Source organism: Osmerus mordax, chromosome 20 (genome assembly GCF_038355195.1).
Source record: "Osmerus mordax isolate fOsmMor3 chromosome 20, fOsmMor3.pri, whole genome shotgun sequence".
Classification (NCBI taxonomy): Eukaryota; Metazoa; Chordata; class Actinopteri; order Osmeriformes; family Osmeridae; genus Osmerus; species Osmerus mordax.
This window is the reverse complement of record NC_090069.1, coordinates 9746879-9880458: the sequence shown is the minus strand read 5'-3', so window position 1 is coordinate 9880458 and position 133580 is coordinate 9746879. Positions and strand designations below refer to the sequence as shown.

The following is a 133580-nucleotide window of genomic DNA, read 5'->3' as shown; positions in this document are numbered from 1 at the left end:
TGTCAACAGTTAAATGGTTTTAGAGACTCTGAGCTTTGGAGGTGACTGTTCTACTGCAATCCTTAAACTAGGAAGAGGAAGGAGTTTCCCAAAGCTCTATGCCTTCATGTTATTTTATTAAGGCACTGGCTACCTCTTTTTATACAGCACCTTTCATCTAATTTCTGTCACAATTATTTTGTGGAGGTTGCTCATGTCAACAGGGGCTTTAGCAAAAAACAAAAACAAAGTCTGGTCTTGGGTTGCCACTAAGAAACAGGCCTTGTCTTGCCGCACTAACAGTTGCCAGTAAAACTGAGGAAAGATTAGGACTCAACAAATTGCACAATACAGAATGTTTTTAGCAGTATTTGATATGCTCTGCTTTAAACCAAATTAAATATTTTTATGGCATTCATATTGTATGTATTAAGAATAATAATAATTATGTAATTGAGGACTACTGTTATCTAGTTTTAGTACAGTATAAAAAATATATTGTACATAGGTGTGTTGCTTCTCTCATTGTATAGACTTCTAATGCTATGTATGTGCTACCTATCTCTAAACTTGGTGAACCATAACCTTTCTGTCACACAATCAGATGCCTGTATAACAGTAGACCTACAGTAGTTTACATTTTCACATAAGGAAATGTCATCAACCGGGATGTTTATCTATCTAAAATTCCAAGCAGGGCCGGCCCAAGGCATAAGCGAACTAATCGGCTGCTTAGGGCCCCCGTGGCCACCAGAGGGCCCCCAAGAGCACATGAAATTACAGTTTAATGTACCGTGTTTCTTCAATCAAACGCTGCTCTTGTTTAAACGCCGCACCAAAAATGAACATTGTGTAATAAACGCTGCCCCAGAAATACGGTAGGAGTAGCATGTCCTGAAATACCTAGTAGCAGCATGTCATTTTAATGAACATTCTCTTGTGTTGCACTAGGGGTCCACTGTTAGCTAAATACGTTTCAAATATCACATCAACATACCTTACTTAGCAAATTACTCTAGCTAGCTAGAGACTAGCTGTTAGTTGGCATTAGAAGGGAAGATTACGAAAAAATAGCCAGAAAACGAATAGCAGTCTAGCTTATTGCTAACACCTGTCTAGATTATCTATTGAAAGAACTGGAGAAGCAGGTGCTCTTGCGTTAGCAAGCTAAACTAGTTTACAGGCTACAGTAGGTAGTCTAGGGGCCTCATGTATAAACGTTGCGTACACACAAAAAGCTTGCGTACGCTGGTTTTCACGCACACCTTGTGATGTATAAAGATTTACTTGACGTGAGAATGTGCGGGCCGTCACGGAAAGTTTAAGGCAGACTTGAGAATGTGCGGGCCGTCACGGAAAGTTTAAGGCAGACGTGAGAATGTGCGGGCCGTCACGGAAAGTTTAAGGCAGACGTGAGAATGTGCGGACCGTCCGCAAAGTCTTGTCTGGCTCTGTAACATGGCAAATTCTAACTGAAAAGTGCCGAAACTCACCAAACATTACAAAATAAAGTTTCCACTACTACGTTTATGACGTTGACTATTCAAAAAACATAAAAATAAAAGTTTGATCATTAATGTGGATGATCACATCAAAATGCCAAAACCCAAAACGGGAAATGCTATATAGCCTTCTGTTTAATCCGCCACCACTTAATAACTTCTGTTAAACTTGAGGGTGTCAAACGAACGACAAAATCACTCAGGAAATGCATGTCACTAACCTTATAGCTGCCATGCTTTTACGATGTGCCACTACTCGTTTCTTCATTTAAAGTTTTACATCGGACCATTTCTTCTTAATTTTTGCCATGGTCCGGTTCTCTGAACCCACATCATTTATGGCCCTATAATAATAATAATGATTTTATTTGTAATGCACTTTACATTTAGCTAAATCTCAAAGTGCTACAGGTTAAAAACAAGAAAGGGCGCAAATAGTTACAGTTTTCCACTCCGCCGACTTTCTTTTGGTCGCTAATAACCTACCTGATGACAGGCCGACAAACAGGATAAATGTTCTCGCCTCCACCTCTGTTGTCAGAAACTCGATCTCACAGTCACCGTATTTCTTCGAATAAATGCTGCAGTGTTTATTAAATAACGTTCATTTTTGGTGCAGCGTTTATTCGAGGGCGGCGTTTATTCGAAGAAATACGGTCATTCAGACAAAGAAATGACCTCAGGAGCGCATTTATAGGCCATCTGCATATTTATTTATTGGAAGAGGCAAGGCGGGGTCAGTGGCTCGTTCACGTGCGTTCAATCTCACGTTGATTGTGATTTATAAAGGAAAGGTGCGCAGGACCTGGCGTACGACCGGTTTTATACATGTGAATATTTTTGTGCATAGGTACTTTTCGAGTTTTGGCCGTACACCATCTTCTGGTATGAAAGCTGCGCAATCCTTTATACATGAGACCCTAGGTGTTTTCGCTATCTAGCTGTTCTTGCATTCCTTGCAAATCAGCCTTAATAACAAGCAGATGAGATAGAGCTAGCTAGCAACTAACATTGACATTTGCTCGTTGCTTAATCGGTGATTTAGAAGACGGTACTGTTCAAACTGTCTAAGAACATTTAATGTAGCGAACTAACATGTTAGCATGTTCACGCAGCTATCCTAGAATACCGTATTTCTTCGATTAAACGTCACCCTCAAATGAACGCCGCCCTCGAATAAACGGCGCACCAAAAATGAATAATGTGTGATAAATTTAAGTTTAATCGAAAAAATACAGTAATTAAGAAAAAATTCTAACAATTGGCGACGCAAAAGGGCCCCCAAATAAATTCTGCTTAAGGCCCCATAAAGGCTTGGGCCGGCCCTGATTCCAGGGATCTATGTGTGTCAGTCTGTGTGTGTGTCTGTGGCTCGATTATCTGGTGATCCGGGCATTGTATGAAGTTGAAATTTGACATGTGTCTTTCCCAGGTCTGAAGGACATGCAATATTGCGTGTGCTATTTTAGGCTGTGCGTTTCAAGAAAAATAAATAGGCCTTTAAACATGTAAACACGTTGGTTGTCAGGTTGAACTGCAGGAAGCAATGGAGCCATGGATCTAAACCGCCAACAGCATGTACCTTTTTTGTGAACGCCCACCAACTCCAAAAACATTAACTTGGAATCAACTCTCCAACATCTTAATCGCTATCTGCATCACAGGCACACGTACTGCAAGCTTGTACAAGATTGGTGGTAAAGCCAATGTCCCTCACCTTCTCATCCAATGCTCTCATTCTAACTTGCAATGTGTCATGTTTATTTTATTTTCAATCTAATTCCACTTCGTATTGCTAGTTTATGTACCCTTAGTATAGTTAGACCACATATTTAAATTTAAGATTCCTATATGTTTATTGTATGCACCTTCCTGCCAAAGCAAATTCCTTGTCTGTGCAAACTTTCATGGCGAATAAATCCCTTTCTGATTCTGATTCATGAAGACGCACATGGATTACAGAATGTGTATTGACAAGTCAGCACAACTAGCCTACAGGGGGGTATTCCAGATAGCGGATTTAGTGGAAACTCTGAGTTGGTTAACCCTGAAAAAAGTGTCATACTTTGGGTTTCCCATTCCAGAAAGAGAGGTAACGAAACCTTTTGGTAAGTTTCCATGGTAACTTACTCCGTGAAACTAACCTGCTCCCTGGCAGGTTTTCCATGTCAAACTCTGCGTTTCTACCTATCCCATCCCACTTTCTGAGTGTAGCACCCCTTGTGCCTCGTTTTCAGGAATAACTTAAGTTAACGAAATACTAGGGCGCTCTGAGTTCTTTGAAACTAATATTTGCAAAAGGAATGAATTTATAAGCCGTTATTTTATGAGGTCCCAATCTATTATTTCAAATACAAATAATGCATCCGCATCCAACTTAACAACACACAGTCTTTACATTTAATATATATAAGAGATTGCAATTGAAAGGACAATATCACTGGCCGTAATTATCCTATTAGGTACTAATAGAAAATAAAAACCAAGTCCGTCAAATACCAACTGGAGTTCGGCTCCGGTATGTTGGCCCACAGCACAAGATGGCGGCTGCCGTCTGTGGGCAACACAAGGCACAACCAGCTACCTCGTGGCGTGACGATGGTCGGAAAGTTGAGCAGGTCGACGGTGTCCAGGAGAATTTTACCAGAGTTTGTTGAGGTCTTTGAATGTCCGTAAGAATGGAAAGTTCCTTGAATTCTGTCCTTCTCCAGTCCGACGCTGTCCCTTCATGAATTGTAAGCACGGCTGGAGATGCCTATCTGACAACACACCAGTTACAATTCAGGATAGTGTTATCGAGTTGGCAACACATTCAAATCACTTAACTTCGCTATGCTACAGCTTCAGTTTTATAAGGACTGCAACCCTCGAATCAAACTCAACGCACAGAAACTCTGATATTTACATTACATTTATGCATTTGGCAGACGCTTTTATCCAAAGCGACTTCCAAGAGAGAGCTTTACAAAAGAGCATAGGTCACAGATCCTAACAACGAGATAGCCCCAAACATTGCGAGCAGCCAAAACATGAAGCATACATTGTGGAAAACCAAATAAGTGCCAAAGGGAAGAACCATAAGAGCATGCAGTTAGACAAGTTACAATTGAACATGAAACTCCCCACAAGAGTGCAAGAGTGTACCTGTAGAAAAAACAATCAACAGTAAAAATATTTCACAGCGAGTACAAGAATTTTAAACCGTTATAATAAGACCTCCACCATTTCTCCCCCTCTTCTGTTTCCTTCCTCCCTATATATATCCCGACATCAGGTCAAGGTTCAAACTAATCAACCAATAAGCTGAACTGAAATTAAATCCAAATATTAACAGCGGAAATATTAAACAAAAAAAATACAATAAAAATATTAAACTTAACAGCATTAGTTTATCTGAACAGAAAAAAAATAGCCAAATGCAATATGAAATAAAATACTAGCAAGGGGCTACATGAGCCTGATAGCGTTGGCAGACATGGGATACCCTTTCCTGGTTCAGCCGACCGATCTCGAACAAACTTTAATTTGCTTAGTTATACGCCGGGAGAGGATTTTAAGACTGCGTTTCGATGTGCTTTAATTCCCCGATGAATACCTAGGTTAACGTTACCGTTTCCCGTCACAAATTGTAATTTATTTTAGCAACATTCTCAGCCTACATCGCTAGTGTTACTCGCCGTGGACGTGCACTCAGAACTGACCAAATGCTTTTTGGCACTGAAATAAAGACAACTAATTGAAATTGTATTTGGTCATACATTTACATTTAGTCATTTTAGCAGACGCTCTTATCCAGAGCGACTTACAGTAAGTACAGGGACATTCCCCCGAGGCAAGTAGGGTGAAGTGCCTTGCCCAAGGACACAACGTCAGTTTGCATGACCTGGCAACCTTCGGATTACTAGCCCGATTCCCTCACCGCTCAGCCACCTGACTCCCTCTTCTTCATTGCCTACAAATAGAAATCTAATAATGTGTATGTATATCGGCTATTGTTCCTACAATTTATATGATTCACCTGTGACCATGTACTGTCCTGTAACTGGTGTTTCAGCAAATCTATTTCAAGATTGTAGGGGCATATTGACAACCGATATTGACTGGTGACATGACCTGGGGGGTATTCCAGGAAGCGGCCACAAAAAACGTTGTCCTACTTCACCACACAGTTTTATTTCGTGTTTATGGTCAATCTGAACACATATTCCGGGAAAAAAGCAACACGACTATAGCAGCGTATACAATTGGCGTGGGAGACAAACTGCCAAGTCAATGCATACATTTGAATGTAATAGCCAGTCCATACATTGAACAATTAACCCCACTGTCCGTTAATATTACAGGAGAGAAAGTGGTGGACTTAATAAAATATCATGTTCAATATTATATTAAATATAAAAACATACTACGAACAGGTAAGACATATTTTGCTTAGGCTATACGCTTGTGATTGTAGCCTCGACGTCACCTTGGTTTTAATCATATTTGACATGATACGAAGTCTAAATATCAATTGGTGGCTATTTCAACTTGTAGTAGCAGTTTCCCCCAACAGAATGCTTTTCATCAAAGGATGATGATGATTAAGATGACGGAGAGATGACTGCTGCCGCAGAAATGGATGCAGAGAATGATTTATGGTAGCTACTGGTAGTTCCCTCCCCATGTACTTTTATTGACAGGCTTGTGTGGAATTGTCAGTTACACTGACATTATGAGAATAATGAATATAAAAAACGATTATCACATTCTGATCCTGTTGAACAGAGCATGGATGCAGTTTAAAGTGAGATGTTCATTTAATGGCAGGTGAAATGTAATGCAATCTCATGTATTCCCAGTTACAAGTAAATGAGTTGTACAAACTGCATCTCATGAAGAAAGTGTCAAAACTGACCAAGAGATGGTGTAGGCCTACTTAGGGTAGAAGAATAAAGGCTAATCTTGAAAAAGATTTACTGGAACACCTTACAGGAGGATGCATGGTCACAGGTGATGTTAGTTGTAGGAACAATAACCTATATGAATATTAATTGTTGAATTTTCTGAATTTCTATTTTGACCAAGAGATGGTGTACTTAGGGCAGAATAATAAAGGCTGATCTTGTAAGGCTATCAACCTGCCCCTACCGCTCATATGGTAAAATATGGAGTTACTGGATGGAGTCTCAACTTGATGGCTCTCACACATCATTGTGTAATTTACTGTAGCATTGCTAGTCATGTTGATAAGTAAGGGTCAAGATTGTGGTGTGATTGTAGTTGTTCTTTGGTATAAAAGGAATTGTGAAGCATTGTTCTGTGGATTCTTGACCTCCTGAGACCTTTTCCTCAGCTCTGGCTTGTCCTACTCCTTCTTCCTCACCTCTTGCTCTCTATCTCTGGTTTACAATAATCATGATAGAGTAGGAAGAGTTAACCTTCATTGATTTCATTCATTTGCAATATGATAAAATGATTATATTATTTAACCTTAATTTGACCACTCTTGCTCTGATTGAACCCATAGAGTCAAATAACTGTAATACCATTGGTATAGGCATTATTTGGTTAATGTTAATACACTGTTCAGTTTCCCATCTTCCTTCAAACCATAGGGGAATTAGTTTAGGTTGTTTGTCCAATATTGACCCCTACAATGTTGAAATAGATTTGCTGAAACACTAGTTACAGGACGGTACATGGTGAATCATGTAAATTGTAGGAACAATAGCTGATAAAAATACTAATTTGATTTCTATTTGTAGGCAATGAAGAAGACCAAATACAATTTCAATTATTTGTCTGTATATCAGTGCGAAAAAGCATTGGGTCAGTTTTGAGTCGCGACCTTCATCCGAGCCTCTGTAGACCCAGTATCTTAATTTTATTTTCTCTGGAAATGCGCCTACACAACTTCTGTTGTAGGCGCATTTGTTTTGTATGTCTGCGCCAAACACTTCAGCCACGACTGTTTCCTCAACTTGAGCTAATACAAAACTGGCCTTGCTGAAATTAAATTCTGGATCAGTATAGTTAGTACAGAATGCTTTTTCGTTCATTTTGCATTTCTGCAAATGCATTTGAATTTGAATTGTGGTCACGATTTTGCAGCCACATTCTTAAAATGAAAATGCATTTCTGGATATGCATTTGAATTTGAATTGTGGTCACGATTTTGCAGCCACGTTCTTAAAATGAAAATGCATTTCTGGAAATGCATTTTAATTTTCAAATTTTACATTTCAAATAGAATTTTGGTATCTATTTGCTGGGGCATGTTTTGAAAATTAAATCTCAAATGTCTATTTATTTTTCATTTTAATTAAGTTAAAGATTGAGCACTCTTGAAGAAGAAAATTAAAATGCAAATAGGATGATTGATTACTAATTTCATTTATGAGTCAAATAATGCAGCCACATTCTTAAAATGCAAATGCATTTCTGGAAATGCATTTGCATTTGAATTTTGGTAACGATTTGCTTCCATATCGGAGAGCCCCGGAGAGCTCGACGTGCACCTCCTGAATTTTCTAAAGGCCGATTTAAGGCCGAATTATACTTCTCCGACTCCGTTACGGACAGACGGACGGACGGAGTCGGACAGATTGGTTGAATTTATAGTACTTCGAAGGCTGTGGGTGCTGAAAACAATTCACCGCCAGAAGAGTAGGTAGCGCAACGGTTTTTTGTAAGTCGTCGTCGAGTGTTTATTTACCTAGGTTATCGAGAAGTCGGAGCAAATTTACAAATTATCCGTTTCATCAATAAAATACGCACATTTTCATAAACTACACTGCCCATTTCTCATCACATTTTAATTCAGATGCTGATTTACATGTACTGTTTAGCTGAAATAGGAATTGTAAACTTACAGCAATGGCGGTCAAAGGATTCTGTTCGTCCTGTTTATAACGGCAACCCCGCGTAAGAAAGTACTTCTCACGGAGACGGACACAGGGAACGCCCTCTCCGACGAGGAATTCCCTCTCCGTGCCCTCTCCGAGCCCTTCGGAGAGCTCTACGTGCACCTCCTGATTTTCCTGACTATCCGTCTGTCCGTCCGTCCGTCATTTTACGGATACCCCTTGGCTGTGATTAGTCCGTATTAAGAACCGCTTGCGTCAGGGGCGGGGTTGCCGTGATAAACAGGACGAACAGAATCCTTTGACCGCCATTGCTGTAAGTTTTTACAATTAATATTTCAGCTAAACAGTACATGTAAATCAGCATCTGACTTAAAATGTGACGAGAAATGGGCAGTGTAGTTGCTGAAAATGTGCGTATTTTATTGATGAAACGGCTAATTTGTACATTTTCTCCGACTTCTCGATAACCTAGGTAAATAAACACTCGACAACGACTTACAAAAAACCGTTGCGTCACCTACTCTTCTGGCGGTGAATTGTTTTCAGCACCCACAGCCTTCGGAGTACTATAAATTCAACCAATCCGTCCGTCTGTCCGTAACGGAGTCGGAGAAGTATAATTCGGCCTTAACTATCCGTCGTAGCGACGGAGAACTACGGAGACCCCCTTGGCTGTGATTGGTCAGTATTAAGAACCGCTTGCGTCAGGGGCGGGGTTGCCGTGATAAACAGGACGAACAGAATCCTTTGACCGCCATTGCTGTAAGTTTTTACAATTAATATTTCAGCTAAACAGTACATGTAAATCAGCATCTGACTTAAAATGTGACGAGAAATGGGCAGTGTAGTTGCTGAAAATGTGCGTATTTTATTGATGAAACGGATAATTTGTACATTTTCTCAGACTTCTCGATAACCTAGGTAAATAAACACTCGACAACGACTTACAAAAAACCGTTGCGTCACCTACTCTTCTGGCGGTGAATTGTTTTCAGCACCCACAGCCTTCGGAGTACTATAAATTCAACCAATCCGTCCGTCTGTCCGTAACGGAGTCGGAGAAGTATAATTCGGCCTTAACTATCCGTCGTAGCGACAGAGAACTACGGAGACCCCCTTGGCTGTGATTGGTCAGTATTAAGAACCGCTTGCGTCAGGGGCGGGGTTGCCGTGATAAACAGGACGAACAGAATCCTTTGACCGCCATTGTTGTAAGTTTTTACAATTCATATTTCAGCTAAACAGTACATGTAAATCAGCATCTGAATTAAAATGTGACGAGAAATGGGCAGTGTAGTTGCGGAAAATGTGTGTATTTTATTGATGAAACGGCTCATTTGTAAATTTGCTCAGACTTCTCGATAACCTAGGTAAATAAACACTCGACGACGACTTACAAAAAAAAGTTGCGCCACCTACTCTTCTGGCGGTGAATTGTTTTCAGCACCCACAGCCTACGGAGAACCATAAACGCAGTCTATCCGTCCGTATGCGTGCGTATCCATGCGCCCGCCCATCCGTAAACGGAGACGCAGAAGCATATTGCGGCCTTTACTCCGTGAAACTGCTCCCTGGCAGGTTTTCCATGCCAAACTCTGCGTTTCTACCTATCCCCTGTGTATTTACTGTTCGAACTCAGTTACTATGGTAACTTATGCTTCGAAACTAGCCTGGTCCGGGTCAGGCTAATTTTCAGGCTTGGACCGTGTTCTTGCTTAACCAGACGTTCCTGTAACACTGACCCAACGGGAAAACGATGATTTACCACGGACATTCTCATTTTCTTATTCTCATCAGTGTGTGTCATCAATATGTAGGCTACATTTATAGAAAATCAACTTAAATAGCGTACATAGGCTACAACATTTTGCCTAATGCATTAAACAATGATGAACAATGATTTGATACACACCATAGCTGTTAAATGGCTATGGTAGTTTGTGATTTCAAATGTTTAAGCATCAGGCATAGGCCTATATCTCAATCTAAATTAGTATAATTATCATAGCTATATAATTGTTAACAGTAGCCTATTGCAAAACGAACCTAAATCCATAGGACATCTATCCTCCATTTTCCCGACACAAAAACCATGTTAAAAAGTTAGGCTACTGGATAATGTATCGATTAATAGTAGGCTATTTATATTAAACAATGTAAAAACAATGTGTCTGTTTTTAATCAACGAAGTAAAGGTCTAAAAAAAGGACCTCGACCTACGTAGCCTATCATTCACGTCAATCATGGCGTGTCATTTTATTTTGATGAAGCGGTGGATAAGAGCTGTCATAGTACACGGCTTAAAGGGAACGTTCTTTCTGGAAGAAGTCACGTGGCCGTGTGCATTGCTTTTGCCGTGGTGGATTGTATGATGCATGTTTTACCTCTCGGGCTGTTTAAGAATAGGGTGCACGCGCAATTAGCTTGACTACTTAAATCTGGCTTGAATTAGTAGCAGTGCGTGAGCTGAAATTGGCCTTTATGGAACCGCTTTAGCCCCGCTTGACTAATTAAACTAATTCAAGTCAGGTTTGGGACTTTCAGTCCGACTTTTTCGAGCGGCCTTTATGGAACAGGCCTATGGAATACCCCCCTGTTTGCAATTGGTTTTTACAATTGTTGAACAATATGGAGAACTTTCTTATTACAGTTGTTGGTGGTGCATTTACTTTAAATTTGAAGCCGTCATTGTTAATACTTTTTACACATTCATTGACAATGTTGAAAGATGACGCTTGACAGGTTAAATTATATCAGTGTTAGTTGATGCTTTGTATGCCTGCATTCAGCTTGTTTAGATTTGTTTTCTTTGTCCAAGTTGTTGTGGAATCAAACTTTTCAGTAGAGGTAAATTTGTTTTATTCAGAATCAGAATTCGTGTTTGTGTATGTTACACAAACACCGAATTTACTGTGGCAGGAAGGTGCAAACAATAAACATATACGGGTCATAAATTAAGTAAAAAAGTACAATAGTTAAACTAATTCTAAGAACTAATCAATTTAAAAATAAAATATATCTAAGAATAAGAATTTTAATTGGCAGCATGAGTGGGCAACTTCGAAATTCCAAGCAAAAACTGACTTAAAATTGTTTTATCAAGTAATAACAATTCGTTTTTCCAATACAACCGCAAAAAGTTGTCAGTGCGTCAATATTATTGTTCCCAGACCCCTACCGATTGAGTAGCATAAACGACCGCTGGCTCTTGTCGTGCACGTGACAGGCGCACTGAGAAATGTTTGAAGGAGAATTTAAGTCGTGTTCACACTTGGCAGGTTTGGTTTTAAAACGAACACTGGTGCAATTAGTTAGTGCTGTCATCTGAACCCTGGAGCGCGGACCAAGACCGCTTGAAAAGTAGGTCTCGGTCCGCTTCCAAACGAACTCGAGTGCTGTCGATTGATGTGAACGCAACACGGACCAAAGATGTCTAAACGGACCAATAATAAGATTTGACGTCACAAGATACAACCCATTAGAGCGGTAACAAAATGAGCAGAGAAACGTGGACCAACTAGGAGTTAAAACTCCTTGTTAAAGTTTGGTTCGAGTCGTACGACAAAGAAATGCTGAAGTGTTCAAAATGTTCAGTGATAGGTTTAAAAACTGTCCAATCAGGTTGCGACCTTATCCATATGCCTTTTGTTTAGGTTCGGTGGTAAAAATGCCAGTGTGAACGCTAAACGAACCAGGACTAATGTTTATTTTTTGTCCGGACCAGGAGAACCAAGAGAACACGACGTCATCACACGCTCCTCCCATAATAATTTTTTCTATAAAGATAGGCTATAAGACATATCTGGAACTCGGTATTGGATAGTTGAGTTGACTGACGTTACACACGTCCACAAGTTCTTAGAAGACTTTGATTCCATTATCCCTTTCGAGTGGCTGCTAGTCGAGGAGAATCAGTTTTTAAAGCACTTGATTAGCCTTCACGTAATTAAGAAATGTCTGACAAAACGCCTACGGACAGACAGAAAGGTGGGAATAAAAACGTTGATAATAAGAAAAACACAGAGAAATCAACGGTTGCTGTACCAGGTAGGACGAATTATTACCTGAATTATTATATTTTGACTAAACATGTGACCTGTTGCTCATTACTTTTAACTGTTAATTTAAAATAGGCTACTATGACCCCCCAAAACAGACGTCACCTGTCCCTTTATTGATATGCTACAGGTGTACTTAGCAGGTTTAGGTTGAAAACGTTGTTGCATGGCTATGACTCTGAACTTCCCGAGTCAATGTTTGATGAACAAAAGATTGCTTCAGTCACATACTGAACAGGTTTATATCCGATTACTTTTGAGTCGCTCAGTTTTATATGGTTATTTGCGTGGGGAATGTAGCTCATCACAGCATGGCGTATCGCAGCGTTGCTGAAGAAAGCTAGCTAAGCCATAGGCCTACCAGTCAAACACGTGAGTAAACTCTGAACTCCATTTATTTACCATTATTTTCAGTTTTTTTGTTTCCTTACATAACCAAAACAGTTTTGTGGATGGCATTAAACAGCTATACAAATGAAATTCTTAATATTTCCGATTAGCTGTAGTTCAACAAAATTTCTGACAGTAGGCTAAATAGTATCACTTAAAATATCAATTTGGTGGTGGATTTCCAAGTGAGAAAATCTATCAAATGATTGTTAATGGGGCTATACTTCTACCAACATAGGGGGTAAAATCTCAGGGGGTTGAAGGTTGATCTCACTTTGCTTTGATTCATTTTTGTTGAATTACGTTCTTGTGCCAGCTGCATTTGTGGCATTATCCATTTGGTGACCGATGTGGAAAGATTAGGGAGTTTAGGTTAACTTCCTATTTGATAGGTGTTAGTTCAGTTTAAGCATTGCAGGACAACATTTGGTTATCAAGGGGTTCCTAAACAAAATGTACTTTTTGCTTATGTTACATTTAACATGTATTTCACTTCAATCTACAACAATTTAATTGGATTTAATTGTCCCTCCTGTCTTAATTGTTGTCTTTACTGTGTATTTTATTAGGAGGATTATAATGTTCCATACATGCATGTAAAGTGAGAGGTGAGGTCAATATAGTTTTAAATGTTTGTCTTTATTAAAAATCATAGACAGTTTGGCTGTGCTTAATATACTGTATGTGCTGCTAGTGCTACAACTTAATAGGCCTATATTAAGTTGCCGTCTAAGATACACAAATGAAAAATATTGTATTGTCATACTCCTTTATCCTCATGCCAAAGCTCATGTCTTAATGCGCATGATGAACAAGACTAGGCAAGACTAGGTTACGGGTGTACATCACAGAAAAAAAGCATACTGTATTGTAGGTGCATGCTCTAAAAAAATCTTCAAATGATGGACAAAAGCCCAAATCCATGTCCTATCTTACTGTGTGGTCACTCTTGGCTCGACCCAAATGCCTTTTTAAGTCCACAACATCTGCCATGTCTTTTAAGGAGGATATGGGAATTATAATTATAGAGAGGGGGGGAAAGAGAACTGGAAAAATATGATTTTCCAAAACTAATCAGTGGATAATTTGTCATTTTGTATGTAATTCTTCATATTCTTCAACCTTAAGCGTTAAATAATGCAGTTAATTTAGCATGGTTTGGAATGTGGACTCTAAGCCGTTTACATTTGTGGGTTTAAACAAGCAGAGTTCCCTAAATGGTGCTCCTCAATTACATAGAGAAACAGCTGGAATGGGAGCCCAAGCCTCAGCTATGTACATGTTCAATGAGTTGTCTTTACATTAATACATGTTCCAGGAATTGGGGTATTAAGATATTTAATTTTCATGTGACTTACATTTACATTTAGTCATTTAGCAGACGCTCTTATCCAGAGCGACTTACAGTAAGTACAGGGACATTCCCCCCGAGGCAAGTAGGGTGAAGTGTCCCTGCCTTGCCCAGGGACACAACGTAATTTGACACGGCCGGGAATCGAACTAGCAACCTTCTGATTACGAGCCCGCTTCCCTCACCGCTCAGCCACCTGACTCATCTTCAGACATGGATTACTTTTCAACCACTGTGACTAGAGAAAACTGGACATAATAGTAGGACAGATGCAGGCTTGCAGTTTGTTTTCAGTTATGGATTCATTTCTATGTAGAAACATGGTCGCCCGACCATGTAGAGACAGAAATTACATGCCGTCGTGATAAGATAAATAACATAAGGCCATTTAGTTTGTTTAATAAAGAGCAAGCTACATATCTGTTTTATAGGAAAGGTAACCTTAAATGACTTATTTTGTGATCTGGCGTAATATAAAAAAATAAAACTTGACCTTCCTAATATAATGGTAGGGGAAACACTGCAGTTATGTAAATTCTGTGATCATATTTTCTTTAGAAATGTATGGAGACACCAATCTGTTCTCTCAGGCGTAAAGTATTGTACAGACAGAGTGAAGTTGAAAAGTGTTGCCATTGTTACTTGTGAGGACAGAGCTTTGTCTCGAGATCTTCAGTGGTCAATAAATGGAAAAAAATAAGTGCTTAAAACTAAAGTAACACCCTCACGCTGCCAGGGATTCACTATTTTTGTACAGCTGGATTATTTTTCCTCCATTACTAAACAAATTCAGTCTTCATCGTTAATAGATTAAATATTTTCTTTAAGAGGAAATGTTCCGGTTTGGGTTGGGTTACTTTTCCCCAGTGATGAATGAGAGTGAAAGTAACTGCTTAGGCGAAAGCGGTTAAAAAAATTTTTTTGCCAGTTAACAAATGAAAGAAAACACACACAGTCCCTGATTCACTTATGGGAAACCCTTCCCTGGAGCTTTACCCAATTCAGGTATGGTGAGCTCTTGTATTGAGCAACAGTTGGTTAATGACAGTCCCACCCAGAAATGAGAGAATCTGATCCGACCTGAGAAGACCACAGCGCTGGGACAGTAGAGCTCCAGGGAGAGTGGTTCAAAGTAGTACATTTGTCAGTTTCATAAATGATCATCATAACATTACAGGGCATTTTTGAAAACCATTAGTGCCCTTCCTCTCATCTTGACTTGTTAAAATTGGTTTAAAGTGATTTGGTGAAGAAGAAAAAAAGTGATTAAAGATATGTTGTAGTCAATGTTGTTGAGAAGCACATTTAGTCATATTTGCAGAAATAAACTTCACATCTTGATAGCAACCAATACACCTAAAGGTTCGACGGTAATATGTAATCAATCCGACATCTGTGGACGTCGCAGGACTGTAATAAACACGACGAATCATTAAGACCATTCCAAGATTATTGGACGGGCTACCTTTCTGTCTACATACCTACCTGCAAACACTCTGCCCCTGCCCCTCAATGCGCGTTACTGTAGTTTTCAAGCAGGCTAGGCAGAGGTATTCTAAACAATCGAGCTTGAGGCACAAGAATGGCGGAGAAAGAGCAGGCAATAAATCAAGTTCCAGGTTTCACAGTTAAAACTATTATAACATTTCCCAAAACTAACATGCTAGCTTGAAAGAAGTGAGTACTAACGTTAGCCAAATGCCCAAATTGTCCATTATGATATTGTTGTGTGTGTGTGTTCTTGCATGTGAATGCGACATTGGGTAATTTGTGAAAAGAACGATGCTCCTCTGTCAAAAGCTCTCTCTCTTGGACTAACTACACTTGTCTCCCGGAAGTTCTGTAGTCAGGAAGCACGTTCATGTGTTTTGTGGGAGTGTCTTTGAAGGGAGGGAGTGGGATATTATGGTTTGAATCGTTTGGAATAGAAGCTAAAATAACTAGCTTCGCAAAACTTGCCTACACCAGCTTTCAGTACTGCAGATTAGGATCATTGTGGTGGCCAGCTGGATCGAGTGGCTTGTTGTTGCTCAGTGGTTCCTTTACACCACATTACAATGAAATCATCTTAGAGAGTAGTCATCTTAGAGAGTAGTCTGGGGATATTGGGCGCAGTGGTTAACTCCATGGTAGTGGTGTTTAAGTCTGAATTTCATTTTGCTGTGGAATGCTATTATGTCATGACTGAATTGCATGGCTAACAATGTTGAATACCTTACACCTGCTCAAATATTGACACAGCTCCCTTGCAAATGAAGGGATGTAGTATGGTGCTCTAATGCCTCTTCATTCATGATAGTCAGGAGTATGCACACAGTTAAGGTTGTGGGTTATCTGACAGTCTTGTACCTTGATATGTGGCAAAAGTAATTGTACTGTATGATAGTAGTAGTACAATGTTAATAACAAATCATTATTAATGGCAAATTAGATATGACTTGATAGGTGTTTTGGAAATGTATCATCATACTTTATTAAGATTTTCTATAGTATTACGATTCTCATACATACCACACACACAGCTAGTTTGTTGCCAATGGATTATCTGGGAGAAAGGTCAAGAGGATGCATTTCCAAACCATGACTCAAACCCAGATACTGGCATTTAGTTTCATGATATTTTCTTAATTTTTCCAGAGCTTGTTCATTAATAGTTGGACTGCAGTCTGATGTATGATTGGCAGGGTTAGAAGTACAGTTTATTCTGGTCATAGGGAGTATGACTCTTTCTTTCATGCTTCTCATGGAATTAATATTTCTTACCAAACAGGCAAACCAAAGCTTTGTGTTGACAAAATGGCACAAATAACAATATCAGTTGTTTCTGGGGCTTAATTGTGATAATCAGTCTTGGTTGCAGTGTTGTGTGGAACAGGCCTTTTGAAGTCTCTGGCCCACACTCGAAAGCACCAACATCAGTGTTTCCCATACATTGACTTATTTGTGGCGGCCTGCTGCAAAAAAAAATATGACTGCCAAAAATGTATTATTATAATTATTACATATTTTTTACTGTTTAACATGGCAAAAAAACACGCTCTGAATCAATGCGCGGGACGAACTGCTTTTTCAGAAAATTGGCAGGAGAATCAATCTGGAGTTTACGAACGGTTAGTATCATAATTCTCTGCACAAATGTGTCCAAAACTGATACATTACGTTAAATATCATAATATTCATAGTTAAATACATTCGGCAAATATAACAATATGAGTCCAACGTAACGTTTATATTGCATAAAGCTCCCTAAACGATTTAGCACGCAAATCAATGCAAATACATTTTTCGCGTGCTCGCATTACTTGAAGTCCGTATCTACACTGACATATAACCGATACTAGAACATAGGTTTGGGCTGAGCCCAACATTTTTACAACAAATTTTTACTACCTACCGCCACAAATGGAATCACATTCTGTGGAAACACTGAACATGCTCACCAATGAGCACATCATAATTTCAGATTGTATGTCATTTCACAACTAACAATGGAGCTGCTTGTTTTATAGCGGAGCCCAAGCTTAAGGAGATGAAGAATATTAAGGTGGAGGAGGGAAGGAAGACTTTCCTGAAGTGTGAGCTTACAGCAGGGAACCCCACGCCCAAAGTCAGGTGGTTCAAAGATGGAAAGGAGTTAACCAACGGTGACAACAAGCAAGACATTAAAGTTCGAAAAAAGAAAAGGTAAGTCCTCCCAATCCTCCGCACTTAAACGTGACACAATAGATATACTTCTACTTTGGAAATAGCATTTTTTTTTATGGAAATAGGTTTCTTGCACACACACAGCATGAGTTATTTGCATTGTTTTGTGTCATGCAAAGGTCACATGAATGTTATTTACATCTACATCCACTCTTTTTTTTTTTTCAAAATAGCTCTGGTAGCATCAGATAGACTGGGCTACAGTACACATTAGGGGTGGGCAGATCGATCTAAAGTATCGATAGTATCGATACCAACATTGGTATCAGTATTGATCGATACTTAAGTTTAAATTTCTCTTCTCTACATTCAGTACACAACTCCCTTTACATCATAGTGATTGTTCAAACACCACTCCTCTTACTTCGTTCATTTCACTTTGCCCCTCTCCCACCTCCCCTGCTATGCTGTGAATTGTTGCCAGCGTGCACGTGCAGTACATGACTCAGTCAGCAGCACACTGATGGCTGCATAATGGCAGAGAGAAAGAGAAGCTCAGCTTCTCAACTAATTAAAGGAAAAAATAATTAAAGCATTCAATGATCATGAAAATGCAAATCAGAAATTTGTTTAATCGCCAAGTAAGTGTACACAAACAAGGAATTCTCTTTGGTGGGCAGGTGCATACAATAAACATAAAACATAATAAGTGTTATAATAATTACATAATAATTTTCTATTTTCATTCAGATTTGCATATTGATGATGCATTGACTTATTATATTAAATTATGAGGCATTGCTTTCCCCTACACAAAAGTAGATCAGCTGCTTTTCAAAGTAAAAGGTATCGGTATCGGCAATACTGGCCCTGTATTTACTTAGTATCGGATCGAGACCAAATTTTGCAGTATCGCCCACCCCTAGTACACATTCCCCAACTCTACCATATGCTTGTTTATGTAAGTAGATTGGCAAGCTCATACCGTGAAGCCAAAAACTAAACAAGGTTAATCAACTGTAAATGGGTCTGTAGGATATTTATTAATTAGGGACATTGTTTGTTTATTGAGTAAACTTATGATTATTTAGTCATTTAGCAGACGCTCTTATCCAGAGCGATTTAGAACATAGTTTTGTTCATAGTGGATTGTGATCCTATGAACTCAGTGCATTTGTAAAATCATTTTATACATTAAAGTGCCTATAGGAAATCATCATACCCCTTTGAAATAGTTTTACAACCTGAAATCAAAACCCTCTAAAAAGATTTCTTTCGTTCCAGCTTTTACACATTCTGCCTTAAAACATTCAAGTAACATAAAAAGGCAACACTCCAGAAACGTAAAAATTAAACTTGAATTAGAGTTGGAAAAGTGATCCATCCCATGATTTAATACTTCATAGACCCAGATTTTGCTTTAATTACAGCCATTAGTCTGTTTGGATGTCTCTATTAGCTGTGCGCACCTAGATTGGGAAATATTTGCCAATTTTTCCTTGCAGAAGTGTTCCAGTTCAGTCAGATTTTGTGGTGAGTGGTGATTGAAATGTATTATTATTGACTGCTGTCTTCAAGTTCATCCACAGATTTTCAATTGGATTTAGGTCACCTTCCTATCCATAAGCCACAGCACAGTTTTTTTTTGCGGTGTGTTTAGGGTCATTGTCATACTGGAAGGTGAACCACCTGCCCATCTTCAACTGTCTTTCAGTGTGCTGCAGGTTGTCCTCAAGAATTTGACTGTACTTGGCAGTTTACATTTTCCCTTCAATCCTGACCAATTGCCCTGTCCCTGCTGAGCAGAAACACCCCCACGACATAATGCTGCTACCACCATGCTTCACAGTTGGTATGGTGTATTTTGGGTGTTCTGCTTTCGCCAAACATAACGCTTGCAGTTCAGTCCAAAAAGTTAAATCTTGGTCTCATTTGACCATAAAACCTTTTGCCACATGGCATTAGAATCTTTGATGAGGTATTTTGCAAAGCGCCAACTAGACTCTGTGGCCCTTTTTCAGAAGAGGCTTCTTTCTTGCCACCCTGCCATGCAGGCCAGCTTTGTGAGATTGGTCGGTCTGTGCATGTGACAAGTGTCAGCCATAAGGACTTGCAAGTACTTCAAAGTTGCCATTGTCCTCTTTGTAGCTTTTCTGATCAATATCCTCCTGGCTCGGTCATCCAGTTTGGAGGGATGGCCGATCTTGGCAGAGCATTATTAAGAAGTGGAAAGCGTATGGCACCAACACCGGTGCCATACGCTTTCCACTTCTTAATAATGCTCTGAATGGTACTCAGAGGGATCGTTAAGGCCTTTTGAAATTTACATTTACATTTAGTCATTTAGCAGACGCTCTTATCCAGAGCGACTTACAGTAAGTACAGGGACATTCCCCCGAGGCAAGTAGGGTGAAGTGCCTTGCCCAAGGACACAACGTCAGTTGCATGACCGGGAATCAAACTGGCAACCTTCGGATTACTAGCCCGATTCCCTCACCGCTCAGCCAACTGACTGAAATCTTTTTGTATCCTTCTCCCAACTTGTGCCTTTCCACAACTTCCGGAGCCCTTTTGAAGGCACCTTTCCAACCATGGTGTGTTAATTCCGTTGCCATGCACTACTAGTAAAATAATCATCATGGAACGGTGGCTGGTTTCCTAATAAAGCAGTCAAAACCACTGCAATTGATGTCATGTGGGGGGAAATTAGCATGGTGTGTGATCTGACAAGTGACTGGTTGTACCTAAGCAAGTTTGATTAGGTAATGGTTACGCTAAGGCAGTGGTTCTCAACCCTGGTCCTCAGGAACCCCCTGTCCTGCATGTTTCAGTTGTTTTCCTGCTCCAACACACCTGATTCAAATGAATGGGTCATTATCAGGCTTCTGTTCAGCTTCATAACAACCATTCATTTGAATTAGAAACCTGTTCCATAAAGCTAGTTTACTGAATAAGCCAGGCTTAGGTCAGTTAGTTAGACTCATTTCTAGTTCTTTCGGTTCCATAAAGCCAGCTCAATGTAGTTTGAACTCAGTTACTATGGCAAGTTATGCTGCGAAACTAGCCTGGTCCGGGGCAGGATAACTGTCAGGCTTAGCCCGTGTTGTTGCTTAACCAGACGTTCCTGTAGACCCAACGGGAAAACGATGATTTACCATGTACATTCTTGTTTTTCTTTTTTTTTCCTTTACTATCAGTTCAATATGTAGGCTACATTTATAGAAAATCTACTTCAATACATATGCTACAACATTTAGCCTAATACATTAAACAATGATTTCAGAATGATACAAACCTACATAAAATATGGCTGTATGGTAGTTTGTGATTTCAAATGTTTAGGCCTATATCTCAATCTAAATTATCCTATCCTCCATTTTCCTGACACAAAAACCAAAATGTTAGGCGACTGGATAATGTATTTATTAATAGTAGGCTATTTATTTAAAACTGTCAAAGTCAATTTAGATGTGTTTAGAGGGTGTCAGTTGTTTTAGTCAATGAAGTAAAGGTCTGTAAAAAGGACCTCGACCTACGTAGCCCATCATTCACGTCAATCATGGGGTGTTATTTTATTTTGATGAAGTGTTGGATGAGGGAGCTGTCGTAGTACACGGCTTAAGGGGAACATTCTTTCTGGAAGGAGTCACGTGGCCGTGAACATTGCGTTTTGCCGTGGTGGATCGATATGATCCATGTTCTACCTCTCGGGCTGCTTAAGAATAAGGTGCATGTGCAATTATCTTGACTTCTTGAATCTGACTTGAATTAGTCGGATTGCGTGAACTAGAATTGGCCTTTATGGAACCGCTTTTAGCCCTGGTTAATTCAAGTCAGGTTTGTGATTTTAAGTCCAGCTTTTTTGAGCAGCCTTTATGGAACAGGCGTTGGAGCAGGAAAACATCTAAGGCTACATTTGAAAACAGCGTTTTCGTTTCAAAATGCTCTCTGTCCACACTAGCGTTTTCCAAAAGTTGCTCATCCACACTGAAACGTAAAGTAAAACTTAAGATGCTTCAACGTGTCATTTTCAATTGTATGCGTTTTCCAAAAAAGTGCTGTTTTCGCATGCAAAAATGGTGACTACGTGTGGACAGAAAGCCAAAAAGGAGAGAAAAAGCAAAAAACATGCAGAACAGGGGGTGCCTGAGGACCAGGATTGAGAAGCACTGCTCTTAGGGGCTGATCACTTATCCAAACTAGGAATTTAACAAATAAAATTGTCATAATTGTTCAGACTATTATTTTCACTTAGGTGTTGGGTTATAATGTGTAAATACAGCTGGCAAAAGTTTGATTTTAATACATTATAATTTCCACGGTGTAATGTGACAAAAGGTAAGGAATTTGACAGGGTTTAATGATTTTCTAAAGGCACTGTATGTATATTTCACTAGTGTTTTCACTGCAGAGAAATCCAGTTCCAGTTGGGTTCTCCAGTGTCTCTCGTGTTTTAATTAAGTGCAAATGTGTTAAATGTTGAAAGTGGTACACTGCCAGTGGTTTGCATGTTCAACGTTTTATTTGTGTTAACCTACAGAGGTAAAGTGTCTGAGCTCCACATCAAGAAGGCCACAGAAGTGCATGCAGGCCCATACATTTGTGAAGCCAGCAACAACTTGGGAAAAGCAAGCATCGTTGGCAACTTGACAGTGATCCACGGTAAGACAGAGAGATGTAGTTTCATATGACCTTTATAGGTTATGATGTTGCTTAACTGACAGCTGACTTCTGGTCTTATGTAATCATGGCTTTTTTTGGTGTCAAGGCTTTGTAAGTGAATTGGTGGTGAGGTTTCCCACCTAAGAGCCACACAGTGTGAACTGTGCGAAAGGGAAGAATAACTTTAGTATGCAACCAAATGTGACACGCTCTGGTGATAAAGGGCCATTGTCGGCATTCCGAACTTTCCGTTAGGAGCCAAAAAAGGTTTTGTTTCTTGTTTTTACAGATTTTATTTTCTTGCATAGTACAAAAGTTAAAGTGTTTGAAGAAGTCACTCAATATAAGAAACAGCATGTTTAAGATCACTAAATACGGTAAATTGTTCTTGTTTACTTCCAGTGTAGTTGTGGGAGTCAGGTGGCTGAGCAGTTAGGGAATCGGTCTAGTAATCAGAAGGTTGCCGGTTCGATTCCCTGCCAGGCCTATGACGTTGTGTCCTTGGGCAAGGCACTTCACCCTACTTGCCTCGGGGGAATGTCCCTGTACTTACTGTAAATCGCTCTGGATAAGAGCGTCTGCTAAATGACTCAATTTAAATGTGGGCGCGTCATGCGTGATTTGATTTGCATCACGGTGCATCCGGTTTTCCCTAGGCTACTTTTAGCGTGGATAAGTGGTCAATGGTGCCCTAATGATCGCTAGATGGCGCTTCTTGCCAAGGCAAGGTCGGAAACTGAAGTGGCCTTCGTCAATCATTTATTCATTCCTCCTAATCACCAAGTGAATCGGCAGATTTGGCCTTGAGTCAAATACCCTTAAATATAGTGTTTAACAAGTTGTTTTGTCAACTTTTAAGCATGCCTTCTGCATGTTCAGCTTACATTTTTTTTATGTGTTTGTTTTATCCTACATCCACGGACTTAATAGAATGAATAGGCTAGTCTCGGGCATTGCATTGTGCACAGGATTAATTTTATTTGTTTGACTTGGTAAACCGTGAATACATCTTTCAGGCTGTTCCCTTCAACGTATGTCTAAAGTCAAGTTACCGTCAACATTCCAAAGCTTTTCACCACCTCAAGAATAGGCCTACATGTCTTTTAGCTTTTCTAAGATGTTGTAGAATACTTATTTACTCATTTATACCTCTTGATCTTTCAGAAATGCATTTATGTATGTGTATCCGCATGACAAAACGGCTACTTAATTTTATTATATATATGATTGCTGCTAATGTCATAACATAAGAATTAGACTTACCTGTCTACATACAAATGGCTATGTAGTGAAGCAAATGCACTTAATAGAATTCAGGTAAATAGTTTTCATAATTTTGCATAGGCTATACATATTTTGTGATACATATAAAATCTGATTTAGGTCAAAACCGTCTGAATTACATACATTGTGCAAGGGAGCCCTTGCAACACCTGCTGATAGAAAAGTGAATCACAGCCTTGAAAGAAAGGGAAAAAATGGCCAAATGCAAGGCCAGCAGCAATTGAACAGAAACAGTAAGAAAATGGCTATAAACTAGCTTTTACCCGTTGGATTTTGAAAAATATATATACTGGGTGATATAACACAAATATTTAGGATAAGTCAAGAAAGCAGGATCCTGAAATTTGATTGAGTGCGAAGATATTTTTTTTCTCTCTTCCTCTATGAAAAATTACTGGCGCTCTGCGCTTCAAATGATTGACACAAAACAATCAAACCCTGTCTGAAGGTGTGAAAAGGTCTAGAATCTTTGCTAGGATTTCTTTGCTAGAGCATTCCAGGTTAACCAACATTCGGATACGCATATTTTCAACTATTTTCAGATTTCAATGTATCACGCATCCTTTGAAAGCGTACAATCTGCACTTTCACAATCTGTGAAACTGAGAAATTACCTTGGCCAACAACGGCCCCTTTTCACCAGAGCGTGTCACAAATGTCTTTTCTGCTATTAGCCATAAAGTGATTTATCACTGTGCCTGCTTATGGATTTTTCACTACAGGTAAGTTTGAACCTGCAGAAGTTTGAACTTGCAACACTGTGCCATACCTAAATCCTTGCAACATACAGGTAGTCTTAAGTCATAACAACTAGAATACAGAGATATAGAACTATGCAGCATATGGCTTAACTTTCCAAAAGTATATATCGCAAAATTATATGTTTTGCCCATGAGAACCTAATTGTGCTTTGTTTGCTCTCACTGTGATGCTATTGTCATGTGCCTTTAGCCAAAAAATACAGATTGTGATCAATTTATAAGCAAATAAAAAACTAAGCTTATTAATATCCCATACAGGTAAATGCTCCTTCCCTGGCTGTTCAGTCTCCAGTTGTAGCAGTGATCAGTATGCCAGTTAAAACCTAAGGCAATTTAATCACCTTTTTCAATTCGTGAGTAGCATTTATTTGAATGGCTGCCAAGATGGCGAAAGAGATATTTTGTCCACCTCTTTTCCCTGGCATTTCTGTTGCAAGGACAGACAAATCCTGAAGCTCTTGCTGATTACAGATAGCGCACCACAATATTGACAGCTGGGAGACCAGTTCGAGCATCAGTGTGTCAAGTTGTCTTTTTGATTCAATTTCTGTACCCATACCATCTTGTCACATAAAGATATTAACACGTTGAGTCAGTTAGTTGTTTAGGTAAAGAGAATAAAATATCTAATAAAATGTGTTCATTGTTTATACATGTCATTGTGTGAACTTAATAGGCTGCATAGGTTTAAATAATACCTACAGGCACAGAGTTGGCAGCCTATGAGTGTATCAAATTGTGCAAAGAACACTCTGTATTAAGAATGATTACATTACATTTAGTCATTTAACAGACGCTCTTATGGTTCCACCCTTCCTTTTGGCAAATTTTCCTTCCCAGCAGTTTTAGACATGGCTGTGCCTGCTGAAAGGAACTCTTACTTGAATCTAAAGTTATTGCAGCAGCTTTTCTGCTACGCTTCAAATCCTGTGATTCATAGTACAGATCCTTTCTTATGGTTCTGTGGTGCATTGGTACATTTATTCATATACATATATAGTTGTCTCTATTTGAAGTTCTCAACCATCAGAACAATTGTTAAATAATGTGACTTTTTTATAGGGTTGGAGATTAACAGGCATCTTTACTTTGTTACAGCCCCTAGGGACCTAACTAACTATAACCCATTTCCAGTGCTTAATTTATAAAGTGGGAGGTCCCGGAGCGCAGAGGGGGGGGTAGATCCGGCGACTCAAAACGGGGGTTGGAGGTAATGGAACCCCCCAAAAATTACACTGCCTTCGTAGCTTCTCTGACAAAAAAAACTAAACGCTGTGTGTACATCAGGGCAATGTTTATTGCATGGTTTCAGATCAAGCATGATGATTTTTTTTTTTTTAAACACTGCAGCAATAATTTTTACAAGCAGCAATTATCCATCGGATTATTAACTGCTGTGTCCACCGTGGTCTCCACATACTTGATTGACGGAAATTATTTTTGCTTGTTTGGGATCCGTCTGGCCAGCGTATTTGAAAAAGTTAAGCAAACATTTGTCTTTTTGCCATTTTTCCACTGAGGGAACGAAGCTAACAGCTAGCCTACTCAACCAGCACAAGCGCAAGTGTCACTTGAAGTGCCTCCCCTCTGTCTTACCCTGTAAATTCACCTCAAAACTAGTGCTGTCAGTTGAACGCGTGATTAACGGCGTTAACACAAACCCATTTTAAGAGCGTCAATTTTTTTATCACAAGATTACCGTTATTTTTGGCCTAGCAAACTTTGTAAAAATATATCAAGGGACATTTAGAATAGATAAAAATGTGCGATTAATCGCGAGTTAACTGACATTAATGTGATTAATTGCGATTAAATATTTTAATCGTTTGACAGCACTACTCAAAACGCATAGAAAATGCAAACACAAGAATTTTGTGGACCTTCAATGGAGAATAAAGATTAACAAGACAGATAAAAACATTGAACACTACACAAACAGTAATTTATTTTTTTCATTTAGGCGAATATTTCATAGTGACACAGGAGGTGCCGGATCCAATAAAAAAGGTTCCGGATCCAACGTCAAACACGTTGGGGGGTTCCGGCTCAAATTAAGCCCTGCCCATCTCTGTTTTGTTCAGTTTCCCATTCACCAGAACTCTAGTAGGAAGAGAGGTATCTTGCCTTAAGTGCATACTCCCCTACAAATAAGACTCCAATGACATATGAATGGGATGTATGTGCCCCCCCCCCCCCCCCCCCCCAAAAGGCATTTCAATGGGCAGCTGTTCCTAAAATGCATGAAACCAGTAAGCATATCTAAGATTGTTGTTTTTCCAGTTCAGAGGGACGTTAGTAGTTGGCATTTAGAAGTATTTACGCAACTCTGTTTTATTTCAGTAGCCATTTACTGTATAAGTATAGAAAATAAAGATCCAAAGGTCAAATAAATAGATTGTAGTGGACTGGGAAGTAAAGTGATCCGAAGTGTTGCATTAGAAAAAGCAACGTGACGGATATATGTACAACAGTTATTTGTGCACTATCCACTTTGATTGTCTTGGTACCCAAGGACCTCCAATGTGGTGCCATATTTCATTAGAATGAAAAAGGCTTCTTCTGTTTGGCACCTTGATGCTTTCCATACTACTGCTACTACTGCAGTGTAGTAATGGAGTTGCATTCTGAAAGGTGGTCAGTGGCAAGGCAACAATGGTGACTGTGGATAACCTTGACATGCACTGCAAAATTGTGTGTTAATCTTAGAGAACCACTATATACAGGGAGGCCTAGAGGAAAAAGCAAAATGCAGTCAACCCAATACCCTGTATCGTATCTCGGCATGGCCATTTTGTTCTTTTAGTGTCATTTCCGTTCACTGAATAAACATGGCCATACATCCTCCTCTATTAGGTCATAATGAATATGCAGACCTTGATTCGACACTCCATTGATTTGTGGTACTTATGTCTGAGTGGTTTCCCCCTAGGTTCACCATTAAAGTGGCCTTTTTTTGCTACTTGAAACCTTAGGGTATCATTATCCCATCCCAGCATTATGCCTCAGATTGAGCTATTCATTTGTTTACCCTTAAAGGAAGTCATCTGTTAGTTCTTCCCTGGATCCAATGACCCGTATTAGCAAATTCTAGTCAAGAATTGATTAGGTTTGATTAGAATGGCACCCTGACCCTCATTTTATGACTCATTAAAGACATTTCCAAAATACACATTTTATGAATATAACTACTTATCTTATTTTGTTGACCAATTATTGACACTTGCATACATTGGATTACTGATTTATGGCGCAATACAGTATGTCATCCAAGTCATAATAGATACAGAAGTGGAAGTGCATCCCCAAAAATATTGCCCTTGTTAAAAAAAAAGTTTTGAACACTGATCAAATGGATGGCTATTGATTTAGAAATGTAAAAAGTATTTTTCTGGCCAGAGGCTTGGGTGATGGAGAGTGAGGAAATGGATTCACTGTTGTCCTAGCAATCTGACATTGAAATACAATGGATGACTCAAATTTGGCCAGCAAAACTAAGTCTGAGACAGAATTTGCCTGGCCATATTTATTGTATGCATATTTTGGATCCTGATATGGTTTATGTCACAGGGTTCAACCCAGATGATTTTGTACTGTATATTCATTCTTGTGGACTGGAAAGGCTACTTTTATTCACCTAAGAAGTCTAAACATGCCAGGGCAGGAGCAATGACAGGAGCCAGGGTTTCCCGCAGCACTTTTCAGTTAAAGCGGCCGCCTAAGCAACACACGCCTGCCGCCTAACTACGTCGTTTTTATTTTGTTTATTTATTCGTTTGATTTATTTATAGTGATATCCGCCGTTGTCCTGTTTTCTCCCATTCCAAATCGTGACCAATGCCAGTCTCCCTTCTCTGCAGAATGCATTAGTCTATCGCACAAACTACACCGAAAATGACATGGGCCGGAGTGACTACCAGTTTTATTGTGGAGATTTTCTAATGATTTTAAATGTATTATGCAAGATTAGTTTATTATTTTGTTATGCACCGTATATCCGTAAATATCAAGGGATATATAGCCATACATAAAGGCCTATTTAAAATTACATTTTCAAAATATGTCTGGCATTGTTCAGAGGGCCGGTCCAAATGTGTGGGCGGGCCATATTCGGCCCGCGGACCGTAGTTTGGGGACCCCTGGTCTAGACTGTTGGATGACGGGATGAAATTCATCCATCTACAACTCTCGCTAGCTGTGGTCTCACTAGAAAATGTAATTTAATCATGTAAATGATCAATAACCTGAGTCCAGGAGATTGCTCCACATATCTAGTAGACCAACTTAATAAGCAGAAGGCAAGTTAATCAGGGTAGTACAGCTCCTACATTTGCTACCAATGCTCTCTTAAGGTTGTTCTTTTTGGAGTTACAGTATTCGCTATGTGTTCTTGTTGAGTTTCGTCAAAGGACTTTGTGCACATCCCAAAAAAGCTTCCAATTGTTCTAGTGAATGTTTTCTGTCACTGCTAATATTGCAGTTAATGAGTGGTTAAGAAATAGACTGTTCCAGTCATCTGTGTTGGCTATTAAAAAGAACAAAGTTTATTGTAAGAATGTGTTTGGCATTCTTGTTTTGATCTTTTTTCTAAATGTGCCTATATCCACCATGGGAGGAAAGCTTTGAAGATTTGAATCCCACTAGCATCCATTGAATCCATTGTTGTTCTGATGAGTTGTGTCCAGAAGCATTCTGTTTTCATCTGGCTATCTACATTTTCACTAAATTAGTTCACGTTATGCAGATCTACAGTGTATACTTTAAATATGCAGATACCAATTGATATGTGAAACTCGGATGATAGGATTTTTCTGTTAATAAAAACTTCACAGTACCTCACAAAGCTGTATAAGAAATGAAAGCACAGAAAATACCATCAAAGGAATTTTCACAATGTCCCCTGCCAGCACATTTCGTAGCTGTCCCAAGAACAGAAATGGGATGTGTAAAGGTCAGGAAATAGTTTGAAAGGAATTGTGTAAAGCAGAGAAGCTTGTTTAGTGTGGAAGAGGGCCATTGGCCCTACTCCTTTAATAATGCCAAATAGTCTGTAGACAATTAGCCTTCCATTTTCATAATACTCTTCTCATCAGCCTTTGATCAGACTCTGAGAATATAATAAAAAATTGTACCTTAGACTTTGATTGTGAAGGAGATGCATGACTCGACAGTTGAACCGATGAAAAACGTTATCAAGTTTAGATTTACATTTAGTCATTTAGCAGACGCTCTTATCCAGAGTGACTTACAGTAAGTACAGGGACACCCCCCCCTCCCCGAGGCAAGTAGGGTGAAGTGCCTTGCCCAAGGACACAACGTCATTTGCACGGCCAGCTATCAAACCGGCAACCTGCTTATTACTAGCCCAATTCCCTAACCGCTCAGCCACCTGACTCCCTGATTTCAACGATAAAGGTAGAATTCTGGTGTTTTAATATCACAGAGGCAGGTGTTTTTCTCAGTTTGCAACCAAGGTATAAAATCTCAATGACTTTGAAATGCTTTTGCTTTTTTTGCTTGGCTGTTGTTCAATAGGCATGAGTAAGGTTTAAACCATCCCTCAGTGTGCTTGTCTTGGGAGTTGCATCATCTAATTGCCTCGCATCTCCAGTTTGACCATTTACATTTTACATTTAGTCATTTAGCAGACGCTCTTATCCAGAGCGACTTACAGTAAGTACAGGGACATTCCCCCGAGGCAAGTAGGGTGAAGTGCCTTGCCCAAGGACACAAGGCATGGCCGGGAATCGAACTGGCGACCTTCGGATTACTAGCCCGACTCCCTCACCGCTCAGCCACCTGACTCCCATAAAAAATCTGCTCCACTCTAGAAAGACAGATGCACCCAAATACATACACGCATAGACTTACTTACAGTAAACACATTTCTTAAGATAAATTTAGGACAATAAAATTTTTCCCACCAAATTATTTGCATTCACTGCAACCCTAACATCTGAGAGGTGACCAGACATCACAGATTATACTGTGTGTACTCACTTCCTATTCAATATTAAACAAACATTGTATTGCATTAAGTTTCTCATTTCAGTCTGCAAGCATAATAACAGCTATTAGCTCCCCCACTCCTCCTTCAGGCATACATTCAGGCGCATTAGCATGATGCATAGAGACACTGCATTGTACTGGAGCTGTCCCATAGAGCAGTGCTGAATAACTGCTTGCCCCTCCTTTCCTCTCTCTCTCTCTTCTTTTACAGTCCTTCAGGATCTCCTCGAAAAATGATATGGTGGGCTCGTGGCACTAATTATATTGGGAGTTCTCTCACTCTCACAGAGATAGAGTGGGCGAAAACACCTTAATACTATTGCTTGTAAATAACACAACTCTTTATGCCACGTCAAAGTGATCAGATGGTGCTACCCACAGACAGTTCTATCCCCTCGTGATACATTCCAGCCTCTATCTGGATAACTCAACAGACTCTGGGTACAAAGGTTCCCCTCTAACCTAACACCAACTGTCCCTGGCAATGATGCTATTTAATTTTGGTGGGGGGAGGGGGGGGGGTTAAAATGGCTAGTATATATTACTCTAAATCCCCCTGTGGCAGTGTCAGCAGAGATGTCCACATTATTTAATTTAAGCGCTCGCTTTCCCACATCTAAGTGCTGTACTGTAAATAAACGTTTTGCTTGGCTGTTTTTGGCATGAAAATCACCTCATCTTCTAATGCACTAGTAACCTTCCTACTGCCAATAGGCAGCTACCAAGGCTGCCTTTAAAGTCAACGCTGGAATTTTTCTAGGTCAGACCCGTCTCTTGCTCCCTTCCAACCATAAATAATGAATTGAACTTCCTGTAAACTGCTGCATGTGGAAGGAAATTAATTTATTCACATTCAGCTTGCAGAATAATAACCATGTCATCTTTCATCTTGGATTGAAACAACTTTGCTACTTCCAAATTCTACATTTGATTGGGAAAGGAGAGATTATTGATAGTGTAGCCGTGAATGTTTTGTCTGGAGAGAATTTTGGATTGTTAGTGTTCTTAGAATATTGAAAAAGGATTCACAGGATGTTGGCTCAACTTATCCTTCTTCGTATGTGAGACAATTTATGTAAAAGTATTTTTTATTCAAGAACCTTTGCTGTCTTAAATTGTATGTACCATATATGTATTTTAACTACATTGGCCATGTACAAAGGCTATTGACCCAAATGCTAGCAGATGGCCGTATCACTAGGCCAAGCAATATCTCTGACCTTAAATAGGCTGTATATCATAAATCAATTAATCTTGACTACCATTCTGTCAAGGTAATTTCCACAAAGGAGTTCCTAAACCTGTTTACCTCATAGCTAAACCTGTATTGCTGTAAAACAGGTTTTGTTCTGAAAATGTGATTACTGTTCATTTCCTCCCCTTCAAATTAGACTTGTTTTATGTCACAGTTAACTTTCCTAATCCTTTTTTAAACGTACATTTGGGGTTGCAAGAAAAAATCACAAGAACCGCCAAGACATTACATCCATAACCTGTCAAATGCTTTGTAGCAGTTACTCTCACTCTAAACTTAAAAGTTCTTGAACTTATTTTATATTACTTGCATGTAGGGCTGTCCCTGACTAAGATTTTCTTTGGTCCACCAAGACTCGACTAAACACTTCTGAAAATCGACTAATCAAAATTTGAAATACTTTTTTTCCCTCTATAAATGTCACAATGTTTTTCATCAAACCATTTTGTGTGACGTTTTATCTCACTGTTTTAAAAGATAATCTGAAAGAAATACATACATAAGAAGGGAGATTGACAACTAGACAAACATAAATGTAGAAACATTTTCCCGATCTGACTCAATGTAGCTGTTGGACATTCCAGATTCAGCCGCAATCAAATTTGCTATTAGGCTACTAATAGTAAAGCCACAAAGCCTCGTGTCACCAGTCCTGTTACTGAATGCCGATATTAATAAAAAATGCCTGAAGCATTTATTATATCTTACAATGTAAAATATTGTTTGTTTAACATACAAATCAACGAGAGTGGGGAACGGTGCAACAGAGAAAGATTTTGTTGTTGGAGAAGATAATGTCATTTGATTTGCATGTGATATCTTTAACCTACATTATTCAAATTATAAACTTCAATTTAGGGAATAAACCTGCAAACTTGCTTCATGTCTTTGATTGTAGACATGTGTATACAGAACTAGCTATTTGACTAGTAAAATCTAACAACTTAGCACATCCAAAAAACATCTAAAATCTAAAACTAGGCTGTTGTTCAAAATAAAATGCAGATGGTTAGACCTACAGTAGCACAGCATAAGCAGACATAGCCTAAAACTTTCATTCCTGAAACATAAAAATCCTAGGCCTAGCCTATATGCTATACACACTGTAAAATAATGATCCAATGGCCAACTTGCGGTTTTCAAGTGGTATGCTACATCGTATTTGACGTCGAACTATGGAATATAAACCGTTGGGTTTCAGAGAGTGCATTCAACATGTTTTGAGTCACCCAGTACTTTGATAAAATGCCATACCACAGATTTCTTTGCCATTTTGCCTAAAGGATTAATAACACCAATTGTAGACAAAATATGGTAGAGTTTAGGCTAACAGCTACAATTGTTCTCATGTGCTGTGTGCAAAAAACAAAACAAAACGGATTAACGAAAGGGAGAAAACGGTAACACCGGCAGCTCGACTAAAATCTTCTAATCTAATCTTAGTCGACCAAGAGCATATCAACCAAACAATCGACTAGTCGACTGGGTGGGGACAGCCCTACTTTTTTATTGTTATTGATCTATTTTCTTGATTGTTTAAAATAAACTGGAGCTTCCTGAGATTGCCCCGACAATGAAGGGTGCACTATAAAAAAAATGCATTAAGACTTTACTGTCTATTATTGGGTCTTTTAACATTCAATATAAATAAGATTCTGGATCAAAATTTGCTTTAAATGAATTCAATATGCCATGTTGTTCATCCATTGGCATATAGACCAGACCAAGAGGATAAGTAAAACCACAAGACAAGAAGGCCTTGCCAATAGATGCCATTATCGATATTAATTCCTTCTGAAGATTGAAAAGGGTCATCTATGTGTCAATGGGAAGTGTGACATTGACCTGACCTTTCTGACCACTGTTTAAGCCCCTCCCCCACCTCTGGCCTCTCCTTTTCAGATGGCAGTCTTTGGATTGTCTCCCCAGCCTATTAGCCATGGGGGTGGGGGCTTAACAGCTCACAGGAGGGATTTCTTCCTGTGTATCTGTCTCACTCAGGACCTGTTAGGAGATTGTGTTTTAAAGCCAGCCATGTGGATTTTGTGGCAAATAAACCCATCTTCTCTTGCATTGTGGAAGACACCACATTTCCATCCAAGGAGAAATACACTAGTGATATGTGACAAACAAATGAAGATTTTCAATTAAGGTATTCAGTAAATTGAATCTTCATTGTGTGTTTGGTAAATGTCTTTCCATTATAAAATAAAAAATTGTTTTTGTGTGTCCCAAGACTAGTGAGAAATTGTGGATGCGATCAATTCTCAAACTTGAAATACAGTCGAATTGAGTCCTCCTGACGTTATTTCCCATGAAACGTTTGAATTGTAACTTATCAATCAATAACAATGTCTGATCTCCTCTAGCACCAACCTAATGGATCTTGCTGATTTCAAAGCGGCGTTTGGATTCTCTTTGGAAAGAGACTTTAAATGCTAAATCATTTTTGATAAAAGACTCATCCAAGCACAATCCCTGTTTAGACTGGATTAAGGGCTGTTACCTTTTCAATCAGCAAGGCATAAACGTGGTCAATTCATTCAGTGACAAAGGAAAATCATCGCAGCATTTGTGAATTTGCCTCTACTGAATTGTCAATTAACTATGATTAAACCGTATCTCAGGGTGATAATTAGTGTAACTAGATAATGATGACACTACAACGTCCTACTTCCTTTGATAAAAAGTGCCTCTTCAGCCAACATTGTCACTTAACTCTGCATAATTAAATTTTATGTGTATAAAGCATGGATCATTATATCATATATATTTTTTAAGGACATTCATTTTTCACTCATTTGTAACATGAAGGCTGGGATTGGATATAATATTGTTTGCTTTTCAATAGGATGTTGAGACTTCTTCTCATTCTTCATACACCTTAAGGAGTCCGTTACTCATCCAATATTTATGTTTAGTCGATGGTGCTTCTCGACAGCCTTAACGGTTTCTCTATTTCTTGAGTCAGCGCCACATAACACAACAGTACGTGTGATTTTAAAAGCAATTTAAAGAGACAGACTTAGAAGCCTAACTGTTGGATGTGAATGTCTACACACAACCAAGTTAAAAACAAGCTTTTTTAATGGGAATATTGGTTATGCAGTAGTTGTACAAAAATGTTAACAATTGTTTTTCATACATCCTTGCATCTTCAGTCTCTTTCAATGAATGGAGATGTATAAGTGGAACCGTAAAACAATAGCTCAATCCTCTTTAGACGGATCATATGTCTGTTTCACTGGCTCCCACCCCTTGACAAAAACACACCCTTTTTGTATTTGCATAATCAATGGTCCAGTGAGTGAGCAAGAGAGTGGGAGAAGAAAGAGAGAGGCTGTGCCGTCTGCTCGCCTGTGATTCGTTGCCAGTCCACCTAATTGGATCAAGAACGAACTTGCTTAGCTGTGTGCTTTGTGTTCAGACTGGGAGCAGCCGGGGAAGAGAGCATGGACATGACAAATGGTGCGTAAAGTGTCATTGAGAAAGACCTAGAGAGAAGCAGATAAAGACAGTGGAGTAAAGACGCTAAAGGGAAGAGGAGGGGCGTGTGAGAGAAGGGGGGGAAAAAGGGGGAGTATCCTGACTTTGTTCTTCCGTGTTGTTGCGAGCGTCTCGTCTCTTTCTTTCTGCGCTAATGATCCGACTGTTGAGAGGAAGGGCACCTGCAGCTCCCAGATGATTCAGCCTCTCTTGGCTACCTCTTACGTGACACATACAGACAGCATGTCGCTCCTGCCACTGCAGTGCATGCCTGCTCTGTCCCCACCTCTGCCTCTAATGCAGCTGCAACTTGCCCATCGCCTTCTCACGACAATCCACTCAGCTCTCCAAGTCCTCAGGTGAGTGAGCACACTATTGCCAATTCCACCCTGGGACCACAACTAAACTGGACCATGAAAGATAATTAAAAGGAGAAGGAACACTTTATATTACTGGTTACGTTTTTGCTTTCTTCCCTGCGCTCAGAATTATATGTTTGCTTTCCCGGACTTGGTTTGTGCTTGTGTTTCACATGTGAATTCTGAGGGGGAACGTCTCCGACACGGAAGTCTTGTATGTTGGCTTTCCACGCATCCATTAACAAGGTTATCGCACACCGCCCTGGAGAGCATCCTCCTTCCAGTTTCCCTCCCCCGACCAACAACCACACTGCGATCTGATAATGGAGAACATGCTTTACAAAACCTGCAGCAGTGTAATGCTTTGAGTTACGAGTCCAGGAGTCTAGAAAGCCTGCATCCGAGAGCAAGAGGGTGAAGGATGACTGAAGGAGTGGAGGATTCCTCCTCCGGGCTGGTCATTCCACCAGGAGCAGCGTCTCCAAGTGGCTCCACTGCCATGGATCCTGGACGAGTTCCCCAGGAAACGCCAGAGGAGGCGGTGGCAGGTGGCGAGGCTGTTGATGAGGGCGGAGAGAGAAACATAGATGGTGTAGATGGTGGCAACACAGAAAGAAGGGGGCCCCTGGGATTGCTTGGCTTGACGGGGTCCTGCTGTGTGTGTGTAGAGATGGAACAGTTGCGCAGTTGCCTGCATTCTGAGAAGATCTGCATCCTTCCCATCCTGGCCTGCCTCCTGAGCCTGGCTCTCTGCACCGCTGGCCTAAAGTGGGTATTTGTGGACAAGATTTTTGAATACGAGCCACCCACACACCTGGATCCCAAACGTATGGGACAGGACCCCATCATTTTTGCTGACCCAACGCAAGGATTCCCTGTGTCCTTGCCCCACCCATCCTCTACCCCAGGTCCAACCACAACCTTTACGACCACAGGACAACCTGGGGTATTGGTAGAGGGGAAACCTACAGGAGTACCCTTTCTACACAAGTTTTTCCAGGTGACCCCTACCTCTGCATTGATGTATCGCACTAACCTGCCCATACAGACTGAGACCCTTACCACCCCAAAACCAGTGAAAAAGGGATCACCAACCTCTAACCTTCAACCCACTCTGGAATCTAATGACATTGTCCCTAAGCTTTGTAAGTATGACCCACTTAGTATTTCTTGACAAATTTATTGGATTCTTATTTGGATGTGGTTATACTTTATTTTCCCAACTTGGGTAAATTGGTTTTCTGTAATGGGATTAAGGCCTTTTTAAACACTTTTATTCAGAAATATTATTAAATAGAATAAATTGAATGCTTTTTTTTTTTACATTTGGAAATTTGTTGTAGGAGACTGACTATTTAGAAAAACTATTTACAAAATAAATGGCAGACACGTGTCTTTTGAAAAATATATAACTTTCAGATATGTACATTATTTGAAATACAATAATCAGCATTAACAATAATATAGAAAACAGATGAGCAAAAAGCAGATGCCTGTGATTGTATTTTGTGAAATAATAGAATAGTTCTCTGAAGCTTTTAAGAATGTTTTATCCTCCTTATACTTCGTTCAACAACTTGCTGGGAAATAGTTCTGGTGCCGAGGTCTCTTGTTTGAAAGCAGACATGCTGTGACTTGCAAAGTGTAGCACAAGTGGCCGTGACTAATCCTCTCAAGAATTACTATCCTCTCTCCAAGAGCAGGAAATGGCAACTCCCTTTCAAAACCACCACAGGCTATAGCTACCCCGCAAAATGTACCAACATCACTAATGAATAAACACATCCCTACAATCAGTCACCAACATTTTACATCCACGGCAAGTAACATATTTTCCCTTGCCACTTTTAAACATTTTTTTACTGTAGTTGTAGCATGCATACGTTTGTCAGTAAGTTGGAGATGGCCTGCCGATTATTGCATCCCAAGGGTCATTGCCAACCAGGCATTTCCTGTCAGATGAAAATATGAAAATCGATGGCTGATGATAGACTTCCTAAAGCTAAATGCTGTGGTGCTGGAAGACTTCCTCCTTGGATTGAGCTCCATTTCAAGGTCAGAGACTGCTGTACGCTAATTGATTTCCCCCATCCCTGAGCTATGGAGAAAGACAATCCCAGCAATGATATCTGCTTTCTAACTGCTTTCCACCATGACTTTCAGAGCTTCCACAGTCATATCGGCTGCCAGTGTCTATACTAAATTAGTTGTTTCCAAGAACTGGATGCTTATACTTTTGCAGGTTTTACCATTTCATGTGCATTGCCATCAACTGTCTACCACAGCAGTTGTCTTCAGCAGAGAACTTACATTTCAAGTTGTGGCATAGGCCAACTATGTTTGAATAAGATCATAAATCATTACTCACATTTTCATCATTAGCTACTTGGTCAGTTGTTTATTCCTAAATTGGGAAATGGGATTAGTTGGTCATTTCAGATCAAATCAATACCCAGAGAGCAGGTCAGCTGTCTAACCAGGAAGCAAAATGAAAATGATAGTAGTATATTGATATTAACTGTCAATACTTTTTTATGTATAAAGGTGCATGAGAACAGGTTATTTCATTTGAAATGCCTATTAATTGCCCAATATTGTGTAGGTCCCCCTTTTGCCACTAAACGTCTGAAGGTATGCTCTGGTATCTGGCAGCAAGACATTAGCAGCAGATCCTCCAAGTCCTGTAAGTTGTGAGGTGGGGCCTCCATGGATCTGACTTATTTGTCCAGCACATCCCACAGATGCTCGATTGGATTGAGATCTGTGGATTGAGATCTGTGGAATTTGGAGGCAAAGTCAACACCTTGGACTCGTTGTTGTGTTCCTCAACCATTCCTGAACAATTTTTGCTTTGTGGCAGGATGCATTATTCTGCTGAAAGATGCCACTGCCATCAGGGAATATTGTTTCCATGAACATTTGCCCCTAAATGAGCCCCGAATGTTTCTCAAAAGCCCAGAATCTGTTAGGTTAAAATAACTTTGGGTTGTCATTTTCGTGGCGCGTAGTCTACTCACCCTCGCAGTCACGGAAATTTTTGTATTTTTTAATTCACAACGTCGCAATTTCTTACTTTTTAAAATGTTATTCACAACTTATGTAACTATGGGCTATCTGTTGATATGATAATAGACAACGTTAAATGTCAAACTGTAGGTAAGTGTAAACTGTTCTGGTGCTTTAGTCAGACCTAGCTTGCTAGCTAACCGTTACAAAGTTGGCTAGGTTTGAGCCATGATGAGGCTCACTCCCCCACAGAATAACAATATGAATCCATTAAATGTTTGTTACATAAAGCTATATTTTATATTTTGCGCTCAAATTCATGCCCCCAAAAAGTAGGCATGGGTCAATGTGTGATTTTGGTGGTATGGGCTGTTCCACTATGGAAAGCCATATGTGCTAAAACCTGTAATTTAGCGTTCGCATTAAAAAGATCCATTTGGCCGTCTTGAGATGACAGAAATTGCCGTCTAAACACGTCTGTTTCGAAACTTTTAAGACGTTTAACATTGGGTGCTGCCACTTCATTTGTTTCTGAGGGTAAACCAGAATCTCTCATTGCAAGAGAGAAAACAATTTCCCAATCAACCTATCTTGTTTTAAGAAATAATATTTATTGGCAGTGACGTTATTAAAAACTGTATTTTGTAAGCTACTGGTTACATATTGAGAATTTTTTTGCTTGTATACAATATCATATTTACATTGAAATAACTATTTAAATGTAAGATTGTTATGGATTAACTTGCACAAATTGATGATTTTAACGTAGGCCTACGTACATTTAGTCATTTAGCAGACGCTCTTATCCAGAGCGACTTACGTACAGCCCAACACAGACACTACGCTAAAAAGGGGGTGGGTATGTTGGTCCCAATGTCAAAAAGGGGTGGATATGTTGACGCCAACCAACTTAACACAAAGATGACCGGTTTTGGCACAAATTACTTTCCAAAATCCACAGACTTGTCCCTTAGGACATGCACACACTGACACACACATTATAAATATGTATGTAATAAATATTTTGTACTACTCTTCTCAGGCCTAAATTTCTTTGTGTGCTCCTAAATCTTATCATTTAGGAGCACATGTACTCCTTGGGAAAAAAGTTAGCGTAGAGCCCTGACCACTGCAGACTGGTAACACCCCACAAGAGCTGCAGTTTTGGAGATGTCTAGCCATGACAATTTGGCCCTTGTCAAAGTCGCTCAAATCCTTACGCTTGCCCATTTCTCCTGCTTCTAAAATCAACTTTGAGGACAAAATGTTCTCTTTCTTGCCTGATGTATCCCACCCACTGAAAGGTGCCATTACAATGAGGTAATCAGTATTATTTACTTCACCTGTCAGTGGTCACAATGTTATGGCTGATCGGTGTATACTACAGTAGGACATAGCCTCCTGGCAGAGGTAGAAAGGGGCCTAAAATCTTTAAGTACTTGAAGGAGTTTACGTTGCAATGTATTCTAACAAGCTTCCAAGGGCCTTTAGAAGTAATACAGACCCACAATTTCTCAAATCCCAAACCATGCTTTTTGTTGCCAAAAAGCTTTATTTCAGTCTTATCAGACAGTTAAAACTAAACTTATTCACTCAAGTAATCTAATCAAGGCAAGCCGAAGGCAAGCACACCCAAAAAGTCAATTTAGGTGTGTTTAGAGGGTGTCTGTTTTTTTATCAATGAAGTAAAGGGCTATAAAAAAGTACCTCAACCTACGTAGCCTGTCGTTCATGTCAATCATGGCGTGTCATTTTATTTTGATGAAGTGGGGGATGAGGGAGCTGTCATAGTACGCGGCTTAAAGGGAATGTTCTTTCTGGAAGAAGTCACTTGGCCGTGAACATTGCGTTTTTCCGTGGTGGATCGATATGATCCACGTTCTACCTCTCGGGCTGCTTAAGAATAGGGTGCACGCGCAATTATCTTGACTTCTTGAATTAGTTGGATTGCGTGAACTAGAATTGGCCTTTATGGAACCGGTTTAGCCCAGACTGACTTGTTAGGTTAATTCAAGTCAGGTTTGGGATTTTAAATCTAGCTTTTTTGAGCGGCCTTTATGGAATAGGCCTTGGGTACGCTGTTGAGTTTTAATGCTAAACAGGCAGTAGTTACACTCATGTTGCATAATACCATCAATATGAGGCACTTGAATGAACAAAACATTTACTCAGAATCAGAATGGGATTTATTCGCCATGAAAGTTTGCACAGACAAGGAATTTGCTTTGGCAGGAAGGTGCATACAATAAACATATACCTAAAATTTAAATATGTGGACTAACTATACTAAGGGTACATAAACTAGCAGTACTAAGTGGGATTAGAATATAATTAAATATACAATAAAATAAAATATAAGTTGCCAATTACAATATAAAAATACAAATATTACAAAAAATACAAATGTACAAGATACCATGTTGTAATGCAGTGCAAAAAGCAGTGTGTTTTAAGCAAGAAGTCATTAGAGTCAGTGTGGTCCCTTGGCCTTGTTGAAGAGGCCAACAGCGGAAGGGAAGAAACTGTTTTTGTGGCGTGAGGTATTGGTCCTGATGGACCGCAGCCTTCTACTGGAGGGGGTGGAGGTGTAGTGTTTCTCAAAAAAGCAGTTTATTCCAAAGTACCACAGTGAGATGGGATATTTGTCAGGACTTTGCTAGTCAATCAATGTAAAAGTTATTTAAAAGAAGAATTTGGGGCACTGCTGCCAAATCCTATTTGTAGGACAAGTACATGTTATGTTACATGTTTCATTAATCTTTCACCAAATAACTTGCTTTCTAAGTTCTGCTTTGAACTTTGATTAGGTTCACATGTCAATTTTAGTAAATGACCATCCCCTCTTTTATTGTACCTTGCACACACCATAATTTTTGTGTCTACAGTTGGAACTACAGTTTACGTATTACAATAGTATTCATTTTTTTTATTACTAAATTACAGTTAGGTCCATAAGTATTTGGACATTGACACAATTTTCATCATTTTGGCTCTGTATACCACCACAATGGATTTCAAATGAAACAATCAAGATGTGCTTTAAGTGCAGACTTTCAGCTTTAATTTCAGGGTATTTACATCCAAATCAGGTAAACGGTGTAGGAATTACAACACGTTTTACATGTGCCCCCCCCCTTTTTAAGGGACCAAAAATAATTGGACAAACTAACATAATCATAAATCTAATTGTCACTTTTAATACTTGGTTGCAAATCCTTTGCAGTCAATGACAGCCTGAAGTCTGGAACCCATAGACATCACCAGACGCTGGGTTTCGTCCCTGGTGATGCTCTGCCAGGCCTCTACTGCAACTGTCTTCAGTTCCTGCTTGATCTTGGGGCATTTTCCCTTCAGTTTTGTCTTTAGCAAGTGAAATGCATGCTCAATTGGATTTAGGTCAGGTGATTGACTTGGCCATTGCAGAACATTCCACTTCTTTGCCTTAAAAAACTCTTTGGTTGCATTCGCAGTATGCTTCGGGTCATTGTCCATCTGCACTGTGAAGTGCCGTTCTATGAGTTCTGAAGCATTTGGCTGAATCTGAGCAGATAATATTGCCCGAAACACTTCAGAATTCATCCTACTGCTTTTGTCAGCAGTCACATCATCGATAAATACAAAGGAAACAGTTCCATTGGCAGCCATACATGCCCACGCCATAACACTACCTCCACCATGCTTCACTGATGAGGTGGTATGCTTTGGATCATGAGCAGTTCTTTCCCTTCTCCATACTCTTCTCTTCCCATCATTCTGGTACAAGTTGATCTTGGTCTCATCTATCCATAGGATGTTGTTCCAGAACTGTACAGGCTCTTTTAGATGTTTTTTGGCAAACTCTAATCTGGTCTTCCTGTTTTTGAGACTCACCAATGGTTTACATCTTGTGGTGAACCCTCTGTATTTACTCTGGTGAAGTATTCTCTTAATTGTTGACTTTGACACAGATACGCCTACCTCCTGGAGAGTGTTCTTGATATGGCCAACTGTTGTGAAGGGGTTTTTCTTCACCAGGGAAAGAATTCTTCTGTCATCCACCAGTTGTTTTCCGTGGTCTTCCGGGTCTTTTGGTGTTGCTGAGCTCACCAGTGCGTTCTTTCTTTTTAAGAATGTACCAAACAGTTGATTTGGCCACACCTAATGTTTTTGCTATCTCTCTGATAGGTTTGTTTTGATTTTTCAGCCTAACGAAGGCTTGCTTCACTGATGGTGACAGCTCTTTGGACTTCATATTGAGAGTTGACAGCAACAGATTCCAAACACAAATACCATACTTGAAATGAACTCTAGACCTTTTATCTGCTCCTTGTCAATGAAATAACGAATTCCCTTTATGAGGGAATAACATACACCTGGCCATGGAACAGCTGAGCAGCCAATGTCCAATTAATTTTGGTCCCTTAAAAAGGGGGGGGGCCACATATAAAATGTATTGTAATTCCTACACCGTTCACCTGATTTGGATGTAAATACCCTGAAATTAAAGCTGAAAGTCTGCACTTAAAGCACATCTTGATTGTTTCATTTCAAATCCATTGTGGTGGTATACAGAGCCAAAATGATGAACATTGTGTCAATGTCCAAATACTTATGGACCTAACTGTATGTTGGATTTGAATGAAATCACTTATGATACTGGACAGAGGTTAACATTTGCCAGGTGTAGTTATCTTTATATAGTTTGTCTCAGTTATCAAATATGCTTGAACAAAAATGCTTTCCACTTTAATATCACAGTAAAGCATGTCAAATATTCCCAAATCTGCTATCTATAGCTGTATAGATATCCAAGGGAGCCTTTTCATTTATTCTGCATTACAGGAGCCTGAGACGTTTATTTACATGCTAATCAGTGCATTGTTTTGATGTCTGATTAAATGACATGCAAAAAGGAGCTGACATTTACCAGAGGAAGACTATGAACTTTTTAGGTATGCACTGACAAGGTCTGAGTGTAGATCATCTTTTACAACCCCTTCCAGAGGCCTGACTATAGCTCATCCCCCTCAGGGGCCAACATCAAAGCTCTGGTTACTTTAATGGCCTATAAAGGCCTCCATTCTGTATGTGTGATCCTGCAGCAGCCATTCTCATCTGTATTTTAGGTGATATTCTCCATTGACAATGTCAGCAAGCCTCCATCTGCAGACCTAATTGGATGTCACGGTCAGAATGTATATTGTGTACTTGGATGTCAAGGGGAATGGCTTACTCTGTGTATTCAGTAACTTCATTTTACAACCTAGGGACTTCTACTACATTTTGCTTCAGTTCCCTATCAAGTGACTGAGCAAATACAACACAGTTTCCAAAAAGGCTTTACTCCCTTTGCGTCAAAGAAAGTTGGAGATATGATGGCAGGTCACAGTGGTGTGGATTACAGATGTTTTGGGTCATATTATGACATTTCTTATGAAACAGTCATTCAGAACCATAAAGTACCTGGACATTTATTTTGGATATAATTACATGAATTCACTTTATTCCTGTTGAAAGTACATCCACTTTGCTATTTATTAAAGAAAGTCCATTACCTAATTATGTGCCATCTGATGGCTTCCTCAGCTGAACCAGAGGTAACCCCATAAATCCCCAAACAGAGGCTTGATTGCCCATGTAACTCACAGACAGAAAAGCCTCTTCTTTCTATTTTGCTTTAGGAAGTGTTGTCAGAATCAGTTTGAAAGATATGCAGTGTCTGCTGCAAATAAAACACATCTTAAAATATCTGACTGCATAAACCATGTGGTCAACACTTAATATACAACACTGAAATATCCTTGTTTGTTTTATAAGATATAGCTTTCAGTTTTTATATACTGTGACCAAGACAACTTTAGGAATATGAAACCTTTATCATCACAATATTGCCAGATAGAGACAAATGGCTCAGGTGTGAAATGCCACAGTAAGCAATCTGCTTCAGAAGCTCACTCTGCCTGACCCTCCTCAGGGACTTGGCTATCGTGGCTCTTGAAGGTGTGGTCCTGTCACAAAGAGAGATGGCTGCATGGTATTTTTGCACCGTTTCATTCAGCAGCCATTTGTTATATTGGACTTAAGCCAACAGCACAGTGTACGATGTCAGTTTCATTATGCTTCAAAATGTCTGCACCCGAGTCCCATCTCACCCAATGTACCACACTTAACTTGTGTTAGTCCACGAGATATTGTTGGCAATTATCAAACTCCATGCATGAAATAGACACATCTACTACACTGTACTGTAGCCTAGCCTCAACTGATGCCCACAGAAAATGTAATCTGGCAAATCCAAAATATTAATACATTTGCCTTTGCTGTATCAAAAACATTCAGATACATAAACATGGCAATCTGTGTAAAAAAGATTGTTGCAAGTCTCAAGGAATTTAGGAAAATATCTTTCTTTACTTCAGTCTTTAGCCAAGTCTCCACTTCCTTTTGACAATAGCTTTCTGTTCACTGTGGGTTTGTTTTCACGATTAGTTGATTTAGGATTTGTAGGGACTGCCTTGCATATTATGCTAACTACAAAAACAGTTACAAGTAACCCAACCATTTAAACAATGTAATGGTATTCAAAGAAAAGCCTATCCCAGTACTATCTTCAATGGTTCTCAAGTCTCTCATCTAGAGGCCAAGTCAAGTCAGAAGTAAATGAATAAGAATCACAGACTCGTGTCCATCTCTGGTATGCAGTGCCATTGGGAGTAACAGTATGAGTGAAAATAGGTAGACATTAAAACCACCAGAGGAATCAATTGGTTTAGCATCACTAGGTTTGGTACACTTGGTTTAGTATACTTGGTGGAACCTGTCTAGATGTTTCAGTGATGCGACACATTTTGACATACCATTTTACTGGTCTCTTTCTATGTAATGGCCTATAAACGGTCAGTGTTTCCCCTTGTTTGTCACTGTAGAGTTGCTGCAAAGAGCAGATGAGTGAGGACAAACCGTCAAGGTTAATTCTGTGTGGATGTGTGACATCCAGAGGTTTCCGCTCAGTTGGGAATTTTCCCACTGTGGTTGATAATATTTCTCATTATTCATAGTACAGGTTGCTTCAATGCCCACTGCACCTGTGGAGAAACCTGATTTATAAAGAAATTATAATCTGGAATGTTACCGGTGATGATCTAAGTAAGCACAAGTCCACTCTTTTAGGGTATAGGTTTGATTTTGCCTTTGTTTACTATTGTAATTTGTCATACTTGTTCAGAGCATCTTTTCTGAAAATAACATTCTGAAAAAATGTTAGTTTAAGCTTCAAGTATCACTTAATATAATGGAATATGAAAGGCCAGACTAGTCTACTTAGTTACTTAATTATTTATTGGGAAATCTGATTTGCCTTAATCAATTTCTGTCATTTAGTTAATATGCAAGATCAGCTCCAATTATATGGTTAGACTGATGAGAGAATTTCACTGCATGATTAGGATTCATTACAATGCTGTACATACACAAATTAAAGGTGCTCTTCCTTTCTTTTCAGAATCAGAAAGGGTTTTAATCGCCATGAAAGGAATTTGCTTTGGCAGGAAGGTGCATACATTAAACATATAGGAATCTTAAAAATTTAAATATGAGATCTAACTATACTAAAGGTACATAGACTAGCAATACTTAGAATTAAAATAAAATATATAGTTGCCATAATTTACAATATAAAAATACAAGTGGTACAAAAGATACAAATGGTGTATTGTAGTGCAAATTGCAATGTGGTTAAAGACATTAAAGTCGGTGTGAACCCTTGGCCTTGTTGAAGAAATCAACAGCGGATGGGAAGAAACTGTTTTTGTGGTGTGTTGTATTGGTCCTGATGGACCGTAGCCTTCTGCCGGAGGGGAGTGACTGAAACGGAGTGTGTCCAGAGTGGGAGGAGTCGGCCACAGTCTTCCTTGCTCGCCTCAGGGTCCTCAAGGTGTGCAGATCCTCGAGGGTAGGCAGATTGCAGCCGATCACCTTCTCAGCAGCGCGGATGATATGCTGCAATCTGCTCTTGTCCTTGGCAGTGGCAGCAGCATACCAGATGGTGATGGAGGAGGTGAGGATGGACTCAATGATGGCTGTGTAGAAGTGCACCATCATTGTCTTTGGCAGGTTGAATTTCTTCAGCTGCCGTAGGAAGTACATCCTCTGTTGTGCTTTCTTGGTGAGGGAGCTGATGTTTAGTTCCCACTTGAGGTCCTCGGAGAGGATAGTGCCCAGGAAGCGGAAGGACTCCACAGTGTTGACTGGGAAGTCACACAGGGTGATGGGGGTGAGTGGTGCTGTAGTCTTCCTGAAGTCCACAACCATCTCTACTGTCTTGAGAGCATTGAGCTCCAAGTTGTTCTGGCTGCACCAGGTTGTCAGCTTCCCACCTATAATCAGACTCGTCTCCAGAGATGAGCCCAATGAGGGTGGGGTTGTCCACAAACTTCAGGAGTTTGACGGATGGATGACTGGAGGTGAAGTTGTTGGTGAACAGGGAAAAGAGCAGAGGAGAACGTTCAGGCACGTTCAGCTGGGAGAGCTTGTCCTGAAGCAGGGTGGGGATGATGGTATTGAAGGCAGAGCTGAAGTCCACAAACAGGATCCTGGCATAGGATGCTGGGGAGTCCAGGTGCTGTAGGGTGAAGTGGAGAGCCATGTTAAATGCGTCGTCCACAGATCTGTTGGCTCTGTAGGCAAACTGCAGAGGGTCTGTGATGGATTTAAGGTGTGCCAGCACCAAGCGCTCGAAAGACTTCATTACTACAGAGGTCAGGGCGACGGGTCTGTAGACATTATGTCCTGTTGGCCTTGGATTTTTGGCACAGGATGATGGTGAAGGGCTTGAGACAGGTTGGCACATGGCATGTCTCCAGGGAGGTGTTAAAGATGTAGGTGAACACTGGAGACAGCTGGTCTGCACAGTGCTTGAGGGTGGCAGGGGAGACGGCGTCCGGCCCAGCTGCTTTGTGTGGGTTCTGCTTCTTGAAAAGTCTGTTAACTTCACTCTCCTGAATGGACAGAGTCGTCACTGTGTTGATAGGGGGAGGGGAGGGGGGAGGGATAGTTCAGGACAGTCAATTGTCTTTCAAATCAACAGTAAAACTCATTCAGGTCGTTGGCCAGGCAAGAGTCGTTAGTGGAGTGGGGGGCTCTGGGCTTGAATTTGGTAATCTGCCTTAGCCCTCTCCAGACAGAAGCAGTCGTTTGCAGAAAATTGGTGTTTTAGTCTCTGAGTACAGTCGTTTAGCCTCCCTCACCACCTTGCTAAACCTGTTCTTTGACTCTTTGAATCTGTCCTTGTCCCCACTCCTAAACGCGGCCTCTTTGTCCAGCCTCAGCCTTCTGAGTTTAGCTGTAAACCAGGGTTTGTCGTTGTTGTAGTTCACCCTGGTGCGAATTGGTATACAGCAGTCCTCACAGAAGCTGATGTATGATGTCACAGCCTCTGTGTAAGTTCATCCAGACTATTGGTAGCAGTCATGAACATATCCCAGTCAGTGCAGTCCAAGCGTGCCTGCAGATCCTCCATAGCCTCACTGGTACACTGTTCCGATGTCCTCACAGCAGGCTTACAGCGCTTTAGCTTCTGCCTGTATGCAGGAATCAGGTGGACCATGGCGTGGTCTGAGTGACCCAGCTGCTCGGGGGACCGCATGGTATGCTTTACTGATTGTAGAGTAGCAGTGATCCAAAGTATTCCCGTCTCTGGTTTGGCATTTGATGAATTTGTCTGTATTTGGGGGAGTTCTTGGGTGAGATTGCCTTTGTTAAAGTCGCCTAGCAAAATAACCAAGGAATCCATATTTGCATGCTCCACACTCAATATCTGGCTGGCGAGCACACGTTGAGCCTCGTTGACGCTAGCCTGCGAAGGCATGTACACGCTGACCAGAATGAATGACGCAAACTCGCATGGTGAGTAGAAAGGTTTACAGTTAATAAAAAATGATTCCAGATCAGGAGAACATTGCTGCAGAATCACTGTCACATCTTCACCCCCAGTCACTGTTGGTGTAAAAACAAATACCACCGCCTTTCGTTTTGCCAGAAAGCAGAGTCACAATCCGCTCTCAGCAGTTGAAAACCTGCTAGCTGTAGCACAGAGTCAGGGATCAGTTCACTCAACCATGTCTCCGTAAAGCACAAAACAGAAGATGAATGAAAGTCTCTGTTTTTCCACACCAGTAGCTGAAGTTCGTCCAGTTTGTTGCTCAGCGAATGCACGTTGGAGAGAAATAAATATCCCCGGTAACGCTGTACGTGCCACACTTCGCTGCTAGGACAAAGCCGAGGGTGACTTTGACTATAATGCCCACTAATTCTGCCGTTGGAAGCAGAAAAGTGGGAAATAAATCCACAGGAGTTGTAGTCCTGATGATTAAAAGTACTTCTTAGAGAACCCCGGAAATCTTGGCATAACACTGAATTAACAGAAAAAACGAGACAAAACCGAGCACGCCTATCGACCGAGGCTGCCATCATCGACACCATCTTAGTTCTTGGATTCATCTTTTGGGAAATTAATTCAAGAGGCCCCATCGTAAAAATATACTGAGTGAATAAGGTTGCTTATGGGAAGTATATTATTGATTTACACAGTGCTTAATTTGAGCCGGAACACGCCGGAACATGTTCCGGCACCGCCGACGTTGGATCCGGAATATTTTTTATTGGATCCGGCACCTCCTGTGTCACTAAGAAAATGTTTTCGCCTAAATGAAAAAAATAAATTACTGTGTAGTGTTCAATGTTGTTATCTGTCTTGTTAGTCTTTATTCCCCATTGAAGTTCCACAAAAATCTTGTGTTTGCATTTTCGATGCAAGCTATTAGCCTCGTTTCATTTGGATAATTGCAGGGGCAGAGTGGGGAGAAGTTTTATACATTGATCTAGCCTCTTAAAATTTGAGAAATGTTCCTGCGGGGGAGCATGCCCCCGGACCCCCCTAGAGCAGTGGTTCCCAAAGTGGGGGTTGTGAAATGATTTCCAGAAATCAAGGAACATTTTAAAACAATTAGAAATAGCATATTTTAGCTTAAGTTAAAAATTGTAGTTCAATTAATGCATGCAAATAAAAAAACCATCAGCCTTTTTGATTTTCCATTCACTGTAAGTACGGCAAACCATCTGACATCCGACAAGGAGGACGTATTAGTTGAACTGTCAAGCGACCGAACGTTAAAGGCAGCGTTCTCAGCCAAGACACTGGCTGAGTTTTGGATTTCAGTGGAGAGGGAATACCTTAGCCGCGGGAACTAGGGGGTCTGAGAGTGCTACAGCACCCCGACAGCACGAGAATTTAAAATAATATCACTTGAAAATCCACCAACGCGGGACAGCCCGCAGTAGCGGACTGGCCATCGGGAGCACCAGGAGAAGAATAACGATGGAAAACCAGGCTAAGAAACGTAAGGGTGGGGCTTGGAGACAAAAATAAATCACCTTCAGTAGACAACGTTTTACCAATTAAAAAAGGCTATGTTTATTTTACACAAAGCTCAAAAACGATTTTGCGTTCAAATAAAGGCCCAAACATTTGTCTCGCTCGCATTGACTATCGAACTCCCGAACTAGCATCACATCAGACACAAAATGTGCATGTATTTTAGCATGCGGCGGTCGCGAGTCACTGGCACCATTATTTTAGCGGTCGTGGGTTGAAATGTTTGGGAACCCCTGCCCTAGAGGGTTGCGGATTCGCCGCATCTTTCTCACCTTACCCCTGACCTGTTTGCATGCCTGCGCAGTGCAATTTTGGGGGAGTTCCGTTACCTCCAACCCCATTTTGAGTCGCCGGATCCACCCCCCTTTACAAAGTTTCTTTAGCTTCTAGATACATTTTTCTATTCCCAACCAGGATATGTGGCTCAGCTTTATATCTCATTCGACAGAGAAGTTTGTTCATGAATGAATGAATACACCGGTATTACATTTGAAAAGTATATGCTGTACAGTCTACCATCTATTATTATTCTAAGGAGTATTGACTCCATATGCAAATTATGTATGGCAAAACAAGTGTGTACATCTTGTGTAGTAGTCATACTGTATAGTAAGTTGTCATGTATCCATTACTACATCCCCAGTCATCATTTTTAGTACCCCACTCATAGGGTTTATATATCCTGTATTTGTGCATCAAAAAGACAATTGTCTGATTGTTTCAATAACAATGTATATTTAGTTGTTGTTAGTGAAGTCAAGGTCCTCTTTGCATGCATCATAAGTCAAGCATCATACCCTATGTCTATGGAAAGGCCAAATAGTTTTTTGGCCATATTTGCAAGGAAAACCTATCCCAGTATATATAGTGTCACTGCAGCTTTTCCATTGGGGTAACAATTCCCATAGGACATATGTGTACATTTTATTTGACTTGTTGAGGCAGGAAGGGCAAACAATGGGCCTTATCACCAAATATTCTGAAGAACAAATTTGTTCTTTAACCCCACTTACGCAGTTTTCACGATTCTGGCATTCACCGCAAGATAAGTAGCTATACCGTTTTTGTCCGTTCTAATTAAAAATTTCTCTCCTTTTATAATTTTGTAACTAATCATTTTCATTTTTTTACACGTTTGTTTGTTTTAATATATACACACTACACTTATACTTCTGCTCATTTGAAAGCACTTGTGTATGAATTGTGCTGGGCCTTAAATAAACTTGCCTTGCTTTGCCTTCAATTCACATCAATTATGTTGACGAGAAACCTTGCCATCCAATAATAAGTGACTTATCACAGTATTCATAGGCCCAAAGTAGGCCTATTTCGCACACTAGGACTACACCACACAAGGGCGTATTTATTTGCTTCTGCAAAACTTTGCAGATCGTGCCCTGAGGAGGGAACACATCTTCCGTGACCATACCGATTTATTTACAGAGTGACGAGTAGGCTACCTGTTGGGACGCTTCAGCTACCAAGAGCAGTCCTCATGGACATTTGTAACAGTCATATGTCTTCTATGTTTTGAAATGTGTTTTTTTTTTTTGCCTCAGATTTCAGATCAAACCATTTCTTTTTCAGTTCATCAGTTTTGCGCCCTTATCCAGATACAGCGTTCACTGCATGCGTAATTGCATTCGATGCATCGGTTTTATTTACTGCTTTGTATCCACCGCTGACGCTACTAAATATGATGTGTCGTTTGTCGCTAACTTCTTGCAGCAGTACCTCCACTTCAGAATTAAAGTTTTTCATTTTTTTGAGTCGAGACCTCCACCGTCTTTACCACGTCTTTTCGACATTTCTGAGTGTGCACACGGCCCTGCCATCTCATGTCCTTTTATGGGAATTAACAGGGCGTTTACCTATGCCAAATAGGAGCAGCGGGGTACGAGCTTTCAATTTACGACATATTCGGATTCATCATTCTAAGATCAAACCTGCGAACAAGTCTGCTGGAACACATCATGAATCACAGACTTTTCTTAGGAACTTTCTTAAGAACAAATTTAAGAAATAACAGTAAGATATTGGTGAATGAGGCCCATTGCCCTTAAGAGGTTCTCCTTAACTTGCTCATGACATTGTTCTCTTGTGAGAAAAGTGGAAGCACAGCTGTATGTACAAATCAAATCAAATTTATTTGTATAGCCCTTTTTACACGCAAGCATGTCACAGAGGGCTTCACATACGCCCATAGAACTGCCCCTCAACCAACCTAAACCCTCAAGGAAGACAAGGAAAAACTACCAGAAAAACTCTCAACAGGAGAAAAAATTGAAGAAACCTTGGGAGGAGCAATTCAGAGAGGGATCCCCTCCTCCAGAGACGGTTGGTGAGAGAGAGGAGCAGAACACAGGCTAAACATAGTCATACAGTGTCGATGGGTTTTGAAACACCAAAATCCATTGTTCAACTTTATAGATGTAGGACAGGACCGCAAGACTCGCGACCAGGTCCAGCGTTGGCTGACCAACGACCAGGCAGGTGCTGACAACTCAAACCCCCCACACCACAAGGGATGTGTGTGTGTGGGGGGGGGGGACAGAGAGGAGAGCAGGGATTAGAGAATGCCAGGAGCAGCTAACAGTTACAGTCATAATAGAATGAGATCCCCACCGGTCAAGTGTGGACTGGTGCAGCAATTTAACAGAGCAAAAGAGGGGTATTTGATGCAGCCCCACACACCAAGACAGCGACAGCCCCCCTCGGTTGGAACATGAAATCTGTTCCAGGGGAAGAGAACTCTAAAATAAGTTATACTTATAGAATAAGGATGGAAACAACCCGTCCCCCGTTGCCTCCAACTAGTAACATGCTTACCTTTAACAGTTGTAGAATTGACTAAACTATAACGTTTTTAACCTAATTTTAAATGTCGAAACAGTATCAGACTCCTTAATTGAGACAGGTAATTTGTTCCAGAGAAGAGGTGCTCTATATGAGAACGCCCTACCTCCAGCTGTTTTTTTTCTTAATTTTGGGAACCACCAGATAGCCGGCATCTTCAGATCTAAGTGTCCTTGCGGGTCAATAGGGTGCAAGGAGACCGGAGAGGTACAGTGGTGCCAATCCATGCAGAGATTTGTAGGTTAGTAGTAGAACTTTGAAGTCAGCTCTGGCTTGGATAGGGAGCCAGTGTAGGGAGACAAGAGTAGATGTTATGTGATCAAACTTTCTTGTTCTGGTCAATAGTCTAGCAGCAGCATTTTGCACCCGCTGTAAATTTTTTAGGTGGGTAATTGGGAGGCCAGAAACAACACATTGCAATAGTCCAATCGGGACGTAACAAATGCATGTATTAGTTTTTAAGCATCATCCTTTGAGAGAAACTTTTCGTATTTTGGCAATATTACGTAGATCGAAAAATGCAGGTCTGGTAATTTGCTTAATATGGTACTCAAACGAAAGGTCTGGGTCCATTTATTTATTTATTTTTACCAGCTGGCTTTGAGAGACTTTGACGCCGTCTAGGTCTAAGGTAAGATTGGAAAAATTATTTCTATATTTTTTAGGACCGAAAATTTGAACCTCGGTTTTATCCGAATTTAGAAGAAGGAAATGTGCAGTCATCCAAGATCTCAACCTAGAAACACATTTTTCCATAGCATGTGGAAATTCTCCAGACTTTATAGACATATATATATAGCTGAGTATCATCTGCATAACAGTGAAAATGTACCCCAGAGATGTACAGTATGTGAGGTTCTTCATGGAGTTTGTTTACGATAGCTGTGGTAACAGTAACTGTGTCACTCAAATTTATTGTCAGACATTAAGCATAGCAACATGTCTGATGTTCATCCTTGATTGGTGTTGTTGCATTAGCATTTGTTCATGGTTCACTTATTCAATCTTTTTGGCTGCCCAGAGTAGGCCAGTAAAATAATTACATTACACTCGAGGACTGCTTTAAAAAGCTATAATTTGGCTTCCTTGTGGGGTTGACACCAATGGGCAGAATTCTTCTTACATTACATAAATGTTACTTCTTGTTGGGGGTGTTTTGTGCATATGTGCTGCAATTACCTGTCCTTTAAATTATAATCAGTGTTTGACTTTGGTACACAACCTGAAGTGAAATATTGTATTTTGCAGAAAGGCAACCTTAAATATCTTGAGTGGTATTAGACACAGTATGAAAAAGTTTGACCAGCACCACTTCTTTCTGCATCCTCTTAGTAAAACTATGAGTAATCAATGCTTGTTTGTTACTCTGACCAAATTTGATTTGTACAGTAGTACAGTATGATTAAAATAGGCATTACATTGCTAACTTGAAATGAAAGAATCTTTGTATAGAACTATGCAGACAATAGGATTTTATTTTTTATACACTTTCTCGTCACGTCCGGACGTGAAAAGTTTCTCATCTGGACGCGTTACAGTTTCCAGTGTGTGGATAGTATTACCTATAGCTTCATTGCCTTCATTCAAGACACTTAATTTACATGTCTGCTGCTGTTTTATTATTGACTTGTAGCCTATTTATATAAATGTGTGGCAGCCTGCGGAAACCCGTCGGATGTCGCGGCCGCTCATTGTTGGCTATAAGCCATGAAAGATCGAAAATCGTTTTCTGTCCAAATTTAGATTTTTGATGATTTGTATAGTTAACATCCTAAACTTCATTCTAATGTACAAAAAGTATATGATTACTTATGAAAAACAGTTAATTTCAACGGTTTTTTGACATGTTAGCTAGCAAGATTTTCAAGCCATGTAAAATCGAATTATGAAACGGAGTGCAATCTTTGAATGCAGTTTTCCCCCTTATCACTTTTTGACACAGGTCAACTTTATCACAACTGTGTTACATCATTTTAAAGATATCTGAGTGATTTAAACAGATTTGTATTCAGGAGAGCTTGTAGTTTCCAAATATGTATAATACATATTTGCATAATACATACATTGTTCACCATGTGATGGGTTACCGCAGGCCACCACACAAATGTTATAGGCCTAACACTAGGCGATAATATAGGCCCTGGTAAAGAATAGCAAAGACTATCGTTTCACTTAAATGTACGGTACATTTAGGCCTAACTGTTTTGGTAAACAGGACTTGTTAAACATGCTGGCATTTATTTTAGTTGTAGGCTATAGTCTATCACCCAACTTCACTACACTGGTAACGTAACGACCAACCCCGGTTTACCCCGATACAAACTATATCCGATCAATTCTCAAAATGTTAACATTTTTAAATAATAAATCCTGATTGATGATTGTGTTGACTGTCAAGCCAACATATTTATCAGTTGTTTCTAAACGGTGTGTTTAAGAGCGAGATTGACGAGCTAGCATAGCCTACACTCAAGCAGAAGAGACACTGAAACCCATAGGCTACATCACAAACCAACTGAGAAATTTGCGAAGATTGACGACACAGTTAATCATCAAAATTGAGAAGTAGCCTTGGCCTACATGAAGTTGTATAACCCACATCACTTAAAGACTACAGCAAATGTTGCCACGCTTCGCAGCCGGTGTGTCCCAGGCGTAAGAGGACTCAATATCATCCGGCTAGCTCTCGACGTTAGGCAGGAATTTTACAAAACTGTTTGGTTTTATAGCGTGTTAAGCCTAGATATTTAAATATAAAAGTCTGTAATATGTAGGGATGCTTATTGATAAGATTTTAACGATTCCGACTCCTTATCGATTTGAATCCTTATCGATTCTCTTATCGATGTTCCCCTCTACAGCCATAGGTCTGTGCGTCCTGCATCCCAACACACACACACACTCGTTCTAAATGAATTTCTCAAACTGGCTTTGACTGGCTCTGAAATGAGATAATACCTACCACCTCTAGGCCTCTTCAGGCCTCTGTTTTCAAAACAAAATCTAGTCGGAGATAGAAACTTTCAGTTTCCTTGTGTTCAAGCTTCTATTACTCAACACCAGTAGGACTTACAGGGGTCCTAACAACAGGGGAAATAACTTGTGTCACTTTTCAAAAGAGACCATTTACATGCATGTACTACAAATGGTTCAACAACAGCTTTCAATGTACTTTGGGTATGTTGTTTAGGCGTTTTCAGGCACATTTAACAGGACTATTAAAAGGTTAAACAATTAAAATGCTAAGTTTAATAATGGATTAAAAATCGATATGCTCAGTTTAATAATGCGACACGCGAACGTTTGCTGATAACACACGCCGCCCCGATAACGTGAAATGATTATAAGATCAATACTAATGGGAGACGAATGCCGGAGCTAAAATGTATGCTTCAAACGACGGGACAGAAGATAACTAGATCGACCACACAATAAAGGCAAATTGCTTCACACAGTAACAAGTGGTTGTGATCACTTTTGAGCAGTTTAGCTCTACCTTAGATAGTTAGAGATGAAGCGCGAACGTTAGCTGCGCTGCTGCATGCATCGAGCACATGACGTTCCAGTAACTTAATTCCATGCTGTGTGTTCAAATGCTTCTTCATATTTGTAGTATTTCCTCCCTTCTACGAAATAGACTTTTTACACGTGTTACAAGTGGCGTTGTTGTCATTTTGTTGTGTGAAATACAACCAAACTTTAGAACGCTTCTTCCTAGTTGACATGTTTGCTGCAGTCTATGCGCGAACCTTTATAGTTTATTCAGACAGACGTGTCCCATTATTAAACTGAGCATATCGATATCGATTTTTAATCCATTATTAAACTTAGCATTTTAATTGTTTAACGGCACAGAGAATCGTTAACAGAATCGTTAAGGAATTTTGCTAACGATTCCAAGGAATCGATTCACTGGGAACCTGTTCTAAACAAGAACCGGTTCTCGATACCCATCCCTAGTAATATGGTATATATACAATTAAAGGTGCAGTCATATAGTTTCTTTTTTTCCATTGCTGCCGGTGGGCCGTGCAGACCACTAAATTCCCCCTCCCTCAAAAATGTTTTTTAGACTGCTACACATGCCATATACCATTGGAAAGCTACAAGTCTTGTGATTCTATTGACGTAAGCCATTTCAAGATCGAGTCTCAACAGCAGGTACGCTCAACGTCTTTGACCGACCACAAACGTGTCAACAACGTGAAAGTAAACGCAGACTACTCAACTAACAAGGCTCAGAGTTGTCCAGTTATGCAAAACATTCCAACACAAATTGTATGGTTACATTAGTGATGTTGCGCTCAAAGCCGTGCTCACAAAGCGGTATCAACCTTTTGAAGCATTGGGTACCGATACAAATGTGTCGAGCGTAGCTTCAAATGGGCAAAAAACGTGTGATCTCCTGTCGAAGCTTCGGACATCACACGAGCAGCTGACAGTGTTGTGCCAGTCACATTTTTTCAGACTTTTAAAATGCTTCAGAAATCACAAATACACAAGCACATACATCTCTCTCTAGTTTAAAACATTTAGCCAGCCTTCATATGTGGCCATTCCTTTCCCCGTTGCACAAGCATGTCCCAAAACTTCAGCCCCTAGTCTACAATATCAATAATTTATTCAATTAGCATATAGTAAGTAAGTAAGTAAGTCTTTATTTATATAGCACATTTCATACAAGAATTGTAGCTCAAGGTGCTTTACATAAAAGGTGCTTCCTCTAAAGTGAGGTAAGAGGGAGGATTGAGCATACTAATTCTTTAATCGTAGGACTGTGCTCTTACCACTAAGCCATAGTCAACCTCGTTGAAATCGGAATAATGCTATCAGAACATAAAAAAAATCGTAATGACTGTAAAATAGTAGACTAGTTTGTAATACAACAAGAATTATAATAAAATGTTTGACATGTAAACAATTGACACACAACCTTTATTTATCAAATTGACAATGATGATTGTAATTGTGAGACTAACGTCTCAAGGACTTCAATGACTTCAATCTCTCGATACAGTCGCCATACCACTGACAACTGACCAGCCGTTATCCCTATGGGGAGAATGTATCAAACGCTTCGAAAATGCTACTTTTTTAACACAATTGTTTCAAATAGCTTGTTGCTTTGGAGAGCTTTGTTTCCCCCATCACTAGGTTACATTCCCAGAGGTCCAAACTATCTATACAATTATTATTACAAATATTTTGTCAAACCATGTATTACATCCATAAATAGTCATGAACTCTTGTTGCATCATTCTGACTTTGCTGACTGAAGAGACCAGTCACTGGCGTACAATTGGTCATAACTTTGGTATGCTTTTGAATATTTACGATATCCTGCCCTCTGACCTTTCGATAGACACCTCATTTGACACAATAGGAGCTTCCATGCCCTGTCCATCGCCTTCTAAGGCCAACCAGGTGGCTCCCAAAATCTGTGCGTCCTGCCCCCCCCCCCCCCCCCCCCCCCGCCCTTCACCTGCTTTTTCTGCGTTAATACCATGCATCAGATACAGCACTCTAATGTGTTTATGCTTCAGTTGCTGTGTTTCAGCAATACTAATGGGGGACTTAGCTATGAGATATGATAGTTCTAAGTACCACCTTTCATTTGAGACAACAATTATGAAAAGTAATACCTTTTTATCCTAAGTATTTGACCTTGGTTACCAAGGGTCCTTTTGGTGTCTGCACGGGGCCCTTTTAGAGAACTCCTGGATGTAAAACGTGTATATTAACATAATGTGCTATTATATTAGACTTTTGACTTGGATTAGGTAAGGCTTCATGCTATGGTCCCATCTCGTCTTCCAGCTAATACCTCCCACCTATAGGCCTCTTCAGGCATCTGTTTGCAAAACAAAATCTAGGCGGAAATAAAAACTGTCTATCTAAAGTCGCTAGATGAAGTGATGACAGTTTTTCAATAACGTACGACTCGCATTGACAGGGGAATATCTGATCTGTTTCCACATATGAATGAGGCCTGAAACCGATCAGAGAATATCGGAATCCATGTTATTTTTTCCTGCTTACACTTGCATGGATAATTTCCAATCTATGCTACATGGGAGGAAATCATTTGACTTGTGCTTGCTCTAATAGCGACTGCAGCATGCATACATACAAGCCCAGGTGTCTGCATGCAAGTTCAAATTGAGGTAGGCTAAGAAAACATTACGAAACGAAAATAAGTTTCTAAATAGTGGGCACACTGATCATCTTATTTAGACTCAAACCAGTGGCGGCTGGTCAATAGAGGGCACCGCCCTCCCTGGTGACGTGTTTTAGATTTTAGTTTTTCATGTAATATATTTTCTAAACAATAACTACTCATTTTAAGCATGACTGTGTTAAAAATACACAATAACGTGTTGTGTATATACATACTAAAATTCTGTTTTGGGATAAATTTACTTCATGCTCGACATCTGGGGTGCTAGAAAAATCGGCCATCGAAACGCCTACCAACCTGCTGGCGATAGGTGAATTGCTGACCGTTGCAAGAAACACATATTTTGCCAATCAGCGTCCTAAAAAATGATGCCTAAAGGGAGCTGAAATAATCGCCCCAAGCAAAGAGTTAGAGTATAGAAGTGATTTTGCAACTGTAGGGCCTACTTTACATTATTGAAAATGAATGACTCCGGACCGGACTCCAGCCGTTTTCAATTTCTGTTAGATATTGAAGGACTGAAATTCTTTGTGTCTATTACAATATGTAATGATGGTATTCAATGACACAGAAAGAGTGGTCTGGAGTCGCAGAGGTCCGATAATATAAGCTTTAATGCAGCAGTTGGAAATCAACAAGTACAGACCTCTGGGGTTGTCTACGTTTCCCTACCCACAACAGAGTTTGGGTTGGTTCACGAAGTCCAACTGGCTATCTGTCCCTGCCCCAGCATATATTATACAGTGCAGTAAAACAAAAAGATGAAAAGAGGGTTGAGCTTTCTTGTGCATCAGGGAGTTGTTCTTGCTGGCGCGTCCCACCTGTTTGTGTGCTGTCTCCACCCGGTTCCAAGGTTGTTTCTGAAAATGAAGAGATAATAATTAATAAGCACAATACATTCTTTAATATCCTCTCCAAAGTCCTTTTGAGAGGAGAACTTTAGTGGATAAAATAAAAATTACAGATTTTGGCCCAGATCAACCTGACATCAAAATTACACAACAGGCGAGCGAAAAGGGAAGAGCTAAATCATACACGAGAGGTTTCTCCCACGGTTGGTAAGCTACAACAGAAAGGCCTGGCGAGCGGGATGCAGTCATGTCAATGCCTTATTTAGCTTCCCGTGCTTGCTTTTTATAACATTCGGAACAGATACAGCATTGACTGTTACAGGAGTTAAGGACATTAAACATTTATCTGAGAAAAACAAAACAAGTGCACAAAGGCACACATGGAGAATACAATCAAGCTAGCCATGCTAGGCAGAGACAATATCGCTATGCAACTGGACGAAGGTCACCGGATTGGGGTGAAGAAACACAACGAAGAAGTGGATAAGAACAGGCACGTTCTATCAAAGATAAATGGTTGTGTTAAGTTAATCTATAAATCCTTAATATTTAGTTTTACAGTAATAGTTGTGTTGTGTTTCCTAATAATACCAGGGAGAGTGGCTCAAGTTCCCAGATGTCTGTGGTTTTCAATATTTCTGATCTGAGTGTAATGATATTTATAGTACACAAATGTGGACATTTGCCTATAGCTGTGTGCATTAATTAAATAATTACTATTTCACAGAGAACTTGTATCATGCAGTTTGTGTTCAATTGTATTAGGATGGTTACTGAATTGACTGAATATTTCACAGCCCCACCTAGAATAATTTCACCCACCGCCTCTGACTCAAACATAATACCAACATGAGTCCAATGTATTACATGACATGAAGCTCAAACTAATGCAAAGAAAATTTCCTCGCGCACTGCCGCGTGCTTGCATAAACTATTAATGTCCCTGCCAAAGCTGACATCAAATTTATGTCCCTGAACAGTATTATAGTTGGTTAAGCAAGGGAAGTTTGTATAGTGCATTGTGTTGCACACACAGAAAACTTGGAAGAAAATAAAAGGGATATGAGTAGGGGCCTGTGCCCCAGTACAGCTTTGTCTAACAATGCCCTGCATGCAACAATACAGTTAGACCACGATTCAAGATATACCTCGTTTTTTTTAACCACAATTTTAGGTTTGGTTCTGATGGTTTGTCACATCAGTGTTGATGCGAGCGAAGCCATTCGGTACGTTGTGGCAACGCTGCCGAATATCCAAAAGTTAAAGCTGGAGGAAGAACAATCTTTGCTGAGTTTTGTTGGTGGCCATGATGTTGTGACTCTCCCCATGGGGTTCGGGAAAAGTTTGATTTTCCAGCTAGCTCGGTTAGTGGTGAAAGAGTTGGCTAAGGCGAACGCTAGCGATTGGTTATGGCAGATCCAGAGTGGCTCTGGGCAGATCCAATAGTTTTAAACTTCAACAGAGTACCCGCCTTCAATCAGAATCAGAATCAGAAAGGGATTTATTCGCCATGAAAGTTTGCACAGACAAGGAATTTGCTTTGGCAGGAAGGTGCATACAATAAACATATACCTAAAATTTAAATATGTGGACTAACTATACTAAGGGTACATAAACTAGCAGTACTAAGTGGGATAAATATAAGTTGCCGTAAATTACAATATAAAAACGCTTGTCAATGGAGCGATCCCAGACTCTCTGTACAAATGAAATGTATGAGAGTCTGGTTAGGACCAGGGTAATTTCAAATATACTACTGCTAAAATACATTGTGCATGTTGATTTTAATATTTACTCGCAGGGAGGCGTTTCCTCATCTCAACGCATAGACTAGTGTTGCCAATTCAGCAACTTTGTTGCTAGATTTTGTGACTTTTCACCTTTCCTTGCAACAAAAAATCGAATCTAGTGACTAGCGACAAATATGGCGACTTTCTGTGAACCGTAATTCACAAGCACGTATTGAACCATGGATGTTGTACCGAACAGGTCAATATTAGATTGAGAATTGTGGCATCCTTGTAGGAACGCAAGCATATATTTATATATATATATATATATATATATATATATATTAGTGCTGTCAATCGATTACAATATTTAATCTCATTAATGTCATAGTTAACTCGCGATTAATCGCACATTTTTATCTATTCTAAATGTCCCTTGAATTATTTTTGTCCCATAATTTTTTATGTTATGCTTTTTATTTTTATGTTATTTTTATGTTTTAATTTTTTTTGTAATGCTCATCATTATCATATCAACATGGAAAAGGGGATCGGATTGCTTAGTGTAAATGTTTTTTTTTATTGAAAACATTGCAATCGCCTGGCTTTTTATGAGGGGGCGGAGAATTCGCATCAGCTGTGTGCTTGGCCATCAAGTGGTATTTCAGACTGTACGTGCTGCAAAGATAGCTCAGTTCACAACGACAAAACACAGATCACTTCGGTCTTGTCAAGGGAACCATTTGGCAACTTTTTAAAAGTAAACTTTCCATTCAGAATCTTATTGGCATACATTTCGGCGTCTCATTTACATTTAGCAGACGCTCTTATCCAGAGCGACTTACAGTAAGTACAGGGGCATTCTCCCCGAGGCAAGTAGGGTGAAGTGCCTTGACCAAGGACACAACATCATTTGGCCAGGCCCGAATCGAACCAACAACCTTCTGATTAATAGCCCGACTCCCTAACCGCTCAGCCATCTGACCCCCTCGTGCTCGCCATCCGCTCAAAACGTAATGGTAGCCTACTACTCTTTAGCTGGCTCGCAAGCCCAAACAAGTGTGTGCTGCGTGCCTGTTGTTTTGTTTCTGGTCTAGCTAGATCCGGTGTGGTATTGTAGTTTTTCTAACGTCAGTAGTTGTTGCAACAGCATGTGGAAAAAAACTACAAAGTTTGCTAGGACAAAAAGAATAAAAAATCGTGATAAAAAATTGACTGTTAAAATGGGTTTGCGTTTACGCCGTTAATAACACGTTTAACTGACAGCACTAATTAATAAGACAGAATATGTTGAACAGATGATAATGTACTAGCTGATTAACATAAGCACATAGAAAATAACATTTCTTCCACAGTAACCAGTAAAGCTATTCTTTCTCCTGACGCTGCTTTTCTCTGGGCTTTCAGCATTCAAATTTCCATTGCTCTTATTTTCCTGAATCCTATACAAATCTGTGATGTTGGGGAGGCCTCTTTATGTTGAAGGAGCAACCAGGAGTCTCCAGGGCTAGTTTAGTATAAAGACAACAATGAGGTTGGCTGGTCTTGTTAATGACTCGACAGCTTGCTGGGAGAGAGCACACACCCAGAGGCGTCCACACACTGGCTGCTAAGTCGATTTGGTTGACTGCTGCAGTGTTGCCACAGCAGTAGTCTCCGCCTCAACCAGAGCCTTTAAAAACCCAGGGTTGATGGCACTTCAGAACGTTTTTTGAATGTACTATTGCCAAGAATATGGTCAAATGTATACTATGCAAGTAGTATTGTATAACCATTTCTTAATTTAATCAGGGGCATAAATAATAAAAAAATATCTCAGGTGTGGGGGGAAAAGGTCACCAGATGTGTTTTTATGAGGCTGCTCATCTCTGTTCACATACCATGACCGGACATGAACAAAAGACAGAATGAGAGTAATTAGCCAATTGCATGACAGTGCTGATTAAAACAGATGCTCCCCATGGCTAGCACCCTGTTAGTTTGAGTAAGCCTGGAGTAGCCCACACAGGAAGTGGGCTGAAACAATGGACATCCTCTCTACTTTCCAGCAGAGCTGATAAGCATGTAATCTGGTGCTCAGGGAATGATATCTGCTATTATTTAAGGGCCTTCTGTGTACACGTTCTACCAATGTACAGTAGTGTTGACTTTTTTTAGTTGAGTTTTGGACCCTAGGCATATTGTAGTCATTCTTCTAGCAATAAAACAGACGACCATCTCTGAATAGGATTGATGGTGAAAATGAAAGAAAAAGGCAACAGGATGATGGAAAAAGGATGATGTAGACAACTCACAAACAAGCAACCTCATATGAACTCCAAATATTGGGACTAGGTCTGTAATTACTTACATAATTAACGTACTTACTTAATTAACATTCACTGATAGACTAATCCCTCCTGATTTAGATTGAGTCTACGTCCTCTTATAAAAACATTTTCCAGACCCAAATAAACATCTCAACTGGACGTCTAATAGATGTCCATCATTTCAACTCTTGGAAAAAAAATCGGGCTTTAAAGCTAACACAAGGGGGATGATGGGGTGTGTTGTATCTGAAAAATCAAGTTGTTGATTCGATGATGCAGGATTTTGTTGACAGCTATTAAAACAGTAAGTACTAAGGGTATTCGTTTTGTCAAATTTATTTCCCTTGTTTCTGTGCTGTTGTGAAATTTGCCAGTACATTGACCATTAAAACAGTGAGTAGGATCGTGACTGCACAGCTCAGGGCTGCCTTAACATTGCAACATCATCTGCTGTATTTTATCTCCTCCTCTGCCAATAACTGCCATGGTACACTCCTTGCTCTACCCAAGAGAGTTGCAAGGATTATGTAGATCTCTTGACTTGTCACTAACTACACATTACCGCCAAACATTACACCCCCCCCCCGACAGATTGGGCTCCTTGGCCTCTGTGTGGGGACTAGAGCAGACAGAGAAACACCTGGCCTGACCACTCCCTCATCAGGAGGCACACACACCATGCTACATAAACACACACAATTAAGCTGGTAGCAGGGGGGCAGGTCACCAGGGTGGGGTGTGGCCTTGCTTTAAAAACACATACAGGGAATTTTACTTGACACAGATGTGACGTGTGATATGAGCGTTATAAACTTAGGCTTCCGTATTAAGGAAAGTTACAATTAATCAATTGAACAGAACCCTTAACAGGATAATAAATAGAATATTGATTTGACTGATTTAGTATTGTTGTGAATCGAGAAACAGAATGGTGTTGATTGAACAATGGGGCAATATGAAAATAAATTCCCATGTAAAGATGCATATATTTCCTTTAAATGTATTCCCTAACAACCCTAATGGCCCATCCTTGTTTAAAGTCATTTTATCACTGTAGTAACCTGCTCTTTGGGAAGTTAAAGGAACACAGTGTGCCAATTATTTATCCATGGTGCATAGCCTGTTTTTTATATTTATTATGCTGTGTCTAAGGGTTTTAGATATCCATTTCCCAGAGATGAAATTGTAAATAGCATTACGGAGAGAATTACCACCAGATGTGTTAAAGATGCTGTAAAGCAAATTCCATGATATGCTTCTCAGTAAATTATATACGTGTGAAATGATTTGCTGAAAGCATGTGCAAAACGCACATTCTACTCTACGATTTGAAGTTTTCACTCGTTCAATAGCTAGTGCTAGCTAACTAGATTTTTTTCGTTGAAAAAATTACTTATTTGGCATCAATTTTAACAGACCGGGAAGGCAACACTAGTTAGTATAGTATTCTACCTGCGCGTGTTTCTGTCTCAGGAATGTCGAACGAGTGAAAACTTCAAATCGTAGAGTAGAATGAATTGATTTAAATAGGCCTAAATATAAAACTTCCTACGTAGTAACCAGTATAGCAACCAGGTCAGTTTCCTGCTGGCACGCGTAGCTATCTCAGGAATTTAAGGTTGGCATAGCGACGGACACGTCCTTACATCGGAACGGCATTGTGACGTCAGAACAGTTTTTGGCCTGACAGCTCCTCCTCTCACTTGCCGTAGTGTCCATTATCCGGGTCCTTGAGAGAGGCAGCGCCTTCCACGCAGGGGGTTGAGCTTCAGCTCCTTCAGGCGACACGCCCCCCCAGTATCAAGCAGAGAAGACTGATGATTTTCTCACGATTTCAAAGCCTCATTCAACATACTAGTCGGTGTTATTTTTCAATTGAATTTGAAATTTGAATTAGTTAACAACACATTCTTCTGTGGTGTGATCATTCTCATCCAATTTATTTTCAGCATCTTTAAATTGTATCACAATCTCTGAACCTACCTCCATACATGTTTATGGTAGCCACCCTCTAACTTATCGTGTCCTGTCCACATGCTGATGAGTTATTATAAGACCAACCCCCTACAATGCGAGTAAATCACTCGCATATGCGGCCAAATTTCACGCTAGGCGACTAAAAAGTATCTTTAATTAACTGATGGATAGTAAATTGTTCGATTTCACTTGCCTGTGACTGAGGTTAGAGGCAAATAATAAGTTTAGCGCAGATTTCAATGACGCACCGTCGCTTGACTGCGAGTTAACATGATTGGCTGCTATGACAACAGACGTACAATTAGTTATTTTTCTGCGGCTCAACAACGAAAACGGAGATTGCCAAAGTAACGAAAAAGTTGCTAGATTTGTCGCTCGTCGCTAGTTAAGATTTTTTGTCGCTAGGGAAGGTAAAACGCTACACTGCCTCTGTCACTTTCTATCACAAAAAGATCGACTTGCTTTTTACGGCACTCATCACGCACAAAGAGATGGATGCAAAAAAGCTACAATTCCAGTCTGAGCAGAAGACGCTTAATAATAATTTTGTTATCAAGACAATTTAAGATTACTGTTCCTTGTTCAGATTATTCTTGCTCTGCTAATCAGCTCTGCCAACTGCGAAAGAGCCTTCAGTGCCCAAAAGAGAATAAAATCAGATGTCCGCAGCAGTCTCACATCCTCACGCCTTCCAGACCTTTCAAAAGAAGGCCCAGAGCTTCAGCAGTATGATCCATCATCAGCTGTGGAGAGATGGCTGAAGTCAAGTGGCAAGAGAAAGCCATTTGTTAAAAATGGTAGATTTAAATCCATATGCAACATAGACTAATTCAGACAGATAATGTACTTTTTTTTCAATTGCATTGTTCATGCATTTCATGTAAAGAGTCTGGCGAGTAAAATTACAACGTTACTAGCCAATGGTGACTCAAGCTTCACTGTGTCCGTAGAGGGTTGTAAGACCGAAAAGTCGGTTGGTGCAGTGCATTATAGTCTGCCCTTGACCACTCTCAGGGAAAACTGCCTTCACAGACAGTTGACAGTGGTACTGCTGGGGTTTGCTAAAATCTGTTGGCCGGAGTAGAAACGGGATGAGACCACTGGTTGGCTCGGCACCATCATGCAGTGTCTCCGACTTCCGGGGTTTTGGGTTTCTTATTCACAAGCAAAAAAAAGAGAAAGAAATGGAACTGAATCGATCTTCTGCTGTCTGCTTACTTCCATCAAGCACAATAAAAAATGCAGCTCAGCTTTGCAGCATTGTAATAGAAAACCTCTTTGCATCTTTAAATATAGCACCCCCTCCCTTTCATATCTCATTAAGCCACCACTGTAATGTCCATAGTATTGAAACATATTCATAACACCAATATTGGAACAAAGTCCAAATCATGTATCACAAACCAAGCCACGATGAGACATTATACTGTAAGTAGGTAGGTAGACTTGTGCACTGCTTGTCACACTTGAATGCATTCAGTCTTTAAATGCATTTAAGATACCAAAGCTGACGTGATTGAATCAATCACAGTAAATGTGCCTTGTATTGATAGCTTGGGGACATTTGAAAGGTTCCAAATAAAATAATAATATTATACTTATCATATTATACTGAATATAGTATTCTCGTATCTGTATGTATGGTAATGCTTTCCTTTGTACTTGTATAATAAGGAGTTTGAGTTTTGATTGATTGATCTAGCTCCTATCCCAACTTGCTATAGATGTAATGGTGCCACAACAAATGTTTATATTTTGGAAACAGAAGCAATCTGTTGCATTGTCAATTATTCAATCTTTGTCAGTTATTTACTAAGGAATGGCGGTATGACCCAGACATTAATATGCATTTAGTTGAAAGTAAATGTATTGTGGTACATGGGATTACCTGAGTCTGACCTTGTCAGACTCAGGTCATTGCTTTAGTTCAACAATAATCTATGAGCAAACTTAATTGTCTGTCAGGAAGGTGACAGACACGGCACTATACTGGAATTTTGCAAAATTACCGATGGCCTTAAAAAGTAACATTTGTATCCGGGTCACGTTCCTAATAATATTCCATATGGTGATAAAGAGAAGAAAAGACGTCAGCAAGGAAAGTGTTTTTAACAAGGGGGAAAGATGTGTGGCTATGTTCACAAAAATACATTTAAGACGACAATTAGTATGTAAAGGAACATTCCCCCAGCCCTTGTAGTACTGAAGAGAGGTTATGGGGAAGAAATGAGCAGACATTTGATTCACAGACTAGATGTAGGCATTTCTTAAGCAGCTAATCACAGTCAAGCCATTGAGTGCATGTCCATGCCAGGAAGAGCGCTTGTTTGTCACAGACACAATTCCAAGCTGGCATGGGTCTTGATTGCTCTTTGTATATTTGTTTTAGTGCAAGCATAAACTAAATCTGAGAGTCTCAGGCTCTGACGTCTTTTCACGTAATATGCCATGCTGCATTTCCGATGCGCAAGACTGGATGCCAGAAGTGACTTTCGGATGAGGGATAGGGTAAAAGTGCTTATTTAGAAATGTTTATGAGCTTCCCTCAGACTGCAGACTGAGGAGTATAGGTCCTGGTGGAAGGCAATAGATACAGCACTCCAAAGAACTTAGAGACAGAGCTATTGATACCCTTGGTCAGAGTCAGGCTGAGCTCCTGGGATGGACAGGAAAAGGGAAATGCATCTCAACGTATCCAGACTTTTTAGAAACCTCACAGGTGAGCTATCATGCTCTTAAGGGTTGCACATTATGAATTTACTTTGTAAACCATTTAAGATTTGACTTGGATTAGAAATTAGTTTCTCTTGACATTAAGCTGTGGTTTCATTATTAGCTACTAGCTACTATCTGATAGCTACTCTTGCAGAGTAATGTCTCTGTGTTGTTGATTTTTAGCATTTCTCAACCATATTGCATGTTTATGCTTGTTAAAAATAATTATTTGCATACATTACTGAATGTTTATGCTTTTTGTTTTCTGATCAACTTTGTGACATGCAGGGTAGTTAAATAGAGGTACACCGTCAGTGATTGTAGTTTAATCATTCCATTGTTTCTTTATTGCCTTTTTAGCTCTGTGCCCATCCTTTATAGTATCACTGTTGTTACCATTAAGAATTCAGCTCAGCAGCCCTCAGGGGTATACTGCATTCCATTTCCTCAAAGCTAATCACTTCTCCCGGTGTCTTCCTGCAGCTGCCACCAGCACCACCCCTGCAGCAAAGACCTCCAGTCATGTGACTCGTTGCAGCGACAGCCATCAGAACTACTGCGTGAATGGAGGCGAGTGCTTCACCCTGGAGGTCATCCCTGGAAGCACAAAGTTCCTCTGCAGGTAGGGCATGGATATCAGTCCTTTCACCCCGCATTACTCAGTGTGATTGGATACTATGGTGAATAACTATTTAACTGACATGGCAATATAGTAATAATCAAACTTATTAATCCGGTTTTGATTTGGACAGCAGCCTTGTCTGTGTCCTCTCCTTATGTGTTATCATAAATGTTTTATGGTGCCAACTGCAGAGCACGACAACTGTATTTTTCTGTTACAACGGGGGCTTCAAAGTTATCATAAAGTGGTATCTGTCTGTTTTGAAGTGAAGCTTTTGGATGTTGTTTTGCCTCCTTGAAATCAAAACCTTAGAGCTTTGATTCCATTAGGCCTATAGTAGCTAATTTTAGAACTAAAAGTTAAGTTTTGTGGGGACAATTGAACCTGGCAACATCAAACAACTTCTCCATCAGGATATCAGAGGGAAGTTGGAGATGCTTTAAAGCTGAGGTGTCCACGGAAAGGTTTGGATAAATCATTAAACAATCAAAATGACCTGGGCCTGGATTGAAGGATTGATTACACTAGCCATCTGAGCAATACAAATGTACTAAGGGTGCCTAATGTGCTAGATTTCCATATTTTTGACCAACCCAGAGGGGAGTTGACAAATGTTGTGTGATGCTAGCTCAGCTAAGCAGGTGAAGAGATGGAAAACGGAAGGTTTTCCATCTCTGGAACAGGTGGAGATCCCTCACTGCATGGACCTCAGCCTGCTGCATTATTAAAGCCTCCTCCTCACCACCACAACTCACCCACTGTGTTTAGTAACTTGGGGGGTCAGATGGCTGAGCGGTTAGGGAGTACGGCTATTAATCAGAAAGTTGTTGGTTCGATTCCCGTGCAAAATGACATTGTGTCATTGGGCAAGGCACTTCGCCCTACTTGCCTCGGGGAGAATGTCCCTGTACTTACTGTAAGTCGCTCTGGAAAAGAGTGTCTGCTAAATGAGTAAATGAATGAATGAGTAACTAACCCCAGCAATCTGGCCAATGTTGTATTTATGAGATTTCCTTCCATTTTGCTGTTGACGGTGCAGTTCAACTTTGATAGGAACAAGGAGGACAATGATGTGAAGGTAGAATGAGGTGGATATGCGTTTCCTGGTGCTGACAGCCCTCTGTGGCTTTAGTCCTTGTGACAGTGCCAGTCTCTGAAGAGCTTGAGTGCCTCTGCAGAGCTCACACGAGTGGGAAAATAGGCTGCACCACCAAATGAAAGATTGGAGGCGTATGTTTCCATCGATATTGTTGTCTGTATTCCCCATCATTCATCAAATACATTATTTATGAAGAATTCACATTTGAAACAGAATCGTGAACGAAGAGGATTCCAATGATGCTGCATAGTGATGCTGCATTGTCTCATGACAGAGGGATGTTCATCAAGCCTTGCTTTTTCATAGCATCTTTTGCAGCAAATGCATGACTAAATAACTCCGTAACTCCTCCCTCTGAGTGGCTGCCGCAAGCTTTGACATTGCCAAGGATACACTTTGGCCGGGAGCCATCCAATACATAGACTCTTACCGTCCACTGGGAGATTTAATTTAGTCTAAAATACTTCAGTGACTAAGCACAAAAAAGCTGCTGTCCCTATGAGGTTTTGTTCCCTTTCAGTGAGTGCAATGCAGCACGCAGTCATGTTAAGGGAGGACAAGAAAGACAAAAAAACATGTCCATTAAAAATTCAGTTCAGTGGCAGCCAGACTCACTCAAGTCCCCATAGCCAGAACAGGAGTTTCTCCTACAATGATAGATGATGCTTCTGCCTCGTAAATGTATTATAAATGTTTTGCAATGTTGATTGCAAAAATATTCCCTTACTCATTGATTTCCATCTGATTTTTGGAAATAAAGCCACGGTTTATAACCCGCTTTTACATTTTTCTGGTGGTGGTGAGGCTTATATTTCGAAGCGGCTTATAGAACGTTTTTATAACAAAACAGGCTTCAAAATGTACTAATGAGAAGGCTAACAAGCAGGGGCGTGGTTAGACCCTTTTTACTGGGGCTCGTGCCCCAGAATAAATCTGCTGTGCCCCCGTAAAATCTAAAGTTTGAGTTTTAACAATTTACTTTATTAGTCAGTGCATTAATTTAGATTGATAATCCCGGAAAAAATAAACGCAGTATCCCAATCAACGCTTGTAAAAGTGTTTATACAAAAACACAAACCGATGCACGCAGATTTCCATGTCAGCGCGCTCTTCTGAGCTTGCCAAATAGCCACTGCAGCACGCACATGGACTTGGCACACAACTCAGAATTAGGCTAAGAAAACATTACAAAACTAGAGAGGGTACAATTGCTGTGGAAATTGTAGGGTGTGCTTGCTTGCGTCGGTTGCAGGTGGGTCCGTCCCCTTAAGTTTTTCCCTTCTAGTGATATTTTCATGCTTTTAGCCTACTCATATTGCATAATTCATTAAGAACCCCCCAAGCTACTGTAACAACGTTGTCACCGGCAGTATTTCAGATGGAATCGCGATTCAAACGGTACCATCTGCTAACTGAAAATATGCCCCCAAAAACGTAAATAAGCTTGACATCTATTTAGGGGGAAATGGCCCCAGCAAGCTAGTTGCTGTGGCTAGCCAAACTTCACTGAGTGAAGGGATTGTTTGAAAGCGCCGGTTTCTTTTGACATGAAGTTTAGGCTGTGGCATTGAAGCCAGCGACGCACCACACAAGCTTGAGTTTAAATACATTATTTAATGTGACATCACTTACTGTACATGCAAGTTTTGATTTGCTGAAATGTACATGTATGATGCTGCTAGTACACCACGGCATGATACTCGCTGAGCAACAGCACATCTATGCGCGTTGTATCCATGCGTCATTGCTGACGTTGTGACGTAGGGTAGCACTGAGTACCCTTTGTTGACACAAGGCACTTTTTACCACAAAAACTTAATTTCAGTCTAAACCGTGCAACGTAACGTAAATAAAAATACAAGCAACTCAATCGCTAACAAGACAAAACTTTTGACACCAACGTTGTCTGTGTAGTCCAAATATTGACGGATCCTTAGGGGGGCAAAAATAATAATAACTAGAGAGGATACAATTTCTGGGGAAATTGTAGGGTGTGCTTGCTTGCGTCGGTTGCACAGGGGTCTGTATATTTTATATAAAAATGCATCGGGCCTACTTATTATTTATAAAGATTACATAGATTTAAAAGCATCTTTTTTTTGCTGCTCATTTACAACTCAAAATACGAGTGAAGTGTAGAATGAAATATGATGTCTTCTCATTTCCCCTGCAAGAGGCAGCTGACAGGCTGAATCAAAACGAATACATTTGGCAGACCGGTGTAAAAATGGACCTAATCTCTATGACTTAAACGTCCTTTTAAGTTGTTCCTTCTCGTGATATTTTCAGGCATTTAGCCTACTCATATTGCATTCATTCATTAATAAAGAACCCCCTTTGAAGATTATTCTACGACTTTACCGGCAGAAGATAGAATCGCGATTCAAACAGTACCATCTGCTAACTGAAAATATGCCCCCAAAAACGTAAATAAGCTTGACATTTATTTAGTGGAAAATCGCTCATTCATAAAAAGCTCACAGGTAGCTATCATTGTCAGTAACAACGCAAAATGCGATATAGCCCTGTGTGGAGAAGCTGCCCCGGTAAATTGTACTACTACGGTAGAGTACTAGACTACTGCTGTGTTCGTCTTGGTAGCGATTGCGTTGGTTGAATTGGATTTAACGTTCCGTTGTACGGTTTAAGCTGAAATTAATTATTTTCATGAACAGATTGACAACGTTTAGGCTGTGGCAATGAAGTTCAGGTTAGTAGTCAGATAGTTTCACCTATTGAAAGACTTTTGATTTAAGTAAGGGGAGTGCCGAACATGTTCTGTCGCCGTTTGACTTCCTAAACAACTGTCTCGCGTAGGCTACAGCGTTGCAGTGAGCAACGCTGGTTTGAAACCACAGGTAATGATAATTTCACCAACAAATCGTTTACTTGTAATGTAATGTCATAATAAATCCTACAACGAAAATGTATTTGTGAGGAATGTTTATTTTAACGATTGAAAACCGATGCATCATAGACCACTGTAGTATGTGTTGCCCGGGCAACAGAGGCTAATGTCATGCTAATGCTTCAGTGAAATAGTAGACTACCGTTTCCGAAAGTAGATGTGGGCCTACTTCCTTAATAATATCAGCTAATATTGTGCATTACATTTCACAATTGTGTTTCACTTCACAAAGTAAAATGAGTAAATAGTTATCACCCTGGCCTATTTGCTTGTGGCGTTTCTGCAGCTGCCTTGCAGTAAAGCTATAGTTAGCCAAGCTATCCCCCAAGTTAACAGATGCGAAACGAATGTTCTGCTACAGGTAGTCACGCGTGTTTTAGTGACGTAGTGGTGTTAGTAACGTCAGTGACTGTGGCTAGCAAATTAGCCACCGTTAGCTTCACTTTTCGCCACAAAAACATAACTTGAGCCTAAACCATGCAACAGAACGTAAATCCCAATAGAAGCAACTCAATCGCTACCAAGACGAAACTTTTGACACCTAGGTTGTCTATGTAGGCCAAATATTGACTGAGTTTAAGGGGGGCAAAAAGAATAATAATAATAATATATATGTGCGAGGAAAAAAGTTTGTGCCCTTGCCGAAGGCAAAGCACACCCAATGATCTAATTCTTGACCCGGTTTCTCTGTTTGTGACAGGCAGCTATGACAGTAGCAGCACTGTTTAGCCTAGATTTTTGCAGATTTCTATGAAACTTGCAATAAAACATAAATTAGCTAGATTGTGTACACTAGATAAATGTATATACCTTGTTTGGTCAATTTGGTAGATAGTGGAAGAAAGTCAAAACCTTTTTTAGTTATGGAGAGGTGTATCCAGCCAAAGCGCTTGCTACTGTTTGGGGGAGGGGAATTCAGTTTTTTCAAAATGTTCCACTAATCACTAGAATCATCATAACTTTTAATTAAAATATTTTTCTAATCTGTCTTCTGTTCTACATTGCCCATAGATGGAATGTTCAGAATTTTGGCTTAGGCTGGAAAGGGTTAACTATTGATGTCCCTGCCAAAGCTGATATCAAACTTGCGTCCCTGAACTGTTGTATCGTGGGTTAAGCAAGGGGAGTTTCTAAACCCTTTGGTGCGCTAGCCTGGCTCTGCCCTCCTACGTACTTCCGCTCAATTTTGATTTTGCTTCTGTACTGTGTCTGGGCATGAGGTACGTAAGTCAGATGTCTCTGTTAAATATTCTACATGTCCAATCAGCGAACAGAGGGAGTGGCTGAAAACAATGACGTTGATGTTGTGCGCTAGTTTGTGTTGTAGTTCCGTAATGGCGACGGAGAAAGATGCGAGCGAAGCCATTCGGTCCGTTGTCGCAACGCTGCCGAATATCCAGAAGTTAAAGCCGGAGCAAGAACGATCTTTGATCCCCAAGGGGTTTGTTTGATTTTCCAGCTAGCTCCGTTAGTCGTAAAGGAATTGCTTATCCAGAGTGGCTCTGGGCAAATCCAATAGTTTTAAACTTCAACAGAGTACCCGCCTTCAAGGAAGTAAACGCTTGTCAATGGAGCGAGCCCAGTCTCTCTGTACAAATGAAATGTATGAGAGTCTGGTTAGGACCAGGCTAATAGTGTGCAGCAAGCTTGGAAGAAAAAAAAAGGGATATGAACAGTTGAGTTTTATGTCTAACAACGCCTCTGCTAACAAGTGACACTAGCATGGTACTAGCATTGCTACGATTATTATGCTAGCTAATTTAGCCCGGAAGCTAACTAAAGCTAGCTAGCTACCGTGTCGGCTTGCTTGGTATCATTGTTCCCGTATCAAGTGCGGTATATATTACAGTGCGGTTTATACTCAGATTTTGAAACACAAAGCTCCCATTCAGGTGGGGTGCGGTTTATAGAAAATGCGTCTTATTCTCCGAAAAATACGGTATTGAGTAACATTTAAGAGCATTGGAACAATAATATTCTTGCTACATTCTTCCATTATAGATCAGAGCAATAACTATGTTTATAACAGAGATTGGCTTCCTGATGTGTAAGTCAACTTACACCCAGCAGAACAGCTATCTATGAAAAAAAATAAAAATAAGCCTTTTTAAATGTTTTATTGATCTCTTCTGAGATCAATGGGCCAGCCAACTGCTGAGACCCTGTAAGAGGCACATCTGGGCTGGGCAGTGAAGCCCCTGCTTCTCAACTCAGTCTCTAACTTCGGCAGGGCTTAACTCCTCCTCCTGCTCTGTCATCAGTCACCAGATGCTCTGCTGAAAACGCATGTCTTGGCCTCCTAGGCCCCTCATCCTAGGACTTGCTAAAACAAAGGCACATTTCCTTCCTAAAAAACAAGCAGTGGCACCATGTTTATCCTTTTTTTAATTACCCAGAGTTTTCTATTGTAATGAAAGACCAACAGTAAATAATTGGATGTGTGAAGTGCCTCTCACTTCATAGACATTGCATCATGTACAATCTGGTACCATCCATGTCTTACTGATACCTAAATTCCACAACAGATTACTCTTCAGTAATCGGGAGATCTCTTAAGGTTAGTCAGAAACATTGGCAGTATTAAATATCCTGTAAAGTCAATTCCATGATTTGCTTCTCAGTACATTATATACGTTTGAAATTAGTTCCTGAAAGCATGTGCAAGGCGCTAAAACTTTGTCGCACCGAAATGTGTAGTTAGACCGTAGAACAGTTTCTCTTCCGTTTTCAGATCAGGTTTTAATGGGCAGGGCCAAAAAGTTACCCATCTACGTCATTTCGACCCATCTACGTCAGATCACTGACTGCTGTACTGTTATTGTAGTCTACATCAGCTAGCTAGCTAGCTAGCTAGCTTCAAGATGTCTCCCTCCACCCGCAACTGCATCTTCCCTGGATGCAAAAACTTTAATTTCCCTATTGGTGAGGAAAGGAAAAATAGGTGGATTTTGTGAAGAGCCACGCTGAAAATGGCTGCCTAGGTAGGCTCTCCTGCCAAAGTAAATTCCTTGTCTGTGCAAACTTTCATGGCGAATAAAAACCAATTCTGATTCTGATGGAAAGCTTCAGATAAACTCCAACAGCCGCCTCCGCAGTGGATAAGAGAGTAATTGACTAAATGCAGTGACCATTTCACGGCGGATAGTTTTAACATGGACCAGAGACAGACAGGGTTTGCGGACACACGGCTTCTCTTGCAGCGCGGAGCCGTACCGAGCATCGCCCTCCCGGCCGTTCCTCCTCCGGTCGCACCTGGACCATACACCGCTGCCAGCAGTTCATCACTCTGTTCTGTGTGCTTGTTATAATTATACTAGATATCTTTTCCAGAGGTATCTCTGCTATGAGTTAGTGTAAACCGCTAAATTGATATTAGGCTACTCGGTGTAGAATGATGGTATTTTGGTGAATGGTATCTAATGTTTTAGAAGTAGCATAGTTGGAGAGCTCACTGTCTGCTGTCTCTGGTGTCCATTTGTACTGTTACAGCTCATGGGAACATTTCATTTATATACATCTGTATGTTTCACTCATTGAACAAATAAATTCAAATTCTTTACGGTTTTGTTCGGCTTGACGTAGCATCCATTATCTGGGTCGTAGGTAGGCAGCGAGAGGCGGAGCTTCAGTTCCTTCAGGCGACACGCCCCCCCAGTTTCAAGCAGAGGAGACTGCAGATTTTTTCATGATTTCAAAGCCTAATTTTAACATACTTGTTAGTGTTATTTTTTCATTCGAATTTGGATGGGTAGTTAATAACACATTATTCTGTGGTGTGGCGAACTTGAAACTAGTTTTCAGGTCCACTTTACAGGATCTTTAAGTATTTTGTACAAATTTAGTAGACGACTTAAAGGTAAGTGGAAAAATATGCTAGATCCGTGTAGTCATCATCACTTCACATACATTTGTGAATTTGTGTGTGTCCTGTGTTTCTGTCTGTGTTGTGCATCTCACTCCTTCTCTGCCCCCACCCCTCTCAGGTGCAAGACTGGCTACACTGGGAAACGATGTGAAGAAAATGTCCCTGTGAGAGTCATAAACCCAAAACGTATGTGCAAAAAACTGAACCCAACCCCACGTGTTATCGCTGGTGTTTCATCCCCGTTCCAAAGTTCCAATCGCTGTCTCTACCAGAGCCAATTCATCTGTCCCAACAATTTGTTGTGGACAGGTGTGGGAGTGTGTGGTATAAAGACCTCCTTTGTCCTAATCGGTACACATACACGTACCAGGATCTCTCATCTGCTTGTGAATGATGCCTTTTCAAAATTTATCAAAAGCCGTTGATAATTGGGCAATTGTTGCTGCATGCTGTTCACAGCAACTCTAATCTCCCTTCCTGGAATCAGAACACAAGAGCAAAGCATTGGTTGAAAAACAAAGGCCTGTGTGGGCATTGATTGGGACTTCTTTCTTAGATGGTACCTTTATGTGCTCACAAACATGCTGTGAGTAATGTTTATGGGACATACTGGTTTCTGGGTGGGCCTCCCTGATAACACCAGTGATGGGCGTCGTGGGTCTATGAGAACTGTGGTGTAAACTCACTTTTCTTCTCTTCTCTCTGTGACTTTCTTGTTTCCTTCTTAGGTGCCCAAATGAATTTACTGGTGATCGCTGCCAAAACTACGTAATGGCCAGCTTTTACAGTACGTCTATTTCCTCTTCCTGTCTGTGCTTGGATTGGAGCATGCTCAATCAGCGCTACTTCCTGTTGCTTTGATCTCCTGTCAGATTTGAGACAGAATAGGTTTTTTGCGTTTTCTTAATTGTGATGTATCCCATACCTATTTCTCGCATGTTCAAAATGTTGCCTTGTTTCTATTAGTTGTATGTCAAAGCAGTACAGTTTGTCAAATATGATTATTACATAGCATTCTGTGCAATGTTGGATTAGTTGCTGATAGATTTATGGAGCAGTAATTGGGTAAATTGCCCTGAAAGTCAAAAACACTCCTGTGAGGTCAGGTCATAGTGGATTTTAGAGGTGCTGTAAAACCAGAACAGACCCTGTTAAAATGACCTCTTTGATGTGAGGGAAAACACAAGGAGAGGTGAATCGCAGCCGCTCAGGCACTTTATCACCATGACATGCACTAACCTTCCAGTTCAGTTACCTCAATTACCATAGGTTACTTGTCACAACAGAGGCAAACAACTACACTCATCTCTGAAACAAAACCGGGCAGAGAAAATACTCATACACTTACAACAGACTAACTCAGAGTTGTATTTTTTGTTCTCTCCACATTGGCAGCATTTGAGAAACTAATCAAAAGAGTGCAGTCACTATCTGCTCCTCATCGTTCCTGGCTAGTACTCCCCCCTAAGTCTCTTTTATCTCCTTGGGAACAATCACCCTGTCCATGAACCACTAGAATTGCAGGAATGGCATAGTGCCAGAAACGCATCAGAAGGCTGTTCAGCAGCAAGGTAGCAAAGGTTGTTGGGATATAGACGGAAAGGACAGCCGCAGTACTGTCGTTGATACTTTATAAATACACTCCGTAACACAAGGTGGGAGGGGTGATAATAATACTGGAATGTCCTGCTCGATGGTTGCCAAAACTGGGGGATTTTTTTCGACGTTTGGGCTGGGGACGCAACTGAGAGTCATAGAGGACAGATGTGAAGACCACTGTATCAGCAGTTCAGAGGAGCTCAGTGGACCATTATTTACATCTCACTGACATAAGAAGCCTCTAGCAATGAGTATTGTTGGTTAAGGCCACAAGGCTTTTTGTTGGTTAAAGCCACTGGCTTTTTTCAGAATTTGATTTGTCCATAATATTTGTCTGCAAGAGAAGAGTCATTTGACTATCCTTTGATTGACTTTCAAGTTGAACCTTGATCCTCACTAAGCTCACAAAAATTGTGGTCATATGACAGAAACTTCCAACAGGGCTTAGTTTTATACTTTATCAGATCAGGCAGAGTTTGACCTAGAGCCAGAGTTATGAAGTTAATCGTGAGCATGTAGCCTATGCTCTGGCCCCTGAGATGAGTCTGCAAAAGCAAACTGCACAGCAAAATCTCACAAAGAAAATGAGGTTTACATGGTGTTAAGCGTAATAGTAACAAATGTATGATTACAACCTCACAGACATATTCATGGCCTAATTCATTCCTCTTTTTTTCTCAGTTTGAAAATTAGATCAATGGGACACAAGAGTTGTTTATGTTAGCTAATACAATTCGTGTTATCTATTTAAAAGTATGTTTTCCTTTTTTTGTTTATTCCTCTAAACATATTTAACAGGCATGGCCGAGTAATGACATATGAGAATTTGGTATGACAGAAATATTGACTTTGATCTTAGATTGGCATTAGTGAATGTTGAAAATGGAAAATGCATGACACCTCACAGCATGCTTATATAGGAGGTGTAGATGTCCTGTAGTGTTTACTTTAAAGTAACTAGTGCCCTAATCCTGCCTGACCGACCATGTAGTAGCCTAGGAATGGCCTGACTTGATAATGCAAGGACAGTGGTGTTAGCATGCGCATGCCACTGCAGCGAGCAATCTCCTTGCAGTAGTGCTTTGGGGGTGGATACATTGTAATGCATTGTAATAGATGTATGTATTTGATAACTTTTATAATTGTGGTTTAAATCACACAGAAGTTATATGACCGTAGACCTTTTTGGAAAAATTATAGTTTTACAAAATACAGTTTGACCATAACTACCTTGTTTCATCTAGGGACATTCTTGTTCAGAAAGTAGTTGATATTGCATAGGCACCATTCAATTGTTTCTCATTCCATTCTCTTCCTTAGACACTGAGTAGCTATTCTGGTGAGAAATACTGTAGTTCTGAATAACACATCATCTGAAAATACTCTTTCTTTCTTTTTATCACCTTTCTGCACTGGCAGAACATCTTGGGATTGAATTTATGGGTATGAATTGCTCCTTCCTCCTTCCTATTTTGAAGATGTAGGATTAGAAGCTTAAGCCTCCCCATCTACTCTGGCCAATTTCCTAATGCAAATGAAGGGATCATACAGCCATAGCATAACACATTTATTACACATTTATCATTTATACTTTATTTGAATGTCATTCCCGATTATGTAATTGCTGCCCTATGTACAAAGTATTGGTCCTCACCTGACATATATTTTAAATGTTTTGAGTAAGATTTGTGTAAGCGTATTGGCACATTGACCTTTACACACAAGCTACAGGCGCTGGTCGAAGACTAGGTCCTGAAATAAACACTTGCACCACTTAAGACCCAATATTCCCATCAGAGAACAGTATTCTGTATCTCACATGATGCAAAGATGGTGATAGTGTGGTTATGCTGTATGTTCAGATCCCTTCAGTTCTTGCTTTGCCTTTTACCTTTGCATCTCCCTGCGTTTCGCATGTTATGTCGGACACTGTCAACCTCTCCACTCCTCTGATTTCATCATGATTTTGTTTGTGTTTCAACGTGGCTCTTTGGTTCTTGCATCATCTCATGGTTTGCCCCTTGTCTGGTCAGTGATGGCAGTGTTTTTGTTGTGTATCTTTTAAAAGATGATGATTAACCATGAACAATTAACATGTTTTAATTTAGAAGAATTACTGTTGGTACCATTGTTTGTTCACAGGATACGTGACACATAACTAGTAAACGGCAATCATTTCCTATTCATAACTAAAGAAATGTATGAAGGATTCTTTCCAACTTACACCATTATCATTTTTACAATAGGATTAATAAGCAGCACCACCTAATATGTCCCTCTCACAATTGTGACTCAGGTGTTGGGGCCCAGTTAACAAACAATATACCAATATAAGACTATTAACCTTACGTAGTAGTTATTTTAACTGTCTAATAACTGCCAGTTTTATAGAACAACACCTGTTTTATGGGTGATATGGTCTGGTTAAAATGCATTGCAAGAGGATGCATTTTCTGTAATTTGCCTCATCATGATTACTGATCCTGACCTTGAACTAACGCTTCCTCCCAGTCAACCTGGACTCAGCAGAACTGTCTCCTCCGATCAATGTATTCGATTTCCTATGTCTGTGTAACAACCAATCCCTGACTAAAATGATGTTACATCCGGTGTTGTTTGTAACTGTAAATGTTTAACCTGTGTCTAAACCCTTGTTTGGCTCTGTTGGATTTTTGGAATTAGTGGTCCATGTGGGTACATCTGCATGTTGTGGAATTTAAAGAATGCATTGTCCTCTTTTCCAGAAGCTGAGGAGCTGTATCAGAAACGTGTATTAACAATAACAGGAATCTGCATTGCACTCCTAGTGGTTGGAATCATGTGTGTGGTTGCCTACTGCAAAACAAAGTAATTTATGTTTTATGCTAATACATACAAAAAAAAAAAATTACATTAAAAACAAGAAAGAAACATTTCTCAGATGATTACAAAAAAAAAATTTTGTCAGCACATGCTAACATTTTCTTACGGAACATGGTGTTCCAGTAGATTGTGGGCTGGTTGAATGCAGTCTGTCTCACCATGCAGTGTTCTTTTCATGCACAGAAAGCAGAGGAAAAAGCTCCATGATCGTTTGAGGCAAAGCTTACGAAATGATAGAAACAGCATGGCCAATGGACATCAAATTCCTAACACTCCTCTTGAAAATGTTCAGCTTGTAAATGTAAGTCTAATTTTAGTTGGTTAGGTCATACCCTACCATTTCCGCTGTGATGCTAACCTTATTTGTATTGCAAAAAACAGAAGTATTCCCTGGAACATCCCTGGTGTCTCTCCTTCTCTTTAGCAGTACACGTCAAAAAAAGCAATGCCTGCGCATAAAGTAATCGAAAAGGAAACCGAAACATCCTTCTCCACAAGCCAATATACGTCATCAGCTCATCAATCAACAATGGTCACTCACACCACCAGTCAAAGGTAAACAAATACTTAACATAAGGTTTTATATTTTTATTATTTTGTCCTTTTTGATAGTCAACTACTTTAAGAAAAGGATGAGCCTTGGCTCAGAAGTGGTTCTGTTCATGTCCCTAAGATAAAGGACCATTTACAGGATAGGATGATCTTTTATTTCCTTTTGTGTCAGATCTGTCAGAACACATGATTGCATTTTTACCTCCATTTATAATCAAATGAATCAATGCTGGGATCTACATGGACAATGCATCAACTTTTTCCTCATTTTGTTATGTTACAGCCTTATTCCAAAATGTATTAAATTCTACACACAATACCCCATAATGACAAAGTTTGATTCATATTAATTATAGATTTACAAAAATTAAGAATGGAAAAAATAACATATACATAATAGGGGTGGAACGGTACATGTATTCGTATTGAACCAAAACAGTACGGGCGTCACAGTTCGGTGCAGGAAATTACTAGGAGAGTACATGGTATAAAAATAAATAAAAGATGCGTGCAAATTAATTAATTAATAATAATTAATTAATGCAGAACTACTGAACTACTCGTGTTCTTTAGGGACACCTAATCTGTAGCCCCGCCTTAGCTCTGAAGCTCTGATTGGCGCCGCCGTGAGTCAGAGATAGCTAGCAGCACTAAGGACGAGTATGGTGGCAACCCATAAGAGAGAGAGGACCCGCCGGCCTCTTTAAGATCTCAGGTTTGGGAAAACTTTGGTTACCCAGTCAGTTACAGTAGTACAGGCGAGAGAGTGGTGGATAAGACGAGCACTGTGTGTCGGCGTTGTTCAGCAGTTGTGGGGTATGTGAGTGGAAATACATCGAACATGCTAACGCATCTGGATAAGAGTGTGTGCTAAATGACAAAAATATCCGACGCCATCACCCAGGTGTGCCAATCACTGGAACGAGACCAAAAAAAAACTGTCCAACTTCTCCTCCCTACAGTGCTTAACCAGCCTTTAGATACACATACAAATAGGGCCAAAAAAATCACTGAAGCAAATGGAATTTACATGTCATCTTCAATGCGCCGTATTGACTCGTAGAGGTTGTTTTGCTTTTCCCTCCATTGTACCGAACCGTGATGTCTGAACCGCGGTATGAACCGAACCGTGACTTAAGTGTACCGTTCCACTCCTAGTACTTAAGTATTCACAGCATTAGCTCAATACTTTGTTACAGCACCTTTGGCAGCAATTACAGCCTCAAGTCATTTTGAGTATAATGCTACAAGCTTGGCACACCTATTTTTGGGCAGTGTCACCCATTCTTCTTTGCAGGACCTCTCAAGCTCCATCAGGTTGGATGGGGAGAGTCGGCGCACGGCCATTTTCAGATCTCCATAGATGTTCAATCGGGTTCAAGTCAGGGCTCTGGCTAGGCCACTCAAAGGACTTTCACAGAGTTGTGACTCCTTTGTTATCTTGGCTGTGTGCTTAGGGTCGTTGTCCTGTTGGAAGATGAAGGAGTAGGTTTTCATAAAGGATGTATCCATTTTGGAAGTCTGTAACGTAACAAAATGTGAAAAAAGTGATGCGCTACATGTTTACCAAGAGAGAGCACACATTTTCTTTGTGCACAACTTTTATCACTGTCTGGGCCCAGTAACCATTTAAGAGAACCCATTCCCCTTTGGACTGTGTCTGCAGCTGGAGTAATGGCCGAAGCGGGAGTGTTCTCTCCGACAGTCGCTCCATCTTAGTGATGTCATCGGTCGAGAGCAGTCTGCACGCTACACCCAGCCGCCGGGGTCGTCTGAATGCCACGGGCGGCGCCAGAGACCTGAGTGCCTACCTAAAGAACTTGAGACACTCTCCGGGCTCCTGCAGAGACTCACCATGCAGCGAGAGGTAGTAGAACATTAATGGTGTCATGCCCTTATTTACAACAGCTTTTTCCTCAAGCAAGTACAGTACAAGGTGTGTTAAGATGATTAATTAGCTGTCAGACACGTAGATTAGTTTCAAAACGCATCAAAGCCTTTGCCTCTCTTGGTGTCCATTTAAAAATAAAGTTTACTCAATAATTTTTACTATACCTATAAAAACAACATGAACAGTCAAACGTTTAACAGTCAAACTGAGGTTGACACTGCGGATGCTTTGAAAGTCAAAACTAGAGATATCAGAAGAACATGTCCACAGGACTAGGTGGCGCGTGAACATGGCTGTTGCAGCAGCAGGGGCTAACTAGCTAGCACACTGGTGGTACCTCTTTCGCCCGAGCACCCACCACTTGTTCCTCGGCTTTTCCGATTTAGTACCCGGCTCGTTCTGGCGATTTTATTCTACTAACTCAAGTCAACATATCCAAAACTATCGACTCCCCCCAAAAAACTAATCTGTTCCCGAACCTGGTTCGAACTACAAGCTTTGTCATAGAATAATTTTTGCAAATTAATGCTGAGTTTGAAACCAATCCGAAATAGTAAACTAGCACCCCGTTTATTTGCTTACGTCAAGAAGAGTTGCCTGGAACTTCACTTGCGGGTACAAACGGCACAAGCACAAAAGGGAACATTAGCCGATCACTGATTTACCTGGCACAGACAGAGCACAGAGAGAAAGGTCTTGATAATCTACAGTTGTCTGGCCTGCAGTAGCCAGTTTTGCACACATATGAAAGTTGTTTATATAGTTTATTCCCGTTATTTTAAAGCAGATTTAAACATTTCGTAATGAACGTTATTACGTAAAAAACGAATGAGCCGGAAGTTCAAAGATGGCCAGGTCTGTTTATCGCTCTTGCTTGCCTCACTGTGCCACTGAGAACTTCCCATAGAAATTAAGAAGGCACCATCTTGAAAGAGCTAATTTGCTTGGCCTACCTTATATAGGTCTATGATTGTGCCACATAAACCTGAATGCAATCGGGAACGAGACACATTTTGACGCACATTATTAGTATACGTGCACACATGCTGATAATGTCAGATAACAGTAGTGCTGTAAGTAAGCTGTACAGCTGGTAGTAAGCATGCTAATTCAACTCTAAAACCGGATTTAGAGTTTTGGAAAATACTTCTAAAACTGTAAATGGAGCACTTATTAAATATATATTGTGATGATTATGAACATCAATCAATAGTAAACAACAAAGGGATTAAATGTTTTGCCATATCGCCCAGACCAAGCACATTGTTCAAATGACATGTCTGGCCTAAATTTAGAAAATGCCCAACTCCACTTTCACTGTTTCAGTTTTAGCTGGTCCAAAAGCACTGAACAAATACAAAATACCGTAATGGCAATGAATGGTGGAAAACGTCAGTAAAAATGATTAAATTGGAAAATCATGAATACACTAGTGCTTTCATACATAGCATCTAGACTAACATTTGACATAAAAATTGTTACTAACATTAGACAGAACAAATGTTTTCATTAATTACTTGAAACCTTAAAAGAAAAAAATTATATATATACAAACCAGTGTTTCACGGGTCCGTTGTAGTGAGAGAGAGAACGCAAGCGGGGCAAGAAGGGGCGAATAATCAATGAGCTGCGCACACCTCTACAATGAAATATTTTGTTGCCATGTTAAACAGTAAAAAAAAAAAATCTAATATTTTTTTTTAATCTGTGGTGGCCAATTTTTTATTGTGGCGGACCGCCACAAATAAATCAATGTATATCAATCCAGAGTTTACGAACGGTTAGGCCCAATCCCAATGTCCACCCTCACAGACTTTGAGGCGCGTTCTCGCTAACTCTGTGAGGGCTTAGGGCTGTCCCACAGTCAGATCGTCAAGTGTGCAAGGGCTCTTTCGCAGACGTTTTGAGACCTTTATGCACCCTTTTCGTGAGTCTGCATTTTTGCAGACTTTAGAGAATTGCCCACAATTCACAGCGTTGTGACATGAAACACAAGGATTACCAGGAGAATCCCAGAAGCGAGAAAGAAATCCCGGCAAACCCGCCTCATAAGACAAGAAAGAAGAAGAACGGTAAACAAACCACCATGCATGGAAGGAGCAATCAACCCTGCCGTAAAAATTGTTAGAAATAAAAGTTAACATGTAAGCTTAAACACAAAGCTCACTGATGGTTAATATAGCCAGAACTGTGTGTAGGTTTTCCTTTGATAAATTAACATTTACATTACATTTAGTCATTGAGCAGACACTCTTATCCAGAGCGACTTACAGTAAGTACAGGGACATACCCCCGAGGCAAGTAGGGTGAAGTGCCTTGCCCAAGGACACAACGTCATCGGCACGGCCGGGAATCTAACTGGTAACCTTCAGATTACTAACCCGATTCCCTAACCGCTTAGCCACCTGACTCCCCACAAAAAATTCCAATATAATATTTCATCAGATTTGACAACATGACTATTTTCCGATAATGAAGGAAAGTGCTTCTAGGATGAATCTCTTGTTGTCGATAATGTAAAATCTTTCAACTTCTGGCCTCCTTTCACTGATGTAGTGAAATGAATTATGATCGGGAGTCTGCACAGTGTTTTAATGCACACTTTATTTTGACTTTGAAGTGACCGGGGGCATGTTCCATAAAGCGAATTTAAGGCATGTCGGTTACTTTCCCGTTAAGAACAGGCCCCCGATTTTTCCCTTCTTACATTTTGTATTTTACCTTACGGCTTGGACGCGACTTCCGTCAAAAATATAAAAAGCTACCTATCTCTCGTGAAGCTGCGTGGAGGTTCGCGTCTAGGATGCTTCTGAAACCTGGCGTGTCTGGTGTGAACTGCACCATTGACTAGAGTAGCCGCAAACAGCTCAGGCATGTAACCGAAATGCAGACGCGTCTGGTGTGAATAGGGGGTTAGGGTTTAGGGGGGACATTGGGATTGGGCCTTAGTATCATAATTCTCTTCACAAATGTGTCCAAAACTGATACATTGAAGTTAAATATTATAATATTCATGGTTAAAAACATTTGGCAACTCACAATATGAGTCCAATGTAATGTTTAGATTACATAAAGCTTAAAAAAAAAGTGCCGCTCAAATTAATGCTAAATAAATTGTGCTGCGCGCAAGCATTACTTGTTGAAGACCATATCTACACTCACATCAAAACGATACTAGGGCCCATGTTTGAGATAAACCCCTTATGTTGTAACGTCTGGCTCAGCCCCTGCCTACCACTACAAATATAATCTAGTTCTGTGGGAAACACTGTAAACCTTTCTGGTTTCATATTTTGCAGATACATCTCAGCCATGACGAGCCCAAACTGTTCTCCTCCGGTGGATATTGCATCCCCTGTTACCCCAGGGTCTCCTCCCTCCGAGGTGTCAGCACCCTTGTCCAGCCTGGCTACCTCTGTTCCCTCTGTGGCAGTCAGCCCCTCAGGCGAGGAAGAACGCCCCCTGCTTTTTGCCACCCCTCCACGACCTAAAGAAAATTTGACACACGAAGACCACAATCAATACAAGAGGATCTCTGCTCACTATAACCACGGCCATGAGACCCACAGCCCCCCACCCAGGATTGTTGAGCATGATAAATACGAGTCCACACAGTATGAGACCGCCACCATTAACGTGGCCTCTTTTCCTGCGCAGAGTATTTCCAAGAAACTGGAAAAAACCAACAACAACAACGGCCAGAGAGCAAAAAGAACAATGGCAAATGGCCACGTGGACCACAAAATGGAGTCCAACAGCAGCAGTTGTGGTAGTTCAGAAAGCGAGACAGAGGATGAGCGTGTGGGAGAAGACACACCCTTCCTGAGCATACAGATCCCTGTGGCTGTGACTCTGGATACTGCCCTCAGGCCCACAGACAGCAGCAGGACTAACCCAGCCCTACAACTTTCCCCGCAGGATGACCTGCAAGCCAGATTGTCCTGTGTCATCGTAAACCAAGATCCAATTGCTGTGTGAAGTGAAAATTAAATATGGCTTAGAAATACTTAAATAGATCAAAATGAATACAGAGTCACTACTATACCTTTATTTTCTATCAATTAAGTAGGGGGAAATCATAAAAAAAAAAAAAAGAATAAAAACGTATTTTAGCGATGTAGTGAATAAGGTTTTATAAAAAATAAATTAAAAAATTAAAATTACAAATTTGTTCACATCATGGAAGAGTGCCATACACATAGTATGTAGAAATGGGTCACAGTATTTCATTGGATAAAATTATCAACGGTGCCTTTAATTTCTGTATGGTGTGCTTAAGGGAACTGCATCACTGGGCCATATATTCATGACTTTCATCTTCCACTTGACATTTCTACTAGACTCCACCAGCACTATGCATTTATTGAAATGACACACAGTAGAAAAGACAGTACTCAAGGTAAGATCCTGTCAGAAATATTAATCTTTATCAAGTATTGCAGTCGGTGAAGAAGTCAAGAAAGTTTATTGCTTGCAAGGAGACAAAATCATGGTGATACAAAGTTGTCTGTTAGCTTGTGTGCTAGCTAACCATTTAAACGAAACCACTCTCCACAGTCATTGGTTCATACACAGGCATGCAACTGACATGGCTCTCCTTTCATTGTCTCCCTTGCATAGATCTTGCGCGCATGTATGCGTTCGTGTTTGCGTCATCAACCCTGGTTGAAACACAATAGCAGCTGAATCTCTGGGTCTGGTGTCGTAAAAGCTCCTATCTCCTTTAAACACACAAACCCCCAAACATCCTACAGTCTTAGTCTGTAACAAATGCTCACCCTCCCCCAGGTCAACTAAGATAAGGGTCCAGTGTGTTTATGTAAGCCTAAAGTTAACTTAGGGGTAGCTTCTCTCTACACATGGAATGTTGAACACAGTATCATTCTTATACAGGATAAAGGGTTACATCTTCAACTTTTCTGACAGATCCATACAACGATATATTCTGGAATCTATGTCAATGCGTAATTTTTTTCTCATTTTCAGTTATGTGGAATTCATCAGAGTATAACTTAGTGTTTACCTCTCAAAGTAAAAAGAAATGCTGATGTTGCTACACATTTTAATTTGCTACACATTGTTTGCTACAGTTCTTGAATAGGATAATAAAGAGGTAAAGTACAGACTTTTCTGATGGATTTGGATCATACTATTGTTTCAAGTCCGTCTTTGTGTAAAATATCATCAATTGGTGTTTGATCCTTTTTTCACACTAGAAGCACCGTATTAAATGCCATTAGTTGCCACTAGATAACCTATATTTAAGTCTAATTAGAAGGGTAACGATGAATGAACAATATGAATATATGGCTCACTTTGTCAATTTGTCAACTTTGTCAACACATTTATGGGTTCCTAAGTAATGCATTGTGGGGATTGAAGATACAGTATAGAACCATTTTAGGATACAATACAGATAGTAAAAGTCATTTTGTTGTGTTTATAGTAGTCTGTTAAGTTAAGCATATTTGTCTTTCCAGATTTCACGTTACAATATCCAAAGTGTTCTTTTTGTGTTTGTACGCATTTTGTTTAGTCACGTTTGTGTAAAAGTTATATATGTGTAATATCCTAAACATTTACCTGTTTTGTTTTCATACATTATATCCCAAGGATACATCAAGTCATAGAATACATGAAGAACTCAGACTGTCACTGTTGATTGATAATCACAATAAATATGGACAAAACATGTTTTCTTTCCAAACATATAACTTTTTGTGGCATTACCACCAATATATTACAACGGTATTATTATTTTTTTTAAGTACTTATTTGAATCAGACTCTGTCACAGTCTTCTCATCGCCAGGGTTATACGATTAAGGCATTTTTTGCCCCTTAAGTTTTACAATGGCCCAAAGGAAATTAAGAAGAATTTTGTATTTATATTATTTATGTATTTATTTATTTATTTTGTGGGCCTTATGTTGTCATTTAATTATATATTTGAATCAGTGTTGGAAACATTTGGTTAGTTTATTTAGAATTTATAACTTTTGTATGTGCTTTTCTGTCCCAATTTGCCTTTATATGCTCTTGTCTTCAGTGTGGGGTCAACTACGCTACCTTTGATAACCAAATCTGTTATTCAACACTAAATAATGAAACATTATAACATGCATACATATAAATTAAAAACTAGTGTAATTATAGAGTAATTATAACTAGGGATTATTTAGTAGACTAGTAACTAGAATATCTTGTGTCAAGCTTTAGCCTGGCATACCCCATGATGCATTGCTTTAAAACCAAGGTGTGTCTTCAATTTCTGTAAATACTTCATGAAAACCTTGAGTGCTTTTGGTTTTTATTTGAAATATTAAATCAATGTTTTGTGCTTGAGCTTCACCTCAGCCTTTGCAAAAACCTACACCATACAGTTTCCTTTTCAGCACGCGTAGGTCTCAAAAACATTGTGACTTCAAGATGACTAAAGATGTGCTGATATTGTACAGTACCCAGATATGAAAAGTTTTTTTTTTTTTTTTTTTTTATCAAATAAAGGTGATTACAAAATTTTTGTTGAATCAATTTGTTAGCCATTGTCAGAACAGCTGGGTGAGCACAGATGGGTGTAATTGTAAAGTTACTAATATGGAATGTGCATGACATCACAAAGCAAAATGCAGAAATACTGTATGTGCATGACCAGAGATGTTGAATTACCATATTTCTTTGATTTAAACGACGCCCTCAAATAAACGCTGCCCTCGAATAAACGCTGCACCTAAAATTAACATTATGTAATACACGCGGAAGACATACGGTATGGTAGTAGCAGTATGTCATTTTAATGAACATTCTCTTGTGTCGCACTAGGGGCCCACTGCTAGCTAAATACGTTTCAAATATCACATCAACATTGCCTTACTTGGCAAATGACACTAGCTAGCTAGAGACTAGCTGTTAGTCGGCATTAGAAGGGAAGCTTACGAAAAAATTACTAGAAAATGAAAAGTAGTCTAGCCCAGTTTTCCCAACCTTTTTTCAGTCATGGCACCCTTACAAAAGTAAAAAAATGAAAAGGACTTCACTCTATATATCCAAAATTCTCCTGATTGAGGAAAGTTTTTCTATCAAGCAGCAAAAACCTTGCTGCTTGAGTTGAGATTCTCAACTTTATGCAAATGAGGAGCGATTTTCGCTAGCGATGGCCAATCGGAGTGTTCTTGTTTCTCGTAACTTAGCAACCAGGGTAAACATTTCTAGCTTTCAGTTTTTAAGATGGAGGAGAAACTAATCGCCTGTGTGGCTCCAGTCCTGTATTTGTACAAAGACATTAATAAAAAGAATGAGGCCTGGTGCAGGGTTGCTGACGTTGTCGGTGCTCCTGGTGGGTTTTTTGAACTTTCAAATTCAGTCTCTCGTCACATTACGTACCTTTGTTCTGTGGTAACTAGCTAGCTAGCCTGGCTGGGACTCCCTACAGTAGTCGTATCGACAGATTAGCAGAGACTTTGAGTAATATAATAAAACGTTTTTGTCAACGTGTATCTGCACACTTGGCCATGACAACTACAACAGAATAGAACTACAATTCTACATTAATCTGTCTGATACGCCCCTGAGCATGGTGAACTGTGGGAAGGCGAGCGATGGCAAGCGATTCGAGTCGCTTTCGAGTGTAATCGAAACAAAGGGGGCGGGGTAATGGCTTCTCAGACGTTCATTTGGAATAGACCAAGCGGCCTTGGGGAAATGGGGGACGGCCAACAGTGTCGCTCAATCTTATGCCGACATTTTATTAGTAGTTAAAAAAATGATGGCAAGCGGCCCTCTGGCCCAGACGTGTCTCGGCCCACCGCAAATTCTCCCGGTGCTCCTGATGGCCAGTCCGCTACTGGTTGAAGGACTTTTTACATAGCACCCCTGCACTCATGAGACGGCACCCCAGGTTGGGAAACACTGGTCTAGCCTATTGCTTACGCCTGTCTAGATCAGTGGTTCCCAAACCTTTTGCTGCACGCACCCCTTTCTAGTGTTTGACACCTGTCAAGCACCCCCAACACCTTGGCCTTTGCACACTGAGTCCGAAATCCGTGTCCGAAATGTTCGCACTTTAAAAAATAAATACGACCTCACATTGTCAATCGCGCTTACACACTGCCTCCGAAACTTTCGTCCGTCATAAAGTTCAGATCAGGTTCGATTTTCTGCGTATTTCGCATCCATAGCCAGCATTTTGAGAGGTTTTTTGACAATTCAGAGCCACCGAATTTTGAAGCTGACGAATACGAAAAAACGCATTCAAAAGGACCGGTTAAAGTTAAAAAAATTTATTGCTAAAGATGCCCATGGCTCACTCCTACTGTCCCTTGATTTCTTTAAAGTGACGTTTTTAAACCAGATGTCCATTTTGATGAAAGTAGTAAGCGAAAAAAAATTAGGAATGAATGATCACTTAGCGCCTAATATGGGCGGGGCTATTGTGACACAGACGTGCTTGTAAAATGAAATTAGATCATGAGTAATTTGCAACTTGTAACATGAAATTGTATTTCTCAATAAAACTTTGGCATGTGAAGTTTTACGACGGCGTATTAGGGCTAGTGTAGGTTAAAAAAAATCGGAGCCGGAGGAGAGGGGGTTCGGTAAGTCACAAATTTGCAAGAAAAACCCCCGGATATTCTCTGATATTATAAAGTCGAAAATATGGAGACAATTCTTTCTTCAAGGAACCTCATCGCTTCACTTTGCATGGTCAACCTCATCACATCACAGATGCCACCGCTTGCCATGTATAAAGCCTGCAATAGTGGTTCGTGGTTCAACAGGACACAGCCAAGACGCTGCGCTATTGCCCTTAGATGTAACCAGTGATATCCTTGCATCTGTCCATTGCATTGTAGTTCCTGATGTACAAAAGCTATCACCTCATACAAATAGGTATGATGTTTCCTTCTGAATAGGCCCAAATCACGGCAATGTATTTTCAAAGTCTGAATGCTTATTACGATCTGGTGATTCTGGGCTAAAATTAGGAGTAGGCCTAGGCAGCCTATTTCCTTATTGCTGAATCCTATTGAAAAGTATAATTCTGATATTCTTCTTGCAAATTTGTGACTTTATAAATTCGGAGAATCTCAGACTTGTAAATTTACTACTTTAATCTCAGAATATTAGATTCTCAGATAAAAAATTTTACCTACCTGGCCCTAATACGCCGTCGTAGAAGTTTACCTCAGTTAAATACGTAAAAAAAAATAATTCCGCCATTACAAGCATTCTCTCGCCCACCCCTGGTGGTCAGTCTGCGCACCTGTAGCGCGCACCCCAGTTTGGGAACCACTGGTCTAGATGATCTATTGAAGAGATCGAGGCAGGTGCTCTAGCGTTTGCAAGCTTAACTAGTTTACATGGCTACAGTAGGTAGCTCTAGGTGTTTTCGCTATCTAGCTCACTGTTCTTGGATTCCTTGCAAATCAGCGTTAATAAAAAGCAGATGAGATAGAGCTAGCTAGTCTAGCTAACATTGACATATGCTCGTTGCTTCGGTCCACAGCCATATAAAAAATTTTTTATATGTCTATGGAGCTAAACGGCTAAATAAAAATAACAATATTTTTATATGGGTCTGCTTCGGTCTTTGTCAGGTGACGTCACAGTTGCGAAACCGAAGGGCATTATGGGAGTAGCCACCGTTTGAGGTATGAATGCAGTCACAGCCTGTCGAAAGGAGAGCCTGTTCACTCCCTATTAAGCCCCATTTTACAGAATGTTGTTGCAGTTACGCCAGAGTTCCACTGGGAGTGATCGCGGTCCAGTGCAAATGAATGAATTGGAGTCTATGGAGCTAAACGGCTAAATTTGGCTCTTTCGCCTGCTTGTTGTTGAGAAATCTCAGATTTGATTGTAGTTTTTGCATGTTCAACATGGATTATTGGTCAAAAGTTGAATGAACCAGTACTTATGTCCTTTCGATTTCTTAGAGTCTTAGAGTCGTTGTTGCCCATAACACGCTAGCATTCTGCTATTCAATGCTGATTTGTTAGTGAAGGACTGACTACGACCAGAATACTACTAATACTAAGAGACTATCTGAAGCGGAACCAGAATGTCAGAGCATTAGCAACAACATTAGCAAGCCAAAACTCTTTCTAGCATGTGTATTGAGTTTCCCGAGAGTGGCAATTGTCCCCATATTAGACATTCTCTGATGCAGTGGTGTTCTGTTGTTGGCAGACCCCTCGCCCCTTGGCTTGACGCAACGGCCCCGGTGGATGAAGGTGGTATTGCATTTCCGGTTAGGCACCCTGCTCGTACGGTCGTTTTTATTCTATTAACTCATGTCAACCAGGGGCGTAGCAAGCTTTTCAAAAGTGAGGGGGATGGATGTGATTTGTTTATTAACAATAAAAACGATGGATACAATGACAGAGGTGTACAACATGTATAACATACAAGATATAAAAAGCATCCCATTTAAATGAGTGATACTAGAAAAGTATAAAAACACTCGGAACACACGAAAAATAAGTCAAAACTCTGGTGAAAATACACAACAGTAGACTTACTAAAGAATCAGAAATACTTTAATAATCCCAGGGGGAAATTATTTTTGTTCCAAGATACAAATATACAAACAAAATATATTAAGAACAAAAGAATACAAATTTAATATATACATATATATTATATATATATATACCAACCAACTGACCAATTGAACATATGACCAACTACCTCTACCTTATATAAAAGAACCAAAAGTGCTCTTTCTGCCCTCCTTACAGGAGACAAACTGTTCAGCAATCTTTTTTCAGTTTACCCTGTCCAGCTTGTCTTTATGTACATTGCACACAGCAACACTGTTGAGGCGGGTTTGGGTCATGGTGCTGCGAAGCTATGTTTTCAGCCTCCGGAGGCTGCTGAAACTCCTTTCTGACTTGCTGATGACAAAGGCACAACTAGGAGGAGTCGGGTCACTGTTTCGACTGGAAGCTGTACTTCATTCTGAACAATGCAAGCTGAACTTTGAGGATGTCTGGGTTGATTTCTGGGTACTGTTGGACAACACCATGTATCTTTCCAGTTAAAGATCCTGTAAAGTAAATTCCATGTTTTGCTTCTAAGTACATTATATACGTGTGAAATGAGTTCCTGAAAGCATGTGCAAAGCGCTAAAACTTTGTCACACTGAAATGTGGAGTTAAACCGAAGAACAGTTTCTCTTCCGTTTTCAGATCAGGTTTTAATGGGCGGAGCCAAAAAAATGCCCTATCTACATCATTTCGCCCTATCTACGTCAGATCACTCAATGGCTCCTCCTGCTGTACTGTTATTGTAGTCTACATCAGCTAGCTAGCTTCAGGATGTCTCCCACCACCCACAACTGCATCTTCCCTGGATGCAAGAACTCCAGCTGCGCTGCAACGCCAATTAAGATAATGAAAGGAAACATAGGTGGATAGATTTTGTGAAGAGCCACGCTCATGGAAAGCTTCGGATAAACTCCAACAGCCGCCTCTGCACTGACCATTTCACGGCGGACAGTTTTAACATGGACCAGAGACAGACGGGGTTCACCAACACACGGCTTCTCTTGCAGCGCGGAGCCGTACAGAGCATCGCCCCTCCGGCCGTTCATCCTCCGGTCGCACCTGGACCATCCACCGCCACCAGCAGTTCATCACTCAGTTCTGTGTGCTTGTTATAATTATACTAGCTAACTTTTCCAGAGGTATCTCTGCTATGAGTTAGTGCAAACCGCTAAATTGATATTAGGCTACTCGTTGTAGAATGATGGTATTTTGGTGAAATGGTAAGTAATGTGTTAGAAGTAGCCTAGTTAGAGAGCTCACTGTCTGCTGTCTCTGGTGTCCATTTTTACTGTTACAGCTCAGGGGAACATGTCATTTATATGCATCTGTATGTTTCACTCATTGAACAAATAAATTCTAATTCTATACGGTTTTGTTCGGCTTGACATAGCGTCCATTATCTGGGTCGGAGGCACTAGGCAGCGAGGGGCGGAGCTTCAGCTCCTTCAGGCGACACGCCCCCCAGTCTCAAGCAGAGAAGACTGCTGATTTTTTCACGATTTCAAAGCCTAATTTAACATACTTGTCGGTGTTATTTTTTCATTCGAATTTGGATGGGTAGCTAATAACATTATTTTGTGGTGTGGCAAACTAAAAACTCGTTTCCAGGTCCACTTTACAGGATCTTTTAGAGAACTTGTTCCAGGTGCCTTAACATTTGCATTCCCTCCTGCTCAAATCTTTCTCTAAACTGCATGTCAGCAACATCCAGAACTTTGTAGAATTCAGTCCTGTAGTAGTCAGAAGTGGACACATGTACATGTGCAGGAGCATTACCTGTGAAGCGCTGAGGCGGGATACGGACACGAGGATAGGCAATAGGAGTGAGATGGAGTGTCTCACACATCCTTGTTGCTTTTGTGTAAAGAGCCTGAAAACTCTGTTTCTCTTTTTTCTGAAACTTTCTTTAACACAGGCAACAGCTGAAAGCATACCATCTAGGGTCTTTGTTCTACTCTGGAGGGACATATTCAAAACCTCCAACTCCCCTGTGATCTCCAAAGCACATACAAGACCAAGGACAACCTTTCCCTGCTGAAATGTATCATACAGCCCCTGTGCCTTACTAGCCGCATCAGACTCACTCACTGCCATCTCAGCTAAAGCCTTCATTATGCAATCGTACTGGTTTAGCACAGTGCGGATGGCACTAGTGCGGACTGTCCACCTTGTTGGACACAGAGGTCTTAGTGTGACATGGACCCTCACCCTCCTCAGACCTTGAAATTCCCTTAAATATGTCCTTCAGTTTCCCTGACTGCCCAAACAACACTCCCAACTCATTGACCCAATCCAGAGAATTCCGGATAAATATTGAGGCAGTACAGGACCTCTGTGTAATTAGGTTAACACAGTGGGCAGCACAATGAACATAGGGAGCCAGAGTTTGTATTTTTCTTACAATGGTCTGTGCTCCATTGTATTTGCCAGCCATATTTGCGGCCCCGTCGTATGCTTGGCCACGCAACCCAGTGATAGGCAAGTTTAGGCGCTGCAAAACATCCATGACGACTTTTGCTAGATTTTCTCCTGTTGTCAAAGAGACCTCATAAAGACCAATAAATTCTTCACGAGGGACTAAATCCTTGTCAACATATCTCAAACACACTGCCTCTTGCTCTTTTCCAGACACGTCTCGTGTCCCATCCATCATCACAGTGTACTGCAGGTGTGGAAGTGCTCTGATGTTTTCAACTATTTCGCGTATGATCACGCTGCTGAATAAAGTCAGGATTTCATTTTGAACCATAGCTGAAGTGTATACATCCTTTCTACCACCTGTCAACCACTTGGTTAGAGAGGGGGCATCCTCTGACTTGTACTTCAGAACCTGTTCAAAATAAAGATAGAAATACTTAATTTATCATCAAGTCTCGGGGCACCACTCTAATATTGGTTTAGGACATTAGGGAATCCTATGTTTAATATGTAATAATCAGTCTCATCTTTAGGAATGAATTCGTTCTAAGTGTAGAGCCAATCGTAACATCAGTGAACACGCGCGTCAAAATATCTTTACAATGAATTTATTCAAGTAAGGTAAACAGATCTTATGAACAAGTTGGATTATGGGTTTGATATGAGAGATTGGTTTCAATGAACAGAATGAAATAGTCTAACTTAAAGAAAGACAGAAATTGTACAGTCAATGATTACATCCTTACAAATCATAAACAGAGCTCACGCCAATGCCATGTCGAGGAGGAAAGAGCGTTAGCCATAGTTACGTTTGATCAGGGGTTGATCAATGATGTTGAGGGCGGTTTGCGCCAAAGGTCCATTTGAAGAATCTGAAGTCACAGCGCGGCTGCGCTGGGTCATGTGACTGAGTCTGCGGGATCTCAGTGAAGTCGCATTTGGAATTGCGTTTTTGGTTCTTCTGTTGAAACGTCCAGATAGTGACGCGTTCACTATGAAGTTGAATCTCAGGAGAAGCTTGGCGACGTCCTTTGGAACGTCAATCCTGATGGCGTTCATGCCATGGTCGGTTTCGCTGGAGTCAGAGATTGATGGTCATCTTAGGGCTTTATACAGTTCGAGAGAGGACCCGTCTGGGGTCAGATGTGGATTGGGGGAAGCTGGGTTCTCAACTCCCCCCTCCTTCCTTCACACCTACCAAAGGTGTGATCTGATCTCTGGCTGGTTCATTCGATGGTTCAAATATTGTTCTGGACATCTTGGTACAGTTACAAAATATAGTTGAATGATTGTTTTATTATGATAGCTTCGTGTAGATACCAAGAATGACGTGGTTATCTTTCAGGAAGAAGGAGTTGTTACTAGAATCAAGATTTCAGTGAACACAACATTAAAACAAAGTAACAAACATAACACAAATATCCCTCTCATAATTCTCCACCTTGTACTCTTGTGGTAAAGGTGAAGTCTCAAGAACTTTCCTCAAAAGTTCTGATCAAGGTATGTTCTTTGTTCAAATCGCCGCCGAAACGGATAGCAAATGGTCGCTGGAGACGTGTTGTCTAAATCAGGCCCTTTGAAGCTTGCAAGCTAGCAGGAGGGCTGATTAGGTAGATTGGGGAGGTCCCCCCCCCAATTCTATGGTTCTTTTGCATCGGTGTTTGGTGGGTAATCATCATACTGAGGGTGTCACAAGGGCTGATTAGGTTTGTCTGATGTGATTGAATCACTCTTCAGGTGTGGCAAGATGTTGGCTCCGTGTGGTCTTGCGGACCTCACTACATCCCCCCGGATGTCAACTTTCATAGACCGTCGTCGATGAAACTGTTGACATGAAGACAAGAGAAGAAAGACCACAGCAGCGTAACAGCATGTCACCCCCCCTCCCCAGACATTGGCATGGCTATGAGTGATTAAGCTATGACATGACATAGGAAAAAGGTTGAGAGGAAATTATTGAAACAAAAAGAGGCACTTGAAGTGGCTTACAATGGCCGTAGCAATTGAAGCTTTGTGACTAGGGGTCTAGATGAGGGAAAAGTTGTCGGCTTTTCAATCTTTTTAAATCAAACTAGTTTCAATAAACTCATTTAGGTTATGGTTACAATTGACTGCCAAAGACGTATACAAATAACAAATAAAGGTACAAGGTAATTATAGTACATACTTTACACAATTATAGTTACTAAGTAGCTTCTTGAAGTCAACGTAACTAAACCACATTGATGAACTGCATCTAATAATGTAACTTTAGTTTGGCAACCACTGTTTGTTTTTTTTAAAACACAGTTAGCTGCGGGAATAGTCAATGCTTTTTTCGACAAGCTATATCGTGGCGGCATAATAGGTTACTTGTAGAAACTGCATTGTTTAGTTGCTTCTAAACAAAAGTCCTTCAGGACTAATCACTACTGTCTGTTTCCTTGAACTAGACATGTGCACCAACGTATTAGTTGGTTGGTTAATTCACTTAACCAAAAAGCTACACTATTAAAATAGAGGCTATAATAAAGGCTCTTATGTTACTTTCCTTGAAGAGCTGGCTGAGGCAGATTACAACGTAAATGTCGGGGCAGCGGTGTTTCTGAGCACGCGCGTACCTCCGGTCAAGCCTAGCTGCTTCCTTTGAGCTAGCTGGTCCCACACACACACTAGCAGCTATTTCACGAAAAACAATTGAATACGCACACAGCCACTGTAGCCCAGGCACAGTAGTATTAAATACATGGTGCTACATACAGTTAGAGCTCGCTCTATTTTAACAGTTCGTTTCACAAAAGTTACGATTGCTCATTTCAATCTATCTTAGCCTCACACGGGGCACCATTATGTAGCGGGGTTTGCTCGTTTAAGATTAGCAATACTTAATTTATAATAAAGTATGTAGTTCTTGGGGGCACCACCTCTTATTTGTTAAAGGGACAGAGGAAACCTTATTGAATAATATTGAATAATAGCCTTCGTAATAATCAGTCTAATCTTAAGTAGTGAATTCTATGAAAGTAGAGCAGATCAGATAACGTGAGGGATAACGCGAGTATTATAAACAATGATTTATTTAAGGAAATGTAATTATAATGAACCAATACCAGAGAAGTTATAGGTTAGTTGAAAGTGAGTTGAGTTGAACTGTATACAGTAGGTCCTAAACTATGATGAGGGTTGGTACAAGGTGGTAGGTTGAGAGCGCGTGGGGAGGGGGAGGGAGAGAGAGAGAGAGAGAGGCTTCTGGAGAACAATGGGAGAGTATGTTAACTAATCCTAACGAAAGTTAGGTTAAATCATTTGAAAACTAAAATCAAACGTAACAAATTAAATCACAATATGCCAATGTTCACAAGTAAGAAATGTAGCAATATCGCAGTTACTGTTGTCAGTTTGAAGAAGAAGAGTCAAGGTTCCGTTCGTCGTTGTCAAACGGTTAGAGCAAAGAAATCTTTCGTTCAAGTTCCTAGTGGTCCAGTGAGTTGCTGATTGAGAAGGATAGGTCAGATGTGTCGCGAACACTTCCGGTGAATCCTTGCGAAAAAGCAAAGTGTGATTGTTCATCTTGGGTTTTTATAATCCAAGAAATGCGGGGTATCCCTTTTTTGAGGGTGAACTTTCATTGGTCAGTTTACCTGACCAGGCGTTGTCCTGAGATAAGATAGGTGTGAAGTGGTCGGTAGATTGAAGTCAATATTTCAAATGTCCATGGAATGCTTAAACTTCAAAATATAACAATACAACGTTCAGAAATAGTTTTGTTAGTATGGTACAATCATTTTGATATCAAGATTGACTGACTTATCATAACAGGAAAGGAAGTTTCATTAAAACATCAAATTACATCAACACAGCATTTAAAGGTAAGGCATAAATTGTCACACAAATTCCAATAGTTCTTCTAGTGTCCACAAGCAGTATTGTCTTTGAGAGATCTTTGTTAATCCATGAAATGTCTGTTTTGGGATAAATCCTTTATAATTCAGAGTTTCTAGAGTAAGGGAGGTTGAGAAAGGTGGGCCGTTGGCTGGCTCTTTCCCCCCTTGGAGAGGGGAACACCAGGTATGGCATCAGCCCCTTTGAGGCTTATCCAGAAGATAGTAACATTGTATGAGACATCATATAATGCAATCAGTCATCCTGGTGGTCAGTGCTGTGTCTTACTGAGTGGATCAGAAATGGTTGTGTTGGCGGTTTGACTCTCTGCTACTACCATTTCATCTTCATCCTTATCCTCTCTGACCTCTCCCTCACTCAGTTCTTCTTGTCTGTCTGCTTCTGGTCTGCCTGCTTCTGGTCTGTCTTCTCTGTGTCTGTCTGCTTCGTGTCTGCCTTTTCCTCCCTCCTCATCTCTGTCTTCCTCACTCCTGGCCACATCCTCACATACACCCTAATCAAACCGTTTAAAATGAAATTGTGAATTTGATATGCGTGCACCTGGGATGGAAATTAGCACCACCTATGACAGAAACACACACACATGGCCTCTCTTCATTCATAGATCTCTTTCACAAACTGTTACATTCATTTCATTGCTCACCTGTGAACCTTCCTGTGCTCTCTCTGAAACTGATGCGTCCAGCAACTTCCTCTCCTAAAGTGGTAATAATGGGCAGTGGTAAAGGAATAGGGCCAAACAGTTACAGCTGTGGCACTAGCAAACCTCAGTGAATATTGAAAAGTAATATCATGAAGTAAATGCAAACAATATCTAATGGAAATAGGCTACTGTTGTTTACTGTCAAAAGATTTCTGTACTGGTAGCTAGAGGAAACGAACGATTAGTTCATTTCCCGACTTGGATCCTTTTTTCATGTGACCCGCATTGTATTTTTTAGTAGAGGAAACAGTTTCCTCATTCCCTTTCGCGTGGCCGCTGTTTTAGTAAGACGTGAATGATATTCGCTCAAGTCATCATACTGACTGATTTTGTTATTTTCACTTTACATTTACACTTACAGTTTAGTGCAGTGTAATTGTTTGCCGTGATAATTAAATGCTAGTGTGATAATAAATGACCAAATCATACAAACTGTCATGATACATTATTTTAATGCAGGAATTTCTTTTAACCCTTGTGCTGCCTTCGGGTCACATGACCCAAAGGTTCATAACGAACCATCGTTGTGTTTACCCAATTTTACCCAATACAAAAACAAATAAAAATAATTTTCTTTTAACTTTCGCAATGTGGGGGGTCTGAGACAGCCCAACGGTTAAAAGAAAATGCTTCACTTTGTTTTTGTATGCGTTAAATTTGACGGTGGGTCACAATGACTGATGGGTCAGAATGACCCGAAGATAACACAAGGGTTAAAATAGTATCTGCCAGCCTACGACGTAGCTACGGCGGCAGTTCGACGCAAGGCGTTTGTGCAACACTGTGGAAAAACTGCAGAAAAAGTGTGGGTGTTGAACCCTCTCACCGGGAAAAGTGTGGGTGTTAAAACACCCACATCCCCCACGGGTGCGACGCACCTGCGAACATATACAAAACTATCTCACCCAATAATTTTTGTTCGATTCTTGAACGTGGCTCATACTACTAACTTTTTCATAGCAAAAATCAAAAAATAATATATATATTCTAAGTTTGAAACCAATCCAAAATGGGTAAATGAGCACCCCATTTATTTGCTTACATTAAGAAAAGTTGCTTGCAAATGTGCTCGCGTATACGAACAGGGCAAGAGCACAAAAGGGAACATTATTAGCCGATTGTTGATTTACCTGAGCTGAATGAGCACAAGGAGAAAGGGCTTGATAATCTACAGTTGCCTGCCTTTGCTGTAGCCAATTTTACAAATGGTTGCACACATACATGTTTGTAGTTTATTTACGGTATTTTAAAGCAGATTTAACCCTTTTGTAATGAACGTTATGATGTTCATGGCATGACAAACGTAATTATAGCCTGACAATAAGTGATATCGTGGCATATTAAGACGTCATTATAGATTCATGATGTATTCTGGAGCAAAGACGAAGATTAATAAATCATGTCTTGTAACCACAATATTGTTGTGGTTATGTAACGTTATGCCAGTTAAAACCACAATGATGATATTAACAATATAATCAATAATTAAACTAGTAATAGTAAAGCATATGTAAATAATTTACAGTTTCTTTAATCCGACACAATACTTAAGCATACTAAAAACACGAAGCAAAAAGAACAACGTATATTTGGTGAGTCTGAGTCATATGTGGAATGTATGTCCATCTATAATAGGCCTATATTTCTAAAAACCAAGTGAGAGGAATACTTTACAGTACTAATAACATTGATTTTCGTAAAGTTCACATGAGGTATCTGCTTCTTGATTGGACTTGTACCCCTATGGGGGGTGATTAGTGCCATGCAATGTTACCAAAGCTAGCAACCGTCACTACGCCTGACAATCACGGCCACCGATACGCCAAGTGTCTGCAATCACGGCCGCTGCTACGCCAAGCGTCTGCAATCACGGCCGCCGCTACGCCAAGCGTCTGCCATTATGTGGATAGCTAGGTAGATAAGCAGCTAGCTCACCATTATGCCATGCCGGTATTATCATCTAGTGAGACCGGAAATGAACCGGAAGTGGCCATTCAAGAGATTACCCATAGCGTTGGATTTACTGCTTCAAATTGAAAAGTGAGGCGATCTTTCGATTAAAGTTAAGTTTCTTACCATCTGTTGTCAATGTTGTCAATTAAAAGTTGTAACTAACCAAGAAGTTTCACCCATTCGTTTTTACTTTTAAACTATTGTAGCAACCCGCACAGACAGATGTGTGTGGCATGTTGGGCTGTTGTGTTTTGTGGCCATTGTTCAGTGTTTGCGGGGTCTGACATGCCGATCAACCTGCTATCTGCCAATCACAGGAATGCCCAGAATGTTCGGTTGCAGGGCATCCTGGTGGTTGGTGGAAGGGCATGGGGGTGGGGGTTGGGCTGAAGGGATGGGGTATTGTTAGGACCAGGTTTAACCATTTAGTTCTCTCTCTTACGCCTGGGTTTCAAGAGAGCTGGTCGTGATTGTTCTGTGTGTGCTAGTACCATTCTGTTATTTGATTTGGTGTAGGCTACGGCCAAACAGTAGCCTGTGTTACCGTGAATAAATGATTCAGATTCTGTAACGTCATCGCATGCCTGTTGCTTTCGGACTTAGGCCGGTCATTACATTGGTGTCAGAAGTAAAAACGTAGTGAAAGTTAGTCAACTAGCTAGCTGACTTCTGTCGTTAGCTACCGTGGCCGAACATGAGTTGATTATGCTCGAGGGACTCCGAAGGTGAAAGTGGAGGACGATTACGGCCAAGGAGGTGCGTGTGCATGGACGTCGGAAGATATGGCTGAGGAGATCTCCGGGGCGTCGGAACTCAGAGGCCGCTTGAGGGAGGACGTTAGGGCGATGGCGGCTGAAGCGGGCATGGGTGCTTCTTCAACTGTGCTTCGTACGGATTCTGGTGGGCGGACCGAAGTGGTGACGTCAAAGTTTCGGCGGGACGAGGAATCTGGGGCTCAGATGGTAAACAAACACGCCTGCGCCCAGTTCCCGCTTTCTTCCGTGTCTGTTAAGACACCGAAGTATTCCGGTAAAGCGGATTGGGAAGCTTTTCATGCTCAGTTTGAAATGTTGGCTCATTTTCGGGGGTGGTTGGATGAAGATAGGGCACTGCAGTTGGCTCTATGCCTCACGGATGATTCTCTGGCCTGTTTGCTATTGCTTAGCCCTGAGAACAGACATGACTATGGCGCTTTAGTTGGAGCCCTGAGGAGGCGCTATGGACAGTGTGTAAAGCCCGGCTGCTGCGCTCTGAACTGAGTGGTAGACGCAGGCAGCCTGGAGAGTCTCTGCGGCTGCTGGCTAATGACATTGAGAGCCTCTCTCGTTGGGCATATGCTCACATGCCCCCCTCCGTGCAGAACGAGCTAGCACGCGACCAGTTCATACAGGCGCTCTCTCCTACGGAGCTGCGCATACAGACCCAGCTGGCTCATCCTGAGTCACTGCAGGTAGCCTTGGAGATGGCTTTGGAGAGGGAACTGGTGTGGGCTGTGGCTTCAGCTGGGGCTGTGATGGGGGTGCAGGGGGACAGACCCTCTGTGCGGGCTGGGGGTCAGAGCAGCCCAGAGCCGGAAAAGCCTGCATGGGTGGCTGAGATGACAGAGCTGTTTCGGGCTGTGTCACTACAGGTGGCGCAAAACACACGCCCGGGTCCCAGGGTCTGCTAGGGTTGTGGCCAGCCAGGTCACCTGCGGCGGGATTTCCCCATGTCCCCCAGAGCTCCGGGAAATGGCTCGGGGTCTGCATAAACCGGGTGGTGCGGACCCCTGGCTTCCTTTCCCGACCACCATCATCTTCGGTAGACGCCCTCCGGGTTAGCGAGGCTTCACTTTCCCCAGAAGCAGACGAGGGCGAGCAGATGGAGCCTGTTGTTGTGGTGGGCCGGACCTGTGTTGGGGACTTTTGTCATGTCCCTGTCACGGTGGAGGGGGTGCCCTGCTCTGCCTTGGTGGACACTGGGTCTACGGTTACCCTGGTGAGGCCAGACATTGTGCCAGGTTGGACTCAGTTTGAGCCCACAACTGTACAGCTCCGCACAGTCACAGGTGAGCTGGCACCCATGAAAGGGACGGGAATGATGACTCTGACAGGTCTGTGCGTCATCCTGTGTGGGTGGCGGCGCCTGTGCAGGACCCTTGTATCCTGGGCTTGGACTTTTTTAGGGCTACAGGCTGCCAGTTAGACCTACATTGGGGCACACTGAGCTTTCAGGGAGGGCCAGAAGTCACCATGGCTCCCCCTAATGTCACATTCACTCAACCCATCGAACCCTTTACTCCGACGGTTAAAGCAGCAGAGACTCATGGCTGCCCCCGCTCCCCCACATCTGTGTGTGACTTTTCCCCTACCCCCCTGGCTGTTACGTCCCTCCAGCTTGCCTCCAAGACACATCCCTCTGTGAGCCTGGGCTGCGCCCCCCCAGCCCAGCTATCCAAAAGGGGTGAGGAGGGGACACAGTCTGCAGTGAGGAAAATATGGGAGAGGAACTGTCTTAGTCTCGACCCCGAGCAGCAGGAACAGTTGTGGCAGTTGCTGTTTGAATTCAGAGACAGCTTTGCGCTGAGTGAGGATGAGGTGGGTCAGACTCATCTGGTGCAGCATGATATCGACACAGGTGATGCTCAACCCATCAAGATGCAACCCCGCCGTATCCCGCTGGCATGCCAGGAGGCGGTAGACAAGGCTGTGTTGGAGATGCAGCGGGTAGGTTTCATAGAACCCTCTGACAGCCCCTGGGCGGCACCAGTCATCATGGTACCTAAGAAGGGAGGCAAGCTGAGGTTCTGTGCGGACTAAAGGCGGCTGAATGAGGTAACCAGGAAGGATTCATACCCTTTACCTCGTATCGATGAGTCACTGGACCTGGTTAGGGGGTCCTCCTGGTTCTCCTCACTGGACCTCCGCAGTGGCTACTGGCAGGTGCCTCTCTCCCCAGAGGCCAGAGCCAAAACTGTGCTCTCCACTAACAGAGGACATTGGCAGTTCACACGGTCCTGTGCTTTGGCCTGTGCAACGCGCCAGCTACGTTTGAGCGTTTGATGGACAGGGTGCTGGATGGCATTCCCTGACAGCAGTGTCTGGTTTACCTTGATGACATCCTGGCCCATGGCAGCTCTTTCCAGTCAGCATGGAAGACAAGGTGGGGGCTGTCCGAGACTGGCCCATCCCCACCGACCAGCGACAGCTGAAGAGCTTCTTGGGACTGGCCTCTTACTACAGGAGGTTTGTACGGGGCTTCTCAAGCATCGCTGCTCCCCTGAACCTCCTGCTTCCGAAGGACAAGGCCTTCACTTGGACAATGGAGTGTGACGAGGCCTTCAACGCCCTCAAACAGGCACTGAGCGGGGCCCCCGTGCTCGCCCCCCCTGACCTCACCTTGCCCTTTATCCTGGACACAGACGCGAGCAATGTGGGCATGGGTGGGGTGCTGGCCCAGGTGGGGCCAGAGGGGGAGAGAGTGGTGGCGGACTTCAGTAAAACCTTTGACAAACATGAGCGCCGCTACTGTGTCACCCGGAGGGAGCTCTTGGCTGTTGTGGCTTCTGTCAGACACTTCAAGTCAGGGGCGCCGTATAGGGGGGAAAAGTTAGGACGATTCTAAGGGCCCCTGACTGATAGGGGCCCCAAAAAATAGGTAAAAACTAATATGAAATTACGTTATATTATATATCATATAAATCATCATTGAGTATATATATATTTCAAATATAATAATACAATTAATGATCTCTTTGTTTTTGCTTGTGTTTGGCAATAAAAGTTAAATATCCCCATTGACCAAAAAGTAAACATCCATATTGACCGACCACCCCCCTGTATCGGCATGAAATGTTTTGTTCCTGCCTTAGCGCACTTATCACTGAAGGTGTTTAGTTGCAGTCAGTAGACGCGCTAGTCGCCAGAAATAGTGATCACAATGTCACCTAGTAAACATAAATCAGGTTTTCAAAGGTCAGAGAAAAAAGAGAGATAGGAAAGACAAAGGAGAGGTTTTCAATCTGTAACCCAGTTTTTCCACCCAAAAAGGTGGGTAGCCAGTAGTCTGTGGTATTAACCTGTTGGCTTAATGTCCATAGTGAAATAATCTAACTAGCTACAGACCAGTGTTAGCCTACATTTCATCAACATTTAATCAGTACAGGGAAACGTTTAGCAAGATATTCCTATTAAATCATTGTCCTGTCTCCCCATAACTGTACTCCTCCCTGTCCCAGTGAAGAAGGTGAGCAACATTGTGTTAACGACATGCCAGTTAGCATCATTCCAGGGAGTCTGTGTGGATTTCTCTGTCTCTCTTGCTCTCTTTACCATAACAAAAAAGAAAAAGAAATATTTATTAATGACAGAAATTCAAATAATCACATAATGATCATTATGAAAAAATGAACTACTGTCTGTACTGGATGATGGACAGTTGGAAACAGTGAGTAGTTTACTTCAGCCTGCATGTAAATTACAGACATTTAAAATAATCCAGTTTGATACGTTCATTTAGATTGAATTATGGCCGTTAAATGACATACAGATACAGATTATTCCCATCATGAAGGGCAATTCATTTGAGAAGCTTGCAGACACACACACCAAAAAACTATTGGATCTAATGTATGTAATCAAGTGGTGGTGATACAGAACTGTACGTAATTTGGGTCAATGTTCTGTAGTGTCAGTGTCATTTATTGGTATATGGCATATTTTTTTATAGACTGTATATATGCATATATCACATGCAGTGTGTAGATCCTACAGAGCCAGTGCCCTCTCAGGTAGAGCTAGAAGGAGGAAGAAGTGTGGAAGCACAGGAAGAAGGGAAAGAAAGTTACAGTGATGATGAGGGTGAGCGATGCATGGTGGAAGAAGACAGAAGTCATAAAAAGGATGTTGATCTAGGTTTGTGGCCAGCAGGTTTGACTGACAGGGAGGCTTATGTGAGGGCACTGGCCTGCAGAGATCATGATGATGTACGTACACATGCAGACTTGCATTTACAAATCACCAGCAGTAAATATTGTGCTAGTACTAGTATTGAACTACAAGAAGCAAGACAGTTGCAAGCCTTTAATTAGAGTTATGTAAAGCTTTTGATGGGACAGTTAGGTCCTAGATTTGTGGTGACAACAGCTGCGCAGAGGGGGCCCAATTAGATTTTTTTGTCATGGGGCCCAAAATTCCTGGCGGCGCCCCTACTTCAAGTACTACCTGGGTGGCCTGCCCTTTACTGTTAGGACTGATCACTCCTCTCCAGTGGCTCATGTCTTTCAGAGAGCCAGAGGGTCAGGTGGCTCGCTGGTTGGAGGAGCTTCAGCCGTATGACTTTACAGTGGTGCACAGGGCAGGGGCACGCCACTCCAACGCCGACGCCATGTCCCGCCGGCCCTGTACTGCAGACGGTTGCCGCCACTGTGAGCGGAGAGAGGAACGGGACAGGGAGCTGTGTGCAGAGGAGGGGGTCTGTGCCAAAGAGTGTCGGTTGAGCGGGCCTGTGAGCTGCAGACTGTTGACGTGGCTGCATGGGGGGAACAGCAGGTACGGGATGCAGACCTACAGCCAGTGCTACAGTGGGTAGAGGCACAGGTGAGGCAACCATGGGAAGAGGTAACATCGCTCTCACTTGCAACCAAAGGGTTGTAGTCAAAGTTTGAGAGACTGCGGCTGGCGGATGGCGTGCTCCAGCGGGCATGGAAAGAGTCAGATACAGGGGAGGAGAGGTGGCAGGTGGTGGTCCCAAAAGCATTGCGGGAGGTTGTGCTCCAGAGTACTCATGGGGGGGTGGGGACTGGACACTTTGGAGTCACAAAAACACTCCGCCGCCTCCGTCAGGGCTTTTACTGGGGCAGCACAAGAGGGATGTTGAGGACTTTGCCGCCGCTGTGACAACTGCACAGCGAGAAAGGGCCCCACAGTCCGCTCTTACGCTCAGCTCCAAAAGTTACCAGTGGGGGCTCCCATGGAGAGGGTGGGAGTGGATGTAGTTGGGCCATTCCCCACCACAGACAGTGGAAACCGCTGGGTGCTCACGGCCATGGACTATTTCACAAAATGGCCTGAGGCCTATGCTCTGCCTGACCAGGAGGCAGAGACCATCGTCGACGCCCTGACAGCGGGGATGTTCAACAGGTTTGGAGCTGCAGAGGCGATCCACAGCGACCAAGGCAGAAACTTTGAGTCCCGTGTGTTCGCCACCATGTGTGAGAGGCTGGGTATGCACAAGACCCGCACTACCCCTCTTCATTCTCAAAGTGATGGCCTCGTGGAACGCTTCAACAAAACGCTGGGACAAAACAGTTGAAATTCATGTTTTTTGAGTAAACCATGACATAAGATCCTCCTAAACTCCACTTCAAGCAAAACCAAAGGTTGGTGACTGAATAATCCCTTCATTCATCCATTTGGTAAAGTCTTCATAAGTGTTATGCAGAGGTAGATACAGCACTATCCCACAGCTGTTGGCCTTGGGGAAAATATGCCTATTTCCATTTAAGGGGGCATGCAAAAATTCCAAGTAAGGTTTGCAGGGAAATCCAAAAGGGGGAACAGTAATGGCACCAGAGGCAAAAAGTAAAACATTCTCCAAGGACAGAGTGATGTTTTCTTCTCCATCTTCAGTGATGATGACCGCTTCACCTGCTAAAACCACCACACATACAAAATAATAAATGAAAATCCGGATTCCTTGGTTATTGTGCTAGGCGACTTTAACAAAGACAATCTCACTCAAGAACTCCCAAAATATAGACAATTCATCAAATGCCCTACCAGAGAAGGAAACACCTTGGATCACTGCTACTCTACAATCAGCAAAGCATACCATGCGGTCCCCCGAGCAGCACTGGGTCACTCTGACCACTCCATGGTCCATCTGATTCCTGCATACAGGCAGAAGCTAAAGCGCTGTAAGCCTGCTGTGAGGACATCAAAACAGTGGACCAGTGAAGCTATGGAGGATCTGCGGGCGTGCTTGGACTGCACTGACTGGGACATGTTCACGACTGCTACCAATAGTCTGGATGAGCTCACAGAGGCTGTGACATCATACATCAGCTTCTGTGAGGACTGCTGTATACCAACACGCACCAGGGTAAGCTACAACAACGACAAACCCTGGTTTACAGCTAAACTCAGAAGGTTGAGGTCAGAGAAAGAGGCCGCGTTTAGGAGTGGGGACAAAGACAGTTTCAAGGAGTCGAAGAACAGGTTTAGCAAGTCGGTGAGGGAGGCTAAACGACTGTACTCGGAGAGACTAAAACACCAATTCTCTGCAAACGACTCTGCTTCTGTCTGGAGAGGGCTCAGGCAGATTACCAACTACAAGCCCAGAGCCCCCCACTCCACTAACGACTCCCGCCTGGCCAACGACCTGAATGAGTTCTACTGCAGATTTGAAAGACAATTGGACAGTCCTGAACTACCCCTTCCCACCCAGGAGGCCTCCCACCTCCCCCCCTCTACAGTGACGACTCTCTCCATTCAGGAGGGTGAAGTTAACAGACTTTTCAAGAGGCAGAATCCCCGCAAAGCAGCTGGGCCGGACTCTGTCTCTCCAGCCACCCTCAAGCACTGCGCTGACCAGCTGTCTCCGGTGTTTACCTACATCTTTAACACCTCCCTTGAGACATGCCATGTTCCAGCCTGTCTCAAGTCCTCCACCATCATCCCTGTGGCCAAAAAGCCAAGGCCAACAGGACATAATGACTACAGACCCGTCGCCCTGACCTCTGTGGTAATAGTAAGACTTTATTTATATAGCACATTTCATACAAGAATTGTAGCTCAAGGTGCTTTACATAAAATCAATAAAAACAATAATACAAGTGATAAATAATTCAAACAATAATAAAAATCCCAATAAGATCTCTGTTCAAGAGAGAAAACAACTTTAAAAAGTAGGAAAACCCTTTTGAGAAAAAATTACTTAAATGCTTCGGTAAAAAGGTAGGTTTTAAGCTGTCTTTTAAAAATGTCTAGAGTGTTAGCTTCCCTAATATTTATGGGTAATTTGTTCCATAGTTTTGGGGCGTAATTGACAAAGGCCGAATCACCAATCTTCTTATGACTGCTTCTGGTGACCTCTAATAGGCCTGCATTTGATGATCGCAGTGTTCTAATGAAGTCTTTCGAGCGCCTGGTGCTGGCACACCTTAAATCCATCACTGACCCTCTACTGGACCCCCTGCAGTTTGCCTACAGAACCAACAGGTCTGTGGACGATGCAGTTAACATGGCCCTCCACTTCACCCTACAGCACCTGGACTCCCCAGCATCCTATGCCAGGATCCTGTTTGTGGACTTCAGCTCTGCCTTCAATACCATCATCCCCGCCCTGCTTCAGGACAAGCTCTCCCAGCTGAACGTGCCTGATTCCACCTGCAGGTGGATCACAGACTTCCTGTCTGACAGGAAGCAGTGCGTTAAGCTGGGAACACAAGTCTCTGACTCCCGGTCCATCAGCACCGGATCACCTCAGGGCTGCGTCCTTTCTCCTTTGCTCTTCTCCCTGTACACCAACAGTTGCACCTCCAGTCATCCGTCCGTCAAACTCTTATTATAGGTGGGAAGCGGCCAACCTGGTGACCTGGTGCAGCCAGAACAACTTAGAGCTCAATGCTCTTAAGACAGTGGAGATGGTTGTGGACTTCAGGAGGAACACAGCCCCACTCACCCCCATCACCCTGTGTGACTCCCCAGTCAACACTGTGGAGTCCTTCCGCTTCCTGGGCACTATCCTCTCCCAGGACCTCAAGTGGGAACTGAACATCAGCTCCCTCATCAAGAAAGCACAACAGAGGATGTACTTCCTTCGGCAGCTGAAGAAGTTCAACCTGCCAAAGACAATGATGGTGCACTTCTACTCAGCCATCATTGAGTCCATCCTCACCTCCTCCATCACCGTCTGGTACGCTGCTGCCACTGCAAGGACAAGAGCAGACTGCAGCGTATCACCGCACTGCTGAGAAGGTGATTGGCTGCAATCTGCCTACCCTCGAGGACCTGCACACCTCGAGGACCCTGAGGCGAGCGAGGAAGATTGTGGCCGACTCCTCCCACCCTGGACACCCTGTTTCAGTCACTCCCCTCCGGCAGAAGGCTGCGGTCCATCAGGACCAATACCTCACGCCACAAAAACAGTTTCTTCCCTTCCGCTGTTGGCCTCTTCAACAAGGCCAAGGGACCACACTGACTCTAATGACTTCTTGCTTAAAACACACTGCTTTTTGCATTGCATTACAATAATGGTATCTTGTACATTTGTACGGCAACTTATATTTTATTTTATTGTATATTTAATTCTATTCTAATCCCACTTAGTACTGCTAGTTTAAGTACCCTTAGTATAGATAGTCCACATATTTAAATTTTTGGTATATGTTTATTGTATGCACCTTCCTGCCAAAGCAAATTCCTTGTCTGTGCAAACTTTCATGGCGAATAAATCCCATTCTGATTCTGATTCTGATTCTACAACCCCCGAGCTCTGTACTTGTTGATTTACAACTGCTGCATTAAACCTGATATTATCGGACCTCTGCTACTCCAGACCACTCTTTCTAGAACACAGATTAGTGTCATTGAATACCATCAATACATATTGGAATAGACACATAGACTATGAATCCTTCAAATGGTGACCCCGACGCTGAAAAGAGGGAGTCCAGAGGGTTCCGGCCCGACCGACAGATCGGGAGAGAGACCCATACACCGGTACGAGGAGGCAGACGTAATCGTCAGAGGCGCCTCAACATAACAAAAGGTAAGCAGACACCTGTTAATTCAAAGTACTGCTATTCGGAACTGAGAACCAAATTTAGACGATTACTATGTTTCATCGTACCTAGTCAAACCAACAGTGGTGGGAAATCAACCGTTTTTGTGTTTTGTCTTTGTCCAAGGGGAGGTTAGAGTCCTCTCCAAGGGTTAGAGTCCCTGAATTGTTGTCTTTGTCCAAGGGAAGGTTAGAGTCCTCTCCAAGGGTTAGAGTCCCTGAACTTGTTGTCTTTGTCCAAGGGGAGGTTAGAGTCCTCTCCAAGGGTTAGAGTCCCTGAACTCGTTGTCTTTGTCCAAGGGGAGGTTAGAGTCCTCTCCAAGGGGAGGTTAGAGTCTTCTCCAAGGGTTAGAGTCCCTGAACTCGTTGTCTTTGTCCAAGGGGAGGTTAGAGTCCTCTCCAAGGGTTAGAGTCCCTGAACTCGTTGTCTTTGTCCAAGGGGAGGTTAGAGTCCTCTCCAAGGGTTAGAGTCCCTGAACTCGTTGTCTTTGTCCAAGGGGAGGTTAGAGTCCTCTCCAAGGGTTAGAGTCCCTGAACACGTTGTCTTTGTCCAAGGGTGGTTAGAGTCCTCTCCAAGGGTTAGAATCCCTGAACACTGTCTATTTGTGTGGAGTCAGATTGAGTTTAATAAAAATAGAGAGGAGTGTGGTGTGTCTTTTCTTTGTCCTCTCCGGTACAAGACGGTTACAGTCCCTGAAAAAGTAATATTTGTGTGGAATCGGGTTGAGTTGAACGGTATTTTAAACAGATCTGTCGTTCTTTATAAATAAATAAATAAATCCACTAGGTGTCCTCCAAGGACCATAATTGCCTTCAGTGCAAAGTCTAACAAGTTTTCAAATTGTGAAATCACTCACTTTTATCAATCTCGTGCTTTTTTCTTTGACCAAGAAGTTACAGAAATCCCGAGGAGAGTTGGAGAAAGGTGGGGGCTAAAAGAGTCCTGTTACGTTGAGATCTTACAAAGGTTATCCCAGAGGGTATACCCCTGGTTTATAAATTGGTTCTAATACAATTGGAAGAGTTATACTAGAGCAAAATTAAGTGAATAGATGGTAAACGCTAAACAGCTGTGTTGGTCAAAGAATGGTTTGAGGAAATGTATGTGAAAAATTATGAGGAAGCAATTGGAAAGTTACATAAAGGATTGGTTTAGAGAGGATCATGGAAGGTTATGAAATAAAACAAGAACGTTTTGTGGATATGAAGAGATGATTGGTTTAAACACTGATGTTTTTAAGAGGAAACTATGAATATACTTTGAAGGTATATGGGATAACATTTTAAGTCAAAATAGAAAATCTAGGGTTTTTAAGAGTTTTGATAAAGGTATTTGATATAATTCGGTTAAAAATTAGAAAGAGAAAATAACTAAATGTACTTTTATTTTGAGTTTAATTGTAATTTGGTTTTAAGTTTTATTTGAGAGTTTTATCAGAGCCTGGCATACTGTTTGGGATAAACAGTTAGGCTGTGATAATGTTGTATTATGAAGAGGGTTATTATAACATTCAGTTCTGAAATAATTTGGGAAGACTCATCAAGTCTGATAAATTGTGGTTATGATGGTTTGAGCTAATTGGCTCGTTTTGAACTGCAGCAAAACGAGTTATGAAGTTCTACCTATCTGACCTTTATAGAAAATATAGTTGGGAAAAATGTTTGGTTAATAGCTACATTAAGAACATGATTTGGTTTATATTTCATTTAAGAAGCATACGGATTCTGGTTTGGCATAATGAAAATTGCTTTGATCATATCTTTGATAAAAAGAGCTGTGATTTGGTAAATTAGAGAATCTAAAACAATATTGGTCTTAAACTTAACTGTTTTAAAAGACAGAAAAGGTTTTTTGGAGTGAAAGAAATTAGACTAACAGTTGATTTTCTAAAGAAGGGAACAAAGAAACAGATACAGTCATTTCTAGGCATGACTAATAGGAGTTGAATATCAAATGATGATGTATGGTCTTATTAGATGCTGTTACATGTGTTTGCTCAACAATAAGAAAACTGAAGGGTCAATACTGCCTGGTAATTATAGATATGTTTACAGTGGATTGAAATCTTTCCCAGTCCTGTACCAGATGCATTAACAACATTTGAGTTGAATTATAGAAGATCATAATTACACAACTTAAAACCTAAACCTAATGCTCACGAGAAAAGAGATGTCTTCTGCTAAATTCTGTTCCAGTTGAAGCAGTAAACCAAAGAGTGGAGGAGTCAAACGAGGAGATTGGGTATTGATTAAAGTTAGCAATGAAAGGAAGGATCTTATGAAAACGTTAAAATATCCTGTTTAATTTCTGGTTTTTCTATTTGTTTCGAATTTATTTTATTTTATTACAATTCTAAAAGCTTGGCTAAAGTTGTATGTATGTGGTGAAGGGGGCCTGTGAGCATGTCCAGGTCTGCCGTGGAGACATGGATGTCGAATGTCCACTCTGTGGAGTGACGGTGGGTTTTCCCCTATAACATCATTAGGGTTTTCCCACTGTGTCCAGTGTGTCCACACCACTTGGCCATAACGCTACATAGTCTCATCATTATTGTTGATTTGTATGTCAACATTGTGTAATCGGTAATGGTATATTTTTTAAATTTGGGTTTGTTGTCACACCCTATAAGGGTGTGAAAGGAGGGATTTATTTGAACTTTAAAAATATCCACTTTAAATCCTCAAATGGGTTCTTGATTTCAATATCTGTGTTTAATCATTGGTGTTCGACTGTTCGCATCTCATTTGACTCAGTTACTGCTTGATCATGGGAGATAAGGTGATGTTGGGACTGTAACTCTTTTCTGCTTCAGGACGAGTCAGACCGGCGGGTCTAACTACCTAACCCCTGTTCTAAGGCCCCATTCCCCTGGAGACCCTGCCCCATCTGCCCCTATGCCTCATCAGACCTATGAGTGGTCTGCCCCCCCCTTCCCCTTGAAGACCCTGTCCCACCTGACCCAATACATCATCAGATGTTCGGGGAAGCCTGTTGTACATTTATGGACAGGACCATTCAAGGTCATTGAGAGAACCTCGCACGCCCTAAGGGTGCTGGGGAAATGAAGTACGTGGTACCACTGGAGCATGTGTTGTGCTGTTCCAGAATCCAGTCATACGTTCCAGGAGTTTGTGGAGAAGGGCCAGGAGGGGCAGTGAACCGTTTGCTATTGCTACGAATGTGAGAGTCCGGAAAAGAGGGTTACGACTAGGTCAAGAGTGATACTGCTTGACCACACTAGAATTGTACTGGACTAAGAAGGTTTCCGCTATTTTACTTAAGAGTGTGCTATATCAATATCAACATGATTGTTGCTGTATCCCATGTATCAGGTCCCTGTGTAACAGGATCATTGTCTCGGCTGAGGAGAACCCGACGAAGGGGTTCCAAATGCCGTTGCTGGGGCTGGCTGACCAGGACGAGGAGGCGGTGGTTGGTCCGGGCTATGTTGATTGATCTCTGGTGTTTTCAGAGATCAAAAGAGGGATTAAAGAATATATTGTGCTTATTAAAGTTATGCATTGTGCTTATTAAAGTTATGAACTTAGAAGTGTGCTCAGGCTTAAACATTGTGTCTCACACTGGGTGTGGGAAGCAGGCTGTTCTTTGTGTCTCTCTCTTCATTTTCAACCTTGAAACCGGGTGGAGACGGCACCCGAGCAGGTGGGACGCGCGTAGGCAAGAACAACTCCCTGACGCACGAGAGAACAAGCTGAACCCTTTTTGGATACTTGTGTTTACATTTACATTACATTTACATTTATTCATTTAGCAGACGCTTTTATCCAAAGCGACTTCCAAGAGAGAGCTTTACAAAGTGCATAGGTTACTGATCATAACAACAAGATAGCCAAAAAACATCGCGAGTAGCCAAAACATGAAGCACACATTGTGAACAACCAAAGTAAGTGCCAAAGGGAAGAACCATAAGAGCATGTAGTTAAACAAGTCACAACCAAACAACATGAACAGCTATAAGTGCAAGTGTACCTGTGGAAAAAAAAGCAAGCAACAGTAATAAAACAATATATCACAGCGAGAACCAAAAATTTAAATCAGTTACCACTAACCACAAGAGCAACAAGTCTCTAAGCAAGAGTCATTGTGATCCTTGAGGAAACTAACATCGGGTCAAGCGAACCGTTCCTAAGTACCGTTGTACTCCCGGAACAAGTGCGTCTTGAGCCTGTTTCAATTGCACTGTATAAATATATGCTGGGGAGGGACAGATAGCCAGATGGACTTCGTGAACCAGCCCAAACTCTGTTGCGGGTAGGGAAACGTAGACAACCCCAGAGCTCTGTACTTGTTGATTTCCAACTGCTGCATTAAAGCTGATATTATCGGACCTCTGCGACTCCAGACTCTTTCTAGAACACAGATTTGTGTCATTGAATACCATCATTACATATTGGAATAGACACATAGACTATGAATCCTTCAGTATGGCAACATATGGAAGCAGTGAGTCTTCCGCAGAGCCGATGGTACAGCAATCAGCCATGGACAGTCTATTTCACAACTGTTAGATGCCATGCATGCTCCAACAGCCTTGGCCATTATTAAATGCCCGGCCCATCAAAAGACTGACACTCTCATTGCCAAAGGGAACAACATGGCCGATGAGACAGCCAGGCAAGCAGCAACAGGCACAGGGGCAGTAATGGGACCCCTTCAAGTGACTGATGACCCTGCCCCACTCACCACTTTATCTTCTCTCGTGTTAGCACAAGACCGGGTTAGTCCTCAGTAAAAAGATATGTGGTTGAAAAGGGGGGCCATGCAGAACACTCAAGATGGACCCAACAAAGATCTATGGAGGAGTAGTCAGGGACATTTCGTCATGCCTAGTACGTTGTTACGCTTTGCTATTAGGAATGCGTATGGTACTGACCATTGCGCCAGGGGGGAGATTGTAAGACGCCTTCAAAGTGTGTGGTGGTCACCATATTTAACTGCCACAGTTGATAGAGTGCTACACGAATGCGAAGTATGTGCACATTACAATGTTAGGAAGACATTTTCTGCTCCCATCTCACACATTCCAATGCCAGACGGACCATTTAGACATCTGATGATAGATTATGTAGACATGACGCAACGTATAGGAAGGCTGAGATACATCTTGGTAGTAATCTGTCAGTTCAGTAGATGGGTAGAGGCAGTACCAACTGCAGGTCCAGACTCCCGATCAGTAGCAACATTTCTGTGTAGAGAGGTCTTTCCGAGATTTGGAATCCCGGATAGCATAAGCTCAGACAATGGACCGCATTTTGTGGCTGAAACATTTAAATTGGCATTGAAAATGCTAGGTATTAGACAAAGGTTTGGCTGTGTTTATCATCCTCCGTCACAAGGGACAGTCGAGAGAGCCAACGGTATCTTGAAGGTCAAGTTAGTAAAAATCATGGCTGATGGTAAGTTAAACTGGGTACAGGCTTTACTGCTGGCACTAATGGCAATGCGCTCGAGTACTAACCGACTAACATTTCTAACACTGCATGAAATGGCAACTGGAAGGCCACGTCCAGTTCCGTATTTACGAGGACCCGTTGAGGGTCCTCCCCTTGAAAAATCGGAAAGGGAGCTGCAAAGCTACCTACTACACTTAACACAAGTACATAAGGAAGTGTTCTCACAGGTAAAAGGTGCCACGGAGGAGAGGGAAGCAGAGATTCCAGAGAACCTGCAGACCTGGAGATTGGGTTTACGTAAAGGTATTCAAAAGAAAGTGGAACGAGCCCAGGCGGGAAGGTCCCTTCGAAGTCCGTCTAACAACTCAAACAGCCCTAAAAGTTGACGGTAAGAAGTTTTGGTACCATTTCAATCACTGCTGTAGAGCCGAAGATCCAGAACAAAATGAGGCACATAGGAGAGGAGCAGCTCGACCAGAAATAGAAGGGTCCGGTGTCACCGCTCCGCAGGGACTCCAGGATGGGGACGGACACTCCTCCCCGCAGGGACCCAGACGATCTCACAGACTAGTCCAGCAGAGACTCGCAAACAACCGAAACACTAACAGCAGCTGCCCAGCTATTAAGAAATCATCAAAGCCAGATACAGCAGACAGCTGAGAGAACACCAAGTGTTAGGGCCACCACGAGACAGGAGAGGGACCCCCCAGATTGTGCAACTAAGATACGACCAGGGCTAGGGGTAATGCTAATACGAACAGCCATAGTGTTTGCAGGCAGAGTGATGTGGACAATACGACACCTGACACCCCCCATATATCCCCAACAAAATCTAACTCAACAACATGTTCCACCCACCACACATCCCCAAGAAAACTTAAACCAACAACATGTTTCACCCATCACACATCCCCAAGAAAACTTAACCCAACAACATGTTTCACCCATCACACATCCCCAAGAAAACCTGACTCCACAACATATCTTACCCACCAAATATCCCCAACACGACCCAACCCTACAATATGTTTTATCCACCAATGAGTCAAAAACACCAAAGGAAGATGTGCAGATGGCCAAGTGTGCATTAGCTGTAGGGGTGCTAGCGGCAAATCTAGGGTATATACCATTAGCTGAAGACATCAATTTAACATACAGCATACCACCAGACCGAAACGTGATAATAACATCCAGCCCCGGTAAACTAATAATCTACAGTTATTCCCGGAATACAAAGTGCAAGAAAAATGGAACAACAAGAGTAATTGTAAAATGCTTGAAAACTCAATGTATTGATGTAAACGCAAAACGAGTAATGGATAACCAAAAAGCCATGAGCCTGCTCAAAATATACTCTGTGATCCGTCGAGTAAAACGCAGCCGGGATAGTGGCTATATGTTAAGAACGGCGCAACTAAAATCCAACATGTTCTATGACTGGCTGAAGTACTCAGCTCAGAAAGTAAGTCAGGAAACCTGTGTAGCATGTTACAATGCAAAAAAGCTTCCACAGATCAGGCCCATTCCAGGTAGTGCATTAGGGTCCTGTACGGACCTAGACGAGTGCTTTGCTTACTGTACCATGTACATGGCGAAAAGTAAATACCAAAGTATGAGTAAGGATGAGATGGTCTGCCCGTGCAAAATAGATGAAACCCAAAAAGAAGGCGACTATATGGCACCACCCATGGTCAAAATCCTGCAAACTCTTATCTTTCCATTTTGTATAGTAAGGGGAACGGAAATAGAGGATGTGATTAGACGCTACGCCTCAACTGACTCCAAGGGATTAGTGAGTTGCAAGCAGGAAGCTTTTGGCCGACGGTGCGCAACAACAGCCAAGACTACAATAAAGTGCGAACAGCTTGTATTAGACAGAGAATACATCCATCCATCCATCATCTTCCGCTTGTCCGGGGGTCGGGTCGCGGGGGCAGCAACCTAAGCAGGGAGGCCCAGACTTTCCTCTCCCCGGCCACTTCCACCAGCTCTTCCTGGGGGACCCCGAGGCGTTCCCAGGCCAGCCGAGAGACATAGTCCCTCCAGCGTGTCCTGGGTCTTCCCCGGGGCCTCTTCCCAGTGGGACGTGCCCAGAACACCTCACCAGGGAGGCGTCCAGGAGGCATCCTTATCAGATGCCCGAGCCACCTCAACTGGCCCCTCTCGACGCGGAGGAGCAGCGGTTTTACTCTGAGCCCCTCCCGGATGACCGAGCTTCTCACCCTATCTCTAAGGGAGAGCCCGGACACCCTGCGGAGAAAACTCATTTCGGCCGCTTGTATTCGCAATCTCGTTCTTTCGGTCACTACCCACAGTTCGTGACCATAGGTGAGGGTAGGAACGTAGATCGACTGGTAAATAGAGAGCTTCGCCTTTCGACTCCTTCTTCACCACAACGGACCGATGCAGAGCCCGCATCACTGCGGACGCCGCACCGATCCGCCTGTCGATCTCGCGCTCCATCCTTCCCTCACTCGTGAACAAGACCCCGAGATACTTGAACTGCTCCGCTTGGGACAAGATCTCCTCCCCGACCCGGAGATTGCACTCCACCTTTTTCCGGTCGATAACCATGGCCTCAGATTTGGAGGTGCTGATTCCCATCCCAGCCGCTTCGCATTCGGTTGCGAACCGCTCCAGTGAGAGCTGGAGGTCACAGCCCGATCAAGCCAACACTACCACATCATCCGCAAAAAGCAGCGACCCGATCCTGAGGTCCCCAAACCGGACCCCCTCAATGCCCTGGCTGCGCCTAGAAATTCTGTCCATATAAGTTATGAACAGAATTGGTGACAAAGGGCAGCCCTGGCGGAGTCCAACCCTCACCGGGAACAAGTTCGACTTACTACCGGCAATGCGGACCAAACTCTGGCACCGGTCGTACAGGAACCAAACAGCCCCGATCAGGGAGTCCGGTACCCCGTACTCCCGGAGCACCCCCCACATGAGCCCCCGAGGGACACGGTCGAACGCCTTTTCCAAATCCACAAAACATGTGTAGACTGGTTGGGCGAGCTCCCATGCACACTCCAGAACCCTGCCGAGGGTATAGAGCTGGTCCACAGTTCCACGGCTTCAACTCCCACCTCCGGGAGAGCTTCGACCATGTCTCGGGGGAGGCCGGGGACATTGAGTCCGAATGGGCCATGTTCCGGGCCTCCATTGTTGAGGCGGCTGACCGGAGCTGCGGACGCAAGGCGGTCGGTGCATGTCGCGGCGGTAACCCTCGGACTCGGTGGTGGACGCCGGAGGTGAGGGAAGCCGTCAAGCTGAAGAAGGAGGCCTATCGGACTTTGTTGGCTGGTAGGACTCCAGAGGCAGCTGATGTGTACCGGCAGGCCAAGCGGAATGCGGCTTTGGCGGTCGCGGAGGCAAAAACCCGGGCATGGGAGGAGTTCGGCGAGGCCATGGAGAATGACTTCCGAACGGCTTCGAAAAGGTTCTGGACCACCATCCGGCGACTCAGGAGGGGGAAGCAGTGCACTGTCAACGCTGTATATGGTGGGGATGGTGCGCTGCTGACCTCGATGGGGGACGTCCTGGATCGGTGGAAGGAATACTTTGAAGACCTCCTTAATCCCACCAACACGCGTTCCGACGTGGAGGCAGAGTCTGGGGACATTGGGGGGGGCCCTTCTATCTCTGGGGCTGAGGTCGCCGAGGTGGTTGAAAAGCTCTGCGGTGGCAAGGCCCCTGGGGTGGATGAGGTCCGCCCGGAGTTCCTTAAGGCTCTGGATGTTGTAGGGCTGTCTTGGTTGGCACGACTCTGCAACATCGCGTGGACATCAGGGAAAGTGCCTCTGGACTGGCAGACCGGGGTGGTGGTTCCCCTCTTTAAAAAGGGGGACCGGAGGGTGTGCTCCAACTTCAGGGGGATCACACTCCTCAGCCTCCCTGGGAAAGTCTATTCAGGGGTGCTGGAGAGGAGGGTCCGTCGGATTGTCAAACCTTGGATTCAGGAGGAGCAATGTGGTTTTCGTCCCAGAGAATACATAATCTATAAAATAGAGTCCACGAACGCTGAACAATATCGCATTCCAAGTTATGCAGAGGGAACAGTTCCATTGGGAGATATATTTTGGGTATGTGAAGGAGACACAAATCTTAAAATTAAGCTAGAGCCGGGATGGGTGGGTATCTGTGCGCCAACTATGTTAACTGGGAAAGTAACAGTGTTAGCACCTCAAAGAAGCGTACCAAACAGAGATAAAAGAGACACTCAGACTCAGTGGAAAACAGATGACAAGGTATACATCACTTACGACCAAGTACCTTATGGTATGCCCGATGAACATTTGGCCATGAGTAATGACTGATAATCACAGGACGTATAGTAGGCTCAGTGCCCTTTTTCGGCCAGATAATAAATGCTCAATCCATAGAACGCAACAGTCAATGGATAAATTACTTATGGTATAATCAACAACGATTCATAAATCACACCATAGCTCCACTAGAAGGAGTGAAAGAACAGTTACATGCTACATCACTGATGGCCCTGCAAAACCGGTTCATCATAGAAACTTTGTTAGCAGAAGACCAAAAAGTTTGCGAACTGATAGGAGAGGAGTGTTGCACTGTCATTCCCATGCATACTGGGGAGGGGGGAAATCTCACTAAGGCCCTAATGAATCTAAAGGAACTAAGACAGGAACATGTAATACATTCCAATTGGAAAACGGGAACAAATGCGTTATGGAGCTGGTTGATGAATTTGACTTGGCCTAAATTACTGAGAGGGATAGCGATGGCCATAGTAATAATAGTAGTAGTAACTGCATGCTGTATATTGCCGCTGGTGGGGCAACTCATTAAAAAGATGTCAAGGGTAATAACAGGACAGTTTCCCTTACAAATAGCTCCGGAAGGAGAAGACAGCACTCTGTCACTGTATGAGGTTCCAACCAACGACCAAACACAGGAAGGGGCTTACGTCGAGATGATAGAATTACAAACATTGAAGCGTAAATCAAGTTTGTATGAGTTGAGCCAAGAGGGATTGGGCGACATCTAACTTTGTGTTATGTCACTAGATGTACACGGCAGACGACCCCCATCGGAAGAACGACCAAGACAACCCAAACCCCCAGCAGATATCGACTTCATCCATGCCATACCTGACAAATCAGGAACCCCCACCATCAGGAGTAGAGCCACAGCAGATAGATAGCTCAGTTATGACCATACGAGAAGGTCCAGCGAGTCCACCTCCAGTAGAGGGTAGAAGAATCAGAATCAGAAAGGGATTTATTCGCCATGAAAGTTTGCACAGACAAGGAATTTGCTTTGGCAGGAAGGTGCATACAATAAACATATACCTAAAATTTAAATATGTGGACTAACTATACTAAGGGTACATAAACTAGCAGTACTAAGTGGGATAAATATAAGTTGCCGTAAATTACAATATAAAAATACAAAAATACAAATATTACAAAAAATACAAATGTACAAGATACCATGTTGTGGTGCAGTGCAAAAGTAGAGTGTTTTAAGCAATAAGTCATTTGAGTCAGTGTGGTCCCTTGGCCTTGTTGAAGAGGCCAACAGCGGAAGGGAAGAAACTGTTTTTGTGGCGTGAGGTATTGGTCCTGATAGACCGCAGCCTTCTGCCGGAGGGGAGTGACTGAAACAGGGAGTGTCCAGGGTGGGAGGAGTCGGCCACAATCTTCCTCGCTCGCCTCAGGGTCCTCGAGGTGTGCAGGTCCTCGAGGGTAGGCAGATTGCAGCCAATCACCTTCTCAGCAGTACGGATGATACGCTGCAGTCTGCTCTTGTCCTTGGCAGTGGCAGCAGCGTACCAGACGGTGATGGAGGAGGTGAGGATGGACTCAATGATGGCTGAGTAGAAGTGCACCATCATTGTCTTTGGCAGGTTGAACTTCTTCAGCTGCCGAAGGAAGTACATCCTCTGTTGTGCTTTCTTGATGAGGGAGCTGATGTTCAGTTCCCACTTGAGGTCCTGGGAGAGGATAGTGCCCAGGAAGCGGAAGGACTCCACAGTGTTGACTGGGGAGTCACACAGGGTGATGGGGGTGAGTGGGGCTGTGTTCCTCCTGAAGTCCACAACCATCTCCACTGTCTTAAGAGCATTGAGCTCTAAGTTGTTCTGGCTGCACCACGTCGGCCGCTTCCCACCTATAATCAGACTCGTCTCCACCAGAGATGAGCCCAATAAGGGTGGTGTCGTCCGCAAACTTCAGGAGTTTGACGGACGGATGACTGGAGGTGTGAGAGAAGGCTATGTGATCAGGTTTCTACCATAGAAAAACTACAAAACCCAGCAGTAATGAGGCGATTTTACAACCCACGGCCCGGAGCCCAGTGTGACTGGCCGTCAAGGTCAGAGCAGGTCTTCAAAAAATAGATGATTTCTCTATGCACCTGTAATCTGAAGCCTTTAGAGAGAGAGACCAATAAAATAAAACTAGAGAGGGTATAATTTCTGGGGAAATTGTAGGGTGTGCTTGCTTGCGTCGGTTGCAGGTGGGTCCGTCCCTTTAAGTTTTTCTCTTCTAGTGAAATTTTTCAAGCATTTAGCCTACTCATATTGCGTAATTCATTGAAAAAAAACTTTGAAACAAACGACTGTAACAACGCTGTCACCGGCAGTATTTCAGATGGAATCGCGATTCAAACAGTACCATCTGCCTACTGAAAATATGCCTCAGTAGGATAATATGCCTCAGTAGGATAACGAGAGCTCAGACCTTGTACGAAGAACAGCGGGCAGGGCAAACTGACATTTTAGGGGTTTAGAAGATAATCACACCATGGCAGGCTAAACTGCCATGTAGATCAGGGGCGTTCTGTGCACTATAAAAACTGTCTGTATTCAATTATTAAGGAGGCTCTCTATCTTGTGCTCGGAGAGACCTAACGTATGTTGCCTTTCTGACTTGATCAATAAACTTGCCATTGCATCTGAAAACTTGGACAGACTCCCTGCGTTCGTCCTTTCGCACCTGTTCGGCTAAAAAGCTAGCCACCACAAATTGGCGACCCCCAAACGTGATCCAAAAACATACATCTTTGATAAGGTAAGAAAAATTACTTAATAAAAATGTAGATATGGCTAAATGAACAGAAGTCGCAGTATTACATGTTTTCAGATGCAAAGACGTAAGCTATGTTGCATCAAGCAGAATTTGTCTGGTCAAAACCCCATGTACGTCAACATCCCGAATGAATGATGAATAAATGTATATGTGCTAAGCTTTCTACTATCGCAGAGACGTGTATCTTGTCAAAGCAGCGTTGTGACGTGGGGGATTATGATGGACGCACATTTTGTCCCTAAGACGCAAATCTTAGTTGAAATAGACGTAGGGAGGATTATTTAAAATAAACTTTGTTACTGAGTAGAGCAAGAATAAAAAACGAGGTAACAGAAAACCGCATAGAATTGGAATGTTATTCATAAAAAATGCGTGCGTATTTAGGCTAATTTTGCCAAATCTAAAATACGGCTAAATTATAGACTTGTTGTTTGAATTCGACGGAATAGGATTAGGGAAAAACCTTAACAATAGCATTTACAATTTTTGCGGAAAATAAACAAACAACCCTACAAGTCTAGAAGAATTGTAATATAGGAAGTAATCATGTATGAGGATAATCGAACTAGTTCATTTCTGGAAGTTATGTGTACTTAAAACAAACAAGGTAAAAGCAGAGAAATTAGGAGTACTCTAAATTCTTAGTCTAAAAAGTTAAAATACAGGAGTTATAAACCGGTATCTTTTAAGACGCGCTGAGCAAACACAGAAAAGAGCTTCAATAAAGAATCACGGGGTTAAATCTAATTAGAATGATTAAAATTAAATTGTATTACACATTGTGAAATAGAATTTTTGAAACGGTATCCGACAGCAGCAGACAGGAAAAGGCTAAAGAAATAATACTTTTTAATAGTCTATGATGTATTCTTGCAGGAGCTGAAAGAACCTAAAAATAAATACATAACCAGTTATGTTAATATTTTGTTAAAACTAACAGCATCACAATGTTTGGGAAATGGAGTCAGACAAAAATAAACAATATTTATAAACTGTTAAATTATTGATAAAAACAACTGATGATTAAAGAAAGCATGAAGGAAAGTCGTTATAAAGGTAAGTGCAGGAATTAAAGGAATGGAATAAAATATAATAAAATAATTTACGATGTTCAGAAACTTATAGAATATACAAAGAGATGCAAGGTTTTATGTGTAGAAAATAAACTGTTTATTAAATACTTTTCCTACAAGGGAAAAACGGAATATGTACATGTAGAATCTTTTCAAATAAATTATTAAATACAAGTTGTCTTACATCTGTTCTTTCTGAAATTTCAGACGGAGAAGCTAGAAGCCTGGCAGAATACGAGGAAGTGTCTTTTACAGTCCAGAACCCGAAGTGCTTATACCAAAAATAAAATTGAATAAAAACTGTGTTGAAGTTTGAGCATACGTTTTACTGAGCATACGTGAACTGTTTAGTAACGAGGGGGGGACTGATAAAAAATTGGAAAAGAAATGAGGGAATACTTAGTACCAGGAAGAATAAACACTCCTATCTTTATAGTCTAGATCTACCGGAGCAACCAAACCAACCATGTCCGAGCCAGTGGGACGAGAGGAAGGAGGAGCCAGGTGCAACCTGCTCACCGACCAGACCCCACTCGCCGGAGTCCCACACGTCACTGCAGAGGAGATAATAATTCTAAAAAATCCTCTGTTGAAGGAACGGATCCAGAAACAAAATATGAAATGGACCAAACGAACCTTCAAGATGACTCTGGCGTGGCCTCAGCACGGGACATTTGATTCATGTTTTTGTAATGACATGAAAGTGCTTATTGAGAACCACCCCCAAAAAGGACGGAAAAAAGAGGGACTCAAGAAACGACAGGAAGACCTAGACATCCTTTCCCTCTACGAGGGGGAAGGAAAAAGATATTGTGATGCAGTAAAAGCTAGCATACTAGCAGCCAAAACTGATCACGGGACAATAGAAACTAAGTACCCCCCACCGTATGGCCCAACGGCGAATAGCTCTGCCCCACCCAGAAAGACTTTGTATGCGGGTGAGGCAGAGACAAGAAGCAACCCACAGTTCCCCGTGGTAACCAGCAGGGACCTGGGGGCTAAGCTACAAGGCACCCAGGCCCGAGGAGCCTACTACCATGTCAGGCATCTGCTAGACAACATGGGGAGAACTGGCCAACATGGATACCAAGATCCAAACGATGACATCAATGACAGCCTCCTAGGGCACCAGCAGGGAGAGCCAAAACCCCAGGATCCAGGCCAGACCAAACCAGTGGGCCAAGCTGGCCCCGCTGGTGAACAAATAACGATAGACACTCGGGTCTGTTGTTCTCAAACTGCTAAGCAGATACTCCACGAACTCCGTGGCCAACTTCCTGTTGGGGAAGACGGGACAGATATGTACCTTCTGGGAAAGGGTGCATTTAAGACTGTTATCACCGAGGTACAAGAGGCCGCCCGAACAAAATGGGAAAAGGAGATCGCCTCCCAACTCACCCCCCTTCCCCAAAGCCCGGGTGCCACACCCCCCCTTTCCCCTGATCCCCTAGACCGATCACTCACCCATGCCACCAGCCCCGTCGAGGCTCTCCCAGCTTCTGGAGAAGGGAGAGACGTGACCAGGCCGATCAGGCAAACCAAGCCCCCAGCATTCTACCAGGCTCCCATCTTGGTGCGGGGAGATCAATTGCATTATGTTCCATGGAAAACTTAGTACTCACTCATCCAACGGCGACCTGTTCGACAACATCCGGACTCTGGTCTGGGAAAGCCTGAGAAAACTATTCCCAGACAAGGTCAGGCTAGACGTACTGGCTGGCGAGGCAATCAGGCCGGAAGAAAGCGCCCTGGCGTATGTTTTCAAAATTCCCAACATTCACCTCCAAGGAACGCAGGCCGTCGACTTCTTGTCTCTCCTGACCTCCTTCGACCTGACGCTGCTGAGCACACCGGCGACCCACAAGGCAGGCAAACAGCTAGACCTCATCCTGACACGTAACTGTATCACTGACTTAACCTCTGTAACCCCACTGCATATTTCTGATCACTACTTTATCCAATTCTCTATCTCTCTCCCTCCAACTCCTTCTACCTCCCCTCCCCTTGTAACTTTCCGGCGCAACCCCCGCTCCTTATCCCCCTCCCATTTCTCCTCTATTGTAACATCCTCCCTCCCCCCCATTGACGAGTTCTCGTCCCACCCCACTAACACTGCCACAGACACCTTGTTAACCACTTTAACTGCATCACTTGACTCTCTCTGTCCCCTGTCAACCAGGCCTGCACGATCTTCTCCCTCCTGCCCGTGGCTTACGGATGTTATTCGTGAAGAACGGTCCACCCTTCGGGCAGCTGAGAGGAGATGGCGCAAGTCCAAAGGCGGTCTGGACCTTGATAAGTATCACTCCCTCCTCAAATCCTTCTCTTCTCACATAACTTTTCTTCTCCATGTCCTAAACTCCTCTCTTACCTCTGGCACCTTCCCCTCTGCCTTCAAACAGGCTAAAGTTACCCCTCCACTCAAAAAACCCTCCCTTAACCCTGCCGTCCTCCAGAACTACAGACCGGTATCACTGTTACCCTTCCTTTTAAAAACAATTGAACGTGCTGTATCTAACCAACTGTCTAACTTTCTCTCTCAGAACAACCTGCTTGACCCCAACCAATCAGGCTTCAAGACTGGCCACTCCACAGAGACTGCCCTCCTTTCAGTCACCACTGCCCTCCAGTCTGCCAGAGCGGCTTCCAGGTCATCCGTCATCATTCTGCTGGACCTTTCTGCAGCGTTTGATACGGTTAACCACCAGATCCTGCTCGCCAGACTTTCTGAGATGGGCATCACTGACACTGCACTCCAGTGGATCTCATCCTACCTGTCGGAAAGATCCTACCAGGTTTCCTGGGGAGGCAAACTGTCAGGACCTCGCCAGCTCTCCACTGGTGTCCCACAGGGCTCCGTCCTTGGACCCATCCTCTTCTCTCTGTACACCACCTCACTTGGACCAATCATAACCTCCCATGGCTTCTCCTACCACTGCTACGCTGACGACACGCAGCTGTACCTGTCGTTCCCCCCGACCGATCCGGGGATCTCAGCTAGGATTGAGGCCTGCCTCACAGACATCTCCGCCTGGATGACCGAGCACCACCTCCAGCTGAACCTCGCCAAAACAGAACTTCTCATCATCCCGGCTAAACCCTCCATCTCCCACGATCTCTCAATCACCCTGGGATCTGTGACGGTGACCCCTTCATCCTCTGCCAGGAACCTTGGGGTTACCATGGACAACGAGCTCTCCCTCACGGCCCACATTGCTGCGGTCTCCCGGTTGTGTAGATTCACCCTCTACAACATCCGGAAGATCAGGAGATACTTGTCTGAGCACTCCACCCAGCTGCTAGTCCAAGCACTTGTCCTCTCCAAGTTGGACTATTGCAACTCGCTGCTCGCTGGTCTCCCAGCATGTGCAACCCGCCCTCTTCAGAGGATTCAGAACGCAGCGGCCCGCCTGGTCTACAATCTACCCAGACGCTCCCATGTTATCCCGCTCCTCATCTCTCTCCACTGGCTACCTATCATGGCCCGTATCAGATTCAAGACCCTGGTATTGACCTTCCGAGCAGTGAACGGGACTGCACCCGTCTACATCAAGTCTCTCCTGCAGCCTTACACCCCCACCCGTCACCTACGGTCTTCTTCAGACAACCGCCTGGTGGTCCCACCGCTCTAGACCGCCCGGTCCCAACACAAGCTCTTCTCCTGTCTGGCCCCCCAGTGGTGAAATCAACTCCCCACCTCCATCAGAGATACTGACTGTCTCTCCACCTTCAAGAAAAGGCTCAAGACGCACTTGTTCTGGGAGTACAACGGTACTTAGGAATGGTTCGCTTGACCCGATGTTAGTTTCCTCAAGGATCACAATGACTCTTGCTTAGAGACTTGTTGCTCTTGTGGTTAGTGGTAACTGATTTAAATTTTTGTTCTCGCTGTGATATATTGTTTTTATTAGTGTTGCTTGCTTTTTTCCACAGGTACACTTGCACTTATAGCGGTTCATGTTGTTTAATTGTAACTTGTTTAACATGGCTACTCGCGATGTTTTTTGGCTATCTTGTTGTTATGATCAGTGACCTATGCACTTTGTAAAGCTCTCTCTTGGAAGTCGCTTTGGATAAAAGCATCTGCTAAATGAATAAATGTAATGTAAATGTAAACAACTAAAGGAAACAACATGGCAGATAAAGTGGCAAAGAGGTAGCAAACCAGGGGCCCCAAAACAAAATTATGACAACGGTCGAAATCATCCCAGAGCTAGTTGAAAACACCATGGTACAAGTGCAAGAGACTGCCTCAGAGGCAGAAAAACAGTTATGGAGGGACAGGGGAGCAGTCATCTGGTCAGATGGGGTGTGGAGGAGTCACGAGGGGTTGATTGTTGCTACTGTTGATTTTCTATCTTCTATCATTACAGATGCGCATGACGTAGACCACTGTGCGCGGGACGAGACCAGAATCAGCAAAATCGAATCAATGTACTACTTGCATCAAATTTAAATCAATGTACTACTTGCATCAAAAAAAATGCCCGAAGGGGCATTGGAACAGCAATGGGACACACGCCAATGCCAACAGGGCCGTTTGAACACATTACCATGGATTTTGTTGATATGATTACATCTGTTAACGGAAAACGATACATGCTTGTTGTTGAAGACAGATTCAGCCGCTGGGTGGAAGCTGCACCGACCAACCACCAGAGTGCAAATGCAGTAATCCAGTTTCTGACAAAAGAGATAATTCCGCGGTTCGGATTTCCCACGATAATCAGCTCAGATAATGGGAAAGCCTTTGTGGACAAAACAGTGAAGGGGGTTTACCGGAAAGCTAGGGGTCCGGCAGAGATTTGGCTGCGTGTATCACCCACAGTCACAAGGAATGGTGGAAAGGGTTAATGGGACAATAAAAACAAAGCTCAATAAGATATGTGAGGATACCAAACTGAACTGGGTTGAAGCTCTTCCTTTGGCTTTAATGAAGTATCGAAACCAGAAACACCGTGTAACCGGGCTAACTCCGCACCAGATAGTGACAGGCCGCGAGATGCCTGCACCCCCGTTCAGGCATCTGAGTAGGAAGACATTTAACATTAGAACAGTGGGTCCTGATGTGTATGCCTTTGTGAAACAGGTGTCCAAGATCCACCAGGGCATACTTCAGCAGGAAAGGGGGAAGGAGCAGGTGAAGGAGAAGGAGAGAGAGGAGAGACCCCCTAAACCAGTCACTATCCAGCCTGGGGACCGGGTCTTTGTCCAGGTCTATCGGAGGAAGTGGAGCACTCCGCGTAGAGACGGCCCATACACAGTGACACGAGCTACTCCTACTGCAGTACAGGTTGAGGGATCAAACACGTGGTATCATCTGAACCACTGCGTTAAAGATCCCAGCCCCCACCAGATGATCCGAACTGAGCCTGAACCTGCAAAATCTAAAAACTTTGAAGCAAGTTCAAGAAAGAATGAAAATGCTAACATTGTTGATTTTGCTCCTGGTCAAACAGGAGGCAAGGGGGGTGATGGATGAGACGCATACAAAGGGCCAGCAACCAGATCCAGGGGACGTGCCAGGGTCAGGGTCCAAAGGGAGGCCGGAAACCGAGGTTCCTGAACCAAAGCCAAACCCGCCAAACAACCTGACGGCGCCATTACCCAAGCAGCCTCCAAACTTCAGGAGGCCGAGCGAGGACAAGGCGCCCCTGGCAGATCCCACACTGACACCGCAAAACCTTTCACTGAGCAAGTTGCTCAGTGAAGGGGGGGGGGGTAAGGTAGGGCTGAACTCTAGAGATGTTTTAGGGGAAGGCATGTACAGCAATGACTTTAACGTAGAATGTATAGCCCAAGTACTGGGTCAGGCAATGCCAGCAGTTAGAACTATGGAAAGATTCGAGGTTGAAATTAAAGTTGCTCCAGCCCACCTATACCTGAGGATAAGAGAGATATGGGTCATCATAACAAAAAAGAAATGTGAATTTGTGCACACAGGAACACGAGTATGGGCAATTGCTAGGTGCGTAGGGGGCGCATGCTCGGTGGCAGGTTCCGCATGGCAAGAGGGTACGGGTGACACAAAACTTACACCCCCTGATAACATGTTTGAGATAATAGGGGAGGATCTACGTCCCCTGGGTCAGCTAACAATGAAAAGTGATTATCCCCATAAAAGGTACAGACCAACTCGGCCAGATCAAACAACCACACATTTTTTGATCTTGTGTGCAGTGAACGCACTGGCTACGGCGTTTCCTAGGCAGCCAGAAATGCAACTATGTTCCTTGACTATTACGTGGCTATCAGAGACACACCAATTAGAGATCATGGCGGGGAACAGAGAAAGGAGACTTTTGGTACAAAGTATAACTGATGAAAAAAAAAATTTAAGGGGCCCCAATAAGAAGGTGGAGAGACGAGTGAATTGTTGGGAAAAAACTTGCCACACCCAGTTAACCCAACCAGGAGGCCAGCTGATTGAGGGAAGGCCAAAGACGGAGCTACAGGATTCCTTTACCTTAGTGAAGGGAGCTGGCACCGTCTCGACGTGTCGGTTCACGACAGGTCTTGAACCAGAGTCAACGGTAGAGGGTAAAGAAAGGATTGAACCTCAGAGATATCCCCGCAGACAGTATAAAGCCCCGATAGACGGTGAGGTGCCGACAAACTGGGCACAGAGGGACATGGGGGATTGTGCTCTAGAGATATGGATGAAAGCTGCCCCCCGGTTTTTGCCAGTTATTAAACACTGGAGGTTGGTAATTACAGCTTAAGTAGAGGAGGACGACACCTGGTGGGATATCCGATT

General features: G+C 41.9%; 1 protein-coding gene across 4 annotated transcripts; it reads left to right on the top strand.

Moving 5' to 3' along the window:
• Positions 1 to 12149: 12149 nt before the first annotated feature.
• On the top strand, positions 12150 to 90532 carry nrg1 (neuregulin 1). 4 transcript variants are annotated; one of them, XM_067258077.1, is made up of 10 exons: positions 12150 to 12376; positions 17638 to 17812; positions 22314 to 22435; positions 69102 to 69240; positions 77841 to 77899; positions 81456 to 81558; positions 81757 to 81874; positions 81998 to 82128; positions 83792 to 83992; positions 87316 to 90532. In XM_067258077.1, exons 1-10 carry the CDS (start codon positions 12283 to 12285, stop codon positions 87992 to 87994), a joined length of 1821 nt encoding a protein of 606 aa, XP_067114178.1. In that variant the 5' UTR covers positions 12150 to 12282; the 3' UTR covers positions 87995 to 90532. The 4 variants fall into 4 exon arrangements, with proteins under 4 accessions (XP_067114178.1, XP_067114177.1, XP_067114180.1 ...); XM_067258076.1 differs by lacking the exon at positions 77841 to 77899 and adding an exon at positions 77231 to 77298; XM_067258079.1 differs by lacking the exons at positions 12150 to 12376; positions 17638 to 17812; positions 22314 to 22435; positions 77841 to 77899 and adding exons at positions 36518 to 36731; positions 77231 to 77298.
• Positions 90533 to 133580: the final 43048 nt, after the last annotated feature.

Bases quoted from the DNA above. Each gene is read 5' to 3' on its own strand.
- nrg1 (XM_067258076.1), top strand. From the start codon at position 12,283: ATGTCTGACAAAACGCCTACGGACAGACAGAAAGGTGGGAATAAAAAC. The intron at 12,377-17,637 runs GTAGGACGAATT...CTTGTTTTATAG, and splicing joins ATCAACGGTTGCTGTACCAG to CGGAGCCCAAGCTTAAGGAG. The intron at 22,436-69,101 runs GTAAGACAGAGA...GTCTTCCTGCAG, and splicing joins CAACTTGACAGTGATCCACG to CTGCCACCAGCACCACCCCT.